Source organism: Pituophis catenifer, unplaced genomic scaffold, assembly GCF_029215685.1.
Source record: "Pituophis catenifer annectens isolate HBS135680 unplaced genomic scaffold, rPitCat1.0.hap2 SCAF_6, whole genome shotgun sequence".
In the NCBI taxonomy this organism is placed as follows: domain Eukaryota; kingdom Metazoa; phylum Chordata; class Lepidosauria; order Squamata; family Colubridae; genus Pituophis; species Pituophis catenifer.
This window is the reverse complement of record NW_027256886.1, coordinates 77,758,236-77,902,414: the sequence shown is the minus strand read 5'-3', so window position 1 is coordinate 77,902,414 and position 144,179 is coordinate 77,758,236. Positions and strand designations below refer to the sequence as shown.

Here is a 144,179-nt window from a genome sequence, read left to right as displayed (position 1 = left end):
AGTGAAAGTGATGTGTGTGGATAAAGAATTTGATCTCCACAAGGGTGGGCTTCAAAAATTTTAGCAAGGGGTTCTCTGCCTGGCTTCTGGGTGGGCGTGGCCGTGGTCGGCGTGGCCTAGTTGGCCTCCTGCACCACAGCGAGGTGTGTGTGCGTTTTTGCCCTCCCCGGGTTCCAGAGGGCCTCAAGCCTCCAGGAGGGCAAAAACGGCCTCCCCAGGCTCCGGGGGGCCTGTTTCTGGCCTTCCCGAATTTCTGGTAGGCCCGTTGTTCGCCCTTCCCGAGCCTCCGCGCATGCCCTGCACTTACTTGCATCCAAAACAGGCCACGTAGGGACTCCTGGGAGGGGAGGGGTGGGCGGGGCCAGCCAGGAATGGGATTTGGGGTTCTCCAAACTGCACAGAATTTTAGCTAGATGTTTTCCTAAACCCCAGTGAACCCCCCAACAGCCCAGCCCTGGACCTCAATCTTCAATTTCACCAGGGCTCTAACTGGAATCACACCCTTCTTAATTCTAAAAAAACACAATCTGCTTTCTGGAGAAAAATCCATATGTGGACACTCTTGCCTAAGTCTTGACTTATTTCCCAACAGGTTTTGCTTGCCTCCTCAGCTCATTGTTATTAGTAGTCTTATTGTAATTTCTGTTACTTAGCCACATTCTTATACTCCAAGATAGCCAGCTATACCATCTCCCCCTTCTAAATCCCTATTATAAAAGTTAGAACCTCTTCTCTCCATTATTTGTTCTTGGGATTGGATCAGATTTTTCTAGTGGATTTGTCTCTGCTGCCATTTCAAGTTTGTCTTTAAAAACCACTCCCTCACAAAACTTATACTTCAGCAGGACAAAGGGGATTAAGGAAAGATCCAAGATTGCAGTCTTAAGCTTTTGTTCTGGGGAAATCAACAAGCCAGTTCACAAGTCTATAGGTAATGGGTAAACTCTGCTATGTGAACAAACCTTAAGTATTGCATACTACAAGCACGGCTAACAAAAACTACAAGTCTGTAGGTAATGTGTAAACTGCTACGTGTAGAAAGTTTAAGCGTTGCATATTATGAGCATTACTAACAAAAACAAGCTGCTGAAAAGAACTCACTATACATAGTTGGTAATCTCTTTCTTTGGTTAGTAGAGAAGAAAGATATCTCTTCATCCTTTCTAAAAGCAGAAGTTTCTGAAAACAGAAGCCCCAAATCAATGTCTTTTTTTTTTTTTTAATTTAGAGATAGCTGGTTTTTCATGCAATAGCTATGTCAGGAACTTTTTGGTTTGAATCTTTGGTCATCCATGAAATCACTCAGTAGCCTTTTTTGCAAATTATTTTTTTCTCAGATTATCTTATTATCTGCTTTACAAAGGGGGAGGGGGAGGGCAGCATAAATTTGATACCACTTTATTTATTTATGTATTTATTTATTTATTATTTTATTTTTATTTATTTGTCGAGTACGTATTAGATAATATATATACTGTAAGTATAAGCATGAATTGAATACATAAAATGAATACAATTAAAGGGAACATTAGGACAGGGACGGTAGGCACGCTGGTGCTCTTATGCATGCCCCTTACAGACCTTTTAGGAATGGGGTGAGGTCAACAGTAGACAGTCTAAGGTTAAAATTTTGGGGGGTTTGGGATGAAACCACAGAGTCAAGTACTGCATTCCAGGCATTGACCACTCTGTTGCTGAAGTCATATTTTCTGCAATCGAGTTTGGAGCCGTTCACTTTAAGTTTGTATCTATTATGTGCTCATCAGTGGTGGGTTTCAAATTTTTTTACTACTGGTTCTGTGGGTGTGGCTTGGTGGACATGGCATGGCTTGGTGGGCATGGCAGGGGAAGGTTATGTTTGTTTGTTTATTATGTTTATTATATTTGTATACCGCCCTTCTCCCGAAAGACTCGGGGCTTCGGGAGAAGGTTACTGCAAAATCCCCATTTCCTCCTGATCAGCTGGGACTCGGGAGGCAGAGAATAGATGGGGGCGGGGCCAGTCAGAGGTGATATTTACCGGTTCTCCGAACTACTCAAAATTTCCACTACTGGTTCTCCATGTTAGGTTCAGCTTGCAGCTTACTCCTAACTTGTTGGTCAGGCAATATCTGTTTCTTTAAGAAACAACTGAGCCATGTAATCAGGGTTTGCTGAACCCTGTAATTAGGCTACAGTGCATAAATAAGCAGCACAGAGAAGCGTTCCTTCTTCCTGGTTCTTCCTGCTTCTTCCGGATTGATACCTGATTGTATCCTGTTGCTTACTGCGTATGGTACTGTATACCAAGAGTTACTAAAGTCTGTTTGCTTTGGTAAGGGAAGATACTTACTGGACTGATATTACTGTTTATGACCTTGGACTGTTTTACTTACACCGAGACTGTTATCTATAAAGTATTTTTCTCACACGAGCTGGACGTTTATCTCCTTCCCTGTGTGTTTCTGCTCTGCTCGTTGCACAAGCAACAAATACCTTTTACACACACCCTAACATTGGTTATGGGCCCAGAACGTTCCAGGGCTCTTTAATTTGTTTTTGTGGAAGTGAGAAGTGCAGGCAGTGGGTGTAGTAGTCAAGATGATGGCTTTTGAGCAAGGTACAAGTTATTCTACCATAACCCGGTTGGATGGAACAAACTATGTTACCTGGTCCACAAAATGCTGTCTACTTTTGCGAAAAGAAGGACTGTGGGACGTGGTTAATAATCCACCGGACATAACTGCATTGAATGCTGCTGACGAAGAAGATGCCAAAAAGATAGCGAAGTTTCACAGGGACAACGAGTGTGCTTTATGCATCATTGGCCTGACACTGGGAGACCAGCAACTTGTCCATTTCCGGGGCGAAGAGTCTGCTGCGAGGTGTTGGTCAAAGCTAAAGAAGCTCTACGTTCGTGACTCTGTGGGTGTCCATATCTACCTGACACGGAAACTATTTCGCTTACATCTTCAGAAAGGAGGAGACATGATGGCTCACCTGGACTCCATGACAGGGCTTTTCCAGGAGCTACATGAGAAAGACCTTGTGTTTACTGAACTGCAGCAAGTTTATATTATTCTTTCATCGTTGGATGACAGTTATGACTCTTTTGTTTCATCATTAGAAGTATTGTCTAGAGATGAACTAACATTGGCCAGTATAACTGGTAGGTTACTGGATGAGGCCAAACGTAGGCAAGAACGAGACCAGTTAAGGATGCAACAGCAATCAAAAGTGGAAGCTGTATATGAGAATGTCAATATTGTTAAACGCTGTTATGCATGTGGGGCTAAGGGGCACATTGCAAAATATTGTAAAAATAAGAAAGTGTCTGCTAGAAACTCTGCTAAACCCAGGAAAGGGTGTAATTTAGCAACCAGTTCATCTAATAATATAAAAGATGATTGGTGGGTGATTGATAGTGGTGCCTCTCAATCCATAACAAAAAACAGAAAACTGTTTCTAAATATGAAGAAAAGTACTAAAAAGGTCAAATTAGCTAATGGCTGGAATGTGACTGTAGCTGGGGAGGGACTTGTTCAATGTTCTATTAGTAAGCACCCTTTACCCATGCTTTATATCCCTAGTTTGAAATATAACCTTTTATCTGTAAAGTCATTACTACATTCTGGGTTTACAGTAACTTTTAAAAACAACAGATGTTTGCTGGAATGTGAAGGCACTGTAGTTACTGCAGAATTAGAAAACGACTTATTTGTTATTAGGGATAAGTCATTACTGTTAGTTCAGTCAAAAGCTAAATTTGGAAATGTAAAGCCTCATGATGAATGCGTACATTTATTACATAGAAGGCTTGGTCATCTGAATTTCAGGTTGTTGAATTTGACTGTTAAGCAGTCTAAAGGCATAAAATTAAGGGCTTGCAGCAAATACCTGAACTGTAATACTTGTAACCAGCATAAAAGTAAAGTTACACCTGCAAACCGCTGCAATGGGTTTAAAACAACTAAACCTTTGGAGGTAGTCTTTTTAGACTTAATAGGGCCAAAGAAACCCAGTTTAGGGGGAGCATGCTATATTTTAAGTATAGTTGATCACTTTACCAGATATGGTTTTTGCTACCTTATGAAGTCCAAAAGTGATACGTTCCAATGTATCACAAATTGGCTTCGTTTTGTTGAAAGGAAGCAGAGGTTTAAGGTGAAATGCATTGTTACTGACAATGGAACTGAGTTTACTAACCATCAGTTGGCTAAGTTTTTGAAGGAAGCTGGGATACAGCATAAACGTTCTGCTCCTTTTCGGCCGGAACATAATGCATATATTGAAAGAAGAGGCCAGACCCTACAAGCTATGACTAGGACTATGCTGGCTGATGCTTGTTTACCTGATAAATTATGGGGAGAAGCAATACTATGTGCCAATCATATTTTAAATAATGTGGTGCACTCCTCTACAGGAAAAATTCCTTTTACTTTATGGCACGGGAGGAAGCCTGATTTAAGTTATATACATACTTTTGGTGCACCAGCCTGGGTGCATATACCGGTTAGTCAGAGAAGGAAGGACCAACAGAGAGCAAAGAAAATGATTTTTGTTGGCTATGAGGCTAACCATAGGTCCTATAGGTTCTGGGAAACAGGAACAACAAAAGTTTTGTGTAGCACTAATGCTAAATTCCTAGAACATGAAGGCTGGGACAGGTTAGAGAAAGCAGACTATGGTTTTACAGATATTGATGTTAAGATAGACCATATTCCTGATGATAGTTCATCTGAGATGGATGATAAACCATCTATTAAGATGGAAGAACAGGAACAGGAATCAGGGTTAGGGGAGGATGAACCCAATATACCTGATGTTAGTCCTGTTATGCCTAGACGATCTTCCAGGGACCGGCATCCACCAGATCGCTATAAAGCCACAGTGGTTTGCCAAGTAGATATCGAACCATCCAGTTATCATGATATAAACTTATATCCAGAAAAGGAACAAAAAGCCTGGCAAGAGGCAATGGATAGAGAAATTGATTCATTGAAGAGGCTTGGTGTCTATGAAGTTGTAAGAATACCACCAAATGAGAAACTTATAGGCTGTAGGTGGGTCTATAAGGTAAAGAAAAGTGTAGATGGGGTAGTAACCCATAAAGCTCGGCTTGTTGCACAAGGGTTCTCACAGACAGATAGAGACTATGATGAGATTTTTGCTCCAAGTTTACGAGCGAGCACTTTGAGAACGATGCTTGTTTGGGCAGCTAGAAATAAATGCTCTATTACTCATTTAGATGTCGAGACAGCTTACTTGAACGCTCCGTTGAGGCATACAATATATATGAAGAAACCTCCTGGTTATGATACACAGGATAGAACTGAGTGTTGGAGGCTACAGAAAAGCCTATATGGTTTAAGGCAATCAGGTTACGAGTGGAACCAATGTATAGTGCAGGAATTACATAACATTGGGTTTTATGAGGGCGTAGCAGATAAATGTCTGTTTAAAAAAGAACAGGATGGATGTGTTTCATTCTTGTTACTCTTTACAGACGACATTGCCATAATTACCAGAACTGACGCTGAGGCCAGAGAGATTATCGGTCAGTTGCAAACAAAATTTAAACTTAGAAATCTAGGACATATACGGCATTATCTAGGGCTGGATATCCTGAAAACATCTAGAGGATTTAAAATTTCACAATCTAATAAGATCTGCAAATTGTTGAAAAAATATGGGATGGAATTATGTAAACCTGCCAAGACTCCTATGGCACAAGAATTCCAGCAGGATAGTTTGCAGAGTCCACAGTTCAGTAAAGAACTGTATCAATCATTAATAGGCAGTTTGTCGTATTTGAGCAACTGGACACGGCCTGATATAGCTTTTAGTGTTAATCAACTAGCACAATATAGTTCAGAGCCTACTGATAGGCATTGGCAAGCTGCTAAACGTGTTCTTAGGTATCTTAAAAGAACATTGCATTTTGCTATGTATTTAGAACCAAATGCCAATATGATATTAAAGGCATATGCTGATGCCAGTTTTGCCAGAAAATCTACGTCTGGAATAGCAATCATGTTGGATAACTGCCTGATTGGATGGAAATCAATTCGCCAGAAACACATCAGTTTGTCTACCATGGAAGCGGAGTTTTCCTGTCTATCACTTACATGTACTGAACTGATTTATTATAAACAGTTGATGGAAGATATTGGATTCAAAATGGATTATCCTATTACGGTTTATGAGGATAACCAGGCAGCCATTAAAATGGCAACGAATCTTGCTGTAAAGACAAGGACTAAATACACTGATATACGTTATCTGAATGTTCGGCAATGTGTTAAGGATAACATGATTACATTGGAATATTGCGCATCAGAGGACAATATTGCCGATAATTTTACTAAAGCGCAAGGTGCCATTAAACACACCAATTGTTGTGAAAGATTTGGATTAAGAATCTGAAATGTGACTGATACCACTGTACAATGTATGATTTGGATGTGTATTTTTGTTTCTGTATCTATTGTGTATATTGTCCTGCCCAATGGGGAGAATGTTAGGTTCAGCTTGCAGCTTACTCCTAACTTGTTGGTCAGGCAATATCTGTTTCTTTAAGAAACAACTGAGCCATGTAATCAGGGTTTGCTGAACCCTGTAATTAGGCTACAGTGCATAAATAAGCAGCACAGAGAAGCGTTCCTTCTTCCTGGTTCTTCCTGCTTCTTCCGGATTGATACCTGATTGTATCCTGTTGCTTACTGCGTATGGTACTGTATACCAAGAGTTACTAAAGTCTGTTTGCTTTGGTAAGGGAAGATACTTACTGGACTGATATTACTGTTTATGACCTTGGACTGTTTTACTTACACCGAGACTGTTATCTATAAAGTATTTTTCTCACACGAGCTGGACGTTTATCTCCTTCCCTGTGTGTTTCTGCTCTGCTCGTTGCACAAGCAACAAATACCTTTTACACACACCCTAACACTCCAGAACTGGTCAGAATCTGCTGAAACCCACCTCTGGTGCTCGTGTATTGTTGTGGTTGAAGCTGAAGTAGTCATTGACAGGTAGGATATTGTAGCAGATGATTTTATAAATTACGCTTAGGTCATACCGAAGGCGGCGTAGTTCTAAGTTGTCTAAGACCAAAATTTCAGGTCTGGTGGCATAAGGTATTTTGTTGCAAGCGGAGGAGTGGAGGACTCTTCTTGTGAAATATTTCTGGACACGTTCAATTGTATATTGTGTCCGATATAATTGAACGTGTCCAGAAATATTTCACAAGAAGAGTTATATAAATATATATAATTTATATAATACATAAATATATTATATAGTTATAAAGATTATAGTGAGGTAATGCTTGTGAAGTCCCTGCAGTACAGGAGAGCACTCAGATTTTTTTTTCCAGAGAAGAAACAGTGAATTGAAGATGGCTCTTCCCAAAACATCTGGAGCATCACTTGAACTCTGTTGACATTGACAAAATGACCATCGGTCAATTGCAAAAGGCAGCTTTATTTGGAATAGCTTTTATCCTGCAACAATACCTTTAACACCATCAAACAACAACATCTGCCTATCCCTGGTCCTTGCAAGAGTCAAAAAAGCCATCCTAGATTGCATTAACAGAGGGATACAATCAAGATCACCTGAAGCATTAGTATCATTTCATAAAGTCTTAGGAAGATCACACCTGGAATACTGCATCCAGTTTTGGTCACCATAGTTTAAAAACAACGTTGAGACTCTGGAAACAGTGCAGAAAAGAGCAACAAAGATGATTAGGAGGCTGGAGGCTAAAACATGTGAAGAACATTTGCAGGAATTGGATTTGTCTAGTGAAAAGAAGGACTAGGGGTGACATGATAGCAACCTTTCAATATTGGAGGGGCTGCCACAAAAAAAAAAAAAGGAGGGGTCAACCTATTTTCCAAAGCACCAGAAGGCAAGGCAAGAAACAATGGATGGAAGAGAGAATGGATGGAGAGAAACAACCTAGAAGTTGTGGATGCTCCATCACTGGAAGCTTTTAAGAAGACTGGACAGCTACTTATATGTGGAATGGTATAGGTACAGGGTCTCCTCCGGGGTGAAATTCAAAATTTTCCCTACCGGTTCTGTGGGCATGGCTTGGTGGGCATGGCAGAGGAAGGATATTGCAAAATCTCCATTCCCACCCCACTCTGGGGCCAGCCAGAGGTAGTATTTGCCAGTTCTCCGAACTACTCAAAATTTCCGCTACCGGTTCTACAGAACCTGTCAGAACCTGCTGAATTTCACCCCCGCGTCTCCTGCTTGAGCAGGAAGTTGGACTAGAAGACTTCCAAGATTTCTTCCAACTCTGTTATTTTGTATTCAAAGGACTTGATAGAGGATAAAAACGCCAAGTCCAGCGTAAACATCTGGCTGACTGTGTGATGAAAGATAATAATATACTTTCCCATTGTTTACATGCTTTTTCCTAGAAAATACAATCCTCCTGAAATACATACAGCCATCAAGGCAAACATGGTGAATTTATATGTCTATGTTTTAAAATACAGGCAATCCTTGACTTACATCCACATTGAGCCAAAATTTCTATTGCTGAGACATTTGTTAAATGAGTTTTGCCCCATTTTACGACTTTTCTTGCCCCAGTTTTTAAGTGAATCACTGCAGTTGTTAAGTTAGTAACAGGGTTGTTAAGTGAAGCTGGCTTCCCTATTGACTTTGCATGTTTGAAGGTCACAAAAGGTGACTACATGACCCTGGGACATTGCAACCATCATAAATACGAGTCAGTTGTTGGATGCTGCTATGGTCATAAGTGTGAAAAACGGTCAAAAGTCACTTTTTCAGTGCCATCGTAATTTCAAAGAGTCACTAAATGAACTTTTGTAAGTCAAGGATTACCTGCATAAGTGATCCACAAAAATCAAACAAATCATAATTACTGTTTTCAGTGCAGAAAACACTCGGGCCAACTGATAAGAACAGCTTTATTTTAAAGGTTTACTTTTCCAGGTTTCTGTTGTTATTAAAACAACAGAAATGTTGTTTCTGTTGGAAATGGAAGGCTCACATCACTTTCCCTCAATCTGAGTTTCCAGAAAAGGTCAAAGGGTTAAAGGCTGTCTCTGCAAAAAGGCAATACAAATGTTAGCTTTTTGATTACAGAGATAGTTGTGTTTTGTCAATCCAGGGATAGGCACATACTCAAGTGTATTGTATCAGCTTCTTCCCACCTTATAAGTAGAAAGTATAGGAGATCACTACTCTGAGTCAGTGTGTGCATGAGACCAAATTGTAAAAGTAAGCCGTGTGCAACAGAGCTGATTCAGATAACTCATCCATATGAGTTTAAGAGTTTAAGAGTTTATTAGATTTCTATACCACCCTTCTCCCAAAGGACTCAGGGCGGTGTACAGCCATATTAAAACACATAGATTTATAAAATTTAAAACCAATTAAAATCGAATATAAAATTTGGCCGCGAATTAAAACATACATACATTTTGAAAATTCATATCAGTAAAGTTTAATCTGATTCAGAGAAACTCAAAAAGTAAGGTTTTACATTTAGGCCAGAAAAACTAAATGTATAGGCACAGATGAAGTGAAGCCTGACTCAACTGTGAGAGGGATCTTGGAGTCCTAGTGGACAGTCACTTAAATATGAGCCAACAGTGTGCAGCAGCCACCAAAAAAGCCAATGCAATGCTAGGTTGTTTTAACAGAGAGATAGAATCAGAATCATGTGAAGCAGGGGTGGGTTCTAATTTTTTTTACTACTGGGTCTGTGGGCGTGGCTTATTTTGTGGGTGTGGCTTGATGGTCATGTGACAATTATTTAGGATTTAGCAGAGGTACTGGTCTACCAGGCTTTTAACTGCTTGCAGCGCTGTACCGATCTACCCATTTATTTTTTGCAGGCATTGATCTACTCATGAATTTTTGCAGGCATTGATCTACTCATTTGTTTTCTTTTACCACTGATCAGCTGTGGGGCGGCCCTTTGAAGCCCCAGGGCAAGAGTTTAAACAGTTTTTTTCCTTCTAGCCATCAGCTGGGACTCAGGAGGTAGCAATAGATTGGGGGTAGGGCCAAATAAAAGGTAAGAATAACGCGGTGGGTGGGTGGGTGGGGCGTGGGGCCGCGGGGGGCCCACGGGGGGAAGAACAGGTTCGGTGATGTCATATCGTCACCGCTACCGGCTCGGGAGAACCTGGCCGAACCGGGAGGAACCCACCACTGATGTGAAGCATTAATACCACTATATAAAGCCTTAGTAAGACCACACGTAGAATATTGCATCCAGTTTTAGTCTCCATATTATAAAAAAGATGTTGAGTTTCTGGAAAGAGCGCAGAGAAGAGCAACAAAGATGATTAGGGGGCTGGAGGCTAAAACCTATGAAGAATGGTTGCAGGAATTGGGTCTGTCTAGTCTAGTGAAACAAAGGACTAGGGGTGACATGATAGCAGTGTTCCAATATCTCAGGGGCTGCCACAAAGAAGAGGGATTCAAGCTATTCTCCAAAGCACCTGAGGGCAGGACAAGAAGCAATCGGTGGAAACTAACCAAGGAGAGAAGCAACCTAGAACTAAGGAGAAATTTCCTGACAGTGAGAAAAATTAATCAGTGGAATGACTAATTAATGGGTGATCTATCATTGGAGGCTTTTAAGGAAGAGATTGGACAACAATTTGTTTGAAATGATATAGGGTTTCCTGCCTGAGCTGGGGGTTGGACTAGATTCACTAGAAGACCTCCAAGGCAGGGGTGAAATGCTTCCGGTTTGGACCGGATCGCCCAATCCGGTAGCGATGGCGGCAGGTGGTTCGGAGAACCGGTAGCAAAAATCCCTGCGCCCCCGCCCATGTCCAGCTGAGCCGCACGATCATCAGAGGCTTTTTTTTTTTTTTAGTTTTAAAAGCATTTTTTTCTACAACCTCTTCTGACGAAAAAATGCTTTTAAAAGTAAAAAAAAAAAAAAAAGCCCCTGATGATCGCTGGGATCGTCAGAGGCTTTTCAAAGCATTTTTTTCTGCAATTCCTTGGCCGAAGAGATGGTAAAAAAATGCTTTGAAAAGTCTCTGACGATCCCAGCTGAGTTGCCTGATCGGCAGAGGCTTTTCAAAGCATTAAAAAAAAGCTTTGAAAAGTTAAAAAAAAAAAAGTTGGCCATGCCCACCCAGTCACATTACCCCACCACTACCAAGCCACGCCCACAGAACCGGTAGTAACAAATTTTACATTTCACCCCTGCTCCAAGGCCTTTCCCAACTCTGTCATTCTGCCTCACGATTCAATGCTGTAGTGTCCAGGAATATGCAAGAAGTCGTCTTTGGGAAGTGGGGGGCTCAAAATGGCAGCTACAACTGTGTGACTGAAGCCTCACCACTTTACCATATGTGATCTATGAGGATTTTCCCAATAAAAGGCAATATCTTTTCTAATACAGTCCCAACAGTATTTGCTTAGTTTCTAACAATATTTCTCGCTCTCGCTTTCTCTCTGTGTAAGCACTGTAGTGTAAATCCTTACTATTTGGCTTCAAAAGTAATGACAATGGATAAAATCATCCCAAACGCAGTGTGAGTAAAAGTCGTTGGCTTTTACACTGCATTTACAGACATCTATTTATGAAATATCCAGATAGAGGAACTTCTAGGGAACTTCTAGGGACACCAGACATAATTTCCCCAATCCATCTTCTTTCCAAATACATTTGCACCCACAATGGCATTTCTCAGTAACGGACAGTTTTAAGTTAGCTTTCTGACAAGATGGGTGCTCCATGTTCCAAGTAGACCAGTGGTGGGTTTCAAATTTTTTTACTGTAAAATCTCCATTCCCATCTCCATCTCCATTCCCATCTCACTCCAGGGGAAGGTTACTGCAAAATCCCCATTTCCTCCCAAGTCCCAATCAGCTGGGACTTGGGAGGCAGAGAATACATGGGGGTGGGGCTAGTCAGAATTTTTACTACCAGTTCTCCGAACTACTCAAAATTTCCACTACTGGTTCTCCAGAACTGGTCAGAACCTGCTGAAACCCATCTCTGAAGTACACAGGGGTGAAATTCAGGTTCTGACAGGTTCTGGAGAACTGGTAGCGGAAATTTTGAGCAGTTCGGAGAACTGGCAAATGCCACCTCTGGCTGGCCCCAGAGTGGGGTGAGAATGAAGATTTTGCAGTATCCTTCCCCTGCCATGCCCACCAAGCCACACCACGCCCACCAAGACACGCCCACAGAACCAGTAGTAAAAAAATGTGAATTCCACCACTGCAAGTACAAGGTAGGTATGCTGCAGCTGTGGACAACATTTAACCCACAACATGTGGAGGGCTACAGTTTCCCTACCCTGGCACATAAATTTGCAGCGATTGTACTCTCTCATTAAGACGGAACCAAACAAATTTCTTGATGGGTAGCCCGGAATAAGTATGCAAACTCTAGAAGACCAAGCATTATAAATCTCTGCCTGACAATAGCCTTTGCTCCTTTTTAAGGATCACTCTTTGGTTAGGTAGAGGATTCCAAGCAAAAGATGCTGGAACTTGCCTACAGGAGGCAGAGCTATTCCTTCCATACTTTATAGCCTAAGCAAGCGCCCTGCCCTCACACATCATGAAAGATGCTGCCTTGCCACCAAACCTGAAGGAAAGTTCTTCTCCCAGTCCAGACTTAGCATCTCCACATGGGGTGCTTTCCAGTTTTATCGGAACTTTACTTTCATGATGCAAAGTGCTTTGGGCCAACTCTACCTGAGCTGTCACAAATAGAAGGAAAAAAAAAAGAAAAACAAAGAAAGCAACTGCCACAGATGACATAAATGAAGTAGCTAATTTTTCGGAAACCGTCCCCCTCCTTTTTTGTCTTTCTTTCTCAGAATTAAAAGTAGGCAAGTTCTTTCCCACTTGTGATGCTTCCAGGGCCCCTGAAATTACAGTGTCAAAATGCATTAATTTTGGCACCTAAAATTAGCAGCACAATTTGAGGGCATTTTTGATGTTTTCAAGGGGGGAGAGGACAATGATTTCAGGGTGGGAATAGAAGAGTTTGCCTCCCAGAAGATTTTTCTCATTGATTTCTGATTCACTTGAAGGCAAATTTCCCTCTTCCCAAAAGTTGGAAGGTGTTCCATTCTTTTCACGTTCTGTTCATTTATCTAGAGTTACATATTCACTCCCACAAGCACACATAGGTATATTTCCTATAAAAGTTAGAGGGAGGGAGGGAGGGAGGGAGGGAGAGAGAGAGAGAGAGAGAGAGAGAGAGAAAGAGAGAGAGAGAAAACACTAATGTGTAGCTAGTATATATATATATATATATATATATATATATATATATATATATATATATATATATGTATGTATGTATATATATAATTTGATTTATATGCCGCCCTTCTCCGGAGACTCAGGGCGGCTTACAATGTGCTCAGCAATAGCCTTCATTCTTTTGTATGTTTTATACAAAGTCAGCTTATTGCCCTCACAAACTGGGTCCTCATTTCACCTACCTTAGAAAGGATGGAAGGCTGAGTCAACCTTGAGCCTTGGAGAGATTCGAACCAGCAGAAATTGCAGGCAGCTGTGTTAATAACAGGGTGCACTAAACCCCTGTACTATCAAGGCTCTTATTTTGTTCCAAGGTTGATCGGTACCTGTACCAGATGCGCCTTTCTGATGATACGTTACATGATGTGATGACTCGCTTCCAGGCAGAGATGGTGAAAGGTCTAGGAAGAGATACCAATCCAACAGCTGCAGTAAAAATGCTACCAACTTTTGTGAGGTCACTTCCTGATGGCTCAGGTAAGGCCTTTCTTTTGATCCAACAGTTACTCCCCAATGTACAACAATCATTCAATTAGTGACCATTCAAAGGTACAATGGCAGTTACAAGTTATGATTGGTCCTTGCACTTATGACTGTTATAGCAGTATTCACCTTATATATGCACAAGCAATTGGTCTTTTAAGACAATTGTATGTCTTTATAGATAGCAATAGCACTTAGACTTATATACTGCTTCACAGTGTTGTATATCTCACTCTAAGCAGTTTACAAAATCAGCATATTTCCCCCAACAATCTGGGTCCTCATTTTACTGACCTCGGAAGGATGGAAGGCTAAGTCAAACTTGAGCCGGTGAGAATCAAACTGCTGGCACCTAGCAGAATTAGCCTGCGATACTGCATTCTAACCACTGAGCCACCACTGCTCATGTTTTTGTAGACTTATGGCAGTGGTGGGTTGCCCCCGGTTCGGACCGGTTCTATAGAACCGGTAGTAAAACCGGTGGGAGGCTCCGCCCACTGACCCTGACGTCATGAGTAGCGATCTGCGCATGCGTGCGATCCTGTTGCGAACCGGTAGTAAAGGTAAGTAGAACCCACCCCTGACTTATGGGTTTGTAACTAGAGGCTCTTCAAACATGGCTGCATCTAGTAGCTCCATCCAATCTCTATCTTTAAAAAAACTATTGAGGCTCATGTAACATCATTTGGCAAGAAGTTATAGATCATTACTCACTACTACTACTATTTCCATTACAGAAAAAGGAGAATTCCTCGCTTTGGACCTGGGTGGTTCCAAATTTAAAGTCCTACATGTTAAAGTACCTGAAGAAGGAAATCAACATGTACAAATGGAGAGTCAGTTCTATCCAACACCTAAAGAAATCATACAGGGAAGTGGAACAGATGTAAGTAGCTTATTGCTTTGAGATTTGTATCCTTTTGGGATCTGCTCTTACGGATTTTGAGGCAAGACATAAATGAACACTGCATTTTATAACACTTCCTGTTTAATCATTGCAAATTCTGGGGCTTTCAAAAGGAGTTTCTGCATTCAACTCAGTGGATGATAGGTATCTGCAAATTAACTTCTTAAATCTGTGAATTCTAGGTGGAGTAATATTCTTGAGAGCAGGAATCCCACCTTCAGATATATGCAGTATATTCCTGTGGTTTTACAGATTAATTTTATCAAACCCTCCCCCTGGATAGCAGTCATGAAACTTCTAGGACACTGAGTGCCAAAACGGGCGCGTATGCGTGCCGGGAAGATGATCTTCCGGTTTCCGGTACACGCATGTGCACTGGACACCTGGTCTTCCACTTTCTGGTGTACATGCGCACGCAAAAACCAGCTGGCTGTCATGCATGCATGCGCTGGAAACCAGAAGATCATCTTCCCAGTGTTCGCATGCACACCGAGCAGCTGCTCTTCCGGTTTCCAGTGCTCCCGGGCACCTGAAGACCAGCTGGCCGGTGCGCTGGAACCTGGAAGAGCAACGGGCAATGGCTCCTGTGCCCAGAGAGATGGCTCTGCGTTCCACTTCCGGCACTCATGCCTATAGGTTCGCCATCACTGTTCTAGAATAATGTTTCTTAGTCTCAGCCCCTTTAAGATGTATGGACATCAGCTTTCAGAATTCCCCACATCTTAAAGGGGCTGAGATTGAAAAACATTGCTTGTGGGAGGATGGTCTGATGTCAGTTAACAACCCTTTCTCTCTAGTTGGAGAGCTCAGATAAGGAAGGTACATACCAAACATGGTGTCAGTTCTGCCATCTTCAGCTTGGTGCCTTGCTGGCATCTTGCCATCAAAAGCTAGTGGGAGGGGGCAAGGGGGACACACAAATGAGCAATAAACATGAATGGGGATGTGATGGGAAATAGGGAGGGGGAATGTCAGCTTGACGAAGACCAGGGAAGCACAGAACTAATTTGTTCCAGTATTCAAGGCCACACACCGTGAGAATGGAATATGGATTGCCCCAAACATATTAGTGATTCTTAAAACACCTATGATTGGTCATGGGGGGGAGGGCTGGGATGAGGGGAAAAATTTGTAATCTTTTACGCAGGAATCATAGTTGTAGCCTGACTTTATTGCAACCAGCAACTTTTAGTAAAAGAACCTAACTTCACCCAAATGGAGTCGAGGGTTTTTCTTTCCTAAGGGATCTGACCTGGGCAGATCTGACACATAGATTTTCTACCTATATTAGCATTGCAGTTCGCAGAATTCCTGATGGCTAACAATTCTGAAAGATTACAGCCCCAAATATCTGGAGGTTGATTTTCAGAATAATCATTAATTTTTATTGAAATGATAACAAACATCAGTTACACTGATATAGGGAGATATATTTTAGCTGGATTGAAAAGTTTCAAGTTTTGTTTACATGCTTAAGAAAAAGAATTAACTACAGTATATAGATAATCGATAATATTGTTTTTGCCTCTTCTTCAGTGTGAGCTGCCTAGAATCTTTATGTGAAAGGAAATGCAAAAGGCATTTTGTATTAATCATCGTGTAGTATTATTGGCCCATTAAAATAATATTTAGTTTATGTTCCTTTCCAGCTGTTTCAATATGTGGCCGACTGCCTTGCAGACTTTATGGAGACAAAGGACATAAAATATAAGAAATTACCTCTTGGTTTTACCTTTTCTTTTCCCTGCAGGCAGAAAAAATTGGAGGAGGTAAGTACAATCCTATGTGTTGCATTATAAGCAGAGTAAAATTATTAAATAGGATGGTTGATAAATTATTGGTAATAAATTACTGTCCCCAGATAATTTTAAGCAGTGTTTCTCAACTCTTGACAACTTGAACATGTGTGGACTTCAACTCCCAGAATTCTGCTTTAAAGTGTGCAAGCTAATGTAAGAGTATGATATATCAATTAGTTTTTCAGCCTAGTCTAGTCTGGTATCTTGCTTTTAAACAACCTGAAAATGGGCTGAAAATGAGAGGATGAGGATCTGTGCCATCCATACCCCTGCCTGAAAAGAACTGAATGGTGGTTGAGGCATTTGGTGCTGTTCCAGTCCCATGTATTTTTTCCTGATATTGGTATAGAATAGAGCCCTGATGGTGAACCTACGGCACATGTGCCACAGGGGACATGCAGAGCGCTCTTTGCGAGCATGCGAGCCGTCGCCCAGCTCAGCTTCACCGCGCATGTGTGCACATCTCCTCCTGGCCAGCTAATTTTTGGGTCTCTGGTGCGGGGTGCATGTGGGAGACATGTGTGCATGTGTGGGGGGTTGCACGCACATGCGTGGGGGAGGGGAGCATGGGGGGACCTGCGTGCCCCCCGCACCAAAATGGGCCACAGATGGGTACAGCGCACCCCCCTGTGGCCCGTTTTTGGTCGCAGGAGGCTTCAGAGAGGCCTACTAGGCCCAAAATGGGCCACGGGGGTCGCATGTGTATGCACAGAGGGGTGGGGGGAGCATTGCATTATGGGTGTGGGCACGCATGCGCACGACCCCCACGCGCTCCCTTCGCTTTTGGCACGTGACGGCAAAAAGGTTAGCCATCACTGGAATAGAGAATCTGGGCTCCTCTAGGAATCATTAAACTTTTAAGACATCAGGACTCAATTGCAATTCAAAACCAGGAAAAAGTTTGGAGTTTTCCATGGTGCTCCATTTTCTTTTTTTTAAAAATTCACCATTACTTAAACATTTCAGTCAGAAGAGAGCTGGAAGGGACCTTGGAGGTCTTATAGTCCAACCAAGCAGGAGACCCTATACCTTTTCAGACAAATGGCTGTCCAGTCTCTTCTTAAAAACCTCCAGTGATGAAGCACCCACAAGGTCTGAAGGCAAGCTGTTCCACTGGTTAATTGTTCTCATTGTTAGGAAGTTTCTCCTTAGTTCCAGGTTGCTTCTCTCCTGATTAGTTTCCATCCACTGTTTCTGGTGCTTTGGAAAATACCGTATTTTTCGGAGTATAAGACGCACTGGAGTATAAGACGCACTGGAGTATAAGATGGAGCTTAGTTTTTGGGGAGGAAAATAGGGGGGAAAAATCTGCCTACCAGGTATTCATCTGGCTAGCGTCCTTAGTCTGGTCAGCTTCAGCACATTAGTTTGCTGGTTTTTTATCCCCTGCTTGCGGATAAAAAACAGCTTCTAAGGCACAGCTGAGAGGAAGCAGCACTGAGAAAAGCAGGCAAAATACGGGGAGATCGCTTCACTCGGCTAGCGCCTAGTTAGGGCTGAAAAAAAACTTCGAAAAAACTACATTTGGAGTATAAGATGCACCCAAATTTTCATCCTCTTTAAGGGGGGGGGAAAGGTGCGTCTTATACGCCGAAAAATACAGTAAGTTGATCCCCCTCTTCTTTGGGGCAGTCTCTCAAATACTGGAATACTGATATTGTTATGGAAGAAGGAATTGAGAAGACATCCCTTTGGGCAGACAGAATCAGCTTTATTATTGCAATAAGGTTCAGGCAGGTATTGCTACCTAAAGAATCTGAGCAAAGTAATGAACATGAGAGTCCAACTTTATACAGCTTCAAACAAAGGATTCTGTTAACTCAGCAATTCATATGGTCATATACATTTGTCATTTTTAATTGACATTTCCTAATTACTGTTTCATTTTATTCTTTGCCAACAGTTATAATTCTTTTTGTAGATTACTGAAGCATAGACTCAAATCATCTTCTGATGATAGACAACTTTTAACTCATGTGGATCCCCTTGACCTAACCAACCTTTAAGCTGTATGTCATTAGAATGTTCCTTTCTTCTGACAACTTAGAGGCCTCCTAGAGGTACCAAAAGGATTTTGGCTGAGTTTGTACTTTTTCCAACCGGATGCATTGCTTTTTAGAATAGAGTGAATAGAAAGTTATCCAGTGGTCATCTATCAGAGTCCGCTTCATTTACATTAATATCAAGTCACCGAAAGTCCTTTCGGTGACTTTTATGAAGTGACTTTTATCGAGTGATAAAAATTATGATTTTTATCTAATCACTTTTGCTGAGTCACCAGTCACAAACATTAATGGATTTACATCAACGTAGTCTAATTTGTTATCATTAATAATTGCTCTTTTGGTAGGGGGTCCTTCTTTCATGGACAAAGGATTTTAAAGTCCGAGGGGTACAACAGACGGATGTGGTGAACAATCTCTGCAAAGCCCTCAGGAAGCACAAGGCAGGTTAAGCCTGATACGTTTTCTGAATAACCTGTGTTTCAGCTGCAGTATATATATTTATTGATATGCCTGCTGAGTGGAAGGAGAGCTGTGTTGGTCTACAGCAGGGGTGGGTTCTACTTACCTTTACTACCGGTTCGCAACGCATGCACAGATCGCCGATGATGACATCCAGAGCGGTGGGCGGAACCTCACGCCGGTTTTACTACCAGTTCTTGCGAACCGGTCTGAACCGGGGGGCAACCCACCACTGGTCTACAGGGCAAAACAACCAAGATTCTGATAGCACCAGTTCTGACTTTTATTAACAGGCACAAGCTGATTTTTTTTTTTAATAAAATGGGTGTGTTGGAAAAGATACTACCAGACTTCTGTGGATGTGCATACTGAATCTGACGCACATAAAAATTGTCTCATTCATTATTTCAAAAGTAGACAACCCGTGGCCCCTTATGTCATCCTTTCAGAGATATTTCCTTACCAGATGCCTCAATGCCTTCACACAAACACAGCTTCTGATGAAGTTCTTAAAAATTCAAGGAGATATTCAAAGATATATTTGCCTTGGAAGTAGCCCATACTGAACTGTATAGCACAATCAAACATCCGGAGTTGACCATAAGAAATGTTTTATGACATTTTGTATTATGTCACAAAATATGATAATTTTTATGTCATAAAATGGTTTATAAAATTTGCCAAATTCCAGTTCCATGGAGGTCATGAATCCCAGATTTCAGATACATTTCTGTAAGTCAGCCTATTTGTGTACCTTGGTTCAAAATTTGTTGCCCGATGCTCTATTTCACCTCAAGTATACAGACACGAGAGTTTTAATGGTATTTAGATGGTTTTCCCTATACTTTGATTTATTTATGGACTAATTTATTTGTAATATAAGCCTGATAATTTGACTTTTTTTGCCACTGTTGAAATTCCTGACCTATGGTTATCTGGAGTTACCAGTCACCAATGTTCTGGGAATACCAATGACCCTGCAGCTCCGTCCAATAATACAACAATACTGATTGTATAAAGCAAACTCGTGTGACAGCATGAATAGATCTTACTTACTTAAAAAAAAAAAAATTAGAGTTGATGAAAACCATTGTATTTGTGCCATTAGGACATTGATATAGAAGTTTTGGCATTGGTTAATGACACAGTGGGAACAATGATGACTTGTGGATATGATGACCAGCGATGTGAAGTTGGTGTCATTATTGGTAAGTTTGTATTCTTTTAGTAAGAAGATGGGGTCAAACTAGTTGATGTTAAGACTTATGTTCCACCACAGGTACGCCTGACACAAGTGACGTCGAGCTGGCCACGCCCACCCCGGCCCCTGAGGTCAAACCCAACCCTGATGTGGCCCTCAATAAAATGGAGTTTGTCACCCCTGCTCTAGAAAGAGTCAGAGAAGAACAACAAAGTGGAATACGGGGCTGGAGACTAAACCGTATCATGAATGGTTAAAGGAACTCAGGATGTCTAGCCCAGGGATGGGAAACGATGGCCCTTTTATGACATATAGACTTCAACTCCCAGAATTCCAGCTATGCTGGCTCAGGAATTCTGGGAGTTGTAGTCCACATGTCATAAAAGGGCCATCGTTTCCCTATCTCTGGTCTAGCCTATCGAAGAGAGGATTAAGTGTGACATGATAGATGTCTTTCAGTATTTGAGGGGCTGTTATAGGGGGAAGGGGGTCAATTTATTATCTAAGGCACCTGAAGGCAGGACAAGAAGCAATGAATGGAAACTTGTTAAAGAGAGATCCAAACTAAAACTAAGGAGAAATTTCCTGACAATGAGAACAATTAATCAGTGGAATGGCTTTGTTGTGGAATGAAAGGACCAAGCAACATTCCTGGGTCAGCCAGAGACAGTTTTATTGCGCAAGGTTTTATTGCGCAAGTTTTGTACATGAAGCTTTGAACAAAGAAAGAACTCTGATACAATGGTTTTATACATTTCTAAGACAAAGGATTCAGTGAGATCATACATTTTCCATATATGGTTAACATGAGATCATACATCCGATTTTCCCTATATGGTTACATACATTGGATAATATGTTCATCTAATTACTTAAACCATTAATTTTAGTTTAGAAAATTATCTTAGCCACACAGCTTTTCCTTAAGTGCTCGGAGTTGCTAATGGGAAATTTACTACTGTCCTTGGGTAAATTTATTGGATTAAGTAACTCTTTGAAACATATAGGTCTTTGTGTCATTCACAGTGAGGTCACTCAGATGTTTTCCATATGGCGGTCCTTTCGTAACATCTAGGTCTTAGAAGTTATATTACCACTTAATGGGGTTTAACTGTTTGTTAATATAATCTCCAACAAGCACTTTCCTCTCTTATAATAATGTGAATAGAGAGGTTCTCTCAGAGTTCATGTATCTAAGCACGTCTTCCCCTTATAATAATGTGAATAGAGAGGGTCCCCCAGAGCCCATATATCTGACTCTGTATGATTCCTTTCTTTTATTCACATTATTTCTTTTATCTACATTAGCTTGCCTCCAGAAGTTGTGGGTGATCCATCACAGGAGGTTTTTAAGAAGAGATTGGACAGTCGTATGTCCAGAATAGTATAAATGTCTCTGTCTCTTGTTTGAGCAAGGGGTTGGACTAGAAGAACTCCAAGGACTCTTCCAACTCTTGTTATTCTATATTCCAGAATTATAAATTTGTTTCAAGCTGTGCCTCCCCCAGCAATCTTGCTGTTGGGGAGTTCATGCATGTAGTTTTGAAAAGCATTCCAGATTGAGGCGTGGGAGTGAAGCAAGCTGTTTATTCATCTCTCTGTTTCTTCCATCTTTCAAAATGTGATGGCTGAGAAGGAACAGGCACCAACGCTTGCTACATGGAAGAGATGAGCAATATTGATCTAGTAGAAGGGGATGAAGGCCGGATGTGCATTAACACTGAATGGGGAGCCTTTGGAGATGATGCATCTCTGGAAGACATCAGGACGGAGTTCGACAAGGAGATTGACTCGGGGTCTATAAATCCTGGGAAACAATTGTAAGTGGAGTTATCACTATATGAGCTGAGGTGGCGCAGTGGTTAGACTTAGAATGCAGTACTGCAGCTACTTCAGCTGACTGCTAGTTCAGCAGATCAGCGGATCAAATCTCACTGGCTCAAGGTTGACTCAGCCTTCCATCCTTCTGAGGTGGGTAAAATGAGGACCCAGATTGGGGGCAATATGCTATTTAGTATACTGTCTTTGGTATAAGCCGCCCAGAGTCCTCGGAGATTGGGCGGCATAGAAATATGACAAAGAAACAAACAAACAAAGAAACAAACAAACAAACAAACAAACAAACAAACAAACAAACAAATATCAGGCTGTTGTAAGGTTTCCTTCTTCTAAGGAAGCAAATGAGGCTAGCGTTTCTCAACCTTGACAACTTTAACATGTGTGGACTTCAACTCCCAGAATCCTCCAGCTAGCATGCTGGCTGAGGAAATTCTGGGAGTTGAAATCCATATATCTTAAAGTTGCCAAGGTGGAAAAACACTGAATTAGACGTACATTGGAGAGGAAATTACACTGAATAAGTTTATTTATTTATTTATTTGTAAAATTTATTAGCCGCCTATCTTACCACACAGTAACTCTGAGTTTAGCTCTAAGAATTGGTGTGATTAGTGGAGGTGCTACATAAGAGAACTGGAGAGAGAGCTGGAGTCCAAATACCTTGGTTAAGTCCTATATTCCAAAGGCCTTTCAAAGACATCTCTACTGGCTTGTGGTTCGAATAATTTCAGTGGTGGAATTCAAATTTTTTTACTATCAGTTCTGTGGGCATGGCTTGTTGGGTGTGGTGTGGTGTGGCTTGGTAGGCGTGACAGGAGAAGGATACTGCAAAATCCCCATTCCCACCCCACTCCAGGGGAAGGATACTGCAAAATCTCCATTCCCTCCCCACTCCTGGGGGAAGGATATTGCAAAATCTCCATTCCCACCCCACTCTGGGGCCAGCCAGAAGTGGTATTTGCCGGTTCTCCACACTACTCAAAATTTCTGCTTCCGGTTCTCCAGAACCTGTCAGAACCTGCTGAATAGCACCCCTGGATAATTTACAAATTGATGGCCTAAAAAAACCTCCAGACAAACAGCTGAGAATAGTGATGTGCATAAACTAAACTAGTTTTTTCTCAGCCTTGGCAACCTTTTAAGATGTGTGGACTTCAACTCCACAAATCTTAAAGTTCTGAAGGGTTTTTTTTTTTTTTTTAATTTGATTTATATGCCGCCCTTCTCCGAAGACTCAGGGTGGCTTACAATGTGCTCAGCAATAGGTTGAGAAACATTGAGGTAAACTGACCACAAACTGACACATTTCAGACATTTGGCGTATTGTTTATCCAAAGTGCAAAAATACCATCCCTGAAATAATTTCAAAACATCAGGTTATGTATTTTAAAACATACGTTTTTTGAAAAGAAAACTTTCATTGGGTGAAATAAAATTTGTCATCTGTTGTGATGGGAGATTTTCACTGAAGGCCACTTGAGCATGAAATGGGGCTTGGAGCTCCACCATTGTAACTTTTTTGACACCTCTTTACAGAGATATCTAACATTTGACTGTTCTCTGTTTCAATATAGGTTTGAGAAGATGATTAGTGGATTATATCTGGGAGAACTGGTCAGGTTTATCCTTTTAAAAATGGCAAGAAAAGGCTTGCTTTTCAGTGGGAAGTTATCCACAGCTCTCTGTACTAAGGGCAAGATAGAAACAAGACACGTGGCCGCTATGGAAAAGTAAGAGGTTTGAGTCCGGTATATTCTTTTATTCTTTGTTTCCTTAAAAGCTGAAAGCGTAAGCATGTAAAATTACATTTGTTCTAAAAAAAAAAAACCTCTTGAGAGTTTTGCTCTCATGGATTAACATAGTTATTTCCCTGGAAATATTTCCTTCTGTTCTCTTGAAAGTTGACCAAGTACATTGTCCAAAGTGAGTTGGCTGCTTTAAGCAGCAGGTTTGGACTTCCATCCAGTGGTGGAATTCAATTTTTTTTACTAATGATTCTGTGGGCGTGGCTTGGTGGGCGTGGTATGGCTTTGTGGGCGGGGCTTGGTGGGCATGGCAGGGGAAGGATACTACAAAATCTCCATTCCCATCCCATTCCAGGGGAAGGATACTGCATAATCCCCATTCCCTCCCCACTCCAGGGGAAGGATACTGCAAAATCCCCATTCCCTCCCCACTCCAGGGGAAGGATATTGCATAATCCCCATTCCCTCCCCACTCCTGGGGAAAGGATACTGCAAAATCCCCATTCCCTCCCCACTCCTGGGGGAAGGATATTGCAAAATTTCCACTCTGGGGCCAGAGGTGGCATTTGACGGTTCTCTGAACTACTCAAAATTTCCGCTACCGGTTCTCCAGAATCTGCTGAAAGTCCCCTGCTTCAATCCTATCATTAGAGCCACTGGCAAGAGATCTTTATGCAAGAATAGCAGATAAAGTTTTTTTTAAAGGGATCAATAATTAATTAATTGACTTAATATTGGGATTTTTCCTGGCAGAAAGTAAGGGAGGCATTTGTGAGATTTTTTGGATGTGTGTGTGTGTCACGTGTTCACTTGTATATCCATGCAAAATAGGAAAGATAATACAGATAGTCCTCAATTTACAACCATTCATTTAGTGACCATTTGAAGTTACAGTGGCACTGAAAAAAGTAACTTAGGTCTGTTTTTCAAATTTATGACCGTCCCCATAGTCACGTGATCAAAATGCAAATAGCAGCCTCACAGAAGACTTCATTTTGATTCTCCAGGTCTGTGACTCTCTACAAAGATCCTTCCTTCCTTCCTTCCTTCCTTCCTTCCTTCCTTCCTTCCTTCCTTCCTTCCTTCCTTCCTTCCTTCCTTCCTTCCTTCCTCCCCCACCCCACTCTGTGTAAAATAATCAAGGCAGCTATGAATCCATGATCAAACAGCTTTCAGAAAGGGCCCTCCTGCAGCTTAATTTCTAATCCACAGACTGCATCCTCAACTTTTAAGAAGTCACTTTATCCCTTCCCATAACTGAAATGCCATTTTCCTAATTTCTTGGCTGGGCACCAGGAATAAAGAAGGCCTGAGAAACACAAAAGAAATTCTGAGGGAACTGGGCTTGGATCCCTCCGAAGAGGACTGCATTGCTGTCCAGCACGTTTGCACAATTGTTTCGTTTCGTTCGGCCAATCTCTGCGCCACGGCCCTGGCAGCAATACTGACACGGCTTCGTGAAAATAAGAAACTGGCGAGGCTCCGGACCACGGTTGGAATCGATGGGACCCTGTACAAGACCCATCCACAGTAAGTCAGATGTTAAGAGTATGGAGCAGGAGAGCCGTGGACAATGCTTCCTTCTTCCAGCGAGTCAGAGGATCGATTGGATGGCTGAATTGTATGCTGCGCTTCAGTCTAATGATATGCACATGTGTTTAAAGATAGGCAGATATAGTGGTACCAGTAGTGGGTTTCTATCAGTTCGCCCCGGTTCGCGCAAACCAGTAGTGGTGGCGGCGGGAGGTTCCGCCCACTCACCTGGACGTCATCACGGACGCTCTGCGCATGCCCAGAAGGTTCTGCGCAAGCCCAGAAGTGCCACATGTGAGCGAGCGCTCCCGGTTCCGAACCAGTAGCGAAGGTAAGTGGAACCCACTACTGAGTGGTACCAACCAAGATCTCCTTCAGAAGGGAGATGGCAGGAAAGCAGTATATAGGTGAAGTAGTGGAGGTGAAGATGGCTTGAAAGAATCAGAAGCCAAGGAGAGACATGGTAAATGGTATTGGTATGTTTAGATCAGTCTTTTTGAAATTTGGCAATTTTAAGATGGGTGGATATCAACTCCCAGAGTGCTAGCTGGGGAATTCTGGGAGTTGAAGTCCATCCAAGTTGGACTAGATAACCTACAAGGTCCCTTCCAACTCTGTTATTCTATTCTATTCTATTCTATTCTATTCTATTCTATTCTATTCTATTCTATTCTATTCTATTCTATTCTATTCTATTCCATTCCATTCCATTCCATTCCATTCCATTCCATTCCATTCCATTCCATTCTATTGTACCCTACCCTACCCTACCCTACCTTACCCTAGCCTACCCTACACTACTCTATTAACAATATTTTATTCTTTTTGCTAAGTTTCAAAAATACTGATCTAGATAGGATGATATTTTCTTTTCTTATCACATGCCACATTTTCCTCGGCTTGATCTCCTTACTTTATGCATTTTGCTTACCGTTGCATACCCCACCCCAAAAAAGTTTATTTTATATATAATCTTTTGTATTAATATACGTTGGCTAGATTGGAGACATCAAGAGAGAGACTTGAATGTTGATGCCTACACTCTCTGTCTACAAAAATAGTGTAGAGACTTGCCTATGACTATAGTCTTTGCTATCAGTTTAGGTCTAAAAAAAAGTGATGAAACTCAACCCAGTTGTGATTTAAGATGGATTGTGAAGGCTTTGGAATCAAATAGCCTAGTGGTCTGGAAATGTTCTTTGTCTCTGGTTACCAAGTAATAGATCAAAACAAGAGCAAATTTGCTCAGCTGATTAATATTTGTCTACTGAAGCAGAAAGTGGGGTTAAATGAAGCATAACTATGATGCAGCAAAAGCACTTACTTTCAGCCAAATCCAGATTTAAATTTCTGCGAGCAGAAGCTCTGGCAAAAGCTCTTTTCCATATGAGGTGGATTCCATGGTTCTTGAAAAATAGGGTATGGGGCAGTGGTAGGATTCAAAAATTTTTACTACCAGTTCTGTGGGCCTGGCTTGGTGGGTGTGGCATGGCATGACTTGGTGGGCGTGGCAGGGGAAAGATACTGTAAAATCTCCATTCCCTCCCCACTCCAGGAGAAAGATACTGCAAAATCCCAGTGGTGGGTTGCCCCCAGTTCGCACTGGTTCTATAGAACCGGTAGTAAAACCGGCGGGAGGCTCCGCCCACCGACCCCGACATCATCAGAATGCTTCTGCGCAGGTGCGGCCCCGTTGCGAACCAGTAGTAAAGGTAAGTAGAATCCACCGCTGCACAATCCCCATTTCCTCCCAATCATCTGGGACTCGGGAGGCAGAGAAGAGATGGGGGTGAGGCCAGTCAGAGGTGGTATTTACTGGTTCTCCGAACTACTCAAAATTTCTGCTACCAGTTCTCCAGAATTGGTCAGAACCTGCTGAATACCACCTCTGGTATGAGGTGGCATGTGCCATGAGGGGCTGCAGGGTGGGTGGGGAGCAGAGGTGGGTTTCAGCAGGTTCTGACCAGTTCTGGAGAACTGGTAGCAGAAATTTTGAGTAGTTCAGAGAACCAGTAGTAAAATTTCTGACTGGCCCCGCCCACATCTATTCTCTGCCTCTGGAGTCCCAGTTGATTGGGAGGAAATGGGGATTTTGCAGTAACCTTCCCCTGGAGTGGGGTGGGAATGGAGATTTTACAGTATCCTTCTCCTGCCCTGCCCACCAAGCCATGCCACGCCCACCAAACCACGCCCACAGAACCGTAGTAAAAAAAATTGAAACCCATCACTGGTGGGGAGGATGTCCCTTTATCTGACTTTTGGATCCTAAAAAGTTTAGGAAGCTAGAAGAATTGCTATTGGAGGGAGGGAGAAATCCAATTCTGATAGCTTTGTTGAATATGCCTTATTTGTTTGTTTGTTTGCTTGCTTGCTTGCTTGCTTGCTTATTAAATTTATATATATATATATATATAATTTATATGCCGCCCTTTTCCGGAGACTCAGGGCGGCTTACAAGGCGTTAAGCAATATTATTGCTTATTAAATTTATATAACCCATCTCACAATTTGAGGCAACTCTGGGCAGCTTATTAATCTTTCTTCTTGTGTAGAATTAACCACTGAGATTTCCTTCAAGTCAATATCCTGTCTAGCAAGAATGTATTTCTAAAAGGAAGCACTTCATCTGAGTCTCTCTCTCTCTCTCTCTCTCTGTGTCATTCTGTGCTGTCTCTGGAATTAGATTACAAATGTGATAGATTTTACAAGGTAAAACAACTGACAGTACAAACACAAAAGTAAAGGTTTTGCAGACACCTCAAATAATGTAGAATAAAATAAATACAGAATAAAATTAAACGAACAAAACGCAGTGATAATTGAGGTAAGATGCAATCAAGGCCCAAATCAGGGGTGGGTTCTAAATTTTTTTACTACCGGTTCTGTGGGCGTGGCTTATTTTGTGGGTGTGGCTTGGAGGTCATGTGACTAGGTGGGGGTGGCTAGCTAGTCAGAGTGATTTCTGGAAGGCCCTCGCACTTACGACCAGTCCTCGCACTTACAACCCGACTCATTTATTTGCTTTTAACACTGATCAGCTGTAGGACGGCCCTTTGAAGCCCCGCGGCAAGAGTTTAAACAGTTTTTTTCCCTCTAGTCATCAGCTGGGACTCAGGAGGCAGCAATTGATTGGGGGTGGGGCCAAATAAAAGGTAAGAATAATATGGCTGGGGGGGAGGGCGGGGTGGGAGAACCGGTTCGGTGACGTCATATCGTCACCGCTACCGGCTCAGCCAAACCGGACCGAACCAGGAGGAACCCACAACTGGCCCAAATGTTCACCTGGAAGAGCCTCCATTTGAGTTCCTTCTGAAAAGAGTCCAGGTAGAAGTCCACTGGAGCAGGGGTCTTCAACCTTGGCAACTTTAAGCCTGGCAGATTTCAATTCCCAGAACTCCCCAGCCAGCCAGCAAAGCAAAGCTGGCTGGGGAATTCTGTGAGTTGAAGTTCCCTGCACTGGAGAACTCATCCACAAGACAGAGGACAGTCTCAACCCCCAGAAAGGGTCATCACAGAGCCTTGGCCCCTCTCACCTCCCTATAGAGGAGCACCCTCCCCAGCTTCTCCTAGGCAGAACAAGCTGGCTGGGCCTATTCCAACAGAATGTGAGCCTGCAGCTAATGAACTGCCAGGCCATGTAGGGCTTTCTCAGCTGACATCAGCAGTTTAAATGATGCCCCACCCAATTGGCAGCCAGTGTAGGGCCCACAGCAATGACGCCATGGGTTTTCACTTACCAACACAAGCCAGCACATGGGCCATTGAGCTCTGAAACAGCGTTCAAGTGAACTTCTAAGGCAGACTCACGTTAAAGCATATTGCAGAAGCTGGAGTGGGTGGGGGACAAGGATATGAGTCACTGAAGCAAAATCCCCCCCACCTCAGATGGGACTTGTTAAGTCCGGACACAAACAGAGAGGCAGGACAATCGTAGTGAAGTAAAACAACTGTTTATTTCAGGCAACAGGAACAACAACAAAAATAACTACGAACTGAGGGCTGCCCGAGGCTGCAGCTCCTTTTTACCGGGAGCTGTCCAGCCTGTCAGCCACTGATGCTTATTCATTTTCCCGCAGGGGAAAATGAACCAATGAGTGAAGGCTGATGTAAGACTCACTCCTACTAGTATATTCAACACCCCTCCCAATGAGTGATGGCTGATGTAAGACTCACTCCTACTTGCATATTCAACACCATTGGGGTGCAACTGGCGCATCGGCTAAAGCTGGGAGAACAGCAGGTCCTGGAGGATCCCCAAATTGTGGATTTGCTCCTTCAGGGGTTGTGCTGCTGCAGAACAATGTAGGGAGGGCAGGGCCTTCTGTCCCAACTAACCAGAAGGAGCGGTGTTATTGTGACACCGCTGTTTTCATGTTAACATAAATACCCGACATCTGTGAATGGTGTTAGCTGCTGGTGTTGTGCAATGGTTGCATTACAAGGTGTAAATTTGGCACGACTGCTGTCATTTCCTCAGTCTTCCTTGTAGGTATGCCAAGCGCCTCCATAAGGTCGTCCGGCGGTTGGTGCCCAATTGTGATGTCCGATTTCTGCTTTCGGAGAGTGGAAGCGGGAAGGGGGCTGCCATGGTCACTGCCGTGGCTTACAGGCTGCTGTCTCAGCGGAAGCAGATTAATGAGGTCTTGGCCCTTTTCAAATTAACCCGAGAGAATCTCATCGAGGTAAGAAACAAAATGAGGACAGAACTGGAGTACGGCCTGAAGAAAGAAACCCACCCAACAGCCACTGTGAAAATGTTGCCAACGTTTGTTTGCGGCACTCCGGATGGCACAGGTACTCCCTCATTTCTTTCACAGCTGTGTAGGCTGCCCACTTTGAAGAGCTCAAGGAGATTTACCAAAATCTGAAAAAAACGCCATAAAACCAGGAGCAATCCCTCTTTATTTAAATCAATGATTCCTTTATTAGGAATGCCAGCAGCCTTGGCAAAAAAAGTTTATCTCTCAATGCAGGCTAACAAATTTGTCCAGCAGGGAGATGAATAGTTGTCTGCCACATCTATTCATCTCCACCCCCACTGCCTTTTATCCCCAGAGCTAGGGTAGAGCTTCGCTAGCAGCAGTGGCTCTTCCTTCCCAAGGACCGGCCCACGGATTTCCACTGCTCTCCTCTCCTCTGCCTTCTATGCATCCGTATGTCAGGCACTGCACCCAGCTGTTCTTCCTCTTCCTCATCAGCCACCTCCAGATCTGGGGGTTGTTGACTCTCCTTCTGAAGGCTGACGGACAGCCCAGGTGTTCTGTCCCCGTCCCACATGCACACACACCAACAGACGTCCAAGAGTTAAAAACCAAACCAGCCGACAAAATCCTTTCCTTATGATAACGGAACTTGGCAGCAACCTAGTGGCTGCCTGCCAAGAGTTTATTATTCACAAAGGGAAGAGATAACATCTCTCCGCTTCTGGTACATCAAAGTAAAATGTTCAATAATTACAGAGTAAATGAAGTCCAAATATAATCCAGCAAAGCCTATAGCAAAAGTCCGGCAATGCAGAATGGTGTGGAAGCTTTCAGCTTTGTTCGTCACAAGGCTTGACTGGCCACCATGCTCCCTTTTATACCCTGTGGGGTGTGGTCCAGTGACTCAGCCTAATCTCTGGCACGCCTTTTCTTCTGTTGCACGCGCTTATCTCTGCGACATTGTCGAGGATCCAGCCAAGACTCATTACTCTCATCACTGTCCACCTGTGGCTGCGTGGACGTACTTGGCCCCAGCCCTATCTCTTGACCTTCGGCGGACACCGAAGGCATTGCCAGAGAGGAGGGTCCTGGAGAGGGAGGCCTTGCCAACTCCTCTCCTTCACTCTCGGAGTCCTCTCCTGCCGATGACACAGGCTCAGGTAACGGAGCCACAACACCAGGCTCCGCCTCTCTCTCTCTACCAGCTCCATTTCCTCTTCCCCCTCGGAGCTCTCCGGTTGCCTTGATGCTGACTCTGACTCCCATGCCTCCTTCTTATCTGATTTGGCTGCTGGAGGGGCCAGTGGCTGACAGACCACAACAAACAGTTTTAGGGAAGGTGGATTGGATTGTACATATATAGCATTCTCAAAATGCCGTGAATCTAAATTTCTGCTGATCTTTCTGGTGATGCAAGTTTCATTGCTTTTGGGAAAAAAATAAATAATTTTTTATTTCAGTCATTTTTCCCCTGGATACTAAAATATATTATTATTATTATTATTATTATTATTATTATTATTATTATTATTATTATTAATTAAATTTATATCCCGCCCTTCTCCCCGAAGGGACACAGGGCGGTGAACAGCCGAGAATTAAAATAACATACAATATAAAAGTTAAGATAATTAAAAATAAATTAAATTAAACGGCCTCCCCAATTTAAGACCCCTAGCTATACAATTAAAAAACCAACCCATAAAACCCATAAAAAAAATATAAGTGATAAATGGAGTTTGACCCAGCATTTTGCATAAAAAAGTTGAAGTATCTTTGGCCTAGATGTGCTAAAACACTATTAAACACGCATAAAAAGTTTAGGTGTTTCTAATATACCCTAAACTTTAGCTTTCTGGAAAGATCTGGAGAATGGTCAAGGATTGGCCAACTGTGTACCTGGAACTGCAGGTAGTCCTTGACATTCATTTAGTGACTAATCAAAGTTACAACGGCACTGAAAAACGCGACTTACGACCATTTACACACAACCATTGCAGCATTCCCAAGATCACATGATAAAAATTAGGATACTTGGCAACTGGCATGTACTTATCATAGTTGCAGTATCCCGGGGGGGCCATGTAATCCCCTTTTGCAACCTTCTGAAAAGAAAAGTCAATAGGGAAGCCGGATTGACTTAACAATTACTAGTATTACTAATTTAGCAGCTGAAGTGATTCATTTAACAACGGAGGTGAGAAAGTTTGCAGAATGGGGCAAAATTTACTTAACAGCTGTGTTGCTTGGCAATGAAAATGTTTGTTTGTTTGTTTGTTTGTTTATTTATTTTGTTGCATTTCTATGCCGCCCAACTCCCAAGGGACTCTGGGTGGCTTACAACAAAGAATAAAACAATGTGAACAATCCCATAAAAAATGTTAAAAAGAAAAACATTAAAAACTTTAAAAATGTTAAAACACATGCCTTCCAATTCATGGCCGGGTCTCGCAAGATCATTATAACGAGATCAACGGCCCCAAGCCTGCTGGAAGAGCCAGGTCTTCACCGCTTTGCAGAAGGCCAATAAGGTGGGGGCGGTCTGGACCTCAGGAGGTAATTGGTTCCAGAGAGCCAGGGCAGTCACAGAGAAGGCCCTCCCCCGCGGGCCCACCAGCCGACATTGTTTAGCTGACGGGACCCGGAGGAGACCAACTCTGTGGGATCTTACCGGTCGCTGGGAGCTATGTGGTAGAAGGCGGTCTCGAAGATAGCCTGGCCCTGAGCCATATAGGGCTTTAAAGGTAATGACCAACACCAGGGCCTGGTGGCTCAGCAGACTGATAGCATTGTGATTAACACCAGCTGTCTGCAATTACTGTAAGTTCGAATCTCACCAGGCTCAAGGTTGACTCAGCCTTCCATCCTTTCTAAGGTAGGTAAATTGAGGACCCAGTTTGTGGGGGCAATAAGCTGACTTTGTATAAATGTACAAAAGTATGAAGGCTATTGCTTAACACATTGTAAGCTGCCCTGAGTCTCCGGAGAAGGGCGGCATATAAATCAAATTAAAAAAAAAAATGCACCCGGAGACCAATAGGGAGCCTATTGTTGGGCTCAATGGTTGGGCTCAATTGTGGTCGTAAGCCGAGGATTACCTGTATGTTTTAATATGAATTACCTACTTCTGAATGTAATTACTTGAGAGCAAATTCGCCTAGAATTCAGTGTGTCTTAGGCAAAAGCTGGACAAGGAACATTCTAAGCAATTGAGAAGGATTTTAGTAAATATTGACTTTTTCTTTTGCAGAAAAGGGAAAATACTTGGCTCTTGATCTCGGAGGAACAAATTTCAGAGTTCTGCTTGTCAAAATCAGAAGTGGAAGAAACAAATCGGTTCGGATGTACAATAAAATATTTGCAATTCCTCTGGAAATTATGCAAGGAACAGGAGAGGAGGTAAAAGTTAATTCCTAACTATTTATTCCTGGGATTTATATTCTATTCCAGTCTAACAGGACTGTGAACAATTCTCCTTGCTGATCCTCATGTATTTAAAACACTGGTATTAAATGCTGCCTTTAATTATTTTTCTTCTTCTTTCAGTTATTTGACCACATTGTCCAATGCATTGCGGAGTTTTTGGAATACATGGGGATAAAAGGCGCCCGGCTCCCGCTTGGTTTTACTTTTTCTTTCCCCTGCCGGCAAACAAGTATTGATAAGGTGAGAAGGCTGGGATTTTCCACCTTGATCCATCTTAATATGGTTTTGATCGGTGCTCAATGTTGCACAAGAACATGCTTTTTAATAGATTGTTGCCTTCGGAAGTTGTGGGAGCTTCATCATTGGAGGCTTTCAAGAGGAGACTGGACAGCCATCTGTCAGAAATGGTGTAGGGTCTCCTGCTTGAGTAGGGTGTTGGATTAGATAACCTACAAACTCCCTTCCAACCAGTGGTGAAATTTAAAATTTGTTACTACCGGTTCTGTGGGCGTGGCTTGGTGGGAGGGTGTAATATGACTGAGTGGGCGTGGCCAACTTTTTTTTAAAAAAAACAACTTTTAAAACCATTTTTATTACAATCTCTTCGGCTGAAGAGGTTGTAAAAAAATGCTTTTAAAGCCTCTGACGATCCCAGCTGACTTGCCTGATTGGCAGAGGCTTTCTTTTTTTTTTTTTTAAAGCCTCTGATGATCCCAGCTGATTTACCTGATCGGCAGAAGCTTTTTTTTCCCTTTAAAAACATTTTTTCTATAACCTCTTCGGCCGAAGAGGTTGTAGAAAAATGCTTTTAAAAGCCTCTGGCGATCCCAGCTGAGCCGCGCGATCATCAGAGGCTTTTTTTTTTTTTACTTTTAAAAGCATTTTTTCGGCCAAAGAGGTTGTAGAAAAAAATGCTTTTAAAAATTTAAAAAAAGCCTCTGATGATTGTGCGGCTCAGCTGGGCAATGGGGGGAGAAGGGATTTTTGCTACCGGTTCTCTGAACCACCCCCCTCCATCGCTACTGGATCGGGCGATCCGGTCCGAACTGGGAGCATTTCACCCCTGCTTCCAACTCTATTATTCTATTCTATTCTATTCTATTCTATTCTATTCTATTCTATTCTATTCTATTCTATTCTATTCTATTCTCTGCTCTGCTCTGCTCTGCTCTGCTCTGCTCTGCTCTGCTCTGCTCTGCTCTGCTCTGCTCTGCTGTGCCATGCCATGCCATGCCATGCCATGCCAATGACTACTGCCTAGGCTTTGCCCTTCACAGTTATTTCAGCTTTGGCTGCAGGAAAGTCCATTAAAGTGGCTGGTGGAGAAGCATCTATAGATAGAAAGCCTGATCATTGCTTTCCGAAACACTTGTCAGGTCTAGGCGGACTTCTTATAAAGATGGGCTTAGCACTTTTTTGAAAGAACGCTAGATCTACTTTTAAACACAGGTTTAATGCTTTTTTGCTAGACCAGTTTCTAAAAATTGGTCTAATAATTTCTTCTGAAGATCCCAGATTTTGTTCTGTGCAAAAAGTCAATTTCAGCCTCGAAAGAGAGGTGGAACAGCATAATCCTCCTGCTCTCTCTTCCAGAAATAACATCTGTCAGGAGGTAAATTTGGACATTATGTAAATCAGGGGTGCCCAGCCTTAGTAACTTTAAGTCTTGTGGACTTCAACTCCTGGAATTCCTTAGCTAGCCATGCTGGCTGGGGAAGTTGAAGTCTACTTTAGGTTTTAAGGTTGCCAAGATTGGATGACGCTGATTTAAACCTTCTTTGAAAATGTAATTTGCAATGAATGAGTCTTTCCTAAAAATGTAAAGCCAGTTTTGAGTTTGGGTGACCCAACTCTTTTCTCTCTCTTCAATAAACACTTTTTAATTGTCCTTTTTTGTTTCACTACTTTCACTTTCCAGGGAGCTCTTGTTGGGTGGACAAAAGGCTTCAAGGCAACCAATTGCGAAGGGGAGGATGTTATTGACTTACTAAGAGAAGCGATAAAACGGAGAAATGTAAGTATCCTCCATCTTTTGAACTAAATCCCTACCACCAGGGTTTGAGCAGAAATCCTGGTTTACTGCAATTTTCCTACTGATTTGATTTCATTATTCATTAGTTTGTCAAACATGTACAAGATAGCAGTTATAAATATGAACATGGACATGAACGAAGGAAATGAATACAAATAAATGGGGACGGTAGGACAGGGACGGTAGGCACGCTGGTGCGCTTATGCATGACCCCTTTACGGACCTCTTAGGAATGGGGTGAGGTCCCCAGTAGACAGTTTAAGGTTGAAGCTGTGAGGGTTTGAGGATGTAACAACAGAGTCAGGTAGAGCATTCTAGGCATTGACCACTCTGTCGCTGAAGTCGTATTTTCTGCAATCGAGTTTGAAGCAGTTTACCTTGAGTTTGTATTGATTGTTTGCCCATGTATTATTGTGGTTGAAGCTGAAGAAGTCATTGACAGGTAAGATGTTGTAGCAGACAATTTTGTGTACTATGCTTAGATCAGACTACAGGCAGCACAGTTCCAGATTGTCCAAGCCCAAAATTTCAAGCCTGGTGGCATAAGGGATTCTGTTGTGAGTAGAGGAGTGGAGTACTCTTCTTGTGAAATACCTCTGGATCTGCTCAATCGTATTAATGTCCAATATACAGTGTGGATTCTAGGCAGACGAGCTGTATTCAAGAATTGGTCTGGCAAAGGTTTTGTATGCTCTAGTTAGCAATACAATGTTACCAGAGAAGAAGCTTCGCAAAATCAGGTTAACAATTCTTAATGCCTTTTTGGCAATGCTGTTACAGTTGGATGTGAGGGCGATCTGGCTGCGACATCTGTCACCCCATTGATCGCCAGGGTTGATTCGGTTGATCTGGCTGGCTAGGCGGGTGTCCCCTTCCTCCCTCACCGCTCCATGTGCATCCCTCCCGAAGCTGCGCACTCGGTGGAAGAGGACGACCATCCCAGATAGAAGGAGTGTACCGATCTTCGGTCAAGGGTATACGATAGCTGTTACAGTAAGCTCTGGGGTTTAGATGGTTTGAGATGAATACTCCTAGGTCCTTGACAGAGGATAAATGTTTTTTATCCTTGACAAAGGATAAAAGATCCTCAACAGAGGATAAACTTTTACATTTATTAAGATAAATGTAGAATTTATGGGGTCTTTTGCACTTCGAAAATGATTCAGGGGAAGCTCTTTAAGAATTTGCAGGGACCCAGAATTTCACTCCAGTTCATTAAAACAGCCTGTCTTTGATCAAGACTTTTGCAGGATGAGAAAAATGAGATAGTTTCTTTAAGCATTGGCCCTATTAAAATGACTGTGGGGCTCATTTTTCAGCCATGAGTAGAAATCTGAATAAAGATGGGAGGCTTTAATAAATAGATGCAGGAGGACAGTGTGTGTGTGTGTGTGTGTGTGTGTGTGTGTGTGTGTGTGAGAGAGAGAGAGAGAGAGAGAGAGAGAGAGAGACAGACAGACAGACAGACAGACAGACAGACAGACAGACAAATTCAACAATCATACAATCAAGTTCTACCCCTTTTTAATGTGTGCGGTGATAAATACGAAAAAGGAATGGTGCTTTGTGTGGCCATGGCTGCCATCTTGACTTCTTTGACCTCGGCCCTGTGAATTATCCTGAAGAGGTGCTTCAATGGTAGAAGTACTGGTGTGTGCACAGCAACCACACATTATATTATTCCCTCATTTTTTTTTTCTTTTAAAAAATAGCTTCTTTTAAACCTGGGCAGGTTTATGAGGAAAAAATCCCAGCATTATTTTAAATGAATAAACAGCTAAACTTAAAGTGGTGCTGCCACCTGCTGGACATCTGTATATTAAACTCACTTATCAACTGTCTTGCTTAGCAACAGAAATGTTGGGCTCAGTTGTAGTCAGAACTTTGATTACCTGTATGGAACACCCATGATTTGAATCAGTTTCTTATCTTCTAGCAACACAGAGGTGTTAGAGCAAATGGACAATAAACTGAAAGAAAGATTCAGTGTCAATGACTGCTGGGCATTTTTAAAAAAATTTCTTCCAAACTTTTGACCAAAAGGATAGCTGAGAATTGGCAGTAAAGATACTAATATATAACAGGTTGCTGAGAACATAATCTAAAAATGCAGATTTCCCTCTCATTATGCAAATGGATTTATACCAGTTTATTATGCAATGGATTATTTTAAAATAAAACAGCCCGTCTTCTCACTATTTCCTCCGAAAATCCCTGAGCAGCTCTCAGGTGTTGTTCACTTTGCTTTATATCGGGGTGTCAAACTCAAGGCCTGATGTTGGGGCCATCCTGGAAACAGCAAAGGACTGGCCCACGGTACCTCTGCCAGCAAAAACAGGGCTAGGGAGGGCGTACGCGGCCCTCCTAGGCTCCATTTTCAGCCGCAATGGCCTCCTGCAGCCCTCTGCCAGTGAAAATGAACCTCGGGAGGGCCGCCCGAGCTCCGTTTTTGCCGGCAGAGGGTCACGTCCACCCGGTCCATCCATGCCCCCCGCCCCCCCGAGGTCAAACTGAACCCTGATGCGGCCCTCAATGAAATAGAGTTTGACACCCCTGCTTTATATGAACTAGTCTTGATATAGAACAATGTTTTTCACATCTACTGCACCTGTATATCTCCAGCTCGCTTAGCAATTATAACCAGTAATGTGCTGAACTAAATGTTTTACATTTATAATTGTCTGGTGAGATTTTTCAAGGGCTGTTTCAATGTTAAAGGTTCCCCTCGCACATATGTGCTAGTCATTCCCAACTCTAGGGGGCTGTGCTCATCTCTGTTTCAAAGCCGAAGAGCCAGCGCTGTCTGAAGACGTCTCCGTGGTCATGTGGCCGGCATGACTAAATGCCAAAGATGCACGGAATGCTGTTACCTTCCCACCAAAGGTGGTTCCTATTTTTCTACTTGCATTTTTTACGTGCTTTCGAACTGCTAGGTTGGCAGAAGCTGGGATAAGTAACGGGACCTCACCCCGTTATGCGGCACTAGGGATTCGAACCGCTGAACTGCCAATCTTTCGATCAACGAGCTCAGCATCTTAGCCACTGAGCCACCGCGTCCCTCTCAATGTTATGCACACTTTTGTTTACCAGCTGCTAAGGTGAAATCAAGTAAAGCAGAAGAATGCAAGTGTCCAACCAGTGATTTAAATTATTATTCAAATCCAATCATTCTTAAGTAAAGCATTTTTCCAAGTACACATAACCCTAATACATACCGCGTTACAACACGGGCTACCCCTCACTCAATTTCTGTTGCAGGAATTTGATTTGGATATCGTAGCGGTGGTAAATGACACCGTTGGGACAATGATGACGTGTGGTTATGAAGATCCATATTGTGAGATTGGACTCATTGCAGGTAAAACGAGAGAAATATACAGCAGACAATAACCTAGTCTTTTGTATTGTGTTTTCATATTCCTGAGCACCAGGAAGGTACAGTAGATAATTGGAATAATGCCAGAGGTGGTATTCAGCCGGTTCAGACCAGTTCAGGCAAACTGGTAGCAGAAATTTTAACTGGTTTGCTGAACCGGCAAATACCACCTCTGGCTGGCCCCACCCCCGCCTGGTTGCCCGGTTGCCGCTTTCCCCCGCCCGCTTGCTCGCCCCACCTTGCTGTGAGTGACGCCGAGTGGGCCATGTCCACTCAGTAACATGACCCCCACCAAGCCATGCCCACCAAGCCACGCCCACAGAACTGGTAGTAAAACATTTTGAATCCCACCACTGGATAATGCTAATTTTCACTGATAGCCTGCAAAAGAAAATGGTACACAAATGTTGATTTGGTTTGGTAAGAATTGCACTTTTCTTTTTTCCTTCACTTATATAAATTTTAAAATTGATTTAAGCGCTGGGGAATTCTGGGAGCTGAAGTCCATACATCTTAAAGTAAACAATGTTGAGGAAGACTGTATTAGAATTTTCTGATCTTGGGAAAAATGTATTTGGCTATATATTTGGCTATCAAAGAGAAAACTATAACCCAAACCAGATTAGGAGTTATATTTATTGAAAAATTTATATTATACAAGTAAAGTGAGGTCGGATAGACCTAATTGATTTACAAATGCAAATTAGGTTGTTCTGCCTCCCTCGGAATGTAACATAGATATATTGTACCGAATATTAAGTTATTAAGGTACTACTTATAGGTATGTATGTTATTTGTTTTGTTGTTCTGTTTGTCATTTATCTGGTGTGTTGTCTTCTTTTTTAATGATAAATGTAAATAAAGATTATTAAAAAAAAAGAAAAGAAATCATCCTGTGGGAACCAAGGTCATCTCAACAGATGTTAAGCAAGGACTTGAAGGAATCGCCATAGAGACACCAGAACACTTAATTGGACAATGTGACCTGGGTGAAGGAAGGGAGGAAAGAATTCATTCTTTAATTAGGCGAAAACTGCGGGCACTAGCCAGAGTTAGTTTTGCTTCATGCATGCCGAAATGATGTACACAATAAAGTTATGTTTAAAGAAGAAAACAAAAAGAATTTTCTGATCTTGCTGCTGCCATCTTGAGGTTGTCTGGATTTTTTTCAGCCCAGTTATGTAGCCCAGCTCTTTCTGTAGTAACCATTAGAACTGCTACTATTTTGTGTTCTGCAGCTTTGGTTTTCCATCTCCTACATTTGGACTTCCTTGGAGAAAAACTTTTTGCTGTTTTAAAGTCTCGCTTTCTTTCTGTCTTTCAGGGACAGGCAGCAACGTGTGCTATATGGAAGAAATGAAACATATAGAAATAATAGAAGGAGATGAAGCTAAAATGTGCATTAACACGGAATGGGGAGGATTTGGTGACAATGGCTGCATTGATAATTTCAGGACAAGATATGATCGAGAGGTGGACTCGGGGTCTCTGAATCCTGGGAAGCAAAAGTAAGGGTAGATGTTGTGGTGCCCTCCAAAAATTTTCAACCAAGATTATGGGTTTCCTATGGAACTCAGTAGCCTCGGCTGTAGAACAGACAATGCAAAATATTTGAAATAATCTGTCTTCTCCAACTGAAAGTCTGGAGTTAGAACCAGGGGTGGACTGCCGGGGGTTCACAGGGGTTCGGGAGAACCTCTAGCTAAGATTCTGTGCAGTTCGGAGAACCCTCAAATCCCACTCCTGGCTGGCCCCGCCCACCCTGCCCTGCCTCTCCCAGGAGTCCCCACGTGGCCCATTTTGGATGCAGATAAGTGCAGGGCCCACACGGAGGCTTGGGGAGGGCAAAAAACGGGCCTAACAGAAGTTTGGGAAGGCCAGAAACGGGCCCATTTCTGGCCTCCAGCAGGCCTCCAGATCTTGGGGAGGCCATTTTCGCCCTCCCAGAGGCTCGAGGAAATCCTCTGGAGCCCGGGGAGGACAACCCCCCCCCGCCGCCGTGGTGCAGGAGGCCAACTAGGCCACACCCACCATGGCCACGTCCACCCAGCAACTGGGCAGAGAACCCCTTGCTAAAATTTTTGAAGCCCACCCCTGATTAGAACACAAATGAGTTTCAAGGCTGATTGTCGGAAGCCAGTTTGGAAGGATGACAATGACTGCAGGATGGTGCAAATGTTGTGAATACTTTTTTTTTGGTATTTTAAAATAAATTTTTATTAAATTTTGTCAACATTAAAAAACAAAACACAATTTACACTTCTTACAGCATTTCCATATCGGTGTCAATATCATCCATAACATTCAAATTTACATAAGTTCTATTTCTATGGGTCATTGTATGTATTTGTTTATTGAATAGCCCGAAGGCCTTTTCAAACAAAACAGAAAAGAAAAAGGGAAAAAGACAAAACAGTTACAAAAATAACAATCTAAAAATATATGATATATGACATTAAAATTTTACAATATCAGATTTCAATAGCTAAGTTGCCAAGACTAGATAACCCAAATAAGATAGCTCCTCTCTAACTCAGCTCATCTTTCTTACAATCAATGAAATTTTTTTCAATATAACTGGCTCTTATTGCTGTCATCCTTTTAAGATAGCGAGTGATAGCTCTTACCAGGGGAGGAGAGTCAGCCTTCAACAGAAATGCTAATTTATGCCTTATATTCCAGTGGGGAAATTTATTTATAATTGGGGACAGATATTGTTTTCTTACTTCCTCATACAGCCTACATTCGAATATTATATGCGCCTATGGGTCATTATCCTATATTATACAGTCGTTTGAATTCTAGTAGTATTTACACATAGATACAGTACAATCCTATTATCATCAATATTATTTAGTTCTTATCCAATAGTTTTACTCCTGTTCTTTAGCCATATATACCATCTACTCCAGACTTGGTAATACTCCGAGTCATCTCTCTCTTTCAATTCCATTGTCAACCTATCCATCTCTGCACATTCGTATACCTTTCTTACTATCTTTGTCTCTGAAGGAATATTAGTCTGTTTCCAATTTTGTGCGAAAACTATTCTGGTTGCTGTTAATATGTGTAATATTATATATTGGAGTTTCTTTGCCATTTTCCCATCTAAAATGTCCAATATGAAAAGTTCTGGCTTCAAATCAATATTTTGTTCAGTAATTTCTTCCAACCACTGCCTTATTTTATGCCAATACTTCCTGGCTTTAGGGAAGGTCCACCACACTGTTGTGAATACATTTGAATACATTACATGTAGGTTGCCAAGCATCCAAATTTTGATCACATGACCATGGGAATGCTGTGACAATTGTATGTGTCACAACTGGTCATAAGTCACATTTTTCCAAGCGGTTGTAACATTGAATGGTTACTAAACAAATGATTGTAAATCAAGGACTACCTGTGGGTTAAGTAACACTAACAATATTAAAGTACTATTATTAAAATATTAAATGTAGCAATAGGTAAGATTACATTTTCTTGACCAACTCTTTGTTTGAGAAGAAGAGTCCTTTGGTTGTTCTGAAACCTTATCAATTCTACACTGGAGAAAACAAGATTAGGGAAACCTTTCTTATGCCCGCTATGTGAAAGCCCATTTATGTTGTGGCCCATCAATGGCCTGTGCAGCTAGTAGCTGATTCCAACAGCGAGGAGGCTGGTGTGGTGCTGTGCCAGCAACCTGTGCAGCTGGTACTCGAGTCGGACAGTGAGGAGGCTGGAGAAGATGTGGTGCCAGAGGCGGGGATTCAGCCAGGGCCTTCAGAACCTCCAGAAGCTCCCTTAAGTGAAGAGGATGAAGAGGAAGAGCCTCTTCTCGATGCACGGGTGCGCAGAACTGCCAAAAGGCAGGAGTGGCTCCTCAGGAGGAGGTCTCTTCTAGAGTAAGGCTTAGCCTATTTAAGGAGGACTGCCGACTGAAGCAATTTGCAGGGAACAACTTCGTTCACATACCTTCGTGTCTTCTCTTGCTAATCTTATCAGCTTCCTGCAAATTGCTTCTGGGCATTCTGCCAACCACAGTAAGCTTTCAGTATTATTCTTTGAATTCTGGGCAGCTGTTAATGCAGTTAATTAACAGCTGTTGTTGTAAAAAAATGGTTTATTTAGTAAATTAAGGTTTGAACGGACTTTGTGTGTGCTGCGTTCTTTGGGGTCCGTAGCTGGGGCAGAACAATTTATGCATAGCAATAATGAACAACCTGCTTAGTGTTGTTCAAATCCAAATATGTTTTTTTTTCCTTTGCTGTTTAATAGATATGAGAAAATGACCAGTGGGATGTATTTGGGTGAAATAGTGAGACAGATCTTGATAGACCTGACCAAGAGAGGACTTCTGTTCAGAGGCCAGATTTCAGAATCACTGAGAAGAAGAGGAATATTTGAAACAAAATACTTGTCTCAGATTGAAAGGTACGATTTGTGTTGTACAAACAACATTTTCTCTCCCGTCTTCTAGTTCTCAACCTCATATGAGAGATGAAACAGCTGAATGGGATTCACGATTTACTTAAATGTTTTTCTTTTATAAAAGGTAAAAGATTCAGTTATGAGAGCCAGTTTGGTCTTCTCAGGCATGAAGAATCAAGATCACACATTAAGTTCCAGTTAAACTGATTTCTTGCTCTTATCTATACACAAGAATCTAGTCAACTAATGGTTAGCACTAAATTGGCACTAGATAAGCATTAATGGAATTCAAGAGTGGTTGGACTTAAACCTCTTGTGGGAATGTAACAACTCCAGGCTGATTCCTCTCTTGACTCCACCCCAGGCTTTGCCTGTCCTTTTCCTACAGGTCTAGTGGTTTCCTACAGGTCTACTGTTGGAGTAGGAACAGGAAAATATGAGTTCTAGTCCTGCCTTAAGTGTAGAAGTCTATGGGGTGACTTTGGACCAGTCACTTTCTTAGCCATAGGAAGAATACAAAGGTAACCCTTTCCATAGATGTTCCCTTCAAAACTGCATTGACTGTCCAGGTAGTCACCAGAAGTTGGAGCTGACTTGAATAGGGGGGGAAAGGCTCTGTTGAATTGACTGTGGTTTCTGATGAATACATGAGCATTTCCATGAAGCTTTCTTTGATCTCTCTCTCTCTCCCTCCATTCCTAATCCATCTATCATCTATCTAACATATTATGAGAGAGAGAGGGAGGGAGGGAGGGAGGGAGGGATTGGGGAGGATAGAGAGAGAGAGAGATCATTAGCCATACTTTCTGTGACTCCTGAGAGCCCCAAATATTCAAGAATATCTGGATAAGGAGATGTTTTCTTCTGCTGGTGATGGCAATGTCATCTTAAATGTTTCAAAAATTATTTTGGGTTGTATTTCAGGGTGTTGTGATAAAAGGAAAGAGTAGCATGTAGTATTCAGACAAAGTTCATTCTTAAATCATGGAGAACATCTGTCTATGCGATTGCTGGGTGTCAAAAATGACTTGGTGGCACATGATTAATCATTCTAAATCCTGTTTAAAAAGGAATCCATAGTCATAGGTGGGAAGAATATAGTGCCAAGGAACCAACGTATCAGCAAAAACATTTCTTAAAAAACAGAAATGCAGCTTTCCAGTTCTTTCTAAGAAGCACTATTGAGTAATCAAAAAGTGTCTGTTCCATTTTGGCTGAGGCAGCGATCGCCTGGCCCTGCTTCAAGTGAGAAGAATCCTGCAACAACTCGGGCTGGATGGGACTTGTGATGACAGCATCATTGTGAAAGAAGTGTGTGGCTGTGTTTCCAAAAGAGCTGCCCAGCTCTGCGGAGCTGGATTGGCTGCCGTTGTTGAGAAGATACGTGACAACAGGAAACTTGAGCACCTCAAAACGACCATCGGAGTGGACGGTACCTTATATAAGCTGCACCCACAGTGAGTATTTAAGCATCTCTTTGATGTACGGATTTGGGCTTTTTTTTTTGAGGGTAGCAAAGGACTAATGAAATATTCTACTTAGTGGCTAGGAATAAAAAAGGACCGAAACCTTTTTCATGCTGCAACTCTAAACTGATTACACATTTTTGCATTAAGATGAGAATTAAATCTTTTGCGGCGTTCGTGTAGAACTTGAAAGGAAATAAGAAATGCTTCTATGCAAAGAATGAGACACCCTTTCCTTTCCTTTCCAAGGATTCTCTATCCCCATCCCCCTTCAGGCCTCCCTGTCCTTCCCTATTTACAGGTAGTTCTTGACTTACTACCCCAATTGGGCCCAAACTTTCTGTTGCTAAGTGAGACATTTGTTAAATGAGTTTTGTCCCGTTTTATGACCTCCCTTGCCACAGTTGCTAAGTGAATCACTGAAGTTGTTGTTAGCAACATGGTTGTTAAGTGAATCCGGCTTCCCCATTGACTCTGCTTGTCAGAAGGTCGCAAAAGAGGATCACATGACCCTGGGACACTGCAGCCGTCATAAATATGAATCAGTTGCCAAGCATCTGAATTTTGATCACATGACCATGGGGATGCTGCAATGGTTATAAGTGTGAAAAATGGTCATAAGCCACGTTTTTTTCAGTGCCATTGTAACTCTGAACAGTCACTAAATGAACTGTTTGAAGTCAAAGGTTACCTGTATTTATACTAGTGTTGGAAGAAATATCCATCTGGTTCAGTTCCAAGCTGGGAGAAGGGCACTGGAGATAAAATGGAGGCTGGAGGCTGATTGAAAAGAGGGTCCATTTATTGATGAAGCAGAAACACATGGGTAGTTCTGGGCAGCTGACCACATGGAGTTGAGAGAGGGTGGCTTTTATACCTTCTCTTGGGCTTTGCACTTGAGCTTCCTGTTCCTGTGCAAGAACATGTATTCTATTGTTGTCAGACTCCCATGGGGCCATATGGAGTCATGTTTGTCTGAGTTCCCAGGTTTGGTTGAAGCTTGGTGGGTGATGATGTAATGAAGAGGCTTATGTTCTGAAAGGGTGTTGGGCAATTCCCATTGTGTCTTAATGGTTCTGTCCTGGTTTGGATCTTGAGTGAGGGCTAATCCCATCACCCTTAGGCTGAAGGTCTTTTGTCTTGTAGATATGATGGCCCAGTCTTTCTTAATGAACACCAAATATTTGCTGGGGGCAGGGAGCTGGGGCTGAGTTTCTGTCTCCCTTAAGATTTCTATTTCTCTTTTAGGGGAAATATAATATTCTGCCTTTTTAAATATTTCTCAAAATATTTCATTCTTCTAGGAGGGGTGACTTCCCTCACTAGTGATCTCCATTGGCACTTAACCACAGCACAAGTGTTTTTTTGCTGTGCCCTCATAACACAGCCTTCATTTTGGCGGTTAGTCTGTGAGGGCAACAGACTTAAGTTGTCTTTAATTGTGCTGGTATTGAAGAAGACCTTCTAATCAGGACCATCCTCCAGTTCAGGAAGCAGACACACCAGAGCAGTGCTTCTCAGCCTCAAAATGTGGGGATTTCAACTCCCAGAATTCCCGAGCCATCTTGAAGGCTGAGGGATTCTGGGAATTGACGTTCATAAAGCTGCTGAGGGTGAGGAATACTCCCATACAGATTCCAGGAATACCACTTTATTATTATAGTAAAACAGCAGTATATTATAATATAATGGCAGAATCAAGCACAACCATCGACTCTCCAAATTCAAATTCAGACTGTTGCATAATTTCAATACATACTTTCTCCTGCCATCTGCCTGACAAACAGAATTTCTAAATCACTTGTCATGTGTTTTTTTTATGAATGGAAAATTTCATAAATGTGTACTACTCCATCAAAACCATAAAATGGAAGCCGCCTGTTATGCCAAAGGCGGTGTAAGAATTCTTCTATGTTAAAGAAATGCGATATCACTTCCATTGTTAGAAGGCTATCATGAATATTTTATAAGTGTTCTGCTTCGCTAATGCATCTGAAACTAGTCTTAAGAAATTTTCTAGCATCACTTAATCAGCTTAATAATTTATTTATCAAGCTTACTATTTTTTGAAGTTTTCAGTGTCCATTGAATATCTATTATATTGTATTATACGATAATTTTTACAATAATCTTATTAAAGTTGACAAATGCAAAGGTAAAAAAACTAATAGAAACTAAACAAAATATAAAAATTAAGGAAAAAGAAAAGTGAAAAGAAATAGAAAAAAAGAGAAGAGAAATATAAAAGATGACTCCTCCCTCCCTCCAGACAAGTACAAACAATTTGAATAATGGCAACCAGTGCAAAGGTAGGTTTCAGCAGGTTCGAACCAGTTCTGGAGAACCAGTAGAGGAAATTTTGAGTAGTTTGGAGAACCAGTAGTAAACATTCTGACTGGCTCCGCCTCCATCTATTCTCTGCTTCCCAATTCCCAGCTGATTGGGAGGAAATGGGGATTTTGCAGTAACCTTCCCCTGGAGTGGGGTGGGAATGGAGATGTTACAGTATCCTTCCCCTGCCACGCCCACCAAGCCACCACTGAACCAGTGGATGGCCACTTGATCACCATATCTGAGCTTCACAGCTAACTTCTGACAAGGAGAGTCAGTGGAGAAGAAATAGCAATATATGGCCATGTGACATCTCACTTAATGACTGCAGGGGATTCACTTAATCACAGAGTAAGTGAGGTTGTAAGCTTAACATGATCACAAGATCTCTTGCTTAACGATGTCCCTTAGCAACAAAATTACCAGCCCCAAATGTGGTCATTAAATGATGATTGCCTGTATAATACATACTGTATAATATTCTAATTATAATTGATGTGAGAGCAAAGTTTGCCTTCTTAACTTGGGCCCCACTGTAAAATGTTGCCCTCTCTGGATTGAGAGCAATCAGAGTATCGTCTTCATTCTGCGTTTCTCTCTCCCCAGTCTTTGCAACGTAAACCATTTCTTACATTTGCAATTGGGTTACACAAAACATCATATATGTCAACATTTGCTTGTGTTTCTTCTTTTTGCGTTTAGCTTTTCAAGGATTTTGCAAGACACGGTGAAGGAGCTGGCACCACAGTGTGATGTAACTTTTATGCTGTCTGAAGACGGAAGTGGGAAAGGAGCAGCCTTAATTACAGCAGTGGCTAAACGGATGCACCAAGTTGCAGAAAATTAATTTGATCTCACAGACCTGAGTGGGCAAGAAGGATCAACTATAAAAGTTCCTACACACACAGTTGTGGCACTGATCAAGTCAAAAGGGTCCATTTTTGCAGTTGATGGTCAGAAAGAACACAGGATACAAGCCATCATATCAAAACGGATGGAGATTTTGCCTTACCGGGACACTGTGTCCTAAGTTGCCTGATATACAATACCGTACTTCGTATTTCTTCCTTGTGCCTAACACAATTCAAAATATTAAATGGCCAAGTTCCATAGGTTTGTTTCAAAGAAATCGGTTTCTTTTGAGTATATTTATACAATCCCTGCTCTATGTCCTAATTTAGTAATTTCTTGTTAATGTTAAAATATCATTTGTATTGCATAAATACTTATTGGAGAGTAGGTATAATATACCATAGCTATATATTGGGAGCTGGTGCTGTTTACCTGCTGCAGTATTTTTTTTCACATAATATGAAGGTTGGAAGGTACCTCAGAGATCATCTAGTCAATCCCACTACCCGGTGGAGGAATCCACTATTACAGCATCTCCAACAGAAGCCCAACCAAGCAAGCAAAAAGGCTAATGTATAAAATGTAATAAATTAATGTTTTCCCCCATAAAAGTTGTCTCTTGGGTGACACTCATTGTATTTTAAGTTTTCTCGCATTTATTTGATGCTGTTTTTCAAAAGCGAAGTCCATTCGATTTCAATGCATGTTTAATAATGCTGAGAGACCAGAAAAAGAAATTCCTTGTGCATTTTCTTGAAAAAGCAATGCCCGCTGGGGACAACATTTGTGGATACACGCTATCAAGTTTGAACAGTTATTTTTCTAGAGACATTCCAGCAGCTTAAATCTTGGTTCTCGTGACATGTACTTAATAATGGTAAGGTAAAGATAAAGGTTCCCCTCGCACATATGTGCTAGCCGTTCCCGACTCTAGGGGGCAGTGCTCATCTCCGTTTCAAAGCCGAAGAGCCAACGCTGTCCGAAGACGTCTCCGTAGTCATGTGGCTGGCATGACTAAACGCGAAAGGCGCATGGAATGCTGTTACCTTCCCACCAAAGTTGGTCCCTATTTTTCTACTTGCATTTTTTTACGTGCTAGGTTGGTAGGTTGGCAGAAGCTGGGACAAGTAACGGGAGCTCACCCCATTATGCGGCGCTAGGGATTCGAACCGCTGGACTGCCGACTTTTCGATTGACTAGCTCAGCATCTTAACCACTGAGCCATCACATTCCACCTAATAATAGTAGCAGCCCACAAAAATTAGAATGCTACAACACCTGAAGGTTGTTTTCTCCAAGGGTTCATTTTAATGCTTCAGTTCCATATCCTTCTTAATCTGTCCTTCCCTAAACTCAAAATTGGTTGAGATTACACTCAAGAGAAATTATAATGGTTCTATATGTGAAAATGTTAGAAATCACTTTAGTCCAGCCTTTCCATTTTCCAGTCATCAGTAGTACAGTATTAATTGGGGGTTTGGGGAATTCAAGGGCCTTTGCAGAGCCGGTTGGGGCCATGTTTCTCAACCTTGGCAATTTTAACGTGTATGGACTTCAACTTCCAGAATTCCCCAGCCAGAATTCTAGGAACTGAAGTCCACACATCTGAAAACACTGCATTGGGATTCGTCTGCTCCTTTCTCCAAGAACCCCACTATGCAAAGTTAATGCAATGTCTTTTGAGCAACATTTATCTACCTATTTCTGCACACAGACAAAAAAAGGAAAAATGCCTTGTTCTATTCCTGTTGTTTTATCCAAGAATGTAGCAATGGAATATTTCACATTAGAAAATCTAAAGGAGAATTATGCCGGTGAGAGTTAATACAATCCAGTGATTTTCTGCAGAATTTTATCTTTCATTTATCTTGTGGATAACCTCATAGACGAAGTGACAAATTCATGCTCTGTGAGGATGCTGACCTATCCAGTCCTGGGCAATTTCTTCTGATGCCTTCCATCTTCCTTCCTGAGACATTTCTACAGCAGCAAAAGCACAGCAGAGAATGCAAATTAAATGTCTACTACTTGTAATTCACCAGTTTGGAAAACTGCTTCCAATTAGCAGAAATTGAAGTCCTTCTTGGTCAGTCATCTGATCTTCCCATTAAATGCTACCCATCCGTTTCTACTAAACTTGGAGGAAAGAAATCTACAATATATTTACCTGTCTGGAGTGAAAGTCATTCTACTTGTTTCTGCTCACCTTTTAAGAGTGAGGTCTTAGCAGGAGTGGGCTTCAAAAATTTTAGCAAGGGGTTCTCTACCCTGTTGCTGGGTGAGTGTGGTCATGGTGGGTGTGGCCTAGTCGGCCTCCTGCCACGGCGGGGGGACGTTTTTGCCCTCCCCGGGCTCCAGAGGCTTTCCTCAAGCCTCTGGGAGGGTGAAAACGGCCTCCCCAGGCTCCGGATGCCCTCTTTTTCACTCTCCACGAGCCTCTGTGTGCGCCCTGCACTTACCTGCATCCAAAACGGGCCATGTGGGGACTCTGGGAGGGGCGGGAGGGGCGGGGCGGGGCCAGCCAGGAGTGGGATTTGGGGGTTCTCTGAACTGCACAGAATCTTAGCTAGAGGTTCTCCCGAACCCCCTGTGAACCCACAGCAGCCCACCCCTGGCTCTTAGGTATGTAGAAGGACACACTGTCTTAAAAGTTCAAAGAAATTCACGTTAGTATATCAGAATAACAGAGTTACAGTGGACCTTGGAGGTCTTCTAGTTCAACCTCTTGTTGAAGCAGGACACCCTATACCCGTAATGGCGAACCTATGGCACATATGCCACGGGTAGCATGTGTAGCCATATCAGTGGGCGTGTGAGCTCAGCTCCGGTGCACATGCGCATGCTGGCCAGCTGATTTTCGGGCCTTCTGGGCACACCAGAAGTAGGGAAACAAGTTGTTTCCTGCCTCCGGAGGGCCTCTGGGGTTGGTGGGGAAGGCCTTCTCTCACCTGGCTCCAGAGCCTCTCTAGGAGTCTGGGGAGGGCGCAAACGGCCTCCCCCACCCCCCAGGCTCTCCAGAGGCCAGAAGTTTGCTGTGTGTCTTTTTCAAGTTATCAAGAATTTTTTCAAGAAACATCCATTTTCTGCCTAGATCTCTAGAGGGCGCTAGAGAATAAGTATAGCTGCTGAATTCTTCCGTTCATTTTACTTCAATCCTTCATGAACTGGAGACAGTTTACACATGGGAATATGTTTTTCTGTGGACCTTATGGGGTGGGATTTTGCATGCTGCCTGCATCCCGCGGATGGGGCTTCGCTTGCTTGAGGGGCCCGGTTTCTGGCATGCCGTGTACGGGTGCTGGTCCATGAACCGGGAGTTGGGGATCCCCTGGTTTAGGATCACTTTCGCAAGTGATCAATTAATACCATTTTCAAAGGTTCATTAAATTTACCTTAGCGAGAAAAGCAATTGCCAGAATATATATGGTCTTCTGCTCTCTTCATCATACTAAAAGCATTTCCAACATTATTTCCACATAAGGCAGTGAAAAGATCTGGAGCAGGCTTCGTGCTATTTATTTCCCTGTGACGTTGATAAATTTGGCCGCAACATGCTGAACCTTTTAATGTGGTACATTTTAAATTTTTGCAAAGGAAAAAGATGCAAATTAGATGCGCTGTGCTTCAGTAGGCTTCAAACCTGTTTTTCACCAATCATGCTAGAAGTAAAATAGTATTGTATTCTGATGTTCCAGTGATGTCATTGATACATGTCCCGAGAGAGAGAGAGAGAGAGAGAGAGAGAGAGAGAGAGAGAGAGAGAGAGAGAAAAGAGAGAGAAAGAGAGAGAGAAAGAGAGAGAGAGATTTTAATCAGACACGTCTTGCTCTCTTCTCATCTTTTTCCTATCTGGAAAGGATGAATCAATAAAAATGGAAATGGGAGTAAAAGGAATTACAGAATTCGACAACATCTGGACAACAAAAGTCCAATACTGTATGTGTCTGGAATTTTGCAAGGATGTTACATCAACAAACATACCTTATTTGAAACAATAGGTGGACAAAACTGATCCCACTCAGTACATCTCAGCATTAAGTAGCTGTTAAATAACTGAAAGAATATCCTTTACAATGGACAGAATTATCTCAACTTAGTACAAAGAGAACACACACTCTCTTCTTTGAAAAATAGCTGGCTTTTCTCCGTTTGTTAAAACAAAAATATTTTTTTTCAGCTGCTTTTCTCCTCTTTTTTTTTTCTTCATTGGTAGCACAGAATTCCTGCAGATCTGAATGTTTTGGTTGCAGATATGAAGAAAATACATGCTGGCTGGAGAATTCTTGGAGCTAAAGTCCATACACCTTAAAATTGCTGCGACTGAACACAGTTGTTTCTTCCCTTACCTAAATGCTGCAGGAGACCCTACATCTGCCTAGGATCGAACTCACAACCTCCTGATTGTGAGGCAAGAACTCCACCTCCAGGCCACAGCAGCTTTCACCAGGTGAGCTTAAAGTTGATCTAAACAAATAATAAACATTGCTTCTTGGACAGATAAAAGTGAGAAACTATTGGTGAAGTATTTTAGGAAGAGAAAATAATCTGACCACATAACTAGAACTGGCAGACAAACAATGAATTGCAGTATCTGTTGTGCTTCTCACTCTTTTATCAACGCTTCCCAGTTTTCCGTCTGCTATCTCCTTTCTGGCTATCATTAACCAAACATAGAGGCTCTTTTGTGTACTTAGAGAAGGGTGCGAGTTAAATGCACCAGAAAGCCTCTGGAGGGTCCTATTTCAGTTTGACTGCTATCATCAATTACAATCCTTTTTTGTTATTATTTGCTACTAAAGCCTTTTGAACAATACCTACATTTTCTCAAATCACGGTGAGTTAAAGGTTGGGGTGCTGCTAATGTCAATTTTGAATACAAAATTGTATTCTTGTAAAAAAAATGACTTTTTTTTAGGAATTACGCATGCATGAATGTATATATGTATCACTTCTTCATCTATGCAAATATTAAATAAAGCATTCAGTCTTAGGAATGCAAATATTACTATTGCTCTTGAGATTTTACAGTATCCTTCCCCTGGAGTGGGATGGGAATGGAGATTTTACTGTATTCTTTCCTTGCCACGCCCACCAAGCCATGTCACGCCCACCAAGCCACACCCACAGAACTGGTAGTAAAAAAATTTGAAACCCACCACTGTTTAAAACACTTAAATGGTTCTGATTTGACATTTGACAGCTGACAGCTGTAGCTAGAGGGACCTTTGCACAGGTTCACCTGGTGCACCAATTGCGACCCTACTTCAATCGGGAGGCTCTTCCCACAGTCACTCATGCCCTTGTCACCTCACAGTTAGATTATTGCAACACGCTCTACATGGGGCTACTCTTGAAAAGTGTTCGGAGACTACAGTTGGTCCAGAACGCAGTCGCGCGAGCTGTCGTGGGTGCACCTAGGTACACCCACATTACACCAATTGTCCGCAAGCTGCACTGGCTCCCTATTGGTCTCCAGTCACAATTCAAGGTGTTGGTTATTACCTTTAAAGCCCTACATGGCTCAGGGCCAGGTTATTTTCGAGACCGCCTTCTACCGCATAGTTCCCAGAGACCGGTAAGATCCCACAGAGTTTGTCTCCTCCGGGTCCCGTCAGCTAAACAACAGCTGGTGCAGAATGCAGGGATGCACACACTTCTGGGAGATCCTAGGGCTAAATGTATAACATTATTACTGCATGAGCTGCATTGGTTATCAATTTACTTCTGGATCCATTCAATTCAAGGATGCTACTTTCTAAGAATTTTGACATCTTTTTGGCAGACAAATCTCACCTCTGTTTCTAGAAAATTATAAAAATTATAGAAATTTGAAAGGAAATTTCAATTTTTTTCAATTTAATTCAATTTATATGCCGCCCCTCTCCGAAGACTCAGGGTGGCTCACAATACATTTAAAATCCTAATAAAAAAACATTTAAAAATTAAAAACATTAAAACATTAAAACTCATTCATACTATTCATGGCCAGATCTCGCCAGATCGCAAGAGCGAGATCAACGGCCCCAGGCCTGCCAGAAAAGCCAGGTCTTCACCGCTTTTCGGAAGGCCAATAGGGTGGGGATGGTCTGGACCTCAGAAGGTAACTGGTTCCAGAGAGCTGGAGCAACCACAGAAATTTTTTTACTTCCGGTTCTGTGGATGTGGCTTGGTGGGAGTGGCTTGGTGGCATGGCAGGGGAAGGATACTGTAAAATCTCCATTCTCTCCCCACTCCAGGGGAAGGTTACTGAAAAATCCCCATTCCCTCCCAATCAGCTGGGACTTGGGAGGCAGAGAATAGATGGAGGCAGGGCCAGTCAGAGGTGAGATTAACCGGTTCTCCGAACTACTCAAAAATTTCTGCTATCGGTTCTCCAGAACTGGTCAGAACCTGCTGAATACCACCTCTGAAGTGGTTTCTAGAAGAGGAGCCTTTTCCACTGTGGTTCCATCCCTGTGGAACAGGGATATGGAACCTTTTGACCTTCTGGAAGGGTATTAAAACCTGGCTTTGCCAATTGGCCAGGAGCCCTGAGGGGGGCACTCACCACTGGAGGTGGGTGACAGGCAGGGGTGGGTTCTACTTACCTTTACTACAGGTTCGCAACGGGATCATGCAGCTTCTGCGCATGCTCATATTGCCGATGACGACATCCGGGGCAGTGGGCGGGGCCTCCTGCCAGTTTTACTACCAGTTCTTGCGAACCGGTCCGAACTGGGGGCAACCCAGCACTGGTGACGGGGTTCATTCCTATCCTACCTATCTCTTGGATCTCTTAGCTGAGGTTTTAGTACAGTTTTCAATAATATTTTAATTTCTGCAGCTTTAATATTCTATATTTCAATATTCTATTTACGTTTTACTTTTTTTTATAACTGTAAGCCACCCAGAGTCACTTTATAGGGGAGATGGGTGGCATAAAAATTTAATCAATAAAACAAACAAATAAAGGTGGTTGGTGACCACCTTTAAAGTGCTCCATGGCTTAGGGCCGGGGTATTTACGAGACCGCCTTCTGCCACCAATAGCCTCCCACCGGCCAGTACGCTCACACAGAGAGGGCCTCCTCAGGGTGCCGTCCGCCAGACAGTGTCGGCTGGCGACCCCCAGGGGGAGAGCCTTCTCTGTGGCGGCGCCCACCCTCTGGAACAACCTCCCCCCAGAGATAAGTACAATACCAGACCTCCGGACTTTTCGTCGGGCCCTGAAAACTTATTTCTTTCACCTAGCCGGGCTGGCTTGATCCCACTGTTTTGGTTAAATTTAAATGATTTTAATTGGGTTGTTTTAAATTGCGGCCAAAAATATTTAATTATTTTTAAACTGTTTTTAAATTTTGTATGTTCTGTTTTATTCTGGCTGTTCACCGCCCTGAGTCCTGCTGAAGAAGGGCGGTATACAAATTTAAATAAATAAATAAATAAATAAATAAATAAATAAATAAATAAATAAATAAATAAATAAATAAATAAATAAATTCTCCAAATGCTTCAGTGACTGCAGAGTTGGAATCTGAGATCTTGTAATTCCAGGCGATCTATTCTAGAAGACACTAGGTTGAGGAAGGCTGGAGTAAAGAGATCCCTGAAAAAAGAGATAGAGTTCCTGCTTTATTAGTAATGATCGCATTTGGTTGACTTTATAGTGGCGCCATATGTTACCCAGGCAGGCTTGTTCTTTTGAGTGATGATGTGAATTAATCCTTGGACAGGTGCCAGTTTTTCCTGGTTTAGCTCTAGGGCCTTCAATCTCCACTTTTGTGCTGGTATCAAGCCTGAAAGTTTAATCTTGCACGTTGTCTGTAGTGTCTAACACATCCTTGCTCAAAGAACAGCAACAGTTTTGAAGAGGAGTCTGTGCAAAGGAGAAAAAAAAAACCCACCACCACAAGCTACCTCCTGCTTATAGTAAGGTAATTTGACATTTGGGAGATGCATATGCTGGGTTCCCCTAAATGTTGCAAGTCTTAAATTTGTTTTCCCCAAAAGACCTTTGCAGACCTGCCAACTGTCACGGTGATGGCCGTCTCCTCGGGTGTCACATTTCTCAAAAGGACTCCTTGTCCTTCTCACTCATATCACCAAAATAGTTTTTCCCATGAGTGCCATTCCAGTTTGGACGGGCGTGATCTTTCTACCCACTGAAAGAACCCTTCAAGACTGCCGATAAAAATCTCCTTACAGGAAATGTGACTAAAGTATTGAAATCTGTCTCGTGGTGGATTCTTACGTTTCCCCCTCCATCTACTCTGCTGCCTTTCAATAAAGTTATTGTATTTTTTTTTCTAGGCATAGGCTAACAAGCTGAGAGTATGTGTGAGCTTGCTGTCGCTTTTTCAAATTGTTTATGATTCGTCAATAAATAATTCAATTATTGAATTATTAATTGAATTATTATTCAATAAATAATAATAATAATAATTCTTCAATTTTAAAAATACAAATAAATGTGGGGCCTCTTTCTTCCACGTACACAGTTACTTTGACAATAATTTTACATCATATTTTATGCAGCCCATCAACATAAAGATCATCTCATTCCTGGAGCAGATGCAGAGGTGCTATTCAGCCGGTTCAGACCCCGAACCGGTAGTGGAAATTTTAACTGGTTCGCTGAACTGGCAAATACCACCTATGGCTGGCCCCACCCCCACCCGCCTGGTTGCCCCGCCCTCACGCTTTATTTCCCTTAAAATAAAGGATTTGTCACTTCCCCTTGGTTGGTTTTATCATGGTCTTTTCTCGAATCTGCAACAGTCAATGTTCTGCAGAGAATTGCCAAATTGGGAATTTATCCATCTTATCTGTGGAATGCCACTAAAGAAGGAGCACAGAGCACAGAGAAAGTGAGAGAGATTTTCTAATTGCATTGTGAAATTGGGTTAAAGAACTGTAGCGATGGCTACGTTAAGTTCTCTGATAAGAGGTAAAATTTAGGAGAGAATGACTAAGATGGGCAATGAAAAGGAGAGTTGGCTTCTAATTTTTGTTTCCCCCAAGAGATTGTTAGCAGAAGATCTACATCTACATTTAGATTTACAGCTCAGAAATAAAGGCATTATAGTTCAAATCTGGGCATGCTCCCAGACAGAAAAATAGATTAAAAAATAAAAACTGAAGGCAACAGCTTGACTTTGTGATTACAGTACTGTTGACCACCTAAAATCCATATTTGCAATAGCTCAGCTTCTTCTTCATGCTTACATTATAAAAACAGTAGAGCTTGTCATTTAACTGATGACCAGCAAGTGCATTTTTGAAAACAAAAGTATATGCATTTAAGGAGCTCTTAGAAGTGATTGTGAGCAGTAGCTTTGTCTGCCTGAAGCTGTGCCAGCTTTAATATTATGTTCTGTACAAAATGGGCTCATTTAGAAGCGTGAGTGAAGCTGCCAAAGGTTTAAACCAGGTGTCCCCAAATTCTTCACTCTAGACCCCTTCATGAAAGTTCGTATTGTTAAATCCTAGAAAAACTGTATTATGCAATGGAAGGAGCCTGGTGATGCAGTGGACTAAACTACTGTTAAAGTAGTATTTAGCTGCCAGCTGCCTGCAATTACTGCGAGTTCAATTCTCACCAGGCTCAAGGTTGACTCAGCCTTCCATCCTTCCGAGGTAGGTAAAATGAGGACCCGGTTTGTGGGGGCAATAAGCTGACTTTGTATAAAATAGAACACCGCTTATGGGGAGGCCAAAAGCCCTACTAAGCAGGTATATACAAAAGTATGAAGGCTATTGCTTAAAAGCATTGTAAGCCGCCCTGAGTCTCCGGAGAAGGGCAGCATATAAATCAAACTAATAAATAAATAAATAAATAAATAAATAAATAAATAAATAAATAAATAAATAAATAAATAAATAAGAGGAAACACTGGCATATGGAAAGGATACTCCCACTGTATCAGCTCTGGGAGGAGTGACCTCCAACTGGGTTCCAGGAAAAGAAGATTTACCAAAATCGATTGCAAGAGATCATGTACAGTAAGTTGTAATATCATTTGATAGAGCAGGTAGATCAATACCATTCATAATAAGGAAATGGGAGGCCTATTCAGACATAGGTTGCTGCTGAGGCTTTCAATTGATGTAAAAAGGTTGAAAGCCTGTGGTTAAATACTGGAATTTTCATATCATACTGGCTGGGGGATTCTGGGAGTTGAAGTCCACACATCTTCAACTTTCCCAGGCTGAGAAATGCTGGTCTGCTGGATACAGAATAATGTTGTGCTTGAATGCTGCTTTAAAAATTCTATATTTATCAGACCATACAAACTGGAGTACAGTTGAGCCATTAAGAACGTTTAGTCTAGGGATTGCAAATAATCACAATTCTATATATAGTTACCTAACAACATTTATTTATCAATATTAACTATTCACAGCTGAAACGATGTACCTTTTTTATTTGTTGTGTCTTCCCTCTTTTTAAAAGATAATTTCAATGTGTTTTTTTTTCTTTTCTTTGGCAATGTGTGCATTTTTATTTTTGTGTTTTTGTTTTTCTGTCACAATTTTAAAAGCAATAAAAGAACCATAGAATCATAGGGTTAAAAGGGACTTCAGAGGTTTTCTAGTCCAACTCTCTGCCCAAGCACGCACACGCTCATCGGGGCTGCACTCCGGAAAACCTGAACTTCCAGGTTCTAGAGTGCATGCGCACCCGACGATCAGCAGACCAGCGCATATGTGCAGGCTGGTTTTCGGCACTGCCGCGAGCATGAATGGATCGTTTTTTGGAAAAGCCGAGCTGCCGGGTTCTGGCACGCATGTGCACCCAACAATCAGCTGGCTGGCATGCATGCACACACTGGTTTTTAGCACTGTTGCACATGCGAAGGACAGCTGATCATCACGTGCACATGCGCACCAGAAACCCAGAAGACAAACAAGCAAAGCCACGTATGCCGGGTGACATGACTTCGTGTGCCACTTTGGGCATGTGTGCCATAAATTCGCCATTAGTGCATCCTGGACAAATGGATGTCCAATCTCTTCTTAAAAAACCTCCAGTGATGAAGCACTCACAACGTCTGAAGGCAAGCTGTTCCACTGATTAATTGTTCTCACTAACAGGATTTTTCTCCCTTAATTCTAGCTTGGATCTTTCTTTGATCAGCTTCCATCCATTACTTCTTGTTTGTGTCCACAGGTGCTTTGGAGAATAAGTCAACCCCCTCCTGCCTGTGACAGCCCTTCGAGTACCAGAAGACAGCTATCGTGTCACCCCAATCCAAGAATAAATCAAGTTTTAAAAAAGAAATCTATGATATTGAACCTAGAATTTTACTCAAGTTCAGCCAAAATACTGCAAGCAAGAAATGACCGTCTAATCTAAGCTATATTTAAGCCCTAGAGTGTATTCCCATATTTAGTAAGTGCTCTAAGTGCTTTGTCACTCACTTGTATCTATGTGCGAACGTGCACATTGCCACATACTGTCAAAATCTTATGACCTTAAGAACCATAAATGCCTGAAGCCAGCGTTTATCTATGTTTCTGAAAGTAGGAGCCCTTTGGGCCAAATTATACCGGGATGGACAATCAGGGATTGGATGTCTTGATACTTTTGTTTTCCTTCATTTCTTAAAATCCATCTGCAAGGTTTCTGAGTTGGCCTAAAATTTGTGGCAATGAAGAGGGAGCTTTTAAATTCTTTTTTAGCATGCTTTTCCCCCCAGAACTATGAAGCTATTTTGTTTCATGACAAAAAAAAAGCATGTAGTTAAAAGCAGGGCCCAAGACAGGGGTGAAATGCTACCGGTTCGGACTGGTTCGCCTGAACTGGTAGTAAAAAAATGCTACAGGTTCGGACAAACCGATATTTCCGACTATCAGCTGTACCGTGTGATTTATATTCGCTGGAAAGCAGGAAATTCTGCTTTCTAGTGAATATAAATTGCGCAGCACAGCTGTCCCTCCCCCTCACTGTTCTACTTACCTTAGAAAAGGCTTCTTAATCCTCCTTTTTCAGTGCTGTACGGTAGTGCCTGCAGTGTGCATGCGTGCAAAGCGCGTTTTTGGCATGCACCGTGCATGCACACACACAGCGAACCGGTAGCGAAGTGAACCGGTAGCAGACTTGAGAGCATTTCACCACTGGCCCAAGACATCATTTAAAACAACGTTTTTCAAACTTGGCAACTTTGGGATAGCTACCGCATAGCTCCCAACGACCGGTAAGATCCCACAGAGTTGGTCTCCTCCGGGTTCCGTCAGCTAAACAATGCTGGCTGGCGGGCCCGCGGGGGAGGGCCTTTTCTGTGGCTGCCCCAGCTCTCTGGAACCAGTTACCTCCTGAGGTCCGAACCATCCCCACCCTATTGGCCTTCCGAAAAGCTGTGAAGACCTGGCTTTTCCAGCAGGCCTGGGGCCATTGATCTCGCTTTGCGATCTGGCGAGATCCGGCCATGAATGGTGTGAATGCGTTCTAAGGTTTTTAATGTTTTTTAATCTTTTAAATGTTTTTAGAATAGTTTTTTTTAAATGTATTGTGAGCCGCCCTGAGTCTCCGGAGAGGGGCGGCATACAAATATTTATTTATTTATTTATTTAATTTATATGCTGCCCACACATTTATTTATAAATAAATAAATGTGTGGGGACCAGCTCCCAGAATTCCCCAGCCCGCTTGATTTAAAATGAAAGAAGAAAACAGTTCCAAAGAAATCTTATTCCAATCCACTTCAGTGTTGTGCAGATACCGTTCGAATTAAAAGAATCAGTCATGGACGTTCACACTCCACTACATCATTCAAAGTTTGGTCCTGAAGTAACGTGTTTTACTTTTAGTCCCACCCTTCCTTCCTGCCCAAAGTCGACTGAATCCGCAGCTGGAAGAGGAAATCCTAAATACTCCATCTGAATGAGGCGCTGTGGCTGAAAACACAAGACTTTCACCAAAGTATTTTTCAGAATATACTTTTCCACCAGATGTTTTCTGAGTGTGTGGAAATCCAATATTCCTAAATAATCCCTACCTGCAATCATGGGGACTAATGCCCTGTACATTTGGAGTGCATCGGATTGGGGGGGAGGGGATAATTTTTTTGTACAAACCTACTGTCAAAATGCCAAAAACTTGCTTATGTGTCTGTGGAGGAAAACAGCTTCAGCATAAAATGTAGGGTGTGACCTGACCTGGAGAACATTCTGGCCAATAATGCAAGACTTTCTCTGGTTGACCTATTTAGTTATTTATAAACATCTATAGTTATTTGTATGCCCCTTTATAGTTATTTTGTATGCCCCTCTGTCCAGCTGACAGAGGTTTAGAATTCATTAAACCAGGGGTCTGCAACCTTAAACACTCAAGGAGTCATTTGGACCTGTTTCCCACAGAAAAGAAAACACGGAAGCCACAAAACCAGGGTGGGTGTGGCCAACTCAACGTCACTCACTTCCACCAGTCACATGACCCCCCCCCCCAGCTACGCCTATCCAGCCGGTCATTAGGGCAGAGAACTGATTGTTAAAAAACACCGGGAACAAAACTCTTTTGACATCTCTCTCTCTCTCTCTCTCTCCCCCTCCCTCCCTCCCTCCCTCCCTCCCCCCCTCTCTCTGTATCTCTCTATGTCTCTCTCTCTGCCCCGGCTGCTTTTCCATCCCCCGCCGTTGCCCTTACCTTCTCAGGCCAGGCGAGAAGTGACTGGGAGGGGAGGCTGAGGGGCGGAGCCAGCCAGTGGTGGGTCACCCAACAGGGAGCCACAGCAGAGGGCCCAAAAAGCCGCATGCGGCTCCGGAGCCACAGGTTGCTGACACCTGCATTAAACAATAAGATATATAATAATACAGGTAGACCTTGATTTATGACCATAGTTGGGATTGGAACTTGTGTCCCTAAGTGATGCGATCATTAAATTTATTATTTATTTATTTATTACATTTCTATACCGCCCTTCTCCTGAAGGACTCAGGGCGGTGTACAGCCATGATAAAAATAATACCAACACAAAAATTAAAAACAATTTAAAATAATTTAAAGCATTGGCCGTATTTAAAACCCCTAGCTAAAAGCCCTTTAAAACCATTAAAACCCACTTAAGTTAATTCATTTGGTCAAATAAGTTATCATGTGACTGTGCTCAATTTTACAAACTTTTTTTTAACCATGGTGGGTGTTACGAGAATTTGGCTTCCCCATTGACTTTTCTTGGAAGCCATCTGAGAAAGTCGCAAATGGTGATCGCATGAACCTGGGATGCTGCAACCATTGTAAATACAAGTTTGTGGCAAAGTGCTGACTGGGTGGATTCTGTGATGGGTCTTAAATGCAAGGACTGGTTGCATGTAATTTTTTCCAGCATTGTCGTAACTTTGAATGATTGCTAAGTGAATAGTTATAAGTCAAGGACTACCTGTAATATAAACTAATAAACACATTGACAGTCACAGGCAAACCACTACTGAAATCAGCCCCACACCAAAAATGCCTCCACTGAAAGCCTCTTCAGAAAAGAATGGTTTTACATCCTCGCTGAAGGTTAATAAGGAAGGGTCTATTTTAAGAGTGGGGAGCCGTTTGCTGCAGAAAGAGGGGTCTGCAACTGAGAAGGTCTGGCTTCTCAGTCCGAACTAGAATAGAATAACAGAGAATAACTAGAATAGAATAACAGAGTCAGAAGGGACCTTGGAGGTCTTCTAGTCCAACCCACTGCTTAGGCAGGAAACCCTACACCACTTCAGACAAATGGTTATCCAACATCATCTTAAAAACTTCCAGTGTTGGAGCATTCACAACTTCTGGAGGCAAGTAGTTCCACTGATTAATTGATCTAACTGTCAGGAAATTTCTCCTTAGTTCTAGGTTGCTTCTCTCCTTGATTAGTTTCCACCCATTGCTTCTTGTCCTGCCCTCAGGTGCTTTGGAGAATAGCTTGACTCCCTCTTCTTTGTGGCAGCCCCTGAGATATTGGAAGACTGCTATCATGTCTCCCCTAGTCCTTCTTTTCATTAAACTAGACATACCCAGTTCCTGTTCTTCATATGTTTTAGCCTCCAGTCCCCTAATCATCTTGGTTGCTCTTCTCTGAACTCTATCCAGAGTCTCAACATCTTTTTTACACCGTGGCAACCAAAACTGGATGCAATATTCCAAGTGTGGCCTTACCAAGGCATTATAAAGTGATATTAACACTTCACGTGATCTTGATTCTATCCCTCTGTTTATGCAGCCTAGAACTGTGTTGGTTTTTTTGGCAGCTGCTGCACACTGCTGGCTCATATTTAAATGGTTGTCCACAAGGACTCTGAGATCCCTCTCACAGTTACTACTATTGAGCAAGGGACCACATATACTGTACCTGTGCATTTTGTTTTTCTTGCCTAAATACCTTACTTTTTTCACCATGAATTTCATTTTTTTCATGTCTTGCATGGGGAAACCATAGCACAACCTCCTGGTTGACATATATTCCATCTGGGGCAGCCATAAAGCTAACCAGGACCTGGGGCCTATAAAAACTTAGATGTGTATTGACAAAGAACAAAAGCAATATCATGAATAGAATAGAATTTTTTATTGGTCAAGTGTGATTGGACAAACAAGGAATTTGTCTTAGTGCATATGCTCTCAGCATACATAAAAGAAAAGGTACATTTGTCAAGAATCATAAGGTACAATACTTAATGATAGTCGTAATCAATGGTGGATTGCCCCCAGTTCGCACCGGTTCTATAGAACCGGTAGTAAAACTGGCGGGGGGCTCCGCCCACTGACCCTGATGTCATCAGAACGTTTCTGAGCATGTGCAGAAGCTTCTGCGCATGCGCAGAAGAGCGCCTGTGTGTGCGAGCGAAGTGAGAGAGTGCGCATGGCCCCATTGCGAACTGGTAGTAAAGGTAAGTAGAACCCACCCCTGGTCATAGGGTACAAATAAGCAATCAGGAAACAATATTAATATAAATCATAAGAATACAAGCAACAATAAAGAGCCTGTAGTTCAGTGGACTAAAGTACTGTTATTAACATCTGCTGCTTGCAATTACTGCAAGTTCAAATCTCACCAGGCTCAAGGTTGACTCAGCCTTCCATCCTTTCAAAGGTAGGTAAAATGAGGACCCAGATTGTGGGGGCAATAAGCTGACTTAGTATAAATATACAAAAGTATGAAGGCTATTGCTTAACGCATTGTAAGCCGCCCTGAGTCTCCGGAGAAGGGCGGCATATAAATTAAAGCAAAAAACAAAACAAAAAACAATAGAATATATTTTCCCAGGCAATAATAGTAGTATTTTTAATTGACATTTTCATCTCAGACACACTGCTACAGATAGGAGTATCTACAGCGAGAGGGATTTTTAAAAAGTCAGTACGGCAGTCACAGAAGCATGACTGAATCTCCTTTTACAGATTCTACAGATTAACAGAGTTGGAAGGGACTTTGTCGGTCATCTAGTCCAACCCTCCGCCCAAGCAGGAGACCCTACATTATTTCTGTCAGATGGCAGTCCAGTCTCTTCTTGAAAGCTTCCAGTGATGAAGCTCCCACAACTTCTGAAGGCAACTTCTGTTCCAAATTGGTTGATTGTTCTCACTGTCAGAAAATTTCTCCTTATTTCCAGGTTGAATCTTTCCTTGATCAGTTTCCATCCATTATTCCTTGTCTGGCCTTCAGGTGCTTTGGAAAATAGCTTGATCCCCTTCCTCTCTGTGGCAGCCCCTCAAATATTGGAACACTGCTGCACAAGTCACATGTTTTATATCTGAGATGTGTATAAAAAAGGGAGGGGTTTTGATTGCACAATTGTGGCTGCCATCTTGCCCTTTTTCATCTCCCTGTGGATGATCTGGCAGTGAAGACTTGTTTTAGTTTTACTTCTATGCCCTCCTTGTTTTACTGCCTGGAGAAGCCTGTTAATTTTATGTTTGGTAGCAATCCATCATTGTTAATGCAGAAAATGAATCCGGTCATTTGGTCACCATAATCTGCTCTCTTCTGCGGCATATACGAATGCATTACAGTAGCCATCTTTTGCTATCATTCTGTGCGTTTCATTTTCTTGCCAATAAAATTCACTTTGATTACTTTAGGAGCAGTATTTCCAGACAGGTTTATCTGGCGATACCGTAAAAGAACGAGATGGATGGCTCCTATGCCCTTTCCTTCTTAATGCATTTTCTGTGGAAAGGAAAAAAGGGGAAAAAATGTGGCGGGAAAAAATAGGAAGGATAATACAGAAGCTGAAGTTATTAGATATAACTTCCTCCTAAAATTTGTGTGAAAAAATACAGACCCATAAAAGTTTTACATGGACGCGGTCATAAGACTCATATGCTACTGGTGCCCCAAATTATCTTTAATGAAATTTAGAAATCAGCTGAAAAGTGGGATAGGTTTCCTGACATAAATACAGAATTTAAGCATATTGTTTTAGAGGATGCTTAATTTTTCTGCTTATGGCAGAGAGGAATAATGAAGGATTCAGAGAAAATGCACCAGGTTTCAGAGAAAGGCATACTGATGATCGGGGGGGAATAAAACAAAAATCTGTGAAAAGGATCTGGATGATGAGATAAGCATGTTACGCCTGGGGAAAAGATCACTGATCAGGGACAGGATAATATATTTCAAATATCTTAAGAGTCTGAATTCAGTGGAAGAATGTCAAGACACGTTCTCTCTCATTCCAGAATGTGGGGTATGGAATATAGTACCAGTAATTTATTTATTTATTTAACAGAATAACGGAGATGGAAGGGACCTTGGAGGTCTTCTAGTCCAACCCCCTGCTTAGGCAGGAAACCTATAAGGCTTCCTGCTCCAGCAGGGGGTTGGACTAGAAGACCTCTAAGGTACCTTCCAACCCTGTTATTCTATATTGTAAGGAATATTTCTGTCCAGTTACTGGTTATCTCTGCTGCCTTGCCCTCCCTCCTGGATTACACAAAGCCTTTAAGATTTGGCTTTGGTCTTAGCCTGAGGCTAATGGAGTCTCTGGTCTGGTTTGTTATTGTTATGATTGTTTTAGTCCAGGCTGCCTGTGGTAGTTAATGTTTTAAACGTTTTTTATATTGTTTTGTATTTTGTAAGCTTCCCAGAATCCACCGGAATGGGTGACTATAATAAATTTAAATACAACTCGACAATGTGTAACCCATTGGATCATCCTTTCAGAGAGATTTTCTTACCAGATTCCTGAATGCCTTCAGCAACAACAGCTTCTAATATACTGCCTTCACTGGAAAAGTTGAGGATATATTCAGAGATGTAATAGCTCATCTAGATCTGGATAACACAGTCAAGCATCAGCACAGATAATGTTTTATGACATTTTGTATTACATCATAAATGCCTGATGGTAATTTTTATGTCATAAAACCTTTCATAAAATTTGCATTTTTTTCATTCCACAGGAGTTCTAGGTTTCAGATTTTGGGTGTGTTCTGCGTTAGTCCACTTAACGTACCTTGGTCAAAAATGATTGCCCTATGATACATGTTTCACCCAGTTAAAGATTACAGGCGTGAGTTTTAGTAGATAATCTTTTTAAATGTTTTTATTTCATCATTGACATATTTATTTTGAGAGTGTGAGCCATTCAGAGTTTAGCTTAAGATAGGCAGCCATGTAAATGTTTAAATAAATAAATAACAAAACAACACACAGGAGAAATTTGGGGTGGGGATGTGAATCTAAAAAGAAAAAGTGATGCAAGGAGTTCATTTCCCCCCCCCTTCTGATTTCCCTACATTTGCAGTTAAAATCAAGCCAGAATGCAAGAGACCTCTAATATTAGCTCTCCCATTACACAACTTCTTGTGCTTTTATAGTTATAACTTTGTGAAGTTATAACCTTGTGCTAGGCCAGTGATGGTTAACCTTTTTGGCACCGAGTGCCGAAACTAGAGTGCGTGCGCATGCTGCATCACGGTGCTAGGCTGTCTTAAATATCTAGGACAGGGATCGTCAACCTTTCGGACCTCAGGGACCACTACATTCATAATTTTAAATTCTACGGACCACTAATATGATCTGCCCAATGACTGGCTGGGTGGGCGTGGCTATGTGGTCATGTGACTGGGTGGGCGTGGCCAACTCAATGTCACTCACGTCAAGGGGCACCTCATCAGCCTCTACTCGCCCCTCCCAGCCATTCCTCACCTGCTTGCCCAGGCTCCTTAGGGCCCCAACAGGAAGCAGATGTTGGAGCTAAGCAGCCACCATGAGAAAGAGTTGGCAAAACAGCTGGCTCAGTTCAAATTGGATCTGGCCGAGAAGGAGGCTCAGAAGCACCTCACTGAGGACTACAAGCATAGGCTTTCCAAGCAGAGGGAAGACCTGCGGGAGTGCAAGGCCAGGTACTGGCACCTGGAGACTCAGCAGGCTGAGATGGTCAGTCAATTCCAGGCCATGATGCAGTCCCAGTGGAATAAGGCCCTCCGGCTCTTTGCCACCAGCAGCACTTCCCTCCAGCCTTCACCCAAAGCCCCGCACCAGGAGGCTGAAGCAGACCCCAAGTCAGAATTTCTCCCCCCCTCTGACCCGCACACAAAGACCCTGAAGGGGGAGACTCTTTGCAGCAACACAAAAGTTCATTACACGCATTTGTCCCAGGGGCCGTAGTTTGAGGACCCCTGATTTAGTGCAATATAAAAAATGCAAATAATTTTTCTGCGGACCACCAAAATTTTCTTGCAGATCACCAGTGGTCCACGGACCACCAGTTGGTGCCCACTGATCTAGGAAACAAGATCTTAAGAGGCCACCGGTCTGGGGAATATGGGAGAATATTTTTTGTCACTTGTGCTCCTATTGGCAATCTGAAATGGTACCGTTCTTTCTCATGCTTAGGTTTTCTTTTCCCTTGCTCTTGAGATTAGAACCCGAATGGCAATTGCCTTGTTCTTTCTTTGCACTGAGGCCATCAAAGGCTGGCAGTTGGTCCTCTTAGGAGAGGAGGGAGCACAGGAATGTGGTCCAGCAGCTATTAAACATTAACTGCATCATTAAAGAAAATACTTGAATTGGGCAATACTGGCCGTTGCCTGAGAAATAAGGAGTGCTCTTGAATGCATTTCCATAGACAAATTGAATAGAAACTTTATTTAGTCATTTGATCATATCAAAAGTGATCAATACAAATATATATGTTAATCCAAGGGAAAAAAATAGGACATGTCACCCAGTGGTGAAATCCAATTTTTTTTAACTACAGGTTCTGTGGGTGTGGCTTGGTGGGCGTGGCGTGGCTTGGTGGGCGTAGCAGGGGAAGGATACTGCAAAATCTCCATTCCCACCCCACGCCAGGGGAAGGATACTGCAAAATCCCCATTCCCACCCCACTCTGGGGCTAGCCAGAGGTGTGGTATTTGCAGATTCTCCGAACTACTCAAAATTTCCGCTACCGATTCTCCAGAACCTGTCAGAACCTGCTGGATTTTACCCCTGATGTCACCCCTACACTTTAATGTTCTGGCCTTAAAAACTAGTCTTTTATACAGTAGCAGCAAAAGCCAGAAACAGAAAGCTCACAATTAATGTAATTTCTACAACTCAGTTGCACAGATGTTAAGGACAGAAAATTCAACTATAGTGCATGTTAATCCCACTATACGCTTACGTGTCTTTAAAAATTGTTGTTTAAATCTTGCACAGTAATGCTAAAGCAAAATGTTATTAACATCAGCTGCCTGCAATTACTGCAAGTTCAAATCTCACCAGACTCAAGGTTGACTCAGCCTTCCATCCTTTCTAAGGTAGGTAAAATGAGGACCTGGATTGTGGGGGCAATAAGATGACTTTGTATAAAATATACAAAAGTATGAAGGCTATTGCTTAACGCATTGTAAACTGCCCTGAGTCTCTGGAGAAGGGCGGCATATAAATAAATAAATAAAAAAAAAATAGAGAGCAGTGATCCTCTGTGGCACGAATGGTGGCACTTTGGTACACATTGATCCATGCTTATTTGCGGGAGAGGCAGCAGATTGTGTGATTTTTCCCACCCAGCAGTGGCAGAGGGGCAAAAATCAGAGCAAAAATGCATTTCTTCAGAAGCCCGAAGCATGTAGAGTACGTGCTTTTTCTTGGGTTTCCAAAACCAAATCAAATTGGGAAAAATAAGTTGCATGGTCCTCATGCAACACTCTGGAAAGCCAATGGCACATCTTAAATTGAGAGTGTGAAAACGAATGCAAAATCACAACTCATTTTGTTTAGCTCAGGGCTAAGAAATCCTCTCTAGAGGAACAGTAACGAAAAAACAACAGGCGCCTGGTAGCACCTTTTCTAACCAACACCTTTTGTTAAAAGACATACTAAGCTATCCGGAATTGCTGATGATGAAAGTACATGCCTTTTAATAAGGCATGCGATTTCACGAGCAGCAATTCCAGATAGCTTTATAATAAATCGCGTTAGCCAGAAAAGATGTTTACAAGTCTTCTAGAAATACACAGATCAATATCGCTGCTATGACACAGCAGATTGTTGCCTGCATCAAAACACTTGTGGGTTGAAATCTGTGCATGCCTGCCTCCAAAGATGGGATGCAAATATGATAGATAGGGAGTGGATAGGCCCGCATCTTTACAGAGCTAGCAAATTATCCATGGGCAACATTTTAAGGAACAGTTTATTACAGTCAAGGGGATATATATGAGTAATAAAAGTACGCGAGCATTACTCGTATGTATAGCTTACACGAAAGATAGAAAAGAGGGTACCATAGAGAAAAAAACATACCTGATTTTTATATTTATTTTAAGATAAATATAATATAATCTTATATAAGATTATATTATATTTATTTTTAAGATTTTTACTCCGCCTTTCCTCCAGGCTCCCAAGGCGTCTGATTTCCCCTGCTTCTCCCCAAGGGACCAAAAGCGCGCGCCAAGGATCCCCATCCAAAGCCCCTCTGCAAGAGGACCACCTCAGACAATAGATTAACAGACTTGGAAGGGACCTTGTAGGTCATCTAGTCCAACCCCGCCCCCACCCCGCCGAAGCAGGAGACCCTACATTATTTCTGGCAACCCCAAGGTCGGGGGAGGGTCCGTTTTTGGCACGTTTTTTTCCTCCTTCTCAAAGGCTCTCCCGTATTCTCCCCCACCACCACCGTTGGTAGATCCAAGGATCCAGAAACGCGCCAGGGTGTGTGTTTTCCACCCGCCAGTTTGTTCAAGGAGGCGCGTTTTTACGCGCTGGCCTGGCTTCTTTCCGGAGCGGGGAAAGGGCGCAGAGGAGAGCGAGAAAACGCCCCTCTGCTTGGCGGCTCAAAATCAAAACCCTCCTTTCCCTGGGGAGCTGGAAGCGAGATTTCTCCGGGAAAGGCTTAGCGGACGTGGGGGACGTGCGGGAAAGGGATCCCTTTTTTTGGGGGGTGGAGGGGATGGCCGGAGGGCCCTCCTCCCCTTCCTGCTGAGCGAGAAGGAGGCGGCCGGCAGCCGGCGAGGCTTCTTTGCCAGCCCTTGCCTGGCCATCTCTCCGCGGCTCAGCCAATGGCAGCGTAGGAAGGGGGCAGGTTTTTCCACTTAGTCACTCTCGCGTGGAGGAAAAGCAGAGAGAAAAGGAGCATCCTTTTTATTTATTTAATTTTTTTCCCCCCGGCGGGGTTGAAGACGGGACCGCTGGGGTCTTTTTTTTGTTGTTGTTGGTTTTTCCTTCCCGCCAATCCTCCCCTTCTCAGAGAGCCGGGAAAGCGGCGCGCCTCCTTTCTCCATCCTCTCCGGCCCAGCTTTTTTTTGGGGAGGTTGCCTTCCTTCTCTCGGGGGCTGCCTGTCCGGCTAAGCCGGACCCTCCGGTTTGCAGGATGATCGCCGCACAGCTGCTGGCCTATTACTTCACCGAGTTAAAGGATGACCAGGTCAAAAAGGTAATATATACATATATATATATATATATATATATATATAAAGGTCGCGCGAGGTCGCAGCTCCGCGGGGCCTGGGCGCGGGAAATGCCGCGCGCAACGGCGCATTCCTCTCTCTCTCTCTCTCTCTCTTGCGCGCACACCTGCCTGGGCTTGCTTTTTTTGTTTGGTTTTTTTTGCACCTGGGGAAATGGGCTCCCGTCGCTTTTCGGGGTCGCGGAGCAGCCGAAAGAAGCAGCCCGCTGCAATGTCCTTGAAAGGGTGGGTGGGGGGAATGTAGGTGTCATAGCGGCGGGGAGTCCAACGCCGCCGTCATGGTTTCCCCCTCCCTGCTCAGGGCGGAACTTGCCGAGCGGATCGTCCACGAGGGACGGAGGATTCAGGGCCTAAGGGTTGCCTCCTCGTGTGCAAAAATGCATGGGCATCGGGGGTGGGGGTGGGGGGGCTGGCTGCCGAGGCAGGTTTGAGTGACACCCCCCCCATGATAAATTCCTCTCATATCTAGCAAAAACGAGACTTTGGAGGCGGCTGCATCTCCCCCCCCAAGGGTGGCTCTTGGGCACGTGCCTCAAATTTTTGGTCACTTCCTTAAATGATTCTGGGGTTCACAAGTGGGGAACCCACAAAAGCCCTCCCCCCCAAAAATAAAACCACCAAAAGCCGGATGGAGATCGTTGGATTAAAAAAAAAATATTGGGGAAAAATGTAGACCTCTTCTGCAGCTCTTGTAATAATTACCTGAAAGTTGTCTCGGAGGACTCAAAATACTGTAGTCCTAAAAAATTGTGCAAAATTATTTCCTGACTCTTGGATGGAGTCGGGAAATCGGGTTCAGGTTGCAGGGCCAAGCTTTTTTTTTTTTTTTAAATTAATTTTAATTTTTAGTTTTCTCAGTGTTGTAGGACACTGCAGACTTTGCAGACTGTATTTTATTAGGAATGGAAGGTGAGCAGTTCTGTATTGGAAGGAAGTGTTTACGATTACTTAAGAAAAGGAAGTGATCCATTGCTATATTGTGACTTGCAAAAAAAGGTTGCCTATGAACTCAAAGCATAGTTTTATTAATTACCGGTGACTTTAATCTGATATTTAATATGTTTTGTGTCAGTCACGTTCTATTAAGAGGATAATTCTATTAGGATTTTAATATGAGATTGAGACCCACTTTGGAGATCTTAAGATTTTTTTTTCTAAATGGTAACTTGTAGCTCTTGCAATAAGGAAAATATACACAGACAGTAATGGCAGTAACAGAGGAAATAGTTTATGGCCAGGGTGGGGAGCCACTCTCTTCTGCGTGTTATTTGTACATTGTACAGTAATACCTTCTTCCTGGTTTCCTTGTAGGAGGAGAGTATGGCAGCAGACAGTCAGATGAAGGTTATGACCTTTTTGCCTTTTAGTAAAAGTTGCTAGTTAGAAAAGAAACTACCAGATTCCTTTGGATTCCATTTTTTGCTTTATTAAAAATACTTATATCACCTTTTTCATGTTTCTGCTCCTGCTATCTCACAAAACATAGCCAATACTTTAAAGTAAGTGAAGCTAACTGTGAATATGCAGAAAAACAATAATTTCATCTGCTGTGATAAAATATTGGTGGATTTTTTTTTGTAGGAGAATGAACATCTCTCCTTTTAATACTAAGAAAAATAATTGGTATTAGTACTAAAATAATAGGTAAAATAATGCAAAGTATTATTATTATTTAGCTGTTTTGAATTGAAAACTTTAAACTAAAAATAATACTTTAAAAGTAATAGTAATAAGGTAGTAAAGTAATACTACTTTAAAATAAATCATCTGTCTTCCAACAAAGAATATTGAAAGGAACCATGATGCTTCATAAAATATAAAGCAGGTCTTAGTTATTAGAGGTCCTGTGTATATTCAGAATTCTTATATTTTGCTACCTTTTTGGAAAAGTGAATTCTTATTCTAGATGGAGAAGTTTTAGATGATCAATATTAGATGACTGTGATAACTTGTGACTCTAGTGTGTGTGTATGTGTGAAAAAGAGAGAAGTTGGGATAATACATTATACTAAGCTATGGTTTGTTTTGATCATGGTTTTCTGAATACATTAGAGTGAGTGATTTATATGTCAGTGCTAAGCCATAAACGATGGTTTTCAAACTTAATATTTATGTTTAGACAGAAATTAACAACATGATGAACTCCATTGAAACAAAGAAAGATGAAAGCAAGTCCAATTTTGATAGTTGATGTTGAGACAACCCCTTAATGTTCCAGAATTCTTCATAAGAAAAAGAATTAGCTATTTATGACATTATGGGAATCCACCCCCTTCTAGAAGAATAAAATATTTTGGGAAATATTAAAATAGGCAGAATATTATATTTCCCCAAATGAGAAATGGAGAAACATGGTCTTAGAGGCAGAAAGCAGCCCCTATATCCTGTATAGTAAAACAGTCTCCAGCAGAAATCTTTAGAGATGGTGATGTTGGACCCATTAAGAAATCCTGGGGGATCGGATTAAAATTTACATCCTTCCCCCACCCAGTTTCTAAGGACAGGACATGACCTTTTAGGACATAATAAGATTAACCCACCACCATTAGAATAGCAAAAGACATTAGGCTCACTACCTGTTTCCCCCAAAATAAGACACCCCCTGATAATAAGCCCAATCGGGCTTTTGAGCGCATGGTAATGAAGCCAAGCACTTATTTCAGAATTCAAAAAAATATAAAACAGGGTCTTATTTTCAGGGAAACACGGTACATTGCACAATCCCTGCAGCATTTCAGAAATCATTTAAAAATCCTTGCACTCATCAAGCTAATTTGTCAGCTGTCCCAAAACTGCAGGCTGTGGTTCTTGCTCATCAATAAACTTTCCTACCAATCAGCCTCCATTTTATATCCAGTGCCTTTCTCCCAGCTTGGAACTGAACCAGATGGATTTTTCTTCCTACAACATGATTTTTTTTGTTTTATGTTGCACAGAAGTATATGGTTGATTAAAAATGCAGATAAATGAGAACATTGATGTTTTAAGCAAATATAATAAGAAAGCCACTTGAATTAGGGAGTCATAGAGGAGCCCAGATGAGATAGACATGGGACATAAATTGATTCAAAAAACCTGGAAAGAAACTATTTCTTGAGCACTAATGTTTGCTTAAATTCTGACAGTTGCTACCCATAGTCCCATTGTAGATGGAAGAATTGTCAGTATGCTGTGCTCCTGCCAAATAAGTAGTTATTCACTTTTAACAAAATAGTTAGCTGCTGCTTTAAAATTGTTGCCTTTATTTGCAATTCCTCAATCATAAAAGTCTGTCTGTAAATCTAAGTGAAACAAGGACTTAAATAACTTTTACAAGATCTAGATTGAGCATGTACAAGTTGTAACTGGCCTGTAGTAAATTCCACTTTGTCGTTAAGGAGAAACTTCCTAACAGTGAGGACAATTAACCAGTGAAACAGCTTGCCTTCAGGAATATGGGCGCTTCATCACGGGATGTTTTTAAGAGGAGTCTAGATAATTGCTTACCTGAAATAGTATAGGTCCGTGATGACGAACCTATGGCATGTATGCCACCCCTCTCTGTGGGCACGCAAGCCATTGCCCCAGCTCAGCTCCACTGCGGATGTGTGCGTGCCTCCCGCTGGCCAGCTGGTTTTTGGGTCACTGCTGCACATGCGTGGGGGGCGGGGTGCATGCAGGAGATGCACACGCATGCGCGGGGAATAGGGCGCACACGGGGTTGTGTGTGCATGCACGGGGGGTGGGGCAGGTGGGGGGGTCGCATGCGCATTGCATTATGGGTGTGCACGCACACGCTTTGGGCACTTGGTGCCAAAAAGATTAGCTATCACTGGTATAGGTTCTCCTGCTTGGGGCGGGGGGGGGATTGGGGGGCTGGAATAGAAGGCCTCCAAGGTCCCTTCCACCTATCCTATCCTATCCTATCCTATCCTATCCTATCCTATCCTATCCTATCCTATCCTATCCTATCCTATCCTATCCTATGATGGTAGAAATTGGTAAATACCATCTTGAGTGTTTCAGCTGTTTGGGCAATCTGGTTGCAGTAGATGCAGCATTCTTCCATTTTTCGTGGAATCTCATCTGACTCAGATGTCCAGGTTTTATTTAGGGTAGATAAATAGCAGGGTGGATAAAAATCAATGATTTTTTTTTAAAAAAATCAAAAAAATCAGATTTTTTTGATTTAAATCGGATTTTTTTGATTTTTATCGAATTTATTTTAATAAAAAAGTTTTGGGGTAAAAATCTATCGTAAGATAGTTTTCTATTTAAGATACATAAATAATTTAGTTTATTCAGCATGAAATGGAGCTTAGTTATGTAGCATGAGGCTGTATATTCTGCAACACTGGGACTATTGGTGAGTCAACAGTGGGTCAAAGGAGTAGCAGAGATGACAGTTGCTCTTTAAAAACTATGATTTAAATCGAGTTGATTTAAATCAAGCCTTTTTACTAGTGATTTAAATTGTGATTTAAATCAACTCGATTTAAATCAAATCCACCCTGATAAATAGTGATTCTTTTTGGATGGTTGAGCGTTTTCAAGTACAGTTTTCTTTTCCAGATGGCAGCTGAAGATTGTTTTTGCTGTCCATCTTGGGGAGCTTGAAAAGTTTGGAACATCCCAGCAGTTTGATACTCTCCAAATACTTTGGTGTGTTCATGTTTCACGTGGCAGCTGAACTGGATCAAGGCACAACCTAGAGTTTGTCCCAAGATTGCCTTATAACTTGGCAGCACCGTGTAGAGTCAGTAGATGGTATATAGACAGATAAGAGTCATAATGTTTCCCTGTTCTTCTCTTGTATTTAGAAAAGTTGTAATGTTTGCAAAGAGATGGGCCAAATGGAATTTCAATTTCTGTATGGATTTCAGTGATGACACTTCCATGCATTTGGATGGCCAACTGATATTTCAGAGTGTGAATATTGATTGTTAGGTGCAACTAGAAAATGCTGTTCAGTTGGGTACTGTAAATAAACTGTAAATAAAAAGTTTACATCAATGCAAGTCATTGGTTTTATGTTATAAACATATGTATGTTTTGGAGTTCCCCAGATAGCTTCTTCAGACAAGAAAATAAATAAAGAGCATATATACAGTAGATATTCTGCATTAAGACCATTTGACCATATAGCCAAGGCAACAAAGTATGTGGGGCAAACTGTGGAGCAATAAGATATAGGTATAAGATATAGGTAGTCCTCGACTTACAACCATAATTGAGGCCAGCATTTTCAGTGCTAAGCAAGGCAGTTGTTAAGTGATTTTGCCCCATTTTTTTGATCCCCTGGGAATACTGCAGTGGTCATAGGTGTGAAAATCAGTCATAAGTCACCTTTTTCAGTGCTGTTGTAATTTTGAACTGTCTCTAAACATGGTTTAAGTCGACCACTACCTGCAACACATATTGTGACCTTCACTTTAGTCCATTTAATTATAGATTGTCTTCCCTTTCTATGTTTCTTCACCTTTCCCAAGTACTATTTTTTTTTCCTAGTCCATCATCTGCTTATATCACATGGTGACCTTATATGAGTTTCTGCTTGTTGATGATCATCATCTCTAGGGAACAGACAACCTTTATTAGTTCCAGGATAGATTCTTGTGGTCCATGGTACTTTAATACCCATCTCCAGATCCATAATTTGGTCTGTATTCCTTCTCTTGTTCTTTTTTAGTATCTTCTTTTCACATAGTTATCAGGGGAAAACCATTGCTTTAATTACACTGGCCCTTTCCCCTCCCTAGAAATGTCCTTTCCTTCATGATCTTGTCTATTGTTGCCTGCTCTCCCAGGATTAAACTCCTTTTTATTTCTCCAGCACATTTTTTTTAACTCGTCAACTGAGTTTACTAAGCAAGTTGGTTGATAACGTTTTTTGCCTAGAGTTAAACCAGTTTGGGTTCAGTCATCATAAATTCTTCTTGTTGCCTAAAGCTTTTATCTCCTATCTTGGGCTATCAAGATAGCTTATTCTTATAAGACTTTGATCTTTTCTTCTTTGAAATTTGTGGAATATTTTTCCCCACTTCAGTTTTAATGATGTCTCTTATATTTCCCCAAGCTCTTGGACTCTTTTTTTTTTTTAACATGCGTTAAGAATACTGAATTTGTTCCTTACATTGATCTTGTGTATCCTGACTGTGTTTCCTTAGGTCAAATCTTGCTTGTATGTATGTGCCTGTCCTTAACTTTTGAAGTTTAACCCTGTATATTTGACACCACAAAATAACGTAAGATAAAATCTATTTTGAACTCATTCTACTGTGTGCTCCTAAAAGATTTTCAGCAATGGATGTGGCATTCAAATAAATAAAATTAACCTAGATATGCCCTTGATTTAATTAAAAGCTGCTGTAAAAAGAATCTTGCATTTTCAGTATTCTTTTCTGTGAGAACTGTAAATCCTGGCCCATCTAGACAATTATTTGAATTTTAATTGTGCTAATAAACTCTTCCAAGCTGGAGCAAAAATATGTGCCTCTGCAAAGCAAATAGTATTTCTTCAAACCGGTTACATTTAGAAATTCATGTATCAGTGCGCAACAAAAATCCTATGGGTTAGTTTTGGCTTTAACTAACTGATGCAAGTTAGTGTTACATTTCTCCCTGCATTCAGGGATGGTAGAACACAGTATGTAAGCTGATACACAACAGACTTCAAGCACTTTTTGTCTGAAATACAAATAGCCAAGTCACTGCCTTATCTGGTGGTTTCACCTGTACTGGAGGTAAGGCCAGTAAGGTTCCTATGGCAATACAAAGACAAGTGAGTCATACAGCCTTCTCTAATTTTAGTTAGCTGTGTAACAAGTTAACTTAAACTCCAAATGACCAACTGTCTTTTTCAGGAAAGTTGTACCCAATGATTATGTTGGCTATTTATGTGGCAGATGTAGTCTCTCTGGAGTTGAGCTCAATTCCCAGTCACATCATGGACATATCCTTGTTTTCTTCTTGGCAACAATATGGAAGAAAGTTTGTCATAGCCTTGTTTTTTTAAAGAACAACACTTTCCAATCTACTACTTCCAAGCTATAAAGCTTTGGGATTTTCTCCCATCTTAAATAATTGTTTGCATCAAACATTGGAAATAATTGACAATATTGGATATTTATTTTCCTCTTATCTCTCCTTGCCTTCTCAGTTTTCTTAAGTTTGAAGTTTCCCATCAGTCTTCAATATTTACTCTTGACAATTTAAAATTCTGAAGGTTTCTAAAATCTCATATTGGAACATCAAACTCAATTTCACGCTCAGGGATTTCCTGAACTCAAAAGCAAGGTGGTCTTGTTTGTATATTGTGTTTATTTTCCTGGGGTGGGGCATAAGTGTTTCATTGATGAAATTGGAGATTTGTAATGAATATTACCTGCTTTAAGCATTTTGTCTAGAGTAGGGGTGTCAAACTCGATTTCATTGAGGGCCGCATCAGGGTTGTATTTGACCTCGCGGGGGGGGCATGGCCAGGGTGGGTGTGGCCAGCTTGACGTCACTCGTCTTGAGGGTGCCTGTGGTGGCCCGAGTGCTCTGCCAGCGAAAACGGGATTCCAGACATCCGTTTTCAGCTGCGATGGCCTCCAACCCTCTGCCAGTGAAAATTGAGCTCAGTAGGGCTGTCAGTGGCTCTCAGGAGTTCCATTTTTGGCTGCGACCACCTCTTGCAACCTTCTGCCAGTGAAAACGGAGCTCGCGAGGGCTGCGTGCGGCCTTCCTGAGCTCCGTTTTCGCTTGCAAAGGCACCACAGGCCAGTCCTTTGCTGTTTCCTGGGTGATCCCGCAGGCCAGAACTAAGCACCCTGCGGGCCGGATCCGTCCCCCGGGCCTTGAGTTTGATAACTCTGCCCTATACCATCTCAATGGCATGGCTGAATTGTTAAAGAAAGAGATGTTATTTCATTAAAAACAAAAAGTCAAGTTTTTTTCTAGTTCGGGTGCATTCTCAGTTGTCATGATTTAGTTACAAAGGTGCCTTCATTTTATTTTTTTTTATTTTTTTTAAATTTTAAAAAGTTTTTTATTTTAAATACATTAAAAACACATTAAAAATCAAACATACATACAACAAAAAGTAACACAAAAAAGAAAAATATCACTTTCATCTATACACAGCGGTCTGCTCTTTCTATAAATCAATATTTACAAATATTTAAGTATTTACTTATTTGACGTTCATTTTCTACTTTATATCATTTCTTCTTTACTAACAAAAGATCATACACATTTTCCCCCTCCTTTTCTCATTCATTTAACTTATTTCCTTATGTTTCAGCCATTCATACCATCTACTCCAAACCTTATAATACTTTGATTCTTCTTTCCCCATCATTTTAAAACAAGCATCATTTATTTATTAGTTTGTGCCTCCTAATTGGATTAAAAGAGAATCATTTGACAGTTAGGTTGGATGCTTGGTGTTCACTGTGAGCAGAAGGGTAAATGCATTGTCATTGGTAGAGGAGTATTTCAATTAAAGACCAAATATAAAACATTTGGCAAGGTGATGTTTTGGGCAGGAGTTACTGAGCCAAATAGATTCCTAAAATAATTTCTAAAAAGTGGCATTCCAAACACTTAGTGTCTAGTAAATTGGAAATAGATGAATTATTTTTCCCGCAGCAAAGACAGTTAATTGCACAGTTACATTTTGATTTGATTTCACTGTTGCAACACAAATCAGTGGATACATGCTTGGATTCCAGGATTTTAATCTTTGTTGATGTAATGTACCCTGTTTTCCCCAAAATAAGACATCTCCTGATAATAAACCCAATTGGGCTTTTGAGCGCATGGCAATAAGGCCAAACACTTATTTCAGGGTGCAAAAAATATAAGACAGGATCTTATTTGCGGGGAAACACGGTAATAATAGGCAAGCTACAATCAGCCGACAGCCTACGTAAATTGGCTTTAAAGTTTAATGTAAGGAATAAAAAGCAAAAGTGGGGGAAAAAAAAGAATCTACAGGAAGGCAATTCTTTTATTAAGTTAACGAATTGTTAATTTAACAGTATGTAAGCTTTCAGATTCCTAAGAAGTCTTCCTTAAGGGATAGAGAAATCCTGGAAAGGAGAAAAAGAAGAGAAATATATTTTTAAATTGTGCCTGTTCCAGTGTTTGTAGCTTCAGTTCTACCTCTCTGTAACAGTAGTTGGAATAAATTTGGTGACAGGTGTATTCGGTCTAAAACGACATCGTTAATGCTGATGATTGCAAAATGCCAAGCTTGCTGCCATGTAAAATATGCTTCCACTGATGCTTCTGTAATTTTGCATTCCTCAAGATTAAAACTGGGCTGGTTGTGCAAAAAGTTGCATAATGCTTTCAATTCTGTCCCAGATAAATTACAACAGAGAATTATATATATTTGTGGTGAACAATGAACAAAATTCTTCCCTTGTGAACTCAGGAACCTGGTAGGACCTCTTGAATTTAACTTGAAATAGTTAAGGGTCTGTGCGCCATCCCTTGCGTTCTCTTGCCAAACACAATCTAGGACAGATTTATTTCAGATTGATCTGTTGTGAATAACATCACATTTAAAGGCATGGGTCTTGTTAGCTTAAAAACCTTCTCTGCCTTTCATGCTGGCAGACGGCCTCTAGTCCTTTCTGGGAGGGATGCCAGGTGCTGCATTTGGGGGTACAGTGCTATGATAGCACAATTTTTTCTCTAACCAGGCAGGTAATCCTGCTAAAGTGCAGTTCCCTTAGTGAGCCTTTGCATCTTGATCTCTGCATGCATTGTAATGAAAATCATTTTGCTAATGCCTTCAAAGCAACTACTTATCCCAGTGTTTCTCAGCTATGGCCACCTTTAGATGGGTGGACTTAAGCTTCCAGAATTCCCCAACCCCCAAGGGAATTTATATTAGCTTAATATAAATAGGATTGTAAGGAAGCAAACTGCAAATCAGTTGAGCATGCATGGAAAAGTATTTCTGATTTTTGCTTTCCTACTGCCCCTCCAGCACGGGCCAGATTTAGGATAGATACTCAGACTCCTGGTCCATTTTTTGAATAATATTAATTACCGTATTACAAATTACAGCCTCAGTTTCTCAAGAGCTACCTTATCCTCTTGCTGGATTACATTTTAGAGATCTCTTCCCTGTATTGAAGTGTAGGAAGCTAGCACCCACCCCTCTCCTAGGAAAATGAAATATTCTAGGAAATATTTAAAAGGCAGAATATTTCCCCTAAAAGAGAGATAGAAATCTTAAGATAGAAACTCAGCCTCAGGTCCCTGCCCTCAGCAGATACTTTGGTTATTTACAAGACAAAAAACTGGGCCAGTTTATTTACAACACAAAAGACACACGGCCCTCAGGACATAATAAGATTAGCCCTCACTCAAGATCCAAAACAGGACAAAGTCATAATAGGAATTGCCCAAAGCCCCTTCATTACATCATCACCCAGCAAGATTCAACTAGGCCTGGGGCACAGACAGCCTACAAAGTTCAAAGCCCAACAGGGTATAAATCTCTCCCTCTCTCACCCATATGCTCTTTTTACCCAGGACCTCAAACCATGTGGTCCTGTTCACCATTAAACCATCTTTCCAAGGAGTCTCCATGTTCCCAGTGTCTTTCTCCCCACTTGGAACTGAACCCAGATGGACATTTCTTTCAACAGAAGGTAGGGGCTTCTCTGTGAGAGTGTTCTCAATTTCTTCTCCACCAGGTTTCCGCTTTCAACCCATTTACATTTTCAAAGGAATTACATCAGTGGTGGGTTCCTCCCGGTTCGGTCCGGTTCGGCCGAGCCGGTAGCGGTGACGATATGATGTCACCGAACCGGTTCTCCCCCCCCGCCGCCCCCCACCCACCCACGTTATTCTTACCTTTTATTTGGTCCCACCCCCAATCTATTGCTGCCTCCTGAGTCCCAGCTGATGACTAGAGGGAAAAAAACTGTTTAAACTCTTGCCGCGGGGCTTCAAAGGGCTGTCCTACAGCTGATCAGTGTTAAAAGCAAACAAATGAATCGGGTCGTAAGTGCGAGGACTGGTCGTAAGTGCGAGGACCTTCCAGAAATGACTCTGACCAGCTAGCCATGCCCACCTAGTCACATGACCTCCAAGTCACACCCACAAAATAAGCCACGCCCACAGAACCGGTAGTAAAAAAATTTAGAACCCATCCCTGAATTACATAACTATTTTAGTTCTGCTTTTATTGATTTGCTGTTTGCTATTTGCTGTTTGTGTCATGGGCCCGAAAGTGCTAGAAGAGAGCACCTGCTTGGGTCTGTATTTGATTTGATAGTCTGATCAGAAACTACTTAAGCATCTGGAATCTATGGGAGAAGGTAGTACAAAGTAAATGCTTAAATAAAAACATGGGGCATTTTAAAATCAAATTGTTGGGTGAGAATGTTGGACTGAACAACACCTGGCATCAAATGTCTAAAACATGATATTATTTGTAGAAAGTTGGTAGGGGAATTAAGTTCTTTTTTCATCCAGATGTGGATTTTTATTGTTTGAAATACTGGTTAGAGTTAGTAGGTTTTACCTATGTCTAGCCAAACAGTTAAGGACAGCGGTTCAATGTTCTTTAGCAAATGCAACATCGGGAACAATTTTGTTCCTCTTGATCATGATCATGGATAGAAGGCAGGGTGGATAAAAATCAATGATTTTTAAAAAAAAATTTTAAAAAAATCAGATTTTTTTGATTTAAATCGGATTTTTTTTATTTAAATCAGATTTTTTTTTATTTTTATTGAATTTATTTTAATTAAAAACTTTTGGGGTAAAAATCTATCCTAAGATAGTTTTCTATTTAAGATACATAAATAATTTAGTTTATTCAGCATGAAATGGAGCTTAGTTATGTAGCATGAGGCTGTATATTCTGCAACACTGGGACTATTGGTGAGTCAACAGCGGGTCAAAGGAGTAGCAGAGATGACAGTTGCTCTTTAAAAATTATGATTTAAATCGAGTTGATTTAAATCAAGCCTTTTTACTAGTGATTTAAATCATGATTTAAATTGTGATTTAAATCAACTCGATTTAAATCTAATCCACCCTGATAGAAGGAAGTTTTTAAAAAGGCTGATAAATGTTGGTTGAAGCCATTAGATTGATTAAAAAAAGTTAAGGAAGACTTGATCATTAATATGCTTTATCAAGATTAAAATGATATCTAAAATTACTGTGTTTCAGAGAATTACTGTATTAATAGCAAATTAGCATTAATGGGGCTTTCTTCATTTCTAGCTGTTGGGTTACACAGAATGCTACCTTTTATTACTTTTAATTTGCTTCATAGTATCTATGAAAGATGTGCCATTTGGTTCCCTTCCGATATTTTGGGTCATACTCTACTCGGCCCAACCTTGTCATCTGTCTAGGCACTTGAGACTGATGTGAGTTGAAATCTAAAATACTTGTCAGGAATTAAGTATAAATCATTTAGGGAGAACTGCTTCTCATCATGTAATTTATAATTCCAAGTCTCTCCATGAACCAGGATGGCTGTACGCATGAATGTAGGAGATGATATTTTCACACTTGTCCATTGCCCAGGAAACACCTGTTGCTTACATATTGGTTATGGGAAAGGTTAGATTAACACTTACAACAAGAATTAAGAGATATGGTGATGTCTCTACCTGGCAAGTTCGTCCCAATTTACGACCATACAAATTGTGGCAGACTTTAAAAAGTTACTTCCAACCTGTTCTTGGAGTTACAAGTCTTCCTCCCTACGATCTCATTTCAGATGCTTGACAAACAGTTCACATTTAGGATGGATTGCAGCCTCCCACAATCACAATGATTTCTATTTTTGTTGTCAGTTTCCTATGTTTTTTTTACTGGTTTCCAGCAAAAAATGCCCATTTGGAAGAATGGGTTTGCTTATCAACTATTTAATTCATTTTACAACTGTGGTGATTTGTTTCATGACCATTGTAAAAACATTGTAAAATTGAGTTTGGTCACTGGTATAGGAAGTCAGCACCCCACTCTCCTACCCTTTCTTAGGGTAAAATTATTCACTTCTCTCCATTATCAGGAAAACACGATTACTTTTTATGAATGAGTTACTATTGTATCTATTGAGAAAACTGGAGTATTCCATTCAGTATCCATTTACAGAAATCCAGGCCAGCCTATTCACAACAAACCGCCTTCAGCCACAGCTCCCCCAGGCTGGAGCTGATGGGATTATGAATTTACATCCCCTCCCCAAATTCTAAGGACAGGACATGACCTTTAGGACATAATAGGATTTACCTACCACCATTAGAATAGCAAAAGACACAAGGCTCACTACATTGCCCAACCCCCTGAAGCATCTCAATCACAAAACCTCAAAAACTTATAAAGATCCATCCACTCACTCAGCCATTTTGTCAGCCACCCCAGAAACATGCTGCTGTCCCTGAAGTTTCTGGAAACCAAATAAACAGAGAGCTTCTTTCCTTGTAGCCAGCCTCCATTTTATTCCCAGTGATTTTCTCCTGGACTGGAACTGGATTGGATTTTTCTTCCCACACTGGTATCAGCCCGTGGTCTGCCTTTACTCTGTGAAATGTCTGTAAAGAAATTTCAGCTAGAACACTGTGTTCAATTTTGTCTTCTGATTGGGGGTTCCACTGGTGGTCATGTGTGTTTTTTGCCTACTTTTTGTTTTCTGGACTCAGTTTAAGGTGGTGATAGAGAAATCTGAACTTCTTAGAACCAATACAGAGATGTCTTCTTTTGTTTACGTTCAGCCGAGAACCTCTCTGTTTCGTCATTCCTCTATCATTAGGATAGATCTACATTACAAAGAGAATAATTTTGAGCTGTTTCTTCTCAGCTCAGGGATTTCCTGAACTCAAAAGCAAGGTGGTCTTGTTTGTGTATTGTGTTTTATTTTCCTGGGGTGGGGGCATAAGTGTTTCATTGATGGAATTAGAGATTTGTAATGGATATTACCTGCTCTAAGCATTTTGTTTAGAGTAGGGGTGTCAAACTCGATTTCATTGAGGGCCGCATCAGGGTTGTTTTTGACCTCGGGGAGGGGGGGCGTGGCCAGTTCGACATCACTCGTGTCGGGAGCACCTGCCCGAGCATTCGTGACAGCAAAAACGAGCTCCCGAGCTCCGTTTTTGGCTGCGACAGCTGCCTGCAACCCTCTGCCAGCAAAAACGGCGGCCCTCCCGAGCTCCATTTTTGCTGACAGAAGGACCGCGGGCCAGTCCTTTGCTGTTTGCAGGGTGGCCCCGTGGGCCAGATCTAAGTACCCCACGGGTCAGATGCGGCCTGCAGGCTTTGAGTTTGACACTCTGGTCTAGAGCATGCCATACTTCAGCATTTTACAAAAGACTTAGCAACCTTATGTTCAGAAACAAAATTGTACAAGGTTTGAATCGTCTGTGTTTCTCTCTCCTATATAGATTGATAAATATCTGTATGCCATGCGGCTGTCGGATGAAACTTTGCTGGATATTATGGGTCGCTTCAGGAGCGAAATGAAGAATGGCCTCTCTAGGGATTTTAACCCAACGGCCTCTGTAAAGATGCTGCCTACCTTTGTAAGATCTATTCCTGATGGCTCAGGTAAGGGGTACTATTCTTGTGATGTGCTGCTAAAATTGTTAATGAAGATGGTTTCCTAAAACAAGTCCAGTATTGTTCCTTCCAATATAGTGAGATCTGTTAATTCCATTTGTGGCCATAGTGACCCTAAAGCGAATAAAACTGTAAGAAAAAAATATGTAATAGTAGTAGCCCTATAAAAAACTTTCCAGTCTAATAGAACATGTTATTTACCAAAACATAAGTTACAACTATTTGTTTAGTGACCATTTGAAGTTACAGAGTCATTTCCCCCCCCCCCCCCCAAAAAAAATTATGACTGCTCCTCACTCTTACAACTGTTGCAGCATCCTCAGGGACTCATGATCAGAATTCAGGTGCTTAGTAACGTGCACGATTTGACAATAGCTGCAGGATCCTGGGATCATGTGATAATTAATTGCAACCATCCCAACCAGCTTCTGACAAGCAAAGTCAATGGGGGAAGCCAGATTCACTTAATGACCGCATGATTCACTTAACAACTGCAGAGATTTACTTAACAGTTGTAGCAAAAAGGTAACAAAATAGGCTCAGCAACTATCTTGCTTAGCTCAGAAATTCTGTGCCAATTGTGGCTGTTAGTTTAGGACTACTGTACCTGTAGAACATCCCTAGTGCCGCGTAACGGGGTGAGCTCCCATGACTTGTCCCAGCTTCTGCCAACCTAGCTGTTCGAAAGCACGTAAAAAATGCAAGTAGAAAAATAGGGACCACTTTGGTGGGAAGGTAACAGCATTCCGTATGCCTTTATTTTATTTATTTATTATTTTATTTTATTAGATTTTTATACTGCCCTTTTCCCACTGGACTCAGGGCGGTGAACAGCCAAGAATAAAAACATCACATAAAAAAATTTAAAATTATTTTTTAAAAAAGAATTAAACAAATTTTGGCCCAATAAATTTAAAACACCCCAACTAAAATCAATTAACAATTAAAAATATCTAAAGTTGGCGTTGAGTCATGCCAGCCACATGACCACGGAGATGTCTTTGGACAGTGCTGGCTATTTGGCTTTGAAACGGAGATGAGCACAGCCCCCCTAGAGTAGGGGACGACTAGCACGTGTATGCGAGGGGGACCTTTATCTTTTAACTGTAGAACAGGGGTGTCAAACTCGATTTCATTGAGGGCCGCATCAGGGTTATGTTTGATCTTGGCCAGAGTGGGCATGGCCTGCTTGATGTCACTCATGTCGGGGGCACCTGTGGCACTCCGAGCACTCTGCCAGTGAAAACGGGCTCCTGAGCTCCTTTTCCAGCTGCGATGGCCGCCATCGCAGCCGGAAAAGGAACTCAGGAGCCCGTTTTTGCTGGCAGAGGCACCACGGGCCGGTCTCTCATTGTTTCCAGGGTGGGCCCGTGGGCCAGATCTAAGCATTCCGTGGGCCGGATTAGGCCCGTGCGCCTTGAGTTTGACATCCCTGACTAAGATAAAAAGAACACATAATTTGCAGGGGATATGTTCAAGATAGGAACAGCTTAATTGGAATCTATACAAGAGAGAAACTCTTCTAGAGCAAGTCTCAACAATAGTGTTGCTTATCATGACCAGATTTGTGCTCCTTTGAGAAGGCCGTTGAGGTGGCACAAAACCTTGTTCTCCTATAGTTCTCCCAGCCCCCACGGATTGGGCCCTGCTGCAGGAGTGTGTGTGCATGTTCGTATATACTGTATGTCTTTTAAAAATTAAATAGAAAAATGCCCCAAATCCTCACAACATCTTTCAGAATTAGATCTCTCCTGAGAATGTGGCTGCTCATTAGTATATATTGCATACAGGGTGTTCTCAAAGTCAGGCCCCGTAGGCCAATCACAACAGGTTTTATTAATTTTTTTTATTTTTCAGAGAAAATGTAACTGGATTTAGGAATGTTCAACAGTCACAGGTCAAGCAAACAAAGAAACGTTTAAAAGAAAATGGCAACCAAGTTTTTTTTTTTTTTAATTTGATTTATATGCCGCCCTTCTCCGGAGACTCAGGGAGGCTTACAATGCGTTAAGCAATAGCCTTCATACTTTTGTATATTTTATACAAAGTCAGCTTATTGCCCCCACAAACTGGGTCCTCATTTCACCTACCTTAGAAAGGATGAAAGGCTGAGTCAACCTTGAGCCTTGGAGAGATTCGAACCAGCAGAAATTGCAGGCAGCTGTGTTAATGACAGGGTGCACTAAACCACTGTACTATCAAGGCTCTTAGATATCAAGTTGAAAATTTAATGTTAATTTATATAATACGTTTTTCCAGGCGGCCTAGCTTTTGGTACACTGAATATTGCCCTTCAAGCACATTGAGTTTGAATTTTTCAAACAAGCGCAACATGTTTGAATTTTTGGCGATGTAGGGTTCCCTTCCCCCCCACTTTCTTACAAAAAGAAAAAGAAATCAGGGTGGGAATAGAAGCAAAAAGACCCCCAGGAGCAAATTACTTTGAGCCTTCTCTTTAACCAGCACCACTCTCCTAAATTGGCCTGGAATTGGTCTAATACATTTTTTGGGCCCTCTCCTAGTCTTCCTTACTTGTCAACTTTAGTCCCTAGGGAGTTGGGCGGCATAGAAATATGATTAATTAAATTAAATTAAATTAAATTAAACTTCAGACAGAAAAAGCAAGTTGAAAAAATTCAGGATGTTGAATTGTGACTTTCGACCTCTCAGGTGTTGCCCAGCCCTAGTTTGGTTGCATCTGACAACATCATTTAATTAAAGGTAAAGGTTCCCCTCGCACATATGTGCTAGTCGTTCTCGACTCCAGGGGGCGGTGCTCATCTCTGTTTCAAAGCCGAAGAGCCAGCGCTGTCCGAAGACGTCTCCATGGTCATGTAGTCGACATGACTAAATGCCAAAGGCGCACGGAACGCTGTTACCTTCCCACCAAAGGTGGTCCTTATTTTTCTACTTGCATTTTTTACGTGCTTTCGAACTGCTAGGTTGGCAGAAGCTGGGACAAGTAACGGGAGCTCACCCCGTTATGCGGCACTAGGGATTCGAACCGCTGAACTGCCGACCTTTCGATCGACAAGTTCAGCGTCTTAGCCACTGAGCCACCGTGTCCCATATGACCCATACCTAAATGCTTAATTAGATAAGCATTATTTCCATATAATATTTGGTTCCCTCCCCAAACGTTACTGCCTTATAAACTGAAGAAACAGCTTGGGGCTCTCTTTTATGTATTCTGTTCAGTGAAAAGAAAAATTCTAGCTCTTGTCATTTGATTAGGCTTCTCTTTCAAGCCAGCACTTGGCTTTGGGGCCTGAAGAGTAATCATTGTGTTTTATCTTGCTTTGTTAAGAATCATAAAGAATTCAAAATGAGATGTAATTGCAATTAACACCCACATGCTGGCTGGGGAATTCTGGGAGTTGAAGTCCACACATCTTAAAATTGCCAAGTTTGGAAAACACTGCTTTAGTATTCAAAACTTCAATAATACTGGAGAGATTTGAATGTATCCAAAACTGTTTCGATCCTTCTTAATAGCTGTGTACAGAAAGGATCATATATTAAAAGCACAGGTTTAGATAGGAAGTCCTGGGAGAAGAAATTACTGATAGTTCTATGAATATGTGATGGATATTCCCCCCTGAAAAGTTTTACCCAAAATGGTATATCCTCTGGAAAGCAAATTCTATGAGCTCTTGTAAAATTAGTGATGGATTGCTAATTTGGAGTGATGGATTCATAGTCCAGAATATGTGAAGAGAATCAGATTGGAGGAAGCTAGCATAAATAATAGTTACATTATTCATAAATTCAGAATTTAGTAGTAAGGTTGAAGCATTGCTGCGTACTCATTCACAGGCGCAAAGAATGTCACTTTTGCTATGTCATTCATGTCATGAATTGTATCATTTGCATGATGACAGGATGGTCACACATTGTATAGGGCTTTTACCAGATGTTTGTGAGTAAATCAGCCATTAATTGATATCGTGCATAGACCATCTGTGGTTTTAGCATCTTTCTTCTTACTTTTCTTATCACATGATGTAAACTCTCACTTCTGAGATATTGGCAGAGCACACTTTCTATTAAATCATAGTGCATACAACGCACAATGGATAGTTCAAATTGCAATTTGCTTGCATTTTAAGATCACAAGACAGCAGGTGGGAAGAGGAAGAAAACAAATTTCAGGTCATAGCCATCCATGCAGATAATATGGAATTAATTCTTTAACACCTGATTGTGATTTGCCTTTACATCGGAATGTCCTTTCAAGTGTTTTGCTGAGTGGGCATCTGATTTCTGTTTTCAGGCTGCAGGTTAATTTACTAGTTATTACAGAATCCACGTTAGTTTAAATTGTACTGAGGCTTGTTTACATTTGCTGAAAAAAAGGCACCATCTGTTCCACTGTTTATCTTTGAGGCCTTATTTTGTGATAATGGCTTGTTTTTAAGCAATCAATGGGCTACAGCGATAAAGTCTATTTGTGCACTTGGCATAATGGGAAGCTCTTGTCCCCGACAGTGTCATTTCACATCGTTTGATCTCCAGAAGTGCAATACGATGCATTGGCGTCTGGAAGAATTGTGGTGGTGTCACATACGTTATGATGGCATCACAGAAATGAGGGCATGCTGTACAATTTTCATCAGTTGTGATTTGTATGATGATGTCACGACTCATGTGACATCATTTGCTCTCCCTGTGACCATCTATGTCAGGAGTGTCAAATTCATGGCACGCAACCTGGATGCATCCTACGCAGGCCATGCCCATCCCAGCTCCACGAAGGGGAATGACATGATATTGATTGATTGATTTGTTTTGATTTGATTTGATTTGATTTGATTTGATTTGATTTATATGCCGCCCTTCTCCGGAGACTCAGGGCGGCTTACAATGTTTTAAGCAATAGCCTTCATATTTTTGTATATTTTATACAAAGTCAGCTTATTGCCCCCACAATCCGGGTCCTCATTTTACCTACCTTAGAAAGGATGGAAAGCTGAGTCAACCTTGAGCCTGGTGAGATTTGAACTTGCAGTAATTGCAGGCAGCTGATGTTAATAACAGTGCTTTAGTCTGCTGCGCCACCAGGGCTCTTTGTCACGTGAGGGCAATGTGACACCGCGAGTTTGACACCCGTGATCTATGTTCAGCTTGGAAATGATGCTGATCCAACAACCTTTGTGTTATTGCTTGGGAAGACGTGCCTTGCATTCCTTGCTGAGTTGAGAGAGTGCTTGGCTTCAATCCTCCCAAATAGATGGCAGCATTGTGGCATTACATGAATTCCTTGTTGGCTCTCAGATTTTGCACAGTTTCATTGCTCCTTCAGTATGGCTGGGGTTGAACAGCACAATTAACTACTCTACTGAATGACCCCACTTACACATTTTGGCCAGCAAAGTGCTGCAGGAGGCCGTCCAGGCCAAAAACGGGGTACAGAGGGCCACATGTGCCCCCCCCACTGGCCTGTTTTGGCTGCCAGAGGCACTGTGGGCCAGTCCTTTGCTAGTTCTAGGCCGTCGCCCCAGGCCAGAATTAAGCACCCAGCAGGCCGTATCCAGCCCGCAGGCCTTGAGTTTAACACCCCTGCACTAGGAGACAGGAAAAAAAAATCTGAGATGAACATTGACCATGCTGCCTATGTGCGTCCTGTGCATGCGCATGCATCTCCCATGTGCCCCCTGCCCCCACGCATTCACAGCAGAGACCTGAAAACCAGCTGGCCGGCGGGAGGCGCACGCATATGTGCGGTGGAGCTGAACTGGGGCGACGGCTCGCGTGTCTGCAGAGATTCGCCATCACGGTCATAGAATAAAGATTTGGGAGCTGCTTATGGCTGATACCAGATTACATACATCTGTGAGAATGTCTACCTGCTTTGAAAAAGATAATTTAAATGCAGGGGAGTACCTATGAAACACCTGTTCTTGAATCATTAAAGCAGACTCATCTTTTTCCAAGTTCACCTGGTTGCTTTAGAACCGTCATGGCGAACCTATGGCACGTGTGCCACAGGTGGCACGTTGAGCCATATCTGCAGGCACGTGAGCATCTCCCTAGCTCAGCTCCAGCTGATTTTTGGGCCTTGTGGGCCTACCGGAAGTCAGGAAATGGGCCGTTTCCGGCCTCCGGAGGGCTTCCGGGCAGGGGTGAGGGAGGCTGTTTTTGCCTTCCCCAGACTCCAAGAAAGCCCCTGGAGTCTGGGGAGGGTGAAAAACAGACCTACCAGGCCCACCGGTAATCTTTTTGCCATCACATGCCAAAAGTGTGTGGGGGACACAGGGGGGCATTGAATTATGGGTGTGGACACACTCACACGTGACCCCCCACGCCGCCCCCGCTTTTGGCACGCGGCGGCAAAAAGGTTAGTCATCACTGCTTTAGAAGCTATTCGTTGCTGTCTCTGTAGGTGACCATATCCAAAGAGAGACGCTTTTGAAACGCTTGTGTTAGCCTGGAAAAAAAAAACTTATGATTGCCTTAATGATGAACAAATCTCACTAATGTCTTTTCAGAACACCTCTTTTGAAGGATATACATAACCTGTTATGTGGATGGTTCAGATGTTTTGGAGATACTAATAGATAGTTGTGGCTGTTGTAACGGAGCCTGTGTCATCGTCAGGAGAGGACTCCGAGAGTGAAGGGGAGGAGTTGGCAAGGCCTCCCTCTCCAGGACCCTCCTCTCTGGCAATGCCTTGGGTGTCCGCCGAAGGGCAAGAGATAGGGCCAGGGCCAAGCATGTCCATGCAGCCACAGATGGACAGTGATGAGGGTAATGAGTCTTGGCTGGACCCACGCCAGCGTCGCAGAGATAAGCGCGCACAACAGAAGAAAGGGCGTGCCCGAGATTAGGCTGAGTCACTGGACCACACCCCACAGGATATAAAAGGGAGCGTGGTGGCCAGTCAAACCTTGTGACGAACAAAGCTGAAAGCTTCCACGCCATTCTACATTGCCGGACTTTTGCTTTAAAACTGGATTATCTCTGGACTTGATTGTAATTATTGAGCTGCTTTCCTTTGATGTATCAGAAGTGGGAAGAAGTTATCTCTCCTCTTTGTAAATAATAAACTCTTGGCAGGCAGCCACTAGGTTGTTGCCAAGTTCCGTTATCATAAGAAAAAGGATTTTGCCGGCTGGTTTGGTCTTTAACTCCTGAACGTCTGTTGGGGTGTGTGTGTGGGGTTGGGGACAGATCAGTGGCATTCTGCACATTTTGACAGTAATATTGAGGGCCTTTTCTAGAATTAGGCAGGAAGATTTAGATAAGGCCTGATTAGACTGCCCCTCCTTGCTGGGAAGCAGGATGAGGTCCTCTTAGAAGTGTGAGAAGTCTCTTCAATTATAATTTGATTGCTGGAAGAGTGATAGAGAGCAACGGACTTCATTCTTCTGCTGCTCACCAATGTTGCCTGCAAGGGAATCCAAACCCAGAATTCCTACCACATTTTTACAGACAGGGAAGACTAGCTGGTCCAGTTGATGTTCAAGCCATATTGTGGTGGCACATATTTTGAGTCTATATTTCAACTCCCTAATCTTGGCTATTTAAAAGCAATGTAAAACAGTTTTTGGCAGACTGAGATTTCCCCTGCATAAATAATAGTTTCCTTTGGGACGAAGGAATTACTTGGAATCTTTCAGGTCTATTTATGGCAATTTGCTTAGTTTCAGTCATACAGTAGGTTAGGGTGAGCTTAATTTCTGAATTAATTATCCTTCTTTGGGATAAGATGTATTAAAATTATTACAAGTATTAAAGTAAATTATTACAAGTATGCAAGTATTAAAATCCTTTTTTTTTTCACAGAAATAGTTTCAATAGTTTTACAGGCAGTCTTCGACTTGCAATCACAATTCAGCCCAATATTTCTGTTGCTAAGTGAAACATTTGTTAAGTGGATTCCCCCCCCCCAATCTTACGACCTTTCTTGCCAAAGCTTTTAAGGGAATCACTACAGTTGTAAAGTTAGTAACACGGTTATTAAGTGAATCTGGCTTCCCCATTGACTTTGCTGGTCAGAAGGTCGCAAAAGTTTGATCACATGAACTCGGGACACTGCAGTCGTCATAAATATGAGTCGCCAAGCACCTGAATTTTGATCACATGACCATGGGGAGGCTGCCCACAGTCGTAAGTGTGAAAAACGGTGATAAGTTACTTTTCAGTGCCATTGTAACTGAATTGTCACTAAATGAATTGTTGTAAGTCAAGGACTACTTGTATTTAATGCTCTTTCCTTCCTTCTTTCCTTCCACCATCCTTCTCTCATGCTACATATACACATACAGAAAGTTTTGATCTCTATACATGTAAATTTTAGTATACCGTATTTTTTGGAGTATAAGAGGCACCTACCTTTTTTGGTGAGGAAAAAAAGAAAAAGAAATCTCCCTCTGCCTCTGAGCAATTTTGCCTCCTTACAGCAAACAGCCTGCTTTACTTTCATTTTCGTTTTCAGCATAGGTTGATTAGCACAAAGGAAAAAAAAATCTGCTCCAGCAATTTACCTCTTTGCAGCAAGCAGCAGAGCCTTGTGCAAAACAGCTGAGAGCAAATCAGCTGAGAGTCGGGAGGCGGATCCAATCAACTTGTGCTAATTAGGCTGTGCTGAAGCTGAAAGGAGCTGTTTCTTCTTGCTGTTTGCTTGCAAGGAGGTAACTGCTGCGAGGCAGAGGCCAAAGGGTGGGGTCCGGTGGGTGGGTGGGGCTACATTCGGTCTATAAGATGCACCTAAATTTTCACCCCCTTTTCACCCCTCTTATACTCCGAAAAATATGGTAAGTACCAGTAATAAGTCTTTTTTTAAAGTTTAGCCTTTCATAATAATATTTTATAATCGGCTTAGCTCTGCTGAAATGGTTCTTAAAAGTTTTTGTAGACTTTAAAATTGAATTTGAATTATAACGGGGGGCTTTCTGGAAGGCTATATAAGGGTGTACACAGGGGTGATATTAAGTTACCTTCACTACCGGTTCGCAAATGTGAGCGCGCCCACCTCCGCGCATTCACAAGGCCTTCCGCACATGTGCAGAGCGTCAAAAACGTGCATAAATGGGACATGATTACATCCGGGCAGGTGGGCGGAGTCACCCGCAGCCACCGCTACTGGTTCGGCCAATCCAGATAGAATTAGCTGAATACCACCACTGGTGTACAAACATTTGGAAGAGTTGCTTTGCACTAGTGCATTTGTAAATATGAAGCACGTCTTTTTGGAGCATTAAAGCAACCACATCCTCTGCTACGTTTGTGCAGATGCCTGGAAGCAGGGGTGAAATCCAAGAAGGTTCTGACAGGTTCTGGAGAACCGGTAGCGGAAATTTCGAGCAGTTCGGAGAACCGTCAAATATCACCTCTGGCTGGCCCCAGAGTGGGGTGGGAATGGAGATTTTGCAATATCCTTCCCCCAGGATTGGAGTGGGAATGGAGATTTTGCAGTATCCTTCCCCCAGGAGTGGGGAGGGAATAGGGATTTTGCAATATCCTTCCCCCTAGGAGTGGAGAGGGAATGGGGATTTTTTTAGCATCCTTCCCCTGGAGTGGGGTGGGATGGGAATGGAGATTTTGCAGTATCCTTTCCCTGCCATACCCACCAAGCCATGCCCACCAAGCCACACCACACCCACCAAGCCACTCCCCAGGAGTGAGGAGGGAATGGGGATTTTTTTAGTATCCTTCCTCTGGAGTGGAGTGGGAATGGAGATTTTGCAGTATCCTTCCCCCAGGAGTGGGGTGGGAATGGAGATTTTGCAATATCCTTCCCCCAGGAGTGGGGAGGGAATGGGGATTTTTTTAGTATCCTTCCCCTGGAGTGGGGTGGGAATGGAGATTTTGCAGTATCCTTCCCCTGGAGTGGGGTGGGAATGGAGATTTTGCAGTATCCTTCCCTTGGAGTGGGGTGGGAATGGAGATTTTGTAGTATCCTTCCCCTGCCACACCCACCAAGCCATGCCCACAGAACCGGTAGTAAAGAAATTTGGATTTCACCACTGCCTTGAAGACTCTCCCTGGTTGCTTCTGTAGATGTGTGCATAGGCAGAACACACATCCTTGAGCGTCCTTTAGTGATTGTCCATGTATACACATATGGGGGTAGCTGTAGAGAGCTTTCAGAAGAATTGAATGTATCTTGCAATGGATGCAATTCATCTAATGCATCAAAGGGAGATGCTTTATTGGTGTATCCTTGCTTTGCAGAGCACCTCCTTAAGCACTTATTATTTGGAGCTTTCAATCCTGATGCAGTTGCTCAGTGAACTTTAAGTATTGACCACATAATGACTATGAGCTTGGTTGAAGTCATTTGCTGCTCATTTCTTAATCACTTTTGGAAATTGCTTTTTTAACCTAAAGCCATGTTTTAGAGCAGGGGTGGGCAACTGTGGCCCTTTTACAACCTCTGGACTTCAACTCCCAGAATTCCTGAGACATGTGCATGTGCGCAGCCAACTGCCCACGTGGTCCGATAGTGGGCCATGACCTGGGGGTTGGGGACCCCTGCTTTATACATTTCTCTTTTTTTTACTATTTTTTTTTCTTTTTCCTTTCTATTTTTGTTTTTAGTCTGCATTATTTACCATGTTTCCCTGAAAATAAGACAAGGTCTTATATTAATTTTTGCTCCAAAAGATGCATTAGGGCTTATTGTCATGTTAGGGCTTATTTTGGGGGAAAATATAGTACTAAATGCACCCATCTGGCTGACAATCTGGGACTTATTTTGGGGGTAGGGCTTATATTATGAGCATCCTGAAAAATCATGCTAGGACTTATTTTCCGGTTGGGTCTTATTTTCAGGGAAACAGGGTAGTATTGTAATTATAATCCTTAATAAAAGTATTGTTAAATCCTGATGCAGTGTTGCTATTCCTGGAAATATTAAATGTGGTTCCTCATTTGGTAACTTCATAAAATGTTGTCCAGTAGCAAAATTGATTCTGATTAATTATGCAGTCTTTGGAATAACAGTTGAATATGCTATTTTATTATTATATTTTCTTCTATCTCTTTTATCCTGGAATTAGATGCTTAATTTTATTTTTTATATGGTTGTAAGATTAATCAATTAATAAACTATCCATTTATTTTGTTCTTGTAAAATGATAGCAGGTTATTTTAAAAACTGGGAAACTAGTCTCTTTAATATTAAAACCTGGTTAACCTAATGGAATGTTTTATTTCATGTGCATTGGAGACTTCCGAGAATGTACAGTAACATTAGTTAAAACTTCCAGGTGTTTGAGGATGCTGGCTTGTCAAAAGAAAATAGTAAAAGGGAAGTGTACTTAAAAGGGGATTGTACTTAAAAAAGAATTATGTATTTTTCCCAGATGGATTGACATATTAGCTGGAAATTGTATTCCCATCACATCTGTTCGTCTTGTGGGCTGGTGCAGAGCCTGAAAAATTTTAGAGAAGTTGAAATACATTGATTGTGTGAGCTTTTGTATTTGTCTAGTCGATGTAGGCACAGAGCAATATATCTTGTTACAATGATTATGTTAATTGGTAATCTTAATTTCAAAATGGTTCAAGATTACTATCTCAGTTATATTAGATAGGCTTGAGGCAAATGTTCTCAGTTGATAGTATCAAGCTCAGAAAATGATAATTTCCTAGGTTAGAAAAGGTCAGAAGTGGATCTGCTCGTGTAGCACACTAATGGCAGTTTACTTAATGGGTGGAAAAATTTAAATGCCTACTTCTAATGGCTAAAGTGACATCTGTTTCTTCCCAACAGAGAAAGGAGATTTCATTGCTCTGGATCTTGGTGGCTCTTTCTTCCGAATTTTGAGAGTAAAAGTCTCCCATGAGAAGAAGCAGATGGTGCAAATGGAAACGGAGATTTATGAAACGCCAGAAGATATTATGCACGGCAGTGGAACACGGGTAGATTCTTCTTTAAGTATATTTATTTATTTATTACATGTATTTATATGCCGCCATTCTCCTGAAGGACTCAGGGCGGCGAACACAAGAACATATAATGAATATAATCAATGTTCTGAACGCTTCCCATATTGCTTGTTAAGTTGAGTTCATCTCTTGGGTTTTCTGATACCTAATTTTGAAAGGAAAAACAAAATTAATTTGTAATTTTAATAGTCAAGGAAATGGAATATTAAAAATCCTAAAACATGTCTCATGACAAGTTAGAAAATATATTTGGGGATAAATTTCCTCTCGTCATTTTCTTGTTGAAAAAAATGTGGAGAACTCCAGATTTTATTACAAAAATTGTCCTTTTGTAATAATTTCTTCTAGTTCACCTTTATAGCTGTTTTGCTTACTAGCATAGAAAAGTAGAGTGTACATCAAATATGCAATGAAAGCTAGCTGAACTAGCAGACAGACAAGTGATGTCTGATGAGTGTGGATGTATTGGCATAGCTGTGAGTTAAAATATGTATTTCCGTTTATTCTGTTTCTTCATACGGTTTTTATACCTATCTTTATTTTTCTTTACTGTATCCTGGGATGGGTGAGTATCGTTAAGCATTTTTAAGATGTGACTGTTAAGAAGAAAATTCTTCAGTACAGTACCTTAGGCAGCAATTCTTTGCATGCTTACTTGAGAATAAAAAAAATAAATATTTCCTAAAGTTGAACTTGATTCCAATAACTTCATGGATACAGTACATCCATGTGCATTCTGGGGGGAACAGTGTAGGAATACCTGTACTGATTGCAGCATCCTGCAGTCACATCATTGCAATTTCTGGCAAAAAGGCCTGTTTGTAAGAATGGGTTCGCACTTAGGACAGCAGGGATTGCTTAATGACCATGGATTCACTTAACGACTGCTGGAAACTTGTTCTAACATTGGTTCAGTCAACTTATAACCGTCATGACTTACAACCGAAAATCTATATTGTAACTGGGACCAGTTGTGGTCATAAGTTGAAAACTACCTGTATTCCAACTTTTAACATTACTTGAATGAAATAAGAGAGATGCTAACATCTTTATTAAAAGTATTAGCTGCTCAAATACTGCAATAAATGTATTTGAGCTGTTTTGATTAAAAGTAATAATAAGCAAAATGTAAACAAGGTTAGAGGTGCCTGAACATATTGCTTGTTCTGTGTTCAGATGGTATAATTAATAGAACAACCATAAGCAAATGGGTGTGTTTGCAACTAACCAGCTTTTGTGTTGAAGCATGCTCTGTGAACCCAGTCAGTGGGTGTTACAAGGGAGGGTTTCTACAGGAGGGCCAAAGCAGTCTGTTTTAGGGAAACAGGTCAGCAAAGGAGTTAAACTTCGTTTTCATATCTGATGCAGCTTTGCCTAATTGCCATATTTTGTTGTACGGTAGATCTTCTGTGTTAATTTTTTTTTTTACCAAAGGACTTTTCTGTCTTGATCCCTATGTATACATTTTGCAGCCAGCAGCTCAAGCTGCGGACATTATATGGATGGTTGGTGAAGCCAAGGAAGGCAGGAGAATTTCTCCTACTTCCTCCACTTAAATCTCCTATGTAAGTTACAGAATTGGTATCTGCTGTCACTGATGCTGCTTTTTTTTTTTTTTTTTTTTTGAAACCTACACGACACCTTCCATTGCCATTTCTCTTGCTTTTCCCAAGATGTACATTCATGACTGGGGTTCTTCTGAGCCCTGGCAGCTATGGCTGTTGAGCCTGAAGGATGATGATTTGGACTGTTTGCCAATGGCGCTCTTTGGCATCCTTTGGTCATTGCTAATGCAAAAATTCTTAGTTTGAGACAGTCGATGCCAAGATTATTTCTGTTTTTGCTGCTGATTAGTTCTTGAAAACTTTAATCTGGTTGCTTCCAGCATGATGGTGGCAGAACGAGAAAGCATCTTCGGTGGTACTATGATCAAAGGTCCTGATTTTTTTTTTTTTTTAATTTGATTTATATGCCGCCCTTCTCCGGAGACTCAGGGCGGCTTACAATGCATTAAGCAATAGCCTTCATTCTTTTGTATATTTTATACAAAGTCAGCTTATTGCCCCCACAAACTGGGTCCTCATTTCACCTACCTTAGAAAGGATGGAAGGCTGAGTCAACCTTGAGCCTTGGAGAGATTCGAACCAGCAGAAATTGCAGGCAGCTGTGTTAATAACAGGGTGCACTAAACCACTGTACTATCAAGGCTCTGATTTGCGTCATGGGTTGTTTTTACGGAAGCACCTCACCTGTTTTTTTTTTTGTAGGCATCACACAATTTGTGCGTTAGCACGTGCAACAGCTGATAAATTTTCAGCAGTTACTTAAAAGCTATGTTAGCTGTTGGTATCGGATGAATTATAATAGTGATGAAAACCCCTTTGGGCTTGGTGTATCAAAAATTTGGAAAGTGCCTAACTTGACTCTTCCTAGCTTGTCAGCACAGCTTCCTCCCTGAATAAAAGAGCGACAGTTCTCTATTTCTCCCTGTCCCTACTATACAATCTAGGTCAGGGGTCACTAACCTTTCGGACCTCAGGGAGCACTAAATTCATAATTTTAAATCCCACGGACCACTAATATGATCTGCCTAATGACCGGCTGGGTGGGTGTGGCTAGGTGGTCATGTGATTGGGTTGGCATGGCCAACTCGATATCACTTGCATCAAGGGTTGCCTCACCGGCCTCTACTCCTCCCCTCCCAGCTACTCCTCGCCTGCCCGCCCGAGCTCCTTAGGGCGCCAACAGGAAGCAGTTGTTGGAGCTAAGCAGCCACCACGAGAAAGAATTGGCAAAACAGCTGGCTCAGTTCAAATTGGATCTGGCCGAGAAGGAGGCTCAGCAGAAGCACCTCACTGGGGACTACGAGCATAGGCTTTCCAAGCAGAGGGAAGACCTGCGGGAGTGCAAGGCCATGTACTGGCGCCTGGAGGCTCAGTGGGCTGAGATGGTCAGCCAGTTCCTGGCCATGATGCAGTCCCACTGGAACGAGACCCTCTGGCTCTTCGCCACCAGCGGCGCTTCCCTCCAGCCTTTGCCCAAAGCCCTGCACCAGGAGGCTGAAGCAGACCCCAAGTCAGAATTTCTGTCCCCCTCCGACCCACACAAAAAGACCCCGAAGGGGGAGACTCTCTGCAGCAACACAAACATTCATTGCACGTATCCAGCCCAGGGGCCGTAGTTTGAGGACCTCTGATTTAGTGCAATATAAAAAATACAAAATTTTTTTCTGCTGACCAGCAAAATTTCCTCCGGACCATCAGTGGTCCCTGGACCACCAGTTGGTGACCGCTGATCTAAGTTACCACAAAGCAGTGCCGAGGCTGGTCCTGAAGTAGAGATGCTTAATTTCAGCCATAGCACCACTGCTGCTACCAAAAAGGCTGCCTCGTGCCATTCTCCAAGGCGTGTAAGCCTTGTGGAACTGTGCAGTTGCCCCACAAACCCAGTACTCTGTGCTGCTTACCTTCAGGCGGTGTTCTCTTTCTGTTGATAGACCCCCCCTCTAGAGCTTACCCGAGACTGCTGTGGTCACACGAGAGGTCTTCATTCTTGGTGCAGCAGCTTTGGAAAAATGCTCTTCTATGACATCTGCGGTCTCCAGAAACCTTGTGAAAGCGCCCCATGTTCTCGCATGATTTTCAGAGGCTCTGGAGGCCACATAATTTCTCGAGGGTCTGAAGATTGCATGAGAATGGGGCATGCTTTCGAGTGTAGTTGTCATGTTGGTGAACATCGACATAAATGCTACCGATAGTATGCCATACAGGACATTGTGGTGCATCAGCTTTGACACACATGTATTAGGTTTGCCATTGTAGAGACCACACACACAAAGGTTGAGGATATATGTGGTAACTTTATTGTCTTACATAGTGACCTTATATAGTTTGTTACTACAAATTACAGCAGTACTTGGCAACATCTCATTGGCTCACAGAATCCTTTAGGAAACTAGAATCTTTACCGTTTTCCTAAGCACTTATAATGATATCTAGGGTTAACACACCTCCCACTTCCTTTCCTCCTGTTCCTCTTGTTTATAGAGTTAGGGTCTTAATGCCATTTCCTGACGCCTACATGTGAGTAACCTTCCTTATCTGAGGTTTGCCATCCAAGATAAGGAAACAGTCATACACATAGCAGACTACAGGCTCCTGCATGCCATCAAAGATATATCAATTCCCAGGTTGGGTACGTTATTCTTTCATTTTTTTTTTAATGAAGGTCAAATCATTTAAATTAATGCATTATGACTTGCCATTAATTTCAGTTGTGATTCTACTTGGCAAATGACCTTTGATTTCCTGGTGACTTTTAACAATTTGGGAGACTTAACAGATCTGATCACGTTAAGATGCAGATCATCAGTTTTTTTTTTTGTTTTGTTTTAAATCTCAAAACAGGAAACATTATCTTGGGTCTTCCCTAGCTGGCACTTGTTAGGGGCCACAGCTGTTCTGGAATTTTGAAGTCTTGGTGCATCTGGAAGATGAAATGGTCATGTTACTACAGCTTTAACTTTGCCGAAGATGTACATAAAGGATGTTTTTCCTGAATGTTGAGGGAAAATAAATGAGAGGAATGTGGTTAAAGAGCTTTGTAAAAAAATGAACTAATTTGCATTTTGCTCAATGAAGATGAACTGTTGGTGAAGATGGTCTGACACTGTAGTTCAGCTATATTATTGTTCTGGGCTGCTAGTTCCTAACGTGTTTTCCCGAAAAATAAGATCCTGTCTTATATTTTTTTGAACCCCGAAATAAGCGCTTGGCCTTATTTTCGGGGTGGTTTTATTATTTTGAGGCGTGTGGAGCAAGATGGGGCTCCTCTTGCCATCTTAACTGATTTCTAGTTCTGCGTTTAAATATTTTCAGGGAGGGCTTATTTTAGCGCATGCGCTCAAAAGCCCGATTGGGCTTATTATCAGGGGATGTCTTATTTTCGGGGAACCAGGGTATTTCCCTTTCGTAGCGCTTGTTGTCAGATCTATTCCATAGCATGGGAAGAAACACAGCCTTGAAATCATATTCTAGTCAAACTCTGCATCATTTGCCTGCATTATGCTACATTAAACACACACCCATTTTGCATGTTAAATATTAAGCAATTTCTGGGTGTAAGAAATCAGATTTTTTTTTTTGCATGGGATCGATATTCTGGGTAAATAGAAAAATACATTGTTGAAATGCCCTAGCCTAGGAGACCTGGGCTTGGCCTCCTTAATAAAGAATGATCACACAATTACTTCGCAATACCACAATATTTATAAGTGGATCAGGAATACTGCATCAAATTTCATTGACTTTTTCAAGGAGGTGCTGCTTTCTAAATGCCATGACTTTTTTTTTTTTTTTTTTTGTTAAAGTGTGATATAAAAAAAGAAATTATCCTAATCTGGAGTTGTGGTCTCCCAACAACAATGCAATAATCCACTGTTGTCAAGAAAGTAATGGTTATGGGTTCTTTAATTATTTTATTCATTTTTATATTATGGCTTGTAATGCATTTCTACTAGTGTAATTAATATTTTTAGATTACTTCTTAACAGTCTTTTGTCTTTGTTTTGCTTCCTTCTCAGCTCTTTGATCATGTTGCTGAATGTCTGGGAGACTTTATGGAGAAACAAGAAATTAAGGACAAGAAATTACCTGTTGGGTTCACATTTTCATTCCCATGTAGGCAAACTAAACTAGATGAGGTATGTCTAATCACAGGTTTGCAAAACCTACATTGTGGGTAGAACATAGGAAACTGTTTTTATAAAGTGGGTGCATTCCAGGGTGGATAAAAATCAATGATTTTTTTTAAAAAATAAAAAAAATCAGATTTTTTTTGGATTTAAATCGGATTTTTTTTATTTTTATCGAATTTATTTTAATAAAAAACTTTTGGGGTAAAAATCTATCGTAAGATAGTTTTCTATTTAAGATACATAAATAATTTAGTTTATTCAGCATGAAATGGAGCTTAGTTATGTAGCATGAGGCTGTATATTCTGCAACACTGGGACTATAGGTGAGTTTAACAGTGGGTCAAAGGAGTAGCAGAGATGACAGTTGCTCTTTAAAAATTATGATTTAAATCGAGTTGATTTAAATCAAGCCTTTTTACTAGTGATTTAAATCATGATTTACATTGTGATTTAAATCAACTTGATTTAAATCAAATCCACCCTGGTGCATTCACTGAGTGTATTCACTTCAGACTTAGCTTTCTGGTGTTTAAATGGTGAATATATCTCCTAGGAACTCTATCAGGCCAATAACTGTTATTGCAGCCTATCACAGCTTTATAGAGTGAATTTATGGTTCTTCTTAGATTAGTTGGATTAAGCTTAATAGAGGGGTGATTTGTAAGAAGCCTTGGGAATCAACAGTTGCATGTGATCCTAGAAAGGTATTCTTAATGTATTATGTGATAGTCACTGAGTACCTTACTGAACTATTTAGAGCTACAGAAGAGGCAATTAAAATTATAATAGCTTTGTATCAACAAATGTGGAGTGAAATGGTGCGATCTAAAATTTGAAAAAAGTTGTGAACACCAAAGAAACAGATACCCAGATTACAAAATCATTAAGCTCATTCTCAATGCTAGCAAAGTTTTGTGTAGGATCTTATAAAGAAAAATAGGCACCTGCAAAGGGTCAGAAATGCTGCATTAATAGTTTCCAAAAAGGCAGAGGGACACGTCATAGGTTAACTAGCCTGAAACAAATAATGGAGATAACAAGAGAATATAAGATTTCCTTTCGTTTCATTGACTTCAACAAGGCCTTTAACTGTGTAGATCAGTGGTTTTCTGGCTCGAGAATTCTGGGATTTGAAGTCCACACAACTTTAAGTTGCCAAAGTTGAGAAATACTGGGGCTAGAATATGTGTGCGTGTAATTAGGAATTATGAAGGATTGTGTAGAATGAGGAGGAAAATGAGAGAGGAATTTCCCGGACATTTGTAGCACATTTAAAGAATGGCAAGATAGAAAAAGATGGAAAAACTTAACAATTTGAGATTGTTAAGGAATCAAACCTGATTTGCTGTCACTAACCACTTCTTATGTAAATATGGCCAAGTTTTCTTATTTGCTCTTCAGGATTTTCTAAAAGATGCTTGCTGGCTATACCAGAAGATGGTTCAGGTTTTATTAGGGGCTTCCTAATCAACATTTATACTTTCTTAGCTGGAAGAATCTGACAATATGAATATAATATAGCATTATAATAAGAGGTACTATTCTGTTATCAAGACGACAGTGCAGTTGCTTCAGAAAGCAATTGAATGAAAACCATCCTCAAAATTGAGTACTGTGAAGTTCTCAGAAGCTGCAGAACTTCATGTATGCATCACTTTATATCAAGATCAGTGAAATTCCATGCAAATCCTTGGGAAGAATTTGCAGATGAGCACAAGTATATTTTTGAATGCAATTGCTCAATCCCAGAATTCGGGGGGGGGGGGGTGTTCTGAAATGGGGAGTCAAAAAATGGCAAGAATGAGCAAGGGGCTATTTATACAATGGCATTGCTTATATTTCGATCGATAAATCTAAATGATCCAAAATAAAATATTGTAATTTAACTTTGTTTTTACTTGTATTAAGTACCTAACTTGGAATTTCAATAAGTGGACACGCAAGAAGTTGGCTGACATCGCCCCCCCCCCTTCCTTTGGACAGATTTTCCATTATTTTAAATGGTATTTTAAATAAGTGATGTGCTGGTGGAAAGAAGTGTCATGAATGTCTTCTAATTTGGCTAGTGTGGTAATAGTTCAATTTTTCTAGGGTGTTTTGATTACCTGGACAAAACGTTTCAAAGCAAGTGGTGTCGAAGGAGCTGATGTAGTGAGTCTCTTAAACAAAGCCATCAAGAAACGTGGGGTAAGCATGTATTTTGGCTATATAAAGCATATATGAATTGGCTGATTTTTGACATACATTGTTAGGTGAATTAGATCTCTTTTGCTGTTGTTTTTCACTGTCATTGGAAAATAGCAATAGCATTTAGACTTATATACCGCTTCACAGTGCTTCACAGCCCTCTCTAAGCAGTTTACAGAGTCAGCATATTGCCCCCAACAATCTGGGTCCTCATTTTACTGATCTTGGAAGGATGGAAGGCTGAGTCAACCTTGAGCCGGTAGGACTCGAACTGCCAAACTGCTGGCAGCCGGCAGTCAGCAGAAGTAACCTGCAGTACTGCATTCTAACCATTGTGCCACTTGTTTATTTAAAAGCATTTTTATTCCTAGCAAAATTATTCCTTGACTTGTGGACTTCCACATTCATTGACTTGTGGACTTCAACTCCCAGAATTCCCCAGCCAGCATGTCTGGCTGGAGAATTCTGGGAATTAAAGTCCATAGGTTTTAAAGTGGCCAAAGTTTGAGACCCCTGCTTTAAATAACCCACTCTGAAGTAACATAAATTGTTGCATTATAACTTCTTTGACCTATTTTATGTAGAAATAAGTCCATTGGTAATCCCCATTGAATGAGAATTATTCTCAAGCCGTTGTGGTAAGAACATACATTTATGTTAGAATGCTCGTTTAACAAAGCTACAAATCATATTCAATTTTTTTTTATTGGTCCCAAATTGGTTACAACTAGGACTGAGTCACAAAGTCTTTGACTTTTTGATGAGGGGCTTTTTTGAGAAGGATATAATGCTACATGTCAAGGAGACAATCTGTCTTGTGTATAGCAATAAGAAGAAAATGCAATACCATGATCTGTGGCCTGACCTAATGATATCGGGGCTGACACTTGAGATGCCAAAGTTTGTGGGGTTTGACATTTAGAATATCCAGATCAACATTGATAATTAAATTGTCTGATATATATGAAAATGCTCTGTTTCATTCTAAAGGATTATGATGCGGACATCATGGCAGTGGTTAATGACACTGTTGGGACAATGATGACCTGCGGATTTGATGACCAGCGTTGCGAAGTTGGCTTAATTATCGGTACTAATTCTTTGTTCAGAATCACTCATAATAGAATTTTGATTTTGCATTTGTGATGACAGGATCCCATTTGCTTCTTTTAAAGGTACTGGTACAAATGCCTGCTACATGGAGGAAATGAGACACATTGATCTGGTGGAAGGTGACGAAGGCCGCATGTGCATCAACACAGAATGGGGTGCATTTGGAGATGATGGTTTATTAGAAGACATCCGGACTGAATTTGATAGAGAGATTGACCGGGGTTCTCTTAATCCTGGGAAGCAACTGTAATTGGAAATAATTATATCTTACATAGTCTAATCCTGTGTTTCTCTTTAAGATGTGGCAACTTTAATAAGATGTGTGTGGACTTCAACTTCCAGAATTCCTTGCCCAGCTATGTTGGCTAGGGAATTCTGGGAGTTGAAGTTCACACATCTTAAAGTAGTCAAGGTCATGAAACATTGGTCTAATCTAGTGGTGTCAAACTCTATTTCATTGAGGGCCACATCAGGGTTGTGTTTGACCTCGGGGGGCCGGGGTGGATGTGGCCAGCTTGACGTCACTCCTGTCAGGGGCCTGTGGTGGTCTGAGTGCTCTGCCAGCGAAAATGGGCTTCTGAGCTCCATTTGTTGCTGCGACGGCCTCCTGCAACCCTCTGCCAGCGAAAACTGAGCTCAGGAGCACCATGGGCCGGTCCTTTGCTATTTCCAAGGCGGCAATGTGGACCAGATAAAAGCACCCCATGTCTAATCTAAAAGAGTTCCTTTCAGATTCTTAGCTCTGGGCATGGGTGAAATCTAAAATTTGTTACTACCAGTTCCGTGGGCGTGGCTTGGTGGGGGGAGTAATGTGACGGTGGGCGTGGCCAACTTTTTTTTTTTTTACTTTTAAAAGCATTTTTTCTACAACCTTAAGAAGTTGCAGAAAAAAATGCTTTTAGAAGCCTCTGACCATCAGGCAAGTCAGCTGGGATCGCCAGAGGCCTTTAAAGGCATTTTTTTTCCCTACAACCTCTTCGGCCAAAGGGGTTGCAGAAAAAAATGCTTTGTAAAGCCTCTGACGATCCCAGCTGAGCTGCGTGATCATCAGAGGCTTTTTTTTTTTTTTAACTTTTAAAAGCATTTTTTGGCCGAAGAGGTTGTAGAAAAATGCTTTTAAAAGTAAAAAAAAACAGCCTCTGATGATTGCGTGGCTCAGCTGGGCATGGGGGGGGGGTGGCGCAGGGATTTTTACTACTGGCTCTCCGAACCACCCGCCATCATTGCTACTGGATCGGGCGATCCAGTCCGAACCGGGAGCATTTTACCCTTGTCTGGGCACCTTTGGACAATTTCTTGGTTAGTTCCATTAAACCTTCAGCATTCAATTTTTAAATTAATTACACTGTTCAGTTGGAATTGGCACAGAACCAACAGTTTTTAGTTGGAATTCCTTTCAGTGTTCATACTCAGTCTTTCCCTGCTCCCTTGCCCCAAAGATAGTGTCACTAAAACTCTGTGACATAATCCAGCAGAAAAGTAATGAAATTATGCAAGTGTTCAGACAGACTTAATAAAGACAGAAAACGTATTAAAGGAATGGTCTTATTCACAGGCATGATGTTATGATATCAACATCATGTGTTTCTAAAGCTTTGGGCTGTTTGAAATAACACCAAAGAAAGTGAAAACAGATGGCTGTAGTGTTAAAAAAAAAGGCTACAGGTAATCCTCAATTTACAGCTGGTTGTTTAACAAGCATTTGAAGTCACAATAATTCCCCCCCCCCCAAGTTACTTACAATCTAGTTTTGATAGCTGGCACCTCCTGCCCTTTGGAGTTGTATGACTGTAGTTTGGGTACTTGGTGACTGACTTGCATTTACAGCTGTTTGCAGTATCATGTGGCCATGTGACTGTAATTTGCACCCCCCCCCAAAAAATATGGAACTTTTTACATGGATACATAGATTTTAAACATAAAACTGCAACCTTATATATTCTGAGTAGGATGCTCTTTTGCGTATTAGTTTGAATGACTGGTTTTTGTGTGTGTGTGAAATCTCTTTTCAGATTTGAGAAGATGGTCAGCGGAATGTACATGGGTGAACTTGTCAGGCTTATCCTTGTCAAAATGGCCAAAGAAGGTCTCCTTTTTGAGGGGCGAATCACTCCTGAGCTTTTGACCAAAGGAAAATTGGAAACTAAGGATGTTTCTGCCATAGAGAAGTAAGTGCTTTAGAAACTTCCTCTAGACTAGTACAGAACAGAACACAACAGAATTCTTTATTGGCCAAGTATGATTGGACACACAAGGAATTTGTCTTTGGTGCATATGCTCTCAGTTTACATAAAAAGACAAGATTGCTGAGCACATTGTAAGCCGCCCTGAGCCTTCGGAGAAGGGCGGCATATAAATCAAATTAAAAAAAAAAAAAAAGATACATTCGTCAAAAATCATAAGGTACAACACTTAAATTCAAAACTCTAGGTTTTGAAATGGATTTAATCCATCAGTGGGTTTTAAAAATAATTATTGGCGAACTTAATAGTGCTGTAGATTTTTTTTTTTTTAATTTGATTTATATGCCGCCCTTCTCTGGAGACACAGGGTGGCTTACAATGTGTTAAGCAATAGCCTTCATACTTTTGTATATTTATACAAAGTCAGTTTATTGCCCCCACAAACTGGGTCCTCAATTTACCTACCTTAGAAAGAATGGAAGGCTGAGTCAACCTTGAGCCTGGTGAGATTCGAACTTACAGTAATTGCAGACAGCTGGTGTTAATCACAATGCTATCAGTCTGCTGAGCCACCAGGCCCTTGGTGCTTAGATTTGTGCTTAGTTGTAAGTATAGTGAATCCATTGAAGTGTTGATCATATTTGTAGGCCGTATTCCAATTATTAGAAGCCCAGATATGGCTCAGTAGTTGTATTTTGTTTGCCAACAACTTCAGGAGCAGGCCACAGATTCAAGCATTGAGTTTGCATTTATGGAAATATTTTCTTCTTGTTAAGTTTAAAACTGTTTGATTCCACGACAGTTTGGGCACTGTAACATCTTTTAATTCATATTATTACGTCCACCCACCCACCCACCCATCCATATCCCTATGTTTTTTGCACAAACACAAACATTGTGTCGTAGGGTTTTGGGAGGGGAGGACACATGTCTGGATTGAAGAAAATAATAATAAGCATTGATACAAACACCATTAATAGCAAAATAGTGCAATATATCACTGCAGCAAGGAAGAAATAAATTTCAATGTATGCCTCAGCATTTGATTTTTTAAAATTTTTTTCCCTGTCTGGGTAGCTTATTTAAAGGAAAGACATCACAAATAATGTTCCTAATTGATTGTTGCATAATGGTTTTAAAATCAATGACCTCTTTCCAAATTCATTACAACATTGCAGAACTGAACACCCTTTGAGAAGAATGTCATTGTGTTTTATAGGACATAATGTCTAGTTGTGTCCATCCAGGCTTCCCATCTCTCTCTCTTGAACCCTCATGAAATTCCCATGACGCCTTCAGGGAGAGATTATTATTATAACCCATTTTCAGATTCTTCCAACATCTCCTGCAACTTGAAATGAGTAACTTGCTGTCAGATTGTCATGTTATTAAATTAATGAATTTTAGAACCTCGTATTGTGTTCGCTTCTGGTTTTAGGAGCAAGGAAGGTTTGCATAAAGCCAAAGACATACTGACACGTCTTGGGGTTGAGCCTTCCCATGAAGACTGCATCGCTGTCCAGCACGTATGCACCATTGTGTCATTCCGCTCTGCGAACCTGGTGGCAAGTACTCTTGGTGCTATCCTGAATCAGCTGCGGGACAATAAAGGAGTTGGCCGGCTGCGCACCACAGTGGGGGTGGACGGATCCCTTTACAAGATGCATCCACAGTAAGATCTTGTGCAGTTTCCATAATTATATCTTGGCACCTGTTAAGAGCCATCTCTAGCAAAGGTCAGCTACGCAGCACATCATGCTGGCATCTGATACACACTCTGAACTTGAGTGTTAAATAAACAGAATTCTTCATAGAGAGAAACGTGGACGGTTAATAATGCAGGCTAGAATCTGAAAAATAGTTAAAATAGAGTCATTTTTTTGATGAGATGGCAGCTATATCAATTTGATAAATAAATACAGTATACTGTATATATGAGGACGCTCCATATCCTAATAGGGATAGCTACTTTTACAGTATTTGTAAACTGGTTGCCACCTAGGCCCTTAAGCATCTCTGCAATATGCAAAGCTCTGTAGCTTCTATTGTATTTCGCTGAGTATTTGTAGGAGAAAAGCAGACAGAACTGGGGAATGAAGTTACTGTATTTTTCGGAGTATAAGATGCACCTCCCTCCCCCCCCCAAAAAAAGAGGGTGAAAATCTGGGTGTATCTTATATTCCGAATGCAGCCTCGCAAACAGAGATTTCAGAGGCTGAAAGAAGCTTCAGAAAAAAAGCCTCTGAAACAAAGCTTCAGAAAAAAAGCCTCCAAACAGAGCTTCATATTATTCTAAAATAATATGGCAAGCAACAAAAGTAGAATCAGTAAAGGTTCTAACCAAACTATGCTAACAAATCTGAAGAATGACACAATAACCAACAGATTGGAAGAATTCAATCTATATACCAATACCAAAGAAAAGAGATTGAACAAAGTACAAATAGTCCTTCAGAATAAAAGCCTCTGAAAGAAGCTTCAGAAAAAAAGCTTCCAAACAGACTTCAGAAAAAAACAAGAGATCCAAGTGCAGCCCCCTTTGAATTCTGTTGATTCTTATCTAGTACTTATTTAGTGCTGTCTGTTAGTTGATCAGATTTTTTTTGTGTCTTAGTTTGCACAAATCATCTATGCTGCAGCTTTATGAATGATTCTGATTCTTTTTGCCTGATATTATTTCATGGGTGCACATGAATGAAGGAATGGGGAAGGTGGCTTCTAGAGGTGGGATTCACATACTGTAGCAAGTGGTTCGCCCAGCATCGGATATGTTAGTACGCACATGTTTGCGGCATCACAAAACATGGCAATTCGCTCTCATGCGCCATCCACACATGTTTGATTAAATGAAATACCTTGTATTTTGCTCTGGGAAGTCCGGGGGGGAGGGTGGGATGAAGGGGGGGAAAGGGTGGGGGGAACATGGGGGGGGAAATTTTTGTATTTCTTTTTTGTAAAACTTTTCAATTAAAAACAACAACAACACCACAGCAATATAGGACGGGATTGTGCCCGGGTGGGTAGGCAGCCACCTGCAGGTCACCACTACCGGTTCACCTGAACCGGTCCGCACCGGCTGAATACCGCCTCTAGTGGCTTCCCATGCTTTCTCCCCTCTTTATCTATTCAGGATCTAATTAATAATTGTATGGGAGATGTTCAGGAAATCCTAGGGTTCTAAGAAACCTTAAGGAACTGAAAAATATCCTGGAAGAAGACAGTGTGGTCTGTCTATATGTCCACTCTCTCGCCCATCATTTCTATTTAGGCACCCAATCAACCTCAAACTGATTTGGTTAGCACTCAATAAAATAAACAATAAGATCACAAACAAAACAAAAGAAGATGTGATCTTGTTGGTCTACATCAGGGAGGTCAAACTTGATTTCATTGAGGGCCGCATCAGGGTTGTGTTTGACCTTGAGGGGGGCCAGTGTGGGTGTGGCCACTTCAACGTCAGTCGTGTCAGTGGCACTTGTGGTGGCCTGAGCGCTCTGCCAGTGAAAACGGGCGCCTGAGCTCCATTTTCGGCTGCGATGGCTTCCTGCAACTCTCTGCCAATGTAAACGGAGCTCGGGAGGGTCGACTGCAGCCCTCCTGAGCTCTGTTTTCGCTGGCGGAGGTACAATGGGTTGGTCCTTTGCTGTTTCCAGGGCGGCCCCGTGGGCCAGATCCAAGCACCCTGTGAACTGGATTTGGATCCCAGGCCTTGAGTTTGACACCCCTAATCTACATAAAAACATAGACCAAAAGGCATTCAGCAGGGGGCTCCAACCATCTTAAGTCAAGGCCCGGAAGACCTCCAGGTTTTCAAGACGTTATGGAACGTCAACGGAGTAGGAGTCCTATGAATATTAAGAGGCCCCTGATTCCAAAGGGCAGGCACTGTGCAACAGAGAAGGTATGCTTCCAGTAGATGGTCCTGTTTTATCAAAGGCATCCAGAACATGCCAACTCTGCTGGCTTGTATTTGCTGGGCATAAACAATGGTACGTAGGCATTTCCTCAAATAATCTGGATCCGTTCCATGTAGGGCTTTGCAGATGATGACCAGTAATGTGGATTATGCCCTAAAGCAGGGGTCTCCAATCTTGGCAACGTTAAGACTTGTGGACTTCAACTCCTAGAATTCCTTAACCACTACACTAAACTGGCTTAGTTACTCCTAGATACCATATGAATTGCTTTCATGCCTTTGTATGAGGAGAGATGCTGGTTAGAATGATGGGAGTATTGCTGAAGATGGCACAGCCAGACTTCAGCTGTGAGCTATGAATGTGGTTGTCAACTCACAAAGCATCCCTGGTTTGCTCTTGAATTGCCATAGGCCAGGGGGGATGGCACAGCAGCCAAAGACAGATGCACATTCCAGACTTATTTCTCTCAAGGCTGTATCCCAGGGTTACCCACAGCAGCCTGGAGGGGAGTGACCTGTACAACCTGCGAAATTGCTGCATTGGCGAATGTGATTGATGACACACCCTGGGGGGAGCGGGGGGGGGGAGATACAGGGTCATGATTGGGGTGTAAATTATGTAGGGTCAGAGCTGGCTTCACTTGGGAATCTACTGACATGAAGCTCCTAATAAATAACTGGATTTCTTTTGAAGCTTGGCTCCAGAATCATGCTTTAATTAGGGCATCTGTGGGAACCCTGACAGCGGTTGTGTTGTGTATTAAACGAAAGATGAATGTAACCCTCGTTTTTCCCCTTTTTGTTCTTTAGATACTCCAGGCGCTTGCACAAAACGATACGGCGCTTAGTGCCTGATTCCGATGTGCGTTTCTTGCTCTCTGAGAGTGGCAGCGGGAAGGGGGCGGCCTTTGTGACCGCAGTAGCTTATCGGCTGTCGGAGCAGCACCGGTTGATTGCAGAGACCCTGGCAGAATTCAAGCTCACCAACGAACAGCTGCTTCAGGTGAAGAAGCGGATGAGGATCGAGATAGAGGCCGGCCTCAAGAGGAAGTCACATGACCATGCCAAGGTCAAGATGCTGCCTACCTTTGTCCGCAGCACCCCTGATGGGACAGGTAGCTCTCTCATGACCTTTAGGGGGAGACGGTTGATCTGCTGCCCATTAGATATGTCAGAATACAGCCTCCATAAACCCCAACAAGTATATGACCATGGTGATCTGTCCCCGTCCACACACACACACAAACACAGCCAGCCGAGGGTTAAGGAAGCACTTGGCACACACCCAGGTCTTTATCTCCAACTTGGCAGCGATATACACACCGTCTGCCAAGTGCTTTATTTCCACAGAAACAGAAAGATAATATACTCAGCGTACAAGAGTCCAACAAAAATAAATATTCCTCTCAGCAGTTTCGGACGAGGCTTTAGTGACTATCCAAGGTTTATTTTTGTTCGTCACAGGGATCACTGGCCACCACCCTCTATTATATAGTCTCTGGGGTGTGGTCCAGTGACTCAGTTCTAATCCCTAGCACGCCTCCTGAGCTGCTGCAATCGTTTATCACGCCTTCGGAGGCGTGCGTCCAGGAATGATGTCTCTCCTTCACTCTCATCCGAGACACCTGTCTCCCTGCTAATCTCCTCTCCCTCGGCCGGCACCTGAGACAGTGCCAGAGGGGAGGGGCCTGGAGAGGGAGGCCTGGCTGACTCCTCTTCCTCATGCTCGGAGCTTTCTTCCTCCGATGGGATAGGCTCAGAGGGCGGGGCCACAACACATGGTCTGGAATTACGGGTATGGAAATCAAAAAATAAAAAGAGCCCCAGATTGATGCAGAATGAAGATTAAAAGAAGAAGAAGAAGAAGAAATAAGGCTAGAACCCACCAATCAAAGATCTATTGGTTGTCAATCCACAAATTCTGTAATTTTCCTGAGATATTGATACACGTACTTCAATATGCATGCTGGCTAGCTGGGGAATTCTGGGATAATCAGTGGAATGGCTTGCCCCCAGAGGTTATGAGTGCTCCATCACTGGAGGTTTATAAGAAGAGCCATTTGGCCGGAATGGTATAGGGCAGTGATGGCTAACTTTTTCCAGACCGAGTGCCCTAAGTGTGCGCGCGTGCGAATGCACAGAGCGCGCGCCCGAACCCCCAACATGCAATGCACACGCGGCCTCAGCGCAACCCCTGTGCACGCCCCAATGCACATGCCCCGCCCCTGCGCATGCGTGGCAGAGGCCCGACAATCAACTGGCTTGCAGGAGGCGCGCTTGCATGCGCGGCAGCTGAATTGGGGCGATGGCTTGCGTGCCCACAGAGAGGGCGCTGCACGCCACCTGTGGCACACGTGCCTTTGGTTCGCCACCATGGGTATAGGGTCTCCTGCCTGAGTAGGAGATTGGACCTCTAAAGTCCCTTCTCTGTTATTCTGTATTCTATTCTATACCCCTTTCAATTGTAATAGACCTGCAGCGCCACCTAGTGGCAAACCTTATCTGATGCACCTCAGTCACATTCAGCATTGTTCAGCAATCCAAATTTTGTTGGTGTGAGACAGGGGTGAAATCCAGCAGGTTCTGAAAGGTTCTGGTAGTGGAAATTTTGAGCAGTTTGGAGAACCTGCAAATACCACCTCTGGCTGGCCCCAGAGTGAGGTGGGAATGGAGACTTTGCAATATCCTTTCCCCAGGAGTAGGGAGGGAATGTGGATTTTGCAGTATCCTTCCCCTGCCTCACCCACCAAGCCACACCACGCCCACCAAGCCACGCCCACAGAACTGGTAGTAAAAAAAATTGGATTTCACCACTGGTGTAAGACGTTAATATTAAAATACTATATGCCTCAACGTCCTGCATTTTCAATACATTTTAGGCCAATTAACCAATTGGGAAGATACATGTTTGATTTTGTTATTTCAATAAACTTTTTCAAAATGGCTCTATATAGTATATATAGTTTAGTCTAGTGAAAAGGACTAGGGGTGACATAATAGCAGTGTTTCAATATTTGAGGGGCTGCCACAAAGAAGAGGGGGTCAGCCTATTTTCCAAAGTACTTGAGGGTAGGACAGGAAGCAATGGGTGAAAACTAATCAAGGAGAGAAACTACCTAGAACTAAGGAGAAATTTCCCAACAGTGAGAACCATAAACCAGTCAAACAATTTGCCTTCAGAAGTTGTAGATGCTCCATCACTGGAGATTTTAAAGAAGTGACTGACAGCCACTTATCTAAAATGGCATAGAGTCTCCTACTCAAGCAGTGGGCTGGACTAGAAGACCTCCAAGGTCCATTCCAACTCTGTTATTCTGTTATATTAATTAGCTGTATTAATAATATTAATTGATAGCCCAGTGTCTATTCTTGAGAAGACTTGTACAGGGAAAGGCAAGTGAAATGCAGTATTTTCCTCCTCCAGTGGCCATCCTGATGTCTATGAGATACTTACCAGCAGGCCGCATCACTATCTCCAACAGAATTTAAGGGCTTTATTCCTAATGTTTAAAACTCCTTTGTTTGCAGAGAATGGAGACTTCCTAGCTCTGGATCTCGGTGGGACAAATTTCCGTGTTTTGCTGGTGAAGATCCGAAGTGGTAAAAGAAGGATGGTGGAAATGCACAATAAAATATATTCAATCCCTGTAGAGGTTATGCAGGGGACGGGAGAAGAGGTGAGCCTTACACGAAGAAAATAAGTAATATTATTATTTGTTAAATGCAATTTTGAAAACAAGAACCTATATCTCATGATAGGAATTTCCTTCTCTTTTTAGCTGTTCGATCACATTGTCACCTGCATTTCGGACTTCTTGGATTACATGGGAATAAAAGGAGCTCGCCTCCCTCTGGGCTTTACGTTTTCTTTTCCCTGCAAACAGACCAGCCTAGATTGTGTAAGTGACTCTTCTTGTTTTTTACAAATGTAAAGTTTTCATATTTTTGACCTCCGCACGCCCTGTTTTCGGGCCTTTTTTGGCCTTTTCTGGCCCATTTTCAAGGCTTTTTTCTGCCTTTTTTAGAGGGTTTTTTGGGTCTGTTTTGGGGGCTTTTTTGGCCCATTTTCAGGGCTTTTTTCAGCCTGTTTTTGAGGCTTTTTTCTGCCCGTTTTCGATGCTTTTTTCTGCCTGTTTTTTGGGGGGAAATGGGCCAAAAAAGCCTAGAAAATGGGTCCAAAAAAGCCTCAAAAACGGGCCACAAAAGCCCCCAAAATGGGCTGCAAAAAACCTCGAAAATGGGCAGAAAAAAGCCCCCAAAACAGGCTGAAAAAATGGACCAAAAAGCCGCTGAAAAAAGACTGGAAAAGGGCTGAAGAAAGGTAGCCAAAAATGTTTTTTTGTTGTTTTCCTCTTCTAAATTTAGGTGCGTCTTATAGTCCAAAAAATACGGTAGCTTAGTCTAACATTCCACAGGTGTGGCATAGATGTCATGGACAGTTTTCTTAATGCCATCTTTCTCCAATCAAATGGCAACTAAACCAATTGGAACTGCGGGGCCAAAGAAATTTTGGGAGTTGTAATCCCAATCTGTGTTGGGCATGCAATAATAAATGGCTGTCGTATGTGTTCATTAGTTTTTTAGGTCCAGTATTGCTTCTGGTGGCTATTTCTGATTTGTTCTAATAACACATGTCAGGCGTGAACTTTATTTCTTTATTTTGTTTTTCAGGGTATCCTTTTGACTTGGACCAAGGGTTTTAAGGCTACTGACTGTGAAGGAGAGGATGTTGTTAATTTGCTAAGAGATGGAATTAAAAGAAGAGAGGTGAGTTTATTATATGTTTTTGGTTCAAGAGTGAAGGATTGTGATAATTTAAAAATTAATATATTGTTGGTTGAATCACCGATGTATCCCCTACATTGTTTAAAATATAGTACATACCCTGTTTCCCCCAAAATAAGACATCCCCTGATAATAAGCCCAATCGAGCTTTTGAGCGCATGGCAATAAGGCCAACCGCTTATTTCAGGGTTCAAAGAAATATAAGACAGGGTCTTATTTTCGGAGAAACATGGTTATAAAGTGAAGGATGTGCAAAAAAAAAAATATACTGGTGAAATTGGCCTTTGATGGTGACTTAATACATATCTGGTGTACCCAAAAATTATGTAAATGAGCTTCCTATTGAATCATTATTGCTAACATTTTAGAATATGTTGCTTTTTGGTAAAATCTGTCAAAAGAGTATAACCAGAAGTGTTCATTGAGGGAATATTAAATGGTAAAAGCTAGATGTAGGTCATAAGGAAGTAGTTGAAGCTTTGTCTCTGTACATGTGTTGAATGTACAAAACATTTATAAAGGGGGGAAAGCTTCAATTGCATGATCATGGTTTCCATCTTGCTTTTTTTTTTTTGACACGTACAATCCCGATGCCCCAGGAAATAATGGATTGAATTCTTCATTCCATTCCTGAAGATTGGCCTTTTTCTATTAGAGACCCCAATATTAAGATCTATCCTAATTTGAATCAGATTATAGCAGAGTGTAGTGTAGTGATTAAGACTCCCAGCCAGGAAACTGAGTTCTAGTCCCACCTTATGCTCATGGAACAATCACTCGCCCTAAGTAGAAGGTAATTTCAAACCACTTCTGAAATCATTCATTCATTTGTTCACTCATTGATTCGTTTGTTCTGTTCATTCATATCCCACCTTTATTATTAGAATAGAATAACAGAGTTGGAAGGGACCTTGGAGGTCTTCTTGTCCAACCTCCTGGTTAGGCAGGAAACCCTACACCACTTCAGTCAAATGGTTATCCAACATCTTCTTAAAAACTTCCAGTGTTGGAGCATCTACAACCTCTGGAGGCAAGTAGTTCCATTGATTAATTGTTCTAACTGTCAGGAAATTTCTCCTTAGTTCTAAGTTGCTTCTCTCCTTGATTAGATTCCACCCATTGCTTCTTGTCCTGCCCTCAGGTGCTTTGGAGAATAGCTTGACTCCCTCTTCTTTGTTGCAGCCCCTGAGATATTGGAACACTGCTATCATGTTTCCCCTAGTCCTTCTTTTCATCAGTCTAGACATACCCAGTTCCTGCAACCGTTCTTCATACAAGTGACTCAAAGCAGGAAACATGTCCAACACACCTTCCTCTTCCTGTTTTCCCTATAACAATAACCCTGTGAGGTGGGTTGAGCTAAGAGAGATAGACTGGCTCAAAATCACCCTGTTGGCTTTCATGGCCAAGGGCAAGACTTGAACTTATGATTTCCTGCTTTCTAGCCTGGTGCCTTAACAACTAGACCAAGCTGAAATTTTCAGGAATTTGTCCAGGTAGTTAGTTACCAGGAGTCAACAATGACTCTTAAGGCACCAAAAAAAGCAGTACCCTAAAACATAGGTAAGTTGGGAGCATAGCAATGAGACTAACTCTTAGTAGGCATAGATAACATTAACTGCTCTAGGAGCAGAATGTTAATTTGGAGAACTATGGAATATTTCAGACCTGACTGACCAGGCCATCCTGAGCCAGTATGGAATGGCTAGGACAGAATGTCCAGAGGAGATACAGAACATTCTGGAAGGGCAGGTTTTGCAGCTCCCTGTTAGTCATGCAGTAGCATGAAGGATTGGGAGACAAAAAAGGATTTCCACAAGGTTTATGCATTTAAGTCTGTATTTTCGCCCATTCTTCTTACTATTGGAAAGTGTCAGGAAAGTGTTCTGGAAGAAGGGAGAAACTATATTTTTTAATACTTAATTTTTTCATTTTTCGGAATTGTTAAACAGCCTCAGCTAACTACTTTTATTTATTTATTTTCATAGTTGGTGTATACATTTCTTCCCTTTGCTAATAGAGCCATGAAAGGACCATAAATTTGCAATATAAATCACCATATAGACTAATCTTTTCTAAACTGATGCCTTCCAACTAGTTGGATCTAAACCTTGTATTGTCCCTGCTGACTAGAAATACTGGGAATTGTAGTCCTAAAATACCTGGAGGACTCTAGATTGCCTTAGAGATTCATTTTAAGCTTAAATTAAAATGAACAAGAATTAGGATTAATTAATTTATTTATTTATTTATTTATTGGTTTGATTTATATGTTGCCCTTCTCCAGAGACTCAGGGTGGCTTACAATGTGTTAAGCAATAGCCTTCATACTTTTGTATATACTTGCTTAGTAGGGCTTTCGGCCCCCCCAAGCGGTGTTCTTTTTTATACAAAGTCAGCTTATTGCCCCCACAATCCGGGTCCTCATTTTACCTACCTCGAAAGAATGGAAGGCTGAGTCAACCTTGAGCCTGGTGAGATTTGAACTTGCAGTAATTGCAGGCAGCTGGTGCTACTTAACAGCACTTTAGTCTGCTGCGCCACCAAAGCTCTTCAATCCCATATAACTGTGATGATGAACCTATGACACGCGTGCCAGAGGTGGCACGCAGAGACCTCTCTGGGGGCGCGTGCGCCGCCGTCACCTGCTCTCTGGTTTCAGATGCGCGCGGGCCAGCTGGTCTTCACAAGTGCCGGAGCGCTGGAAAATGGCCCAAAAAACAGCCAAAAAGCAGGTTTCTTAGTTAAAACGATACCCTGCTGGAAGTCTTCTGCTGTTACTAACTCCTAAATAAACCTTTGTAATATGAACTCAGCTTTTATTCCCTTAAGATTATCTGTTTTATTCTAGGCTGCTACCAGAAGACAGGCCTAGTTTTTTCCAGATCCTTCAAGTCAGCTTGCAGTTAACATTTCTATGACATTTCCTCAGCCGAGCATTCTCAGGTTGTAGAGGAAGGTGCTTGGTTGATATGTGGCTGTAATTTGTAATTTGTATCAAGAATCTTAAAGTCTGTAGAGGTTCTCAGTCATCCAAGTCATAGTTGTCCCAAAGGTGCTTTTTCAGGAGGCAACTAGAACTTCCTTGTTTTTTCTTTTGAAGACGTTTCACTTCTCGGATGAGAAGCGAAACGTCTTCAAAAGAAAAAATAAGGAAGTCCAGTTGCCTCCTGAAAAAGCACCTTTGAAAGTATCAAGAATGTTTCATTTCTACCAATTAAAAGAAAATCCTCTTTTCGTGATCATTAGGATATTGGCAAAAAAGCAGAGAACAGATAATAAATGCTGGGTTGACTCTCTTTCCTTTTTTTTGCAAATAAAATAACAGTGTAATCATGTTGTCTCTTTCAAGGAATTTGAACTGGATGTTGTGGCTGTCGTGAATGATACTGTTGGAACTATGATGACTTGTGCCTATGAAGATCCGAATTGTGAAATAGGACTCATTGTGGGTATGTCTGCGACTTGCTTTAAATGTTGCTGAGGAACGTAATGGTATTTATACAACAGGTCCTGTTTTCAACCATGCCAAAAACTTCCTTTTTATTTTAATAATTCTACTTTATACTCTAACTGACTTGACATTTACATTTGTCAAACCAGAAGCTTTTCTAGAAACAGTTGTATTTCCAGTCCTTAGTATCAGTTCCCCTGGGGAGTGGGATTTTCCCCCTATATGTGATTTCAGAAGGTAGATAAGAGTAGATCTTGACAAGAACAACATTCAGCTATGCTGGGGAGAAGCTTTTTGACAAGTATTATTTAGGAAATAAACAAAAATCTAGAATTCAGTTTGAGTGGAAGGTATTTTTATCTCCACCTCTGGGTTTGTATCATGACCACAAGATAAGTGTTTTTTTGTCTCTGGGCCTCTGCCCCCTTTGGGATGTCCATGACATTTTTGACAGCCTTCAAGTTAAGAAAGTCGCATGTCCCTGCTCTTGGACGATAAGAAAAAACTTTGGTTGTGAGCCTTTTTATTTCCAAATTCCAGGAACCGGGAGCAATGCCTGCTACATGGAGGAAGCCAGAAATATTGAAATGGTGGAAGGAGACCAAGGCAGGATGTGTGTAAACATGGAATGGGGTGCCTTTGGGGACAACGGATGCCTAGATGACATCAGGACGATCTATGACAAAGCTGTGGATGAGTTTTCGTTAAATAGTGGCAAGCAAAGGTAGGTCCTGATGAGAAATGTGAAGTCGTGTGGCTTTCTTTTGCGGCGGAGGTGGTTATCCCAAGTTGTGTGCCGTATTGTTGGAGAACAGAAGGATGTACAAGTCAGTCAGAGACTGAGCACTTACAGTCAGAATGCAGATGTGTGGGTCAGCAAAACTACTGTGGTTTCTTTTACAAGATCCTGATGATAGCATCAAGAACATCACCCAAAAATCTAGCGTGAAGTCAGAAATATTTTTATCCGCCACCATGAAAGATGGGTAACAACCATACTGTTGTGACCTAGGCTCACTTAGTCATTACAAGACACAATTAGTCCCAAACAATCCTATTTTATTATAACAGCTGAGAATTACTTCATTCCCAGCTTTGTCCAAATTAATTTCAAACCAAGTCCTTCAGAAGAAATCCTTTGGGCATATCACAAACTTTAACTTCTTTGGCACCCTGCCAAAGGTCTTTCTTGGCAAAGCCTCACGAAGTTCAGAAACAAGAGACGCCGACTGGAAACAGATTTAGCAACGTTGCTTTCCTACAAAGAGCCCAAGAGCTTTTGCTGCTCTTTTAAGCCTTATGGGAGGGGACAATCATCTCCTGGCCTTACTCCTGAGTCGTCCTTTTTGCTTTAGCTGCTCTTGCCTTCTGGCAGCTCTGCGCATGCTCCTCCTGTTCCTCTGCCTCTCTGCTGTCTGACTCTGGAGGCTCCGGAGTCCGTGCATCACTCCCAGATGGCCCTGGTCCCATCTCTCCCTCTGACGCAGAGCCCTTGTCCGGGGCTTCCCCAGACTCCTCACTGTCCGACTCCACTGCCAGCTCCGCAGGCTGCTGGTGGACCACAACACATACTTAAATTGAAACGGGCTAGGACTTTCCAAAGTCAGCAATGTAGTCTCTGAGCATGCTCAGGAAACTTTATGGTGGAATGAGAAATAACAGCTGTTGGTTCGGGAAATAACAGGTTTTGATTCCTGATCAACCTGGAAGAATAGAAAGAACAAATTGCTATCATCGCGCCCCCCCCCCCTTTTTTTTTTCAGGATAAAAGCATGCTTTTTCTCTTTCCTCCCTTTGGCCATTACTCTGCCAATTCATTGGTCATTTAGTGAGCATTTGCAGTTATGGCAGTGTTGAAAATGTAACTTTGCAACTACCGTATTTTTTGGATTATAAGACGCACTTTTTTTGTCTCCCAAAAGGAGGTGAAAATGTCTGCTGCGTCTTATAGACCGAATATTGCCGAAACCTCGCTCACCCACCGGCCATTTTTTTGGCCTCAGCATGCCCCGTTTTTGAGGCTTTTTTCGGCCTGTTTTTGAGGCTTTTTTGGCCCACTTTTGAGGCTTTTTTCAGCCTATTTTCAAGGCTTTTTTCGCCCCATTTTTTTTAAAAAAAAACAGGCTGAAAAAAGCCCCAAAAGGGCCAAAAATGGGGCGCACAGAGGCCAAAAGCCATTTTTTATTGTTTTCCTCTTCTAAATTTAGATGCGTCTTATAGTCAGGTGCATCTTATAGTCTGAAAAAATACGGTAATCCTTGCACCTAGGACATTGACAGGTCTGTAAAACAAAGGAAAGCTGAAGTAATATTGTGAAGTATGGTCGTGGTTTCCCTTACAGAGCATTTCATTTAATGATCAAGTTGCTGGCTCCTCTTGTGGTTGCTAAATGAGAACTACCCATTTAGGAAAAATCAGAGGGAATTGGAAATCTGCAGAGTGGAAGGATTGTCATATTCATTAGCAGATATAAAAGGCACAAGGGTTAGGGTGGCTTCTCAAGTCGCACGGATTTCTGAATCAGGGCTTACAACAGATTGTTTAGTGACCCTTCAAAGTTGCAACAGCACTGAAAAAAGTGATTTGGGACCATTTTTCACACTTAACGACCGTTGGAGTATCCCTATGGTCACATGATCAAAATTCAGATGCTTGGCAATTGGCTCAAATTTATGAGGATTGCAGTGTCCTAGGGTCATGGATCTCCTTTTGCAACCTTCTGAGAAGCAAAGGCAATGGGGAAGTCAGATTCACTGAACAACCACATTACTAACTTAACCACTGCACTGATTCACTTAACAACTATGGCAAGAAAGGTTGTAAAATGGAGCAAAACTCACTTAACAAATGTTTTACTGAGCAGCATAAATTTTGGGCTCGATTGTGGTCGTAACTTGGAGGACTGCCAGCAGTTTACCGACTGCATTGGTTTTACATTTTTTGCTTCTTGTAAACGAAGCAGTGTAAAAATTCTCCCCCACAATATGCTTGTGAAAATTGCGGTAGATTTAAAAATAAAATTCTTACGAGAAAAGAGAATGAAACTTGCGTGTCCCCTTTTCAGGAAATCTCCTTGTTCTTTCTAAGGGCAGACAGTTGCCATTCAGTTCCAAGCTGAAAGACTCATTTTTTTCTTAAGTCATCCAAAGTTTATAAGTTTTTCCCTAAAGAAATCTTGTTCTCTATAAAAACATTTACCATACTTTTCGGAATATAAGACACACTCCCTCCCCAAAAGAGGGTGGAAATGTTGGTGCATCTTATACATTGATATACTCTGATGCAGGGTGGATTTGATTTAAATCGAGTTGATTTAAATCACAATTTAAATCGTGATTTAAATCACTAGTAAAAGGGCTTGATTTAAATCAACTCGATTTAAATCATAATTTTTAAAGAGCAACTGTCATCTCTGTTACTCCTTTGACCCACTGTTGACTCACCGATAGTCCCAGTGTTGCAGAATATACAGCCTCATGCTACATAACTAAGCTCCATTTCATGCTGAATAAACTAAATTATTTATGTATCTTAAATAGAAAACTATCTTAGGATAGATTTTTATTAAAATAAATTCGATAAAAATCAAAAAAATCCAATTTAAATAAAAAAAATCCAATTTAAATAAAAAAAATCTGATTTTTTTGATTTTTTAAAAAAATCATTGATTTTTAGCCACCCTGCTCTGATGCGTCTTATAGTCCGAAAAATACAGTAATTTCTGTCATTCTTGCTAACAATGTTTCTGAACTGGTATTTTTGTCTACGATCGTAGGTATGAGAAGATGATCAGCGGAATGTATTTAGGGGAAATTGTCCGTAACATTTTGATTGACTTCACAAAAAGAGGATTCCTCTTCAGAGGTCAAATTTCAGAAACACTGAAAACTAGGGGCATTTTTGAAACCAAGTTTCTTTCACAAATTGAAAGGTAAGTGCACACAATATATCTGGAATGAAGCTTGTTATTATCTCAATATATTAGCAGTTACTTAGGTATCTCATTTAACATTTTCTTCCCAAACTCACATCAATACTTTGTCCTCACCATCTAGCTTAGGCGTGGGGGAACAATGGCCCTTCATGACTTCAACTCCATGCTGGCTCAGGAATTCTGGGAGTTGAAGTCCACAAGTCACAAAGGAGCTGTGCTTTCCCACTTCTGATCTAGCTGATTTTTTGACTGATTTTTGCAAAAGCTGCAAAACCGGTATCAGTGCTGCTTAGTACTTAGAAAGAAATCACGGGAAGATCCTAAATGTGTGAAATCAAGAAACAAGTAAGAGGCAAGACGTGTCCCATGTAATCATCGGGGGTTAATTGGATTTGAAGGAAACCATCCACTTCCTTTTTTGGAGTGTCTTTCTATGATACGTAACAGGTTTCCACCACGCCAGTGTTCTGGTATCAGAACGAACATATTTCGCTTCAGCAGAAGCTCCGAAAGAAAACAGTTTGGTAGCAGTATGGGGTTGTTTTCTTTTTTTTGGCAGGTTCCTTCGAGTCAGCGTTGATTCCTGGTAACTTTCTGGATTAGTCCCTGCAGTTTTCTTGGCAAGGATTTTTGGTGGCATTGCCTCCTTCCTAAGGCTGAGAGAGTGTGATTGTCCCAAGGTCACTTAGCTGACTTTATTAAGGCAGGATTAGAACTCAGGGTCCCCTGGTTTCTAGCCTGATGCCTTAATCTCCACACCACACCACACCATACCACATCACATAATGTTGTTGTTGTTAGTTGCAAAGTCGTGTCCGACCCATCGCGACCCCATGGACAATGTTCCTCCAGGCCTTCCTGTCCTCTATCATCCCCCAGAGACCATTTAAGCTCACACCGACTGCTTCAGTGACTCCATCCATCCACCTCATTCTCTGCAGTCCCATTCTTCTTTTGCCCTCAACCTTTCCCAGCATTAGGCTCTTCTCCAGTGAGTACTTACTTCTCATTAGGTGGCCAAAGTATTTTGAGTTTCATCTTCAGGATCTGGCCTTCTAAAGAGCAGTCAGGGTTGATCTCCTCTAGGACTGACCGGTTTGATTGCCTTGTAGTCCAAGGGACTTGCAGGAGTCTTCTCTAGCACCATAGTTCAAAGACCTCAATTCTTTGGCGCTCAGCCTTTCTTATGGTCCAACTTTCACAGCCATATGTTGCAATTGGGAAAACCATAGCCTTGACTATACACACTTTTGTTGGCAGGGTGATGTCTCTGCTGTTTAGTATGCTGTCACATAATGTAGGAACATATTAATATAAAAACTGAGGAGTAATGCTGACCATCTCCAGAGCATCTGATTCTTCAATGATTCTCTCTCGGACAGTGGGCAGTTCTCACCTGTTTTCTGTGACAAGGCCTTTTAAAAATCAGGCGAGAGCTACTAATGAAGGGGTGCACTTAAAGGATGTTTATGTATGGTGGGAGACTATAATTTTACCTTGCCTAAGGTGTTTATTGAAAAAAAAATCTTTATTTTGAAACATAAGAACATTAGATGAGAGCTAAAGTTGAAAGAAGTGGGCTTGGGTTCAGAATTCATCATACTTGCAATATTCCCACTGAAATCAGGGATATACTTCAGTTCATCTAAGACTCGTAAAATCTCGTGTTCCAGAAATAAAATGTTCTGGGGAACTCGAAAACAATTCCATTCCATCTTTGGACCAAGCTAGTTAGATTGTTTTGCAGCTGGTGACGGTCCCATTATGGTCATCCAGATGTTCATGAATCGTTTTCTAAAGGGTTCTGACTCAAAAACGTTTACATCACACTAATGATAACATCCTCATAGCCTACTACTGAGGCTATTGCTAAGAGCCGAGGTGGCGCAGTGGTTAGAGTACTACAGGCTACTGCAGCTGACTGCTAGCTGCAGTTCAGCAATTCAAATCTCACCAGCTCAAGATTGACTCAGCCTTCCATCCTTCCGAGGTGGGTAAAATGAGGACCCAGATTGTTGGGGGCAAGAGGCTGACTCTGTAAACCGCTTAGAGAGGGCTGTAAGAAGCACTATGAAGCGGTATATAAGTCTAAGTGCTATTGCTATTTGATTAGAGCCAGATTTCAAATAAAAACATCTTGCTTATGTGGAATTGCATAAATTCTGATTTATGTTTTGGCTAAATTGGCTTTAGCTGTTAGCCCTGCGAGGTAGTCTGGACCAGAAGCACAACTCGGAGCACAAGCTCTGTTTGTTTTTTTTGCAAAACTGAAAGTATTTTGCTTCTCTTTTCCTTTAGAAAACCAGGGAGGAGCCTTTCTAAAACATACCCTGCACTCTCCCTCCTTCCGTAGGCAGAGATACCTTTTACACCTTGCTTGTCCAGTCTGCAGTTCTCCCTCCTGTCTCCCAAGGTCATCCCCGCATACCATTACATTAGTTGAATATATAGTGTGTAGGGTCTGCAGGTTGCCTGCAAAGCAGAGGTGGGTTTCAGCAGGTTCTGACCAGTTCTGGAGAACCGGTAGCGGAAATTTTGAGTAGTTCGGAGAACCGGTAAATACCACCTCTGACTGGCCCAGCCCCCATCTATTCTCTGCCTCCTGAGTCCCAGTTGATTGGGAGGAAATGGGGATTTTGAAGTAACCTTCCCCTGAATTGGGGAGGGAATGGAGATTTTACAGTATCCTTCCCCTGGAGTGGGGAGGGAATGGAGATTTTACAGTATCCTTCCCCTGGAGTGGGGAGGGAATGAAGATTTTACAGTATCCTTCCCCTGCCATGCCCACCATGCCATGCTCACCAAGCCACGCCCACAGAATTGGTAGTAAAAATTTTTAAATCCCACCACTGCTGCAAAGATACATGAAATCTTTCAAATCTGTGTTGCCTAATAATCGAAAGTGGGCAGAGATCCCCTAGCCAGTTTTGCCTCAAATGATATGCTTATCTTTGGAAAGTTATCCAAGTACTTGACTCTGCCCCCTTCGTGCCCTTTCTCAACAGCGATAGGTTAGCGTTGCTTCAGGTCCGTACCATCCTCCAGCAGCTTGGCCTGAACAGCACTTGCGATGACAGTATAATTGTGAAGGCAGTATGTGGAGCTGTGTCGCGGAGGGCAGCTCAGCTGTGTGGCGCTGGAATGGCTGCTGTTGTAGATAAAATAAGGGAGAACAGAGGCTTGGAGCATCTGGATATAACCGTGGGCGTAGATGGCACACTATACAAACTTCATCCACAGTAAGTATTTTGTGTGTTTGTCTGAATGGTTTAAATCTCATTTCCCCTCCCCAGTCCATGTGTGGAAAATATTGTCATTCGGTCTCCAAGTACCTTTATCACCACTACCACCAGTCAGTCTCCATCCTTTGGCCGTTTTTGGCCTCCGCGCATTGCATTTTCGGCTGGTTCCCCACCGCCTGGAACCAGCCGAAAATGTGACGCGTGGAGGCCAAAAATGGGGTGTGCGGAGGCCAAAAACTTGATGTGCAGAGGTGACAATCAGCGGCGATGTGCTGTGGCATTCTCCACAGTTTGGAACAGGTCTAAAACAGGGCGTGCGGAGGCTGAAAATGCAACGCGCGGAGGTGGCAATGGGCTCTGGCGATCCCCGCAGCCTGGAACAGCTGATTGGCGGTATTCCGGGAGGCAAATCCTACCGCTAATCAGCTGTTCATGCTAAATCAGGCTGTGATAACGTGCTGATGCTGACCAGGCTGTTTGCTGTTGGCTGCAAGGACGCTAGCCAGATGGATACCGATGGATTCTGGTAGGCAGAGGCAGAATTTTCTTTTTCTTGTTTCTGTGTGAGTGAAAATAAGTGCCTGACTATTCCATCCACATCCTTGAGTGTATGTAGAGCAGATGCCAATCTCTGCCTCTGGCTTTCCATGGACAGTTTCTGCCAGGCATTTCTGTATTAACCAGATTGTTAATCTTCAAGATTGTTGTTTGGCAGTTCTAGGAAAAGCAGGCTCAACACATCTTGAAAACACCAGGTTGGAGAAGTCTGTTGTATAAAATGTATATGATATTATTCTATATAATATGCATGACTATTCATTTGCACAACCATCACGTTTTAGTCCTAATGTAGGAAAAACATTTCCACATTTTGGCTATTCTTCTAAGGGTCTCTTCTGTAAGATGGGTGGTGTAGAAATGTGATCAATAAACAAATAAAATTAAAATTCCCGCCTACCTGGGCATCCAGCAGTTGATCTGAAATCAGCAAGGTGGAGGAATAGCTGCCTTGCTGCTTTTGTACATGAGTGACGTCATCACAGATTGGAAAGAGCAGGGATTCTCATGCACCACACCTGCCATTGGGCAGATGTTTGTTTATTTATTTATTTATTTGTTTATATTTATATACCACCCTTCTCCTGAAGGACTCGGGGCGGTGAACAGCCAACAGATAAAACACAAGAAAATACAAAATTTAAAAACAGTATTAAAATCCAATTAAATTAATTTGGCCCACAATTAAAACACCCCTATATTAAGACCGATAATTAACAATTTAAGAATTAAAGCAATTTAAAAGAGTTAGGCCAGCCCGGCTTACTGGAATAAAAACGTCTTTAGGGAACGGCGAAAGGTGCGAAGTTCCGGGATCCGCCGTATCTCTGGGGGCAGCTCATTCCAGACGGTAGGTGCCCCCACAGAGAAGGCTGTCCCCCTGGGGGCTGCCAGTCGACATTGTTTGACCGACGGCACCCGGATGAGCCCCTCTCTGTGGGAGTGTACTGGTCGGTGGGAGGCTATCGGTGGCAGAAGGCAGATGTTGACCTTCCTGCCACCGGCTGCAAGTCAAGTGAAGCCCACCCATCCCATTCCAGCATATTTAGATGATGCTGCCAATTTCAGTTGGGTAGAAGAAGGACTTTTCACCCCTTCTCTGCTTTCTGCAGCTTTTCAAAGGTCATGCACCAAACGGTAAAGGACCTGGCGCCCAAATGCGACGTGACATTCCTGCTTTCGGAGGACGGCAGCGGCAAAGGAGCCGCCCTCATCACCGCGGTGGGCTGCCGACTGCGCGACGCTGAGCACAACTGAACTCTGCTCCCTGGGCTGCTTATGGCTTCCAAGCACTTTCTTGACAAGCAGCGATTCTGTAGCTTGAACTGGCGGGGAAGAGCCCAGAATTCACTGCTTGTGGTGGAAGAGTTGGGGTTTAAGGAAGAAAAAAAATAGTAAAATAAAAATAGAATGCTGATTAAGTATGCTGTTGCTGATAATATCTTCCACTTTGGGTCCTTTTGTCTGCATGTGTCTTTTTCTGCCCTATTTAGTACATTCCCCATCTGTAGATCATGAAAAAAAAATATGGGTAATTTAAACGAATGTCAGAAACTGATTTATGATTTTGAGGTTCTAAAATTACAGCCAAAAAATGGATGTGAGCGAGAGAGCAGGTGGTGGTACAATGTCAAATGTATTCTTTGCAGCTGCTACTATGTCCACATTAAATAAATATACCACCAACAGTGCTGAATATGAGGCAAATGCTTATGCAAAGGGAACTTAGCAATTCCCATCTGAACTTTTCACCCAGTATTGTTTTATTCCTTCATCTGGAAGTTTCCACCGCAATCTGGTAGCACCTGAATCTTCTGGACTTAGACTTCCCTTAATGACCTGAATGTTCTTTTGTTTGCACTGAACCAAGGGATACACAGATCAATGAACGAGTCAATCAATATCTCTCCCCACTTATCAATTATCACTGCCGTTTCTTTTGGCTTTGATAATCAATGCCAAAATTCCAAGTACCATTTCAAAAGGCAAGTCTTTGCTAATAAAATCAAATGCCCTAAGGTGATCCAGATCTCTAGTTTTGAGAAATACTTTTTGCCTTTATATTATTTTTGCCTTTTCCAGGTTTCTCCCATCCTTTAATAAAAGAGTTTGGAATTCCCTTGTTAGTTTATGTCCTGCTGAAAGCCATTTCCAATTTACTAAGGTCGTGAATTCTGGGAGAAACCTGAGAGCTTGCATGGGAGAATATAATGTGGTGTTGGGGGGCAGAGACCTGAGTTTCTGTCGGATCCATATCACAGACGCACAGCCAGAAGAACCAGATCGGTGTAAGGCTACGGTATTCAACATCCAACAACCAAAGCTATAGGCATCTGCAGAACAGTAGCCACATCATTGTTTCATATATTGTATGTTGAGGTAGGACTTTGATTGTGTAGTGCTGGCTATCATTTCCACTCCTGCCTTTCCTCTAGAGTAGAGCAATATTTTTCAACCTCAGTAGCTTTAAGTTGTGGGGACTTCAACTCTTGGTTGGCTGAGGAATTCTGGGAGTTGAAGTCCACACACCTTAAAGTTGCCAGGTTGAGAAGCATTCCTCTAGACAAGGAGTGTCAAATTCGCGGCCTGCGGTCCAGATGTGTCACGTGCTGGCTCCGCCCCCGCCCGGTTTAGCAAAGTGGAAAAAGTCATGTGACGCCGCTGTGACGACGTGAGTTTAACACCCCTGCTCTAGACTGAAGATACCAGGGACTACAGACCTGACCACCATTTTGATTTTCTCTTACAGCCTAGAAATTTTAGAAATTTTAATTCTAAATTTTGCAGGAAACTGAATAGGTATGAATGGCTTCCTACTCCGGATGCTTCTGTAGGACAGCGTTTACACAATTACAAAACATTAAAATAGTCTTGACTTTTGCTACAGCCAAAGAATCAGGGGAAAATGTGACACACTCTACCTTCTATGGTGATCCCAGTAGAATTCCTAGTGAAATTATTTTTATGGAGTTGAATTGCACCAATTCTACTTCTGAAAATGCACACTTGGAGATAGTTAGGCATGTGAGGAATTAGAACTCTTTTAACAATTCTAGGAGCATTATCTTTCAAGGCCTGGTTTATTCCGTGGTTGGATTTGATGGTGCACTTTACCAAGATACTTGAAAAATATTGTTACAGGTAGCACCAAAGAAGATAATGTGCAAACAAACCACGGATATCCAAGTTACAAGATATCCAAGTTTGATCTAGACTTGAAATTTAAACCAGCGCATGATTATAGAGGCTGAACTCTGTTCTCTTGTTAGTAATTACCCCAAGTAGCAAAGGGATCAGCTGGTCTTTTTAAAGGCTCTCCAGCTATCTCCATTCCAATAAGAAATTATATTGATCACATCATTGGCAACAAGAAACCGCAACAAGAAAATAAAACCAAGCTTAGTGGATTACTTTTAAATCTCAAGATTCGGATTGCTTATCTCTTAATAAGCATTTTCAGTACACATTTTGGTGCATTGTGATCGAATGTTGTGGTAAAATGAGTCTCGCCCAGTATTTTGCAGCTTTCAGTGTGTGTGCGTGCGTATGTACGTCTTCCCAAACGATCGCATGATTCCCGTGTTTTTCCTATGCTGGAAAGTCTTTTTATATTGCCTACTAGTAGTGATGATACTACATAGTGCAAAGTGGATATTTGTGACATAATTAAACTTTATTTTGAAGTGTGTTTATTGGTGTCTGGTGATTCTTTCTGACAAAGGAAATTTATGTTGTAGAAATGCAAGAGAAACCAAGGAGGAATAATTTTTCTCCACATTTTTAAACTAGAGGCTCCCTGAAGAATTCACACATCTAGCCAATTTTGAGTTCCGATAAAGATGTTTAGAAGAACTTGCTATATATTTCAGATCCTGGACATGAGGTTGCAAAACTGAATTGTTTTTGTTAAGTCAGCAAACCTCCCTAGGGCTTAATCTTCAGAGACAGTCCTGGATCCCAGAGTGAATTTTGACATGCAAATTTGTTCTTTTTCTTCCAGGTTCAAACACGGGGCATGAATTTAGGCTTGCACTGTTAGTTGTTACGGTTTCCAGCTTCAATGTTGTTGAAGAAAAAAAAAAATCAAAAGTGGGTGGGGGCTTGGTTGGCATTAGAAAGGTCTCAGCTATTCATTGTGCAGATAGAAAATCCATCGGCTTCATTCCTTATAAGCAGAAATTCTGTGTTCAAAACAGGATTAAAAACCTTGCATGTTTAAGGGCTTTAATGCTGACAGATGCAAATGAATGTCTGCTTTAAATAGCAAAATCTGTGCCCATCTGGAAATTTATAAGTTTGGTAATGTTTACACACACTCATTCAATAGGGTGCTTATTTTTTAGGTTGTAAAAATGGGTCTAATTTTGGGAAACATTCATATACATAGTGAATTGTCAATTGCTGATGCTGCTACTCATTGCAATCTGAAGATTTTTATTTATTTTTGGCAGATAGTGCCAATGTTTTAAGAGGGTTTAAAAAAAAAACTCCCAGCATTTTAAATTGTTTTTTTTTCCCTAAAAAAATAAATCTCGATCCATGATTTTACTTTGTGCTGCTTTTCAGTCTGCTGGAATCTTTGATGTGGAAGTTATTTCCAAAATTATTTTAAAAAAATTTGATTATAGTATATAAATCACTATTTAATAAATTTATATAAACCAATAATTTTCCTTGTGAAATATTCTTACCTCATAAATTATAATAAATATTTAAAGCATGCCTCACATGCTTTACACTGTCTTATTGCTGTGTTTATTGAGCTATAATAATGTTAAATCTGATGGTCATTCTTTCCAAGAGACTTCAGGGATTTCCCCAATTATGGAAAAATACAGGGAAGAATTTTTTTTCACTTTGCCCCGTTTTTAGATCTTTGCAACATTTAGTCTTCACTTAAGTTCTTGTTGAAGATTGAAGGAGGGCTGGACCAGTGATATCTTCAACGGGAAAAAAGAACTGAAGTAATACCTTTTTCAATTAATAAACAAGAGCCTTTTAGTAAAAGTGATTTCCCCTATATGCTTTGCAGTGAAAGTTAGAAGGCTCTGTTGGAAATTATAGCTTGGATTTGATCCAGGGGTGAAATGCTCCTGGTTCGGACCGGCTCGGAAATTTCTTTCTGGATTTTCAAAATTGAAATTTCAAAATTCTTTCCGGATTTTGATCCCTCTAATTTTCCTAGGACAACTCATGATGTTCAAGGTCGTTTGATGCAAGGACCTTAATACATATAGTCCTCAATTTATAACCGTAGTTGAGCCCAAAATTAGTTGTAAATTATGATTGTTAATCTGACTATGCCTGATTTTATTATCTTTTTTTGTGGTAGTCATTAAGTGAACCCATTGCAAAAGAGGACATTTGTCTGGAACGTACTTTAAGCATCAGCTCCAGGATGGTGAATGGAATCAAAGAAAATATTTGAGGGAGAAAATGAACTTTAGATTACCAGTAGATTTATATCTATTTAATATCTAGGAGTACACTGAGTGGACACTTAACTTTTGGTCTCTATTAGTTAAGGATTCATCGCTCCTGAATTGTTCTTTGTTAACAACTGGTGAAATTGAAACTTCTTAAATATATTTAAATTATCTTTAATGTATACAAATATTGGAATAATTAAAACTGCAATGAATAATTTAGGTTGCTGATAAATCTGGCTGTTTAAGGTACTGATAATATCAGTGGAATTATTAATGGGTTTATAGTAAGAAATTAGTAAAACAGATTATCAAGGCACATTGGGGAAAAATGTATTAACTGCTTATTTTGTGGTAGGGAATAGAACAATCAATATCTTTTATGTAAAAAGGGATTTCAAAGGGACCACAAATAGGCAAACTGCAGTACCACTACCAAAGAATAATTACAAGTAGTCCTCGATTTACGACTGCAATTGAGCCCCAAATTTCCACTGCTAAGCAACAGTGAGTTTACGCCCCATTTTGTGACCTTTCTTGCCACAGTTGTTAAGTGAATCTGGCTTCCCCACTGACTTTGCTTGTCAGAAGTTTGCAAAAGGTGATCCCGTAACCCCGGGATCCTGCAACCATCGTAAATATACATGGCAGTTGCCAAGCGTCCAAATTTTAATCATGTGACAATGGGGATGCTACAGTGGTCATCCGTGTGAAGAACAATCATAAGTCACTTTTTCCCCATGCTGTTGTAACTTTGAATGGTCACTAAATGAATGGTTTTAAATCGAGAACTACCTTTATCAGTGATGGCGAACCTTTTCGGCACCGAGTACTGAAAAGGTCGTGTGGAAATGCTGCGTGCGCAGCCGTGCACCCATCTGCGCCACAGTCTGGAAAAGCCGAACTTTTGAGTTCTAGTGTGCTTACGCGCCTGATGATCAGCCAGCCGGCACGCATGCACAGGCCGGTTTTCAGCACTGCCGCATGGACGAAGGGATTGCGCTCTGGAAAAACTGAATTTCTGGGTTCTAGCACACATGTGCAGCCGACAATCAGCTTTTCACCGGTTTTCGGCACTGCTGTGCGCGCACGAAGGACAGCTGATCGTCACATGCACACCAGAAACCCGGAAGACAAACAGGCAAGGCCGCTCGTGCCGGGCAACATGACTTCACGTGCCACTTTGGGCATCTGTGCTATAGGTTCACCATCACATATACAAACCTGCCATGCTCTAGTGCAGTATTTTTGATGCTACAACAAAAACCAGGGCAATGAAGTTGTTACTCAAGCTCTTAGGATAAAAATCCTGCCGCCCAATACATATGAGTAACTGACAAAGTGATCAGTTGTGTACGTTGCTAAGCTCGTAGAGAAGTTGGATGCTTGTTCTCTTTGGATTTTCCATAAGGGTCAGGATAGCTAAGGTTAAGCCGGTCTCTTTCTGTAGCTTTGACGCAGGGGCACCATTGAAAAGCAATCCTGAATCCAGATCGGAACCTGCCAGGGGCAGAAATATTAATAAAATGCATGTCATCTAACCCAGAGACGAGAGAGTGAAGCCAACAATTATTTTTTTCCTAATTTCTATCACACTTTTTTTTTTTTATGTGGTGGAAAATACTTTTTAAAGTATTTTCCACCACAGTTTTATGATTTACTATCTCTCTACTTGACTCTGGCCTGATCTCTAACCAAACAGGGGTGTCTACACAGGTGGGCTCAGAAAAATCAAGATGGCCGGCCTGGCCATTAAGTCCCATGTCCTTATAAGGTGGTGTATTATGTCCATAAAGAAGGGTTGGCCATTAATCACATGCTTGGACCACTATTTTGATTTTTTTTTACTGCTATCCTTCCTCTGTGTGTCAGAGATTCTAGATATATCAAAGGTGTTTGGGTTCACCTATGAAAAGCAGTAACTTACCTCCACACACAACAGGCTTAGCACCCTGTGAATCCAGCTGCTGTGGCTATTACACCATGGATTCATGAGTTATTTTTATGTAGGAATTAGCTCACCACCTTTTGTTTATCAAACTGTGGCTTAGTATGTCTGAGCTAACCTGTATCTCAAATTACCCTTGAGCATTTGCCACTTTCTAAAATGTAAAGCTGATGTTTATATATTTAAAAAAAAATAATGTTAAGGAAAAACAGTTATTTGGTGCGAGTGACGGCACCAGATTACATTACAGTAATTTGAAGTGAACATTTATCTGTATGTCGTTTTATACTGTGCTGTCCTTGGGTGATAGATCTTTCTACCCACTGAAGCTGTAGTCCCTTAAACTACACAATACTCACCTGTGATTAAGACAGCAATAAATAATTGGGCTGTACATTGCAGAACTCATGGCCAGCAAGAACACAGCCAGATAAACTTGTTGGATGTACTTCCGCTTGTTGACTTCCTTCCAGATGCTTCCCAGGATGAAGTAGAAGTGATAAGGGAACCAGCAAACGGCAAATGTTATCACAACTGCAACCATTGCCCTGACAAACTAGGACAAAAGCAACAACAACATAGGGTTGTTTTATGACTGTTTCACTCTTTCTTTCCCACTGTATAATCTAACTACCACAAGGAAATGGTACAAAATATTCTGCATGAGAAATTTTCTGAGCTTGGAGCAGTGGCCATGCCATTCCAGAAGTTGAGACAAAATGAGTGTTTTGTTCTTAACCTTTCAAGTATTTGGACATCCCGCAATTGACTTGTTTTTTAAAATCTTCATCCAAGCCATGGCTACTGGGAAAAATGCATCTGCCAAAAAACCCACCAAGATTCCATTCCTGCCTTATTCACTGAGGTGTAAGTTGGAAAATTAAGGGCATGGTAGTGAACAGGCGAGAAAAATGCTTCACTGTTGCTTTCATTGTCTGTTTGGGGAATGTGAATATTTTTTTTTTAAATGTCAGTCATTCTTTGCCTACATTTTTATAAGCCGGGTAGCAAGTAGCAGTTAACATGGATTTCCGTCAGCTTTGGAGGAAGAAAAGATCCACTTGGTGGTATTCACTTAACCTTCGCTACCGGTTCACAAATGTGTGCATGTGCAGAGTGTCAAAAACAGGACGTGATGACATCTGGGCGGATGGGCGGAGCCTCCTGCCGCCGCTACCAGTTCGCCCAAACGGGTTGGAACTGGCAGAATACCACCACTGGATCCACTGTTTCCTATGCAGAATTCTTGAAACTTTCATGGGATACTCTTGGTAGCATCCTCAGGGAATGGACAAGTGAGAAGGTTCACCGTGCTGCAAGAGCTGAGGTGGTGCAGTGGTTAGAGTGCAGTACTACAGGCTACTTCTGCTGATCACCGGCTGCCAGCAGTTTGGCAGTTTAGGTCTCACTGGCTCAAGGTTGGCGCAGCCTTCCATCCTTCCGAGGTCGGTAAAATGAGGACCCAGATTGTTGGGAGCAATAGGCTGACTCTGTAAACCACTTAGAGAGGGTTGTGAAGCACTGTGAAGCGGTATATAAGTCTAAGTGCTACTACTATCATGGTGTTGTGATCAAGCACCCGCTCTTTTCTGCATGTGTTGCAATATTGCAGGCGCCCCCGAAGAATTGGAACCTGACCCGGAAGGACAGAATTCACATTCTCATGGAGAGACAAACAGTCTGCGGAAACATTTCAAGTGGAGCTGTTTCATTCCAATCTTGGAACAAAGCAGCTATTCATATTTGATAGAGTAGTCAGCCTTTGACCAGTTTTTATGATTGTTTATTGACCTTGGCATGCCTTCGCTACAAACCAATAGCTGGCTAATAGAAATGGGTTCTCTATATGGCTCTTATGGTTAATATAGTTGACCTTCACCTTTGGAAAGATAAATCTATGGCCTCAGTTCCTCAAGGGATTGAACCTGATGTTATTTGCAATGTTATGAATGAGTGGCTTTCAGACACAGATGATAGACAGAGGATTACAATGAGGATGTGATTGTCCTTTGGTGCAACCTTCATGTGAAGCTCTTACTAATATAATACTGTGGTTGTTGGGAGTGTTTTGCTCTTTTTCTTGTTTTCTTCTATTTTTTAATTGATTGTTTCTTTATTGTTTATTTTGCAATGGCAAAATAAAACTAATTCTAAAATCTAGGCTACAAAAATCCAGATCATGACTGCATTGCTGAAAAAGAGGAACTAAGAGTTCTGTTTTTTTTTCTTGCCACGTTTAGTAGTTACGCCAGACTTTCAGATGTTTGTGGTCCAGACACGAGAGGCCAAGTGGTCACTTCACTTCACGATTCTGCTCTTCCAGCTTGACCTAAGATGTTTATATATAAGATTCTGAAAATCATAAACTGGTTGTAAAAGGAAGATCAACTTGACAAAGACATCTTGTCAGAGAAGATAACTGCCAGCTGGTTCTTTGCTGATCTTCACTGCTGTCACTCAGCAAAGCTGAACATTTCTCCTTTCATAGCGCATCCAAGGAAACATATTATTTTACAGCTGCTTTAGACCAGACTAGCACTTGGTAAGTGTAAGAATTTACTTAGGGGATCTCATCTTTGTTATGCGAGAGGGGACCATTCAGATTGCCATGATTGAGGGCTTCCAAAATGAAGAACGGTTGCCGGAACTGGGTATGTCAAGTTTAATGAAAAGAAGGACAAGGGGAGAAATGATAGCATTCTTCCAATATCTCAGGGGCTGCCCCAAAGAAGAGGGAATCAAGCTATTCTCCAAAGCACCTGGGGGTAGAACAAGAAGCAATGGGTGGAAACTAATCAAGGAGAGAAGAAACTTAGAACTAAGGAGAAATTTCCTGACAGTTAGAACAATTAACCAGTGGAACAACTTGCCTCCAGAAGTTGTGAATTCTTCAACACTGGAAGTTTTTAAGAAGATGTCGGATAAGCATTTGTCTGAAGTGGTGTAGGGTTTCCTGCCCAAGCAGGGGGTTGGACTAGAAGACCTCCAAGGTCCCTTCCAACTCTGTTATTCTATTCTAAAATCCTGAAGTTCATGTTGATTATTGTTGCCTTGGAGTTAGCAGACCAGCAAGATTGTAACGGATGATCCAAAACAACAGATGAATTAGCTGGTCTCAAATAAACATGCTGACGCTGTCTTAATCCCCAGATTGTGCCTCAACTCAGTTCCAGACTAACAATCTTATGTAGGCACATAAAAGCAGGGAGCCTTTTGTGAAAGCTTACTCACTGTGCCGTATAACCTTTCCTCAAAGACTGAGCTCTAGGCAAAGCTGGTTCTTCCTGTCTGAAGTTCAAGATAACATGCCCAATACTGATTGGCTGGTCCCTCGTAATAACATGAAATTTCCTCCCAGAGATCCTCTTTCTTGGAGCAGCAGTTCATGAGGCTGCTACATGCTGCCAAAATGATTGGAGTTATTGCAAATGGTACATTTTATATGAAATCATTTTGTCAATGGGTGTTGATGCCACGAATACCGGAATTAATATTACTTGATAATGCAACTATAAGCTGTTTATAAAAACTTTGATGTTGTGTTTACTTTAGCCCTGTAAGATTATCCCAGTTCATGCTATGGCATGTCAGCTACGCAAGAATTCATTCGTTTCCTTTTTAAGGACTCAAAGTGCAAGGTTGGGACTGTCAAGCTGACAAGAAGTGACATCCCCAAATTCTTGCCGCAAACTTTACAAAGTTGCTTTACAACTTACTGAAGACATGATTCATTTATAAACTTCTGGGAATAAATGCGCAATTGTGAGACTTGCAGGGACGTGTGAGACTTGCAGGGACGTGGTGGCTCAGTGGCTAAGATGCTGAGCTTGTTGATCGAAAGGTTGGCAGTTCAGCGGTTCGAATCCCTAGTGCCGCATAAGGGGGTGAGCTCCCGTTACTTGTCCCAGCTTCTGCCAACCTAGCAGTTCGAAAGCACGTAAAAAATGCAAGTAGAAAAATAGGGACCACCTTTGGTGGGAAGGTAACAGTGTTCCATGCGCCTTTGGCGTTTACTCATGCCGGCCACATGACCACGGAGACGTCTTCGGACAGCGCTGGCTCTTCGGCTTAGAAACGGAGATGAGCACTGCCCCCTAGAGTTGGGAACGACTAGCACATATGTGTGAGGAGAACCTTTGCCTTTAACTTTATGAGACTTGCAATGGATTAATATTACAATTCCACTTTAAGGTACTTTTTTTGGGGGGGGGAGAACAAATTACTAACCTTTTTCTTGGCCACGATCTTATGTTGATAGTACACCATGTTAATATGATCTCCAGGAACATCATTATGCCACAGAGTTATTCCTATTGCACTGTATGTGAAAAACATCACAGTGAGAGGCAGTACATAAACCAAGAGAATGACAGCTATGTGATACCTAAACAAGAAAAAGAAAAAAGAAGGAAAAGGAGAAAGGCCGAGTATGAACGATCAGGGATAAATATTTTCCTTCCTCTAGTAAGAAAATTCTCTATGATACTGACGGCAGTCTACATCTACATGATGAAAGTAATGATGGTGCAATCAAAACTCTGCCTGACTCTTAGGTGTGTCTCATTGTAAATGTATGGTAGTGGTGAAATTCAAATTTTTTTACTACTGATTCTGTGGCGGTGGCTTGGTGGGCGTGGTGTGGTTGGTGGGCGTGGCAGGGGAAAAATACTGCAAAATCCCCATTCCCTCCCTACTCCTGGGGGAAGGATACTGCAAAATCCCCATTCCCTCCCCACTTCTGGGGAAGGATACTGCAAAATCCCCATTCCCTCCCCACTCCTGGGAGAAGGATAATGCAAAATCTCCATTCCCACCCCACTCCAGGGGAAGGATACTGCAAAATCCCCATTCCCACCCCACTCTGGGGCCAGCCAGAGGTGGTATTTACCGGTTCTCCGAACTACTCAAAATTTCCGCTACTGGTTCTCCAGAACCTGTCAGAACCTGCTGAATTTCACACCTGCACCATCCCCTTTTTAACCTGCATCGCATAATGATAAACATTGACAAAGCGCAGGGCTTTATATTAAACAGAAGAGTGTTACCATCTTGACTTTTTTTGACCGGCTCTGTGGATGCCCCTGTTCCAAACGGAAACTAGTCAAGCTTTCCTATCAATAATGTATGGGACAATCTTCGATCAAGAGCTCTTCAGAAAAGGAAGCAAAGTGAAAATAGCCTTTGGACACCATCTTGATTCTTCCTTGTGCAAGAAACAGAGAGCAAGATCTGGCACGGAAAGTGATGCTCTGATTACAACATCAGAGAGCGCATGATCACCTTCCTTTAGGGCAGGGGTCAGCAACCTTAAACACTCAAAGAGCCACAAAGGTCCTAACTGGAAGCCCCCCATTCAATTCTGGAGCTGACCGGAAGTTCAGTTCCCCCACCATAGAGTCTCCTCCTAGTGCGGGGTCCTTTTTCCTCTACCTGTCCTAACTGAAAGCCCTATCAATTGTGGAACTGGCCAGCGACAGGGAGCCTTGATGATGTTGGGTGAAGAAGACAAAGGGCAGAGATGCTGAGAGTGCCTGAGTTTTATACCCTCTCTGGGCTTTTGAATTTGAGCTTGTATTCTGATTGTCAGACTCCCATGGGGCCATGCAGGGGCAACTCTCTAGGCTGTCCTGAGTCCCAAGCTTGGTTGAGCCTTGCTGGGTGATGCAGTCTCCCCAGGTGCCATGTGGTGAGTTCTGTTGCTAGATGGCTAGAGGGCTAATCCTATCATGTCCTGAGGGCCATGTCTTAATCCCATCATCCTGGAGCTGAAGCGGGGGTGGGGCAGGGAGCTGCAGGAAGGGTGCTTTGTCTTTAAAAACATCTTTCTCCTTTTCTCATCCAGGGAAATATAATATTCTGCCTTTTTATTATTTCCTAAAATATTTCATTCTTCTAGAAGAGGGGTGGGTGCTAACTTCCTTCATCATGATAGCACTATTTGGGGCATAAGGTAACAAAGAGCAAAGGAAATGGTGAGAACAAGACTTGTTCATAGTAATTGTTGTTTTTCTTCCTTCCGAAAGGAGAGGGAATTGGAAAGTATTTTAAGACTGCACCGTAAAAGAGCTTTTGTTTCTTGTAGCACTGGAGAATACTTTCGGTCTCCTATTTTTTTTTTTCTTTTCATGCATTCTTATCGCTTCCTGTATCTGCCTTAGTTTTGCTCTCTTGGCTCCAGAATCACCAAGATGTAGAAAGTTGTAATGCATCAACCAGCTTTTAGAATGCTTCCACATTTTTAAACCGATAAAATAAGTATTCAGACAAAGCTCGTTTTTGTAACTCACATGCCAGGAATTGCATGCAGCAGTTAACTCACTTCTGTAATACTAGGTGGTATCTTTCTTAATGTGGTTTATGCACTTCACATTCCCATTTCAGCCATATTATAATATTGCAGCCAGTTGACCACCGTTATTAGCTAGTGAATCAGAGGTGGTATTCAGCAGTTCTGACCAGTGGTGGGTTGCTACCGGTTCGCCCCGGTTCGGGCAAATCTGTAGCAGCGGTGGTGGGAGGCTCCATCCGCCCGCCTGGACGTCATCAAATATGCTCTGTGCATGCGCAGAAGTGGCGCACACGTAAGCGAACCAGTAGCAAAAGTAAGTGAAATCCACCACTGGTTCTGACCAGTTCTGCAGAACCGGTAGCGGAAATTTTGAGTAGTTCGGAGAACCGGTAAATACCATCTCTGACTGGCCCCACCCCCATCTATTCTCTGCCTCTGGAGTCCCAACTGATCGGGAGGAAATGGGGATGTTGCAGTAACCTTCCCCTGGAGTGGGGTGGGAATGGAGATTTTACAGTATCCTTCCCCTGCCATGACCGCCAAGCCACACTCGCCAAGCCACGCCCTGCCCACCAAGCTACGCCCACAGAACCAGTAGTAAAAAAATTTGAATCCCACCACTGTAGTGAATTATTTGGGGCTCATTTGGGACACTGTGCATATGTGTTTTGAAAATGACCAAATTTCAGGGCCACAACTGTTGCCTTGTTTTTTTTTTATCCTGTCCATAAAGACCCATGCCAAAACTCTATAAATTTTCACTGCACATAACTTCAAATGATATGGGTATGACACTGGCAGCAAGTCTTGCTCCCAGCTGTTACATATCCCATGTCTGCATAGAAGAAGGATTTTCTTTTAGCTGCTGTGAGCACCAGCAATATTGAAGACAACAAATGTGAGAAGTTCTCAGTAGCAAATGGCAAAATCTATTTGACTTTCTCAGCGCTTCAAAGCTGGTTAAATCTGATGAGAATTTGGATGGAGTTTCAAAGTTAGCTACACACTTGGGTTCAATTCTTGATAATTATTGTGCTTGGTCATCATTTTTAAAAATATATTGGGTTGTTTTTTAAAAATGTGTAATGTTGGTTTGTTTGGAGGAAGGGTAGTTTTTGTTTTTGCCTTGCACCATCTAATCGCTTTATTTGAGTTGGGTGGCTCCTATCCAGGAGCCTGGACAGCTCTGCAGACAAGGCACTGTAATTTAACACCAGCTGTCTGCAATTAAAGTAAGTTCGAATCTCACCAGGCTCAAGGTTGACTCAGCCTTCCATCCTTTCTAAGGTAGGTAAATTGAAGACCCAGTTTGTGGGGGCAATAAGCTGACTTTGTATAAAATATACAAAAGTATGAAGGCTATTGCTTAATGCACTGTAAGCCGCCCTGAGTCTCTGGAGAAGGGCGGCATATAAATCAAAATAAAATAAAAAAATAAAAAAAAATAAACCTATTCCCCTCTCTCCAAAAATCTCTATGGGCAAATACTTGTCTTGACTTATAAAATTCATCACTTTTTCAAGGAGATTCCAGTAATTATTTTATGTTATCCATCCATTTTTCTTCTCCCTCTTCCACTTTCCCCAATGTTGCCGAGCATAATTATTTTCTTGGAGGGTAGCTATATATAGGTGACTTTTCAAAAACATCAGGCATACTCTTCCACAAAATTTATTTTCCCTCCTTGTCTTAAAGTGGGATTCAGAATTTTTAAAGCAGGGGTGTCCAATCTTGGCAACTTTAAGATGTGTGGACTTCAACTCCCAGAATTCCCCCGCCAGAGAATTGATGACAACAAAGTCTTAAAGTTGACAAAGTTGGACACCTCTGTTCTAAAGTCTGGTTAGATAAAATTTGAGGCTTTGACTAAATTCCAAGTGCTTCACTTTTTTGGGGGGGGGATTCAGGGATGTGTTTCTCGGGGTTCGGCGGGGTTCGGCTGATCCTCTACCCAAGGATTGCTGGGGTTTGGCAAACCCCCAAATGCCACCCCTGGCTGGCCATGCCCACCCCGCCCCTCCCAGGAGTCTCCACACAGCCCATTCATCATTCCAGGTAAGTGCAGGGGGGAGGGTCTGGGAGGGCAAATAAACGGGCCTACCAGAGGTTCCGGAAATCCAGAAATGGGCCTGTTTCCGACCTCCGGAGGGCCTCTGGAGGGCCCCTGGATCCTGAGGGAAGCAGTTTTCGCCCTCCCGGAGGCTCAAAGAAAGACTCCAGAGCCTGGGGAGGGTGAAAAATGCCCCCCTGTCATGGTACAGATTAGGCCACACCTACCATGGCCATGCCCACC

The 144,179-nt window shown here is 41.8% G+C and overlaps 3 protein-coding genes across 3 annotated transcripts in view; 2 read left to right on the top strand and 1 right to left on the bottom strand.

Annotated features, from left to right (window-relative positions):
• The window catches only part of LOC139318044 (hexokinase HKDC1-like), a 55,419-nt gene extending 7,328 nt beyond the window's left edge, over window positions 1–48,091 (top strand). The window contains exons 2-18 of the mRNA XM_070945288.1: window positions 13,593–13,755; window positions 14,499–14,647; window positions 16,318–16,437; window positions 18,818–18,913; window positions 20,041–20,140; window positions 21,770–21,953; window positions 23,547–23,702; window positions 25,014–25,247; window positions 29,740–30,044; window positions 33,204–33,352; window positions 33,500–33,619; window positions 35,298–35,393; window positions 38,670–38,769; window positions 40,112–40,295; window positions 43,048–43,203; window positions 44,424–44,657; window positions 47,700–48,091. Coding sequence (XP_070801389.1) covers window positions 13,593–13,755; window positions 14,499–14,647; window positions 16,318–16,437; window positions 18,818–18,913; window positions 20,041–20,140; window positions 21,770–21,953; window positions 23,547–23,702; window positions 25,014–25,247; window positions 29,740–30,044; window positions 33,204–33,352; window positions 33,500–33,619; window positions 35,298–35,393; window positions 38,670–38,769; window positions 40,112–40,295; window positions 43,048–43,203; window positions 44,424–44,657; window positions 47,700–47,844 — 2,691 coding nt within the window. The 3' untranslated portion in view covers window positions 47,845–48,091. The remainder of the gene's footprint in view (window positions 1–13,592; window positions 13,756–14,498; window positions 14,648–16,317; window positions 16,438–18,817; window positions 18,914–20,040; window positions 20,141–21,769; window positions 21,954–23,546; window positions 23,703–25,013; window positions 25,248–29,739; window positions 30,045–33,203; window positions 33,353–33,499; window positions 33,620–35,297; window positions 35,394–38,669; window positions 38,770–40,111; window positions 40,296–43,047; window positions 43,204–44,423; window positions 44,658–47,699) is intronic.
• Window positions 48,092–70,312: 22,221 nt separating this feature from the next.
• Window positions 70,313–131,911, top strand: HK1 (hexokinase 1). Its single transcript, XM_070945287.1, has 18 exons — window positions 70,313–70,666; window positions 85,087–85,249; window positions 96,981–97,129; window positions 102,738–102,857; window positions 104,943–105,038; window positions 106,029–106,128; window positions 106,214–106,397; window positions 108,164–108,319; window positions 109,773–110,006; window positions 113,061–113,365; window positions 115,779–115,927; window positions 116,030–116,149; window positions 116,922–117,017; window positions 120,388–120,487; window positions 121,030–121,213; window positions 124,265–124,420; window positions 127,429–127,662; window positions 129,336–131,911. Exons 1-18 carry the CDS (start codon window positions 70,604–70,606, stop codon window positions 129,478–129,480), a joined length of 2,754 nt encoding a protein of 917 aa, XP_070801388.1. The 5' UTR covers window positions 70,313–70,603; the 3' UTR covers window positions 129,481–131,911.
• Window positions 131,912–135,010: 3,099 nt separating this feature from the next.
• TACR2 (tachykinin receptor 2) overlaps window positions 135,011–144,179 on the bottom strand; it is an 18,091-nt gene continuing 8,922 nt past the window's right edge. The window contains exons 3-5 of the mRNA XM_070945092.1: window positions 139,825–139,981; window positions 135,957–136,153; window positions 135,011–135,149 (exon numbers count right to left, since the gene is read on the bottom strand). Coding sequence (XP_070801193.1) covers window positions 135,011–135,149; window positions 135,957–136,153; window positions 139,825–139,981 — 493 coding nt within the window. The remainder of the gene's footprint in view (window positions 135,150–135,956; window positions 136,154–139,824; window positions 139,982–144,179) is intronic.

What these genes read in the sequence shown, in the direction of transcription:
- HK1 (XM_070945287.1), top strand. Translation starts at nt 70,604, where the DNA reads ATGATCGCCGCACAGCTGCTGGCCTATTACTTCACCGAGTTAAAGGAT. An exon ending in CGAAGTTGGCTTAATTATCG is followed by an intron (nt 106,129 to 106,213) that starts GTACTAATTCTT and finishes CTTCTTTTAAAG; the next exon opens with GTACTGGTACAAATGCCTGC. An exon ending in GATGTTTCTGCCATAGAGAA is followed by an intron (nt 108,320 to 109,772) that starts GTAAGTGCTTTA and finishes TTCTGGTTTTAG; the next exon opens with GAGCAAGGAAGGTTTGCATA.